The sequence below is a fragment of the Melanotaenia boesemani genome, chromosome 9 (genome assembly GCF_017639745.1).
Source record: "Melanotaenia boesemani isolate fMelBoe1 chromosome 9, fMelBoe1.pri, whole genome shotgun sequence".
NCBI lineage: Eukaryota > Metazoa > Chordata > Actinopteri > Atheriniformes > Melanotaeniidae > Melanotaenia > Melanotaenia boesemani.
Window position 1 is genome coordinate 27,999,478 of NC_055690.1, and position 144,179 is coordinate 28,143,656.

Here is a 144,179-nt window from a genome sequence, read left to right on the forward strand (position 1 = left end):
TGGACTTGGAAAAGGCATTCGACCGTGTCCCCTGGGGACTCCTGTGAGGGGTACTCCGGGAGTATGGAGTGCCGGACCGGCACGTCCCTGTACGACCAGTGTCAGAGCTTGGTCTGCATTACCGGCAGTAAATCAGAATCGTTACTTTTCAGTAGAATTTGTTTATTTATTTTGGTGTTCATTTTTTTTTTTTTTTTTTTTAGTTCTTATCTCTTTTATTATTATGCCTGTATATGTTTTTGTATAATTTTCCTTTTAAATTTTCTTATCCCAAAATGATCTATATCTGTATTTAATTTTCAGCTGATATTTTATTTATTTAATCAACTATGGACACCTTTTTTTAAAAAAAAAAAATTTGTGGTCATATTTACATCCGCATACATTTCTTTGTCTCCTATTTGTCTCATATTTCTGTATCCATTTCTGCCTCCTCGTCTATCCTTGAGTGCTTCTGCTATTTGTGTCCTTGGAAGGTAGATAAAAATTTTCAGCCAGTGAAGCCCTGCAGAAGTGGCTGACTTCAACAGGAGATTGAACAGGATATTTGGCATATCCCTCTCTTTGCCTAAAAACACACAGTCACGAGTGTTTTCTGTTGGGTATGCAGTGACTGATGTGAAGTTTCGGCCGCATACAATCACAGCTAACAAAGAAACTGACTGAAGGTTCAGGTAAAGTTGACTATGATGCTTGGATTGTTGAGATAAATGTTTGCTGAAGGTCACCACTAACCTTCAGAGAACCTCCCCTGAACTACCATTTTGCTTCTTTCTTTTTCCTCCACAGCCGCTGCTATTGGAGACAAGCATTATCAGGACCAATTAGAACACAGCAAGTTCAGAATTTCTCATATCCTATAAAAAGGTAAAAGTTCCAATAGAAATATGTTCAATCCAAGACCGTTAGGATCTGACGCAGTTCCATGTTTTGCTTTTATGTGGTGGAAACAGAAGTCGTCCTTCATTAACCCTGTAAGTCAGTTTTTTCTCCGTTGTTTGTCTCGCCTTCTCCTTCAGTAATTCTTGATCCAGTACTGCCTCTTGCCAAAAGTGGAATACGTTATTTTTTAAAAGTTCTGATTCATTTGAGAAGTGCATCTTTATTTCAAACTTGGTCTGGAAGAATGTTGTACCCCCCAACTGAACTGAGTCCCCAATCATACAGTCTAGCAGACTATCCTGGTGTGAATGCACCCTTAAGAGCATCTCTTATCACCTCTGGGGATTATTCTGGATTACAGTGGAATGACAACTTGTACCTCTGTTTTGGAAGATGCGAAGGCTAACTAACATTAGAACGAAAGACCGAAAGACCAACTGACTAATTCTCTACTCTTTACAAACTCCGGGGACAGATGAGCAGATACGTAAACATCTTCTACTAATTCATACTAAGCATGTTCCATGTTTCTTCCAAATAACTTATAATTTGTTGCAATATGCAAATCAAGTTAAATAGAAGGGGAATGTAGGGGTACTTAAATATGACTTTAAAAATAAAAATCAGCAACAAATGTTGATGACAAAAAAATGAATTGACAAAGAGCAAAGAAAGCCAGGTATAAAATATACCGAGGGACTAATGAGAAACGAGGAGCAGGTGTGGTAATCAGCAAATGAGAAATAGGTGTAACAGGTGAGCTGAAAACTAACACTGTAGATTACGCAAGGGGATAAATTACAAAAGGAAGTAAAGGCTAACTAGTAAACTAGAACAGTAATAATAAAAAAATATAAAAGAAAGACTTTCCCAAAAGAACAAAATCCAATAGACCATAACATCTAGAGATGAACATAGGATTTTCAGAGGACCCCGTACCTGTAAGAGTTCATTTCTAGTTTACACACTCATTGGTTTAAATAGAATTCTGACATTAACAAACACACACACACACACACACACACACACACACACACACACACACACACACACACACACACACACACACACACACACACACAAATGCCTCATATTTTGACTCATGCTTTTTTGCATACACAATTTCCATATAAACTTAAGTAGATTATTTTCATTTAACCTGAAAGTACACAGTGATAATTACTACTACAAAAATGCAGTACATTTAAAGTTTATTTAAGCTGTAAAATATGTCATACTATATGTAGACAAATCAATATTAATGAGAAAGCATTGCTGAATAATAAAAAAAAATCAATATTTGCTTGCAAAACCAGCCACATGTGAGCAAACACATCTGATGTGTTTTCTAAGACTTGAAAAAGCACAGTGAATTCCTTGTGATTAAAAAGTAAAGCATGGCGCCTAATCTGTAGATTAAAAAAGTTTGAAAGTGTGCACTAAGATGAAAATCCCCTGCTAATAGAGTTATTGCCAATAAAGAGCCCTGGTGCCCTGGTGCCCTGGTTCCTGGGGTGCATGGCTGGAGCATTGGTGTGGGTCCTGACCCACATTGGGTGGCCTTCCGTGGGAGCCTGGATCTCATGTTGAGGTGTTCCTGATAGAGACACCAAACCCCTAATTGCTCCTGATGGGTCATGGTTGAGCGCCTTGCATGGCAGCTTCTGCCATCAGTATGTGAATGTGTGTGTGAATGGGTAAATGTGACTTACATGTAAAGCACTTTGGGTGAAAGTGCTATATAAGTACAGACCGTTTACCATTTGTTTATCTTGCAGATGCCGTAGGTCAACTTATGTGTCGGTATGGGTTAAACAAGTCCAAGTTTACGTTCACGATGCACCTCACAAAGGAATCAGACCTTTTAAATAACGTATTCCACTACCCGCTAGTGGATCAAGAATTACTGAAGGAGAAAGAAAACCGACTAATCTGTTGGTTAATGTAGGATAACTTCTGCTTCCACCTCATATAAAACATGGAACTGCGTCAGATCCTAGTGGTCTTGGGTTAACCACACTTCTATTACAACTGTTACCTTTTTCCTTTTTCCTTCTGCCTCTAACTATGAGCCATAGCTCCTGGCCAGAGCCACCTATTGTCCCACAGGCGCATAAGTTTTGGTTGTGCTTACCCACATTGCCCCGCACTGACCCCACAAACCCCGTAGCTTTGTAGTTCGCTTCCTGTATTTGGTCCTGTTGATGCAGGCTGAGATCCACATTTGTAAGCTGACTGAGCCTGCTTCTTTGATCTGAATCTGAGTTTGTTTGTGCATTCATAATTCTACAAATGAAGCAGACTTTCTGACCAAACAGACTAGAATTTACTTCAAAAGGGCTTGTGTGAATGCACCCTTTACAGTAAAGAATAATGCTCAATCATCGTATCAAGTGTATCCTTAAATCCATAAATCCATAAAACAGAACAAATTTGTTTGGCACACGGTACCCAGACCACCATTCTGCTTGCTCAACAGGACAAGTTAAAAAAAATGTTGCAATGTAAAGTCATTGTAGAAGTGCTTTGTTCCTTCTTCCAGCCAAAATGGTAATTAAAACAACACACCACAGACAACTGTTGGAGTAAAGCCCTTACGTCATTAATATTTGTTACTATGGAGTCTGTGAAAGACTATTATTTTCCTAGCTTGGGTTTTAGCCATCGCTGCACACTATTTAAGTGAGAAGGGGGTGTACAGATAAGCCCTGTGTGCTGTTTTTCTTTGTAAGCATTATTAAAATTGGATTTGAGCCAAAGTTATTAATCTGACCTCTAACATCAGAACTATTATGTAGGTATGGAGAATGTACTGCTTCACCTTCACTACAGTGTCAACTAAAGGGGGCTGAGAGAAAAATAGACCAAATACGTGTCTTAGATCTTATGTTTAAAATACCTGAGCTGCTTGACCACAAATGATCAAGCAAAGTATATTATTCTACACTATATCATATGTATATATATATATATATATATATATATATATATATATATATATATATATATATATTGTGTTGTAGAGATGTGGAGTACAAATAAAATTTGTTTTCTCATAAACTTGTCTTCATGCAAAACTAAATAATTTTCTGTATTTTAACAAATAGTACACATTGTCAGGCCTAATCAATTGACTCACTTCAAGTTTTTTTCTCTTTAAGGAGATTGATCCACAATTATTTTCTATGAAAACTGGAGTTGCAGTAAGTTAGCTGTGAGTTCAGACTGACAGGCAAATTTTTACTTCGTGCAGGGTCACAAGTGAGCTAAATACAAGCTTTTCAGCTCTCTCTCTTTTACACGGACATCAATTTTCCAATTTTCCATCAATTTTCTTTTGTGCCAAAATGATACCCCCCCAATGGTCTGAAATGGACCGAAAAATATCTCTATATAACGTACATTAAGCATAGAGGGTCTTCCTGTATTATAGCTGTATTTTTAGCTATATTTCAGATTTTACAACGTTTTATTTGAGACTTCCTTCTTAAACATTAATAGTGTAAGTAAAAGTCTACTACTCTGAGCTAGACTACTACTTGATTTGAAAATGTTTTTCAATCATTGTTTGTCAAATCTTTGACAGCAGTTACAGCCATTGCGGCTGCTGGGACCTATGATGGTTGATTCCCTTTCTTCAAATTCATTTGGAGATTTTTTTTTAATCTGGGTGACTCAGATCAGGACTCATTACTAGTTTAAAATAGACTTTTCTCTCTTTTTTTTCTTCATGAATCCTCTGTCTATGGCTGCTTCTACTATCCATTCCATGCTTATTTTAAAGTATGACATACCAACTTCACACACAATCATAGGGTTAAGTGGGGCATGTGACTTATGCCCATCACATGTACCTTTTTGTAGTGAATCAACCACATTAGGTTCATAAAACCTGTATTAAAAAATTCAAATACCACTTAAAAACCATAACCAATTTATTAAGAACAATTACCTTTTTTCATTGCAACATCACTGAAGAATATTTTAAATCTAAAATCAATTATACCATTTAATAAACTGTTAATAAACTTTAGGGCTTGACCCCTGGGTAAGCAGGGGGTACAGGGTCATGAACATTTTTTGAACTACCTCAAAAGTGTACTTGAAGTCCTTTGAATATTTCAGATTTAAAGCACATGTAATGCAAACCTGTATCCAAACAGGTGTTTGATTTCTTTCATACAGACTTCCTGGGCTGCTCTGTGGTGTGGTGGTTAGTAGGGGTGAGTGATATTGCCAAAACATTGTATTAAAATATTTTTTCTAAAATTTCCCACTAACAATATTACAGACAATATTAATGCCTTTGGTCACATGATAAGTAACAACATTGGTAATATCCAGGCATACAGCAAAATAAAGCCTCTACAATGTTGTTCTAGTTTGGTTTTGCTCATGGTCCACACCACTTCTCAAGTCACTCATTTTCACCTTTCTCAAGCTCCTGGACCTATACCAGAGGCCTGGGAACTAGAGGGTCCTGCACAGTATTCCTATTCCTGCACACTTTTCCAATTGTGGTCTTCTGGACTGAGATGTCTGATGTTTCTGCAAGTATCTGTTGGAGCCACTTCTCCACTGTGGGGGACACTTTTCCAGTGCTTTGATGATTGCAGTTGCTAGTGTTGCTTTCACCTTCCAGGCTTTTACCAGCTCTTCCTTGAGCTGTTGGTATTTCTCCAGTTTCTAGTGCTCCTTTTTCCCCTGACATCACCATTATTTGGGATGGCTACATTGATAGTTTACCTTCAGTAACCTCTCCAGGCAGTATGCTGCCTCTCATCTGTTAATAGGTGAGAAAAGGCTCCTGTATCTACAAATTAAAAGTATTCTTCAGTAAGAAGAATTTACCCATCACCCATAAAAAAAGGTATATTTTGTTTGCTGCTTATCAGTGCCTCAGCATTCTCAACATTCGGATAAAAGAAAACATTAATCAAGATGATTGCACAAATCAAAAGCCACCCTTTGAGCAGATATCCTACCGACAGTTGATTGGCGTTTCAATCAGCTGCTCAAGATAGAAGACATCATGCTTACAGTGGCATACTTTGATATCTACGTAACATGAAAATAATCACAACTTGCAATTATACAGTAAAAGATAACAAGTAAATAAAAAAGACAAATTTGCCACTTAACACTTTACTCCTTTTTTTTTGTCCAATATCTTGCTTGTAAGGCATCTGAGTTAGTCATTTATTTTAATCATGCTTGCTTGCACTTTACAGACTTTAATAAATAAATGTGTCATTATCTAATCTTCATGATTTAGAGCTGAGTGACCTCTCTCCATGTTTAATCTGTGTAAATCTCAAAAGCATAACTGAAAGGCTCAAGCACTGCAGAGTGTACTCAACATAACTCCCTTTCCAAAGCAGTGAAGAGCGTAATTACATTATAGAGTGAAGGAAGACAAAAGTCATAGAGCATAGGGGGAAAGATACTGTTACAGATTGACACTCTATTCAGTGCTCTCTTTTCCTCTATTTGTCCCCGCAAGGAAAAAAAAAGAAAAGGTGTATAAGACATTTGAGAAGGATTAGTGAAGCTGGTGTCATTTCATTGCTCTTTAAACTGGCACTGGGGATAAAACTTATATGCTTGATTTTGATTTGGTAGCTGAGTGGAGGAGCTGCACTATCTGTCGCAGCACAAACTGATCACAGAGGAACCACTTTAATTACCTGGACTAAATGTTTGGTCTTAATGGAGAAAAGATTGAAAGATTGAGATGCAGAGAGAGAAAATAGAACTTTTTATGGATGTAAATAAGTCAGACTGAACACTGGATTATACAAATGGATAGATATGTACATGTATATAAAATTGAATAAAAGGTCCATATAATCACAGCCTTTGAATAATGCGGCGATGTCCTTTTTTATTTAATGTTTAGTTAATCAGTCATTTGAGAAATAACACCCACTGCAAGCTGTAAATGGATTCCAGGTCTCTAACTTGAGAAGTGCGATTTGACTGAGAAATATAAGGTCATATATTATCAATAAAAAATAAGACTGAGCACTGGGTTAGCTTAACCTGGACCAATAAGAGAGCTAGGCACGCTCAAGACAACAAAGCTGATGCCTCCAAAGCAGGGGTGTCCAGCTCCGGTCCTCAAGGGCCACAATCCTGCAGGTTTTTGATGTGTCTCTGCTCCAGAACCACCTGACTCAAATTGACGAGTCATTGTGAAAAACTTAATTGGCTGTTGGATCTATTTAATTTGAGTCAGGTGTGTTGAAGCAGGAAACATTAGAAAATCTGCAGGACAGGTGCCCTAGAGGACCGACTTTGGACACCCCTGCTCTAAAGCATGTATGCTGTGAAATCATAGTGTAGTCATCACTTCCTGTTTTAGGGCAGTCAAATAAGCAAACTTCAATTTATTACATTTTATGTATGCCTTGCATATGCAAATGCATCTTTTAATCTGAATAATGAATCTGCAACTGCAGCAACTTTTTGAGTTTCTCTTTTGTAGTACAATACCCACATAGTAGAAAAAACAAGGCACACTTCATCAATATTTCACGTCCTCTTGGGATATGTTGTTGTCTTGATTTAGAGGATTGCAAATGCGAATATGACTTCACACTATGTGGCTTGTGACAAGCTCATAAGCCTCTGCTGAAACTATGGGCTCATTAAAGGAGAAGATTATTTAATACAATCTGCTGCACACATGGAAACTGAAAATAGAATGAAGCTTCGCAAATGCAATTTTTGGCCGGCCACAAAATATGATGCACTTGCTTTAAATAAGCATCTTTTAAATCATGCCCCTTATTTCCATTAATAATCGATTATAACGTAGGAGCATGCTTAGAGCGTCTCTCGCTTTATAGTCCCCAGCATGTTTGTCCCCTGTGAGTACCGTTAAAAGGCAACTTTCAAGCTCATTGTGCACATTCTACTTAACCTTGGGAGCTGGTCCATAAAATTGTTTATGTGTGTGTATGTGTATGTGTGTGCACGACCTAGGAGATGTCAGAGATTTGTCTGCATCCATCCAAGGAGGAGAACATTATGCTTTGCCCTGTGGCTGCAACATCATTTAAGTTGTGTGACAGTCAGAAAGGAAAGACCCAGTCCTGATGATAACCCGAGGACATTGCTGTGTTAACAAATAACTTAAACCTTTTCATTAAGATTTGAACTTTCCAAGGCTGCTTGCCATAAATAGTTTCTAAGCATTTCACTACAAGGAAGAGCAAAGTTATTGTGCCACCATGTGGACAGTAATCTACACCACACTGAACAAAATATGACAAAAAGGAGAAACAGAAACAAGGTGGCTTTAAGAAAGGGTGATGTATGGGAGATGAGGTGTTCATACCGTATATTACCAAATAAACGCCCTTGGGCAAATAACCGCCCATGTCCTAATAGCCGCCCAGGGTCTGACCCCATTTTGTGAATTAACCGCCTCTTCCGAATAACCGCCTATGTCCAAATAGCCGCCGACCGGCTGTTATTTGGATAATTTAGATTAATATAATATTGATTTCATTAAGCCCAATTTATAAGCTACTAGGAAAAGCAAAGGTGCAGTAATTCTGGTAATTACGGAAACAGCACACACGCGGAGTCCAGAGACTCACTCACTCAACAACAACAAACCCAGAGGAAAAGTTTTAACATGGCAAGCAACAGCAGTGAGTTGAATGAACATGATACCGGTACGCCACAACTCATGGACGGGAATAATTTACGGGGGAAGAAGAACAGAAAGTTTGACGTAAAGTTCAAGCTAGCCGTTGTGAAGTATGCGGAGCAGAATTCTGGTTTGGCAGCGGCCAGGCAGTTTAACGTTGACCCAAAACGTGTACGAGAATGGAAGCAAAAAAAAGGAGAACTACTATCTCAGTCGGCAATCGATGGAAAACGGGCTCGCTTATCTGGTGGAGGTAGGAAGAAAGTGAGCGAGGAGCTTGATGCTAATTTGTGTCAGTGGATACATCATGTTCGTGGACAGAACCACCGCGTGTCCCGCAAAATGATCCGCATTAAGGCGAAGGAGATGTATGCTACCGTGAGTGACAAGAGAGACGACGGGGTGGTGTTTGGTGCAACGAGCGGCTGGCTTAATCGATTCCTGCGTCGGAACAACTTTTCCCTCAGGAGGAGAACAACTGTTGCACAGAAGGACGCTCCCGTCGAGAAGATTGTCAACTTCCTCGTTTTCTCTACTAAACAGATAGAGGCCAAGAAAATCCAGCCCAAGAATATTATCGCCATGGATGAAACAGCCGTCTGGTTTGACATGGTTGGTTCCAGTACGGTCAGTGAGAGGGGCGCCCGCTCCATTTGCCTCAAAACAACCGGCCACGAGAAGGCACGCGTCACGGTGGCTCTTGCAGCCAAAGCAGACGGGACAAAGCTAAAGCCTTACATTGTGTTTAAAGGTGCTGTCCGTGATGTAAAGGCTATGCAGAGCATCCCCGGTGTGATCATAGCTTCCTCCAAGAATGGCTGGTTTAATGACGACCTGACAAAGGATTGGCTCCAGAGGGCAGTGGGGAAATTCCACTTCGGACCGAGGCTACTAGCGTGGGACTCGTACCGATGCCATATCAGCGAGGCCACGAAGGCAGAGCTCAAAAGGGGCTACAACCTTACAATGGCTGTTATACCTGGAGGTTGCACAAAGTACCTGCAGGCCCCAGATGTTGTGTGGAATGGCCCTTTCAAAGCGCAGCTCCGTGACTACTATGATAACTGGATGGCTGGTGATAAAGACAAGACCTACACCAAGTCAGGGAACCTGAGAGCCCCTTCTCGCCGCCTCCTGGTCGACTGGGTCCTGGGAGCATGGGATGCACTGGATCGGGACACTCTGATCAACTCATTCAAGGTAGGCTGTGTGTGTGTGTGTGTGTGTGTGTGTGTGTGTGTGTGTGTGTGTGCGCGTGCGTGCGTGCGTGCGTGTCTGTGTGTTGCAAACAGTAGCTTAGCTGATTGTTGCTTTTTGGTATCCTCCAAGGTGTGTGGGCTGACGGTGGCAGCTGATGGGAGTGAGGACCAGCTCATTCACTGCCTCAAGGAGGGACAGCCATGTCAGGCAGGCAGAGAGATGCTGTTGAGGGCTAGACAGCAGGCTGCTGCTGTGGTTCAGGAAGAGGAGGAGAGTGATGAGGAACAGCAGTTCCTCAATGAACTTGTGATTGAAGAGGAGGATGATGATGATGATGAGGGGGGTGAGGGAGAGGAGGAAGAGGAAGAGGAGGAAGGGGAGGAGGCGAATGATGATGAGTGGGGTTGAGTTGCATTTGGGGTTGTGTTTGCTGCAGTATTATTGTTTTGATGGTTTTATAGAGTACTTGGTACCATAATTTTATTTTTAGCTGTATGCTGCTTTATTTAAAACTTGGAGTACTGTAGCCTTTATTTTATTTAAGTGCAAGTATTATTGTTCTGTTTTGATGGTGGGTTTTTACCTGAGTACTTGGTACCATAATTTTATTTGCTGCTTTATTTAAAAAGTGTATTTATTTTTAGTATTGCTATTCTATTTGACAATTGTTGCACTACTGCCATGTTGAGGCCTTGTTGATCTCCTGTCTTTTGATAGCCTACCTCATGTTGATTTCTTGTTTATTGATACAATATTGATATGTTTACAATAGCTTTTACATTTAATTTTTTTTGTACAAAAAATACTGGACAGTAACCATTGTAACCAAATAATGGCCTGGTGCAGGCTGGTACAAAAATAAATACCGGTAAGAGCCTTGTGCAAATAACCGCCTGCTTCTTTTAAACGCCCGGTCTCCAAATCGATTTTGTGAAATAAACGCCCGGGCTACTATTTGGTAATATACGGTATTTTATTGATTACATATTCGATCTAGAAAATAAACAGTCAATGAGTGCAGCATAATATGTCAGAGAAATACATATTGTAGCTCAGATTTAATGTATAATTTTTATTAATGCCGACAAAGCATCTTTGTTCTAACTTGTTAGGAATATCAACTATTGTTGGTGATTTTTAAAAAAAAATATAACTTCCAGATTATCTTCAACTAGTAGCAAAATAAGCCTGATAATACAGCATTTAACACAAAGAGAGGTCCCTAAAAAGAAGATGAATCTTGGCTGAGATTTTTCTGTATGAACGTCCTCCCTGTGCTTGAATCCCTCAGTCTAGTCATGCATGCTAGATTAATTGGAGATGATAATTGGATGCACAGTAGGTATGAGTGTCCATGGCTGACTTTATGTTTGCCTCACAACCAATGAAAGCTAGAAAGGCTCTGGCTCCCCATGACCCTGAAAAGGATAAAGCTGTAAAGAAAATGAAAGGATCAGTGATGGAGTTGCTACTCAATTACATCTCAAAGGGATATTAAACTTGTCATAGATATTAACGCATTACCAAATTAGATTCTACAGTACCTTTGAAATTGGCTGGCACTTTATTATCTTTTTAAAAATGTGTATGCAAATTACTGCGACTTAAAGAAAATGATTGGAGTAGAACTCAGGTGTACAAGTATCTTGCCAACAGTGCAGAATTGCATCTGTTCAGTATGCTCACTAATTAAACCCTGATCAGAGTTTTTATTGGTCTATAATGAGTCTAGCTCTTTATTCACTTGAAAGGAAATGACTTTTGAGGGCTTTACTGAGCCATGACCCTGGAGATTTTCCCTGTTTTATCTTTGGCCTGCACAGAATGGAGATAGGAACTTGGAGACTAAATCAATTTCACTGCATTTGTCTCATTAGCTGGGGCCCTTGGGTGAGCCACACTCCATGGTGATGCCCTTGGAGGAACAATGCCGTGTCATTTGCTGGAGGCAGGATGTGGCAGGCTGGAAATGTACGGTATTTACCTCAACATGGTGTTTCAAACTGTGCTTAGGTTGGTATGAAATTACAGCAATGGTGACAAAACCAAGTGGTGATGCAATATGAATCCCAACATCTAGCTAGTCTTTGTGCTGTTTAGTAATGCTGTTTGAAAGATGGGTGAAATATCTTTAAATCTTTTTTTTTATCAGTGGCATTTTTTTTGGGGATTTTTAAAACTAGAGATTCAAAACTTTGTTTTAACCAGGTCACCTGCAGGTCTTAGCATAATGATTGATTTCATTCAGCTCTGGTTTTTACATTCAAACTCTCAGGGGACGTTTGCGTTTTAGATCTGGCTGAGAATCTGCACTGCTCAGCTAAAAGTGTGTCAAGGAAAGCCAGTAGGTTCACACCGTTTCTGAATGCTTGGGCTTTCCTAAGAGACTTCTCTCTATCTCATTAATTTGTGAGGAATAGTGTTGCCATTTTTCAGGGGAAGTGACTGGTTAGTATATGGATGTTTTATAAGTAATAATCTATAATCTGAAAAGACATCCCACTCTGGAGCAGGTGATGTTCAACACAAATTAACCTCATTAATCTTCCATTTGTCTTTGTAATATCAGCCCCAGGGTCTCATTACTCATGGAAAAAACTGAGTCAGCCTTTGTATGCACACCTTAAAAACTGCCTTGAGAACTCCTAACAGTGTTATGGCATCCATGTAAGATTACTGAACTGCACTATATTGCATCAATATAGGTAATATGGATGTTTTAGATATGGAACAATTAGATTGGATTTCAATTCCAACTTTAGTAACTACGTAATTGTTGATTAATTAGTTAGTTGTTGATTATCACATGAATATTTTAATCAGCAGTTTATTTGCCTTTCCCTTTTCTTCATTATGTTGCTATTATGGTATATGTCTAATAATAGTTAATAAAGTTATTTATCTATTTCAAAAGCACCTGTTTTGTATTGAATGCTGATGTTTAATGAACATGTGGAGGCTACGGTGGCAGTTTATAATAAGGTCACAAGTCCTCTTCTTTCAGTCTCCTGTATTTAATGCAATGTTCTAAACCATATGAGGATGTTTATCCATATCCTAATCTAATAAAAAAGAAATGCTGAACTGGATTTTGCAAAGGGCCTTTCATTCCCTTGACCTTAGTCGTTTAATTCCTCTCTATGCCAAATTTTAATTTAACAAATTTAATTAGGTTCGGTATGTTTTCAGTTGTGATGCAGAGCAGTCATTACTATAGAGCTTCCGGGTAAAAAATTAATAGTGCTCTTCTGATTCCAGCAATATTTTTCCAATTCTTATTATTACATATGACTTGACATCATTGCTGGTGAACTTGTGTGTTGTGATCCAATAAACAGCTCAGTTTTCTAATCTCTTGGGCTGCAGTTTGTAAACAGGTCTGTCAGTTTGACAACAGCAGAATGCCATGAATTTTAGCAGGATTACAGCTTTTGTTGTTTGGATTATCTGAATCTAATTACCTTGCAGAGAAGCTTAGTAGAATCTTTGGCGTATTGGCCTGATTGCTTAGCTGCCACTGAATGCTGCAGAAACTGATAATTTATAAAGCAAAGCCAGCTTTTTATATTCTATCAGATACAAATGGAAAGAATAATTAAATTTTTTGTCTATTTTTTTCCCCTTTTTACATTTTACAAGATGATGCTGTTGGTGGAGTTAGGTTCATCACTTGGGGTTAAGTTTTCCTTTAAATCAATGTGCCCTAAAACACCTCCATGACAAGGCAGAATTTGAGGATTTTGGGGAAAGACTAGCTCCTCACCTTGACAGAGCTTGCTTCAGTTGTTAAAACGCCTCCTGGTGGCAGGGCCCTGGAGATTGATGGGATTCACCCCAAGAAGAGATTTTGGATGTTGTGTTTGCTGCCTTGGCTGACACCCTTCTTCAGTACTGCATATGTGGAGAATTCTAAACAAAACCTTGGCACAGTACTGCAACACATAAATAAATCAGTAAAATGGGACAAAATGTTTCTAACATGTTAGCTCTAATGTACTCACAGAGAAAAACAAACAATTAATGAAGAGAAATGCAAAGCTTCCACATATATTCGTTTAAGAATGCATTTCCAAAAGAAACTAAATGTTATCCCAAGTGTTCCTTTACTTCTCCTGTCAATAGTCACACATTTAATAACAAGCTGGCCAAAATATAGGAGTACAAAGGAGCTTTTCATAAACCCAGATCAAAAACCCACTATTTTGTGTCTTTGATCTTAGCTTTGTTTGGATTATCACAGGGAGCTGCTGCATAAGACTTTGTAGGGGCAAAGAAAAAGAGCAGTTCATGAAGCTTTACTTTACCTCATTTAACAGCCACAGCTTGGCCACAGCTTTGCCTGCATGAAACCTTATTTACACAGAGTATTCATTAAGAGGGTTGCAACAAAAAAGAAATATATATACATATCTGTATATGTTTTTGCAGCAAACCTTTGTTTCCTTCCAGATGCATGATTCTATGTGCACTGAAACAACCATTTTACTACTGAAAACTGTAAATATTCACTTCTTAACCAGGATAAATTATCAACATTCAATATAATATGACACCATGATGTCACTTATATTGTGATGCTTCACAGATTTTGCTGGATGCGACCTATACACCACCTCATCAACTTCATCATCTCAAGGCCAGCTCATAAAAACATATGCAGGTAGATGTACCCTGTACTTGTACCACAGTAGACAGAAGTTGCATTCAGGCAAACTTTGATAACATGACTCTTGTAAGTTGCACATTATTATGTGTTATATAAATTTCATCTTGTTGTTAGTGATAAGAAGCTAATGCTGGCAAGAGAAAAATATGATTCAGTGATGAATGTTAAAATTTCCAATCCTAGCAAACCAGTTTAGCCTTCTTCCATAGTAACATTTTTATCTTGTTATACCACCACTGAGACAGCTCAGCTAGAGGGGCTGGCACCACAATTATATAGACCTAAAATTATGGTTTCCTGAGACAGGCTTGGGCACCTGACAAGTGACAAGTGATCCCCATTCAGTGGAGCTCACATTGTCCTCCTTTTCATAATTTCACAGTTATTCATTGTCCTCCATTTTCCATCTTAAGCGAAGTTAATAAAATCATAGTTTGGAGCACAAATGGTGCTTTATAAATACTTTAAACCAGAAAACATAATACAGTCTAGCTACTATCTAACATTAGAAGACAGACGTTCTCATCCAAAAAATAACACATTAGTTTTCTTTCCATGTTAACATGGTTATGTTGTGATAAAAGCTGCATTCAAGTAGTACCTTAAGTCAGACATTACCCTGGTGAATTACAACTCAGAGTGAGAGTATGTCATAAGAATTTGGGCCTATTTCACATATTTGCTTCAACCCTGTCACTATGAAGAACAAAGTTTTCCTTCTGTTTTTTCTTCTTACCGCATAGACTCTCTTTAGATCATGCAGCATCATTAGACAGATGCCCTTAGTGCTCCAGCTCTCACTGAGCTGTGTAATTTGGCTCAGACACAACTGGCACACATCACTTCTACCAAGAGAAAGACAGATTTGCGACATTGGAGGTGCTGATTACTGTTCAGCAGAGGAAGACATGGATGCCTAATCACCGTACTGCTGTGGCAGACAACCACCAGGTTACATATTAGACAAAGACACAATTAGATCTTAGTTGTCCTGGGTGACAGCAACCTTAGCAACAGGGATGCTCAATGTTTCACAGCAATCTCTCATATCAAGTATCTTTGTGTTGTAATGTCTGGAAATATTCAACTTTAAATACAACGCAGGCTTTACAAAACTTCATGTTATCTGCACTTAAAATCTTTGTAATGATATAAGCCTCACTTCCTACAAGAAGAAAAAGTTGGTAAAAAAATAAATAAATAAAGGCAAAAACTATGAAGTCAAATTTCCTCAAATCTCATGGACAGTTGGTATATTTGCTAAATATATTTTTGTGCAAGTAAATGTCAATGTCAGTTTTATTTATATAGCACATTTAAAATGTTTTTTTTTCTCTGTACAATAACATCATTTAATATCTCTGGTTTTCAAAATGAATACAGTGGAGCCTTAATTTGCCCTGTGAAACTATTTTAGCTGGAAAGCTAAATCAATTTGACCTCCAACACTGATGGTGTCCATGCTGGAGGGAACAGACATAAATATCCCTCAACAGCTTGTCCTTGGCTTGCTCTGACAGTCTCAGCTGAGCGATAAGATGCCTGTAGACATGTTCTTCAGAACTCCTGTTTGCTCTGTTGATGCTGTTTGGGCATTAAGTGCTAAGTGTTCAATTTCTACCATAGGGTCTTGAAGAAGGACTGAGAAGCAAATAGAGGTGAAACTGCTTCCTGCTTCCGAGATCCCAAGATCCCCACTGGAGGAAAATATATCACTAACAATGTGTTATGAAAAACCTGTATTTTCAGTTAACAAGATTTTAATCAGCTTTTCTAAATGATGCACACACAAACCAAGACAATTTATGGTTAACAAGGTTTATATTATGTAATTAGCTGAACCATGTTTGAGGCCAAGTAAAACAGCAAGCCCAAAAAGTGTTGTAGTGTGTAAAAGTGTCAAACTACTTCTCATTTCTTTATACTTTACTTCCAAGAAGTCAGACTTTCCTCTAACTTTTTAAAGGGCCCATGCCATAGTGTTCAGTGTTTTTTAACTTATCTGCAGAGTTGAAACAATAAATTATCTCCTTGTACATCAACAAGTGTTTGCTGTTCTGTCATTAAAATGGCACAAATCTGAAACAATATGGTCACACGGAGTGAAAAAGCAGCTAAAGAGATTGATAGTAGTTTGTGTTAATATACAGACATGGACAAAATTGCTGGTACCCTTCGGTTAATGAAAGAAAAATTCACAATGGTCACAGAAATAACTTGAATCTAACAAAAGTAATAATAAATAAAAATTCTATGAAATTTAACCAATGAAAGTCAGACATTGCTTTTCACCCATGCTTCAACAGAATTATTTAAAAAAATAAATTCATGAAACAGGCCTGGACAAAAATGATGGTACCCCTAGAAAAGACTGAAAATAATGTGACCAAAGGGACATGTTAACTCAAGGTGTGTCCACTAATAAGCATCACAGGTGTGTACAATCTTGTAATCAGTTAGTGGGCCTATATAAGGGGCTACAGGTAGTCACTGTGCTGTTCCGTGACAGTGTGTGTATCACACTCAACATGGACCAGAGGAAGCAAAGGAAGGAGTTGTCTCTGGAGATTAGAAAGAAAATTATAGACAAGCATATTAAAGGTAAAGGCTATAAGACCATCTCCAAGCAGCTTCATGTTCCTGAGACTACAGTTGCACATATTATTCAGAAATTTAAGATCCATGGGACTGTAGCCAACCTCCCTGGACGTGGCCGCAGGAGGAAAATTGATGACAAATCAAAGAGATGGATAATAAGAATGGTAACAAAAGAGCCTTCAAGCTAAAGGAACATCAGTGTCAGATCGCAGCATCCGTCGTTGTTTGAGCCAAAGTGAACTTAATGGGAGACGACCAAGGAGGAACCATTGTTGAAAACAAATCATAAAAAAGCCAGATTGGAATTTGCCAAACTACATGTTGACAAGCCACAAAGGTTCTGGGAGAATGTCCTATGGACAGATGAGACAAAAATGGAACTTTTTGCCAAGGCACATCAGCTCTATGTTTACAGATGGAAAAATGAAACATATTAAGAAAAGAACACTTTCCCTACTGTGAAACATGGAGGAGGCTCTGTTATGTTCTGGGGCTGCTTTGCTGCATCTGGCACAGGGTGTCTTGAATCTGTGCCGGTACAATGAAATCTCAAGACTATCAAGGGATTCTAGAGAGAAATGTGCTGGCCAGTGTCAGAAAGCTTGGTCTCTGTTGCAGGTCATAGGTCTTGCAACAGGACAATGACCCAAAACACAGCTAAAACACCCAAGAATGGCTAAGAGGAAAACACTGGACTATCCTAAGGTGGTCTTCTTTAAGCTGTGACCTAAATCCTATTGAGCATCTTTGGAAGGAGCTGAAACATGCAGTTTGGAAAAGGCACCCTTCAAACCTGAGACAACTGGAGCAGTTTGCTTATGAGGAGTGGGCCAAAATACCTGCTGAGAGGTGCAGAAGTCTCATTGACAGTTACAGGAATCGTTTGATTGCAGTGATTGCCTCAAAAGGTTGTGCAACAAAATATTAAGTTAAAGGTACCATCATTTTTGTCCAGACCTGTTTCACGAGTTTATTTTTTTAAATAATTCTGTTAAAGCGTGGTTAAAAAGCAATGTCTGACTTTCATTGGTTAAATTTCATAGAATTTTTATTTATTATTGCTTTTGTCAGACCGAAGTTATTTTTGTGAACATTGTGGATTTTTCTTTCATTTATTAAAGGGTACCAACAATTTTATCCACATCTGTATTTGTTCATTTCCTGACCATTTTTTTTTGCTTCTACAACTGCTCAGATATATATTATTATTACTCACACCAACAGCCATACTTAGTATTTACTAAAATACATATTTTGTTTCCAAAGAAAAACCATTGGCAAATGAACATCAGGTAAAAAAGGGGAAAGGGTATGCAACATTACCTTTTAAAATCTTGAAAGTAGACTCAGTTGTTATTTCATCACACCTGCCGCATCTGCGCTTAGTGGGAGCTAACGGAAAAATATAGATTAAATAGAATTTTCTTTAAAATATGATCTGTAAAACCACTTAACATACATGCATGAATTATTTAACAGTTTCTTTTGGTCATGACAAAAGTATGTACGTATGTAGGGAGCACTGCATTAGTTTGGAAGAGCAGTTTATGTTCTTCACAAACTAGTGAACCTTCGCTGCTGTTCACTGTGGAGTCTTATTAAAAATCTGCAGCTGAGTGGTTCTGTAGAGTACAGCATTGTTATAGCCCACAACTCATTTTACTTGCTTGTTCCTATAACATATAATTTATTACTGAGTGCCTTCTTTTTCAATTAGTTGGACTAATAGCTTTCAGAGTTTATATTCTACATGAACAAACTGATATCCATGCTTCTTTCTTCATTTTTGAAGAAAAATCCCATAGCGTGTTAATTAAATAGAAATATGCCCTTTGAGTTATGCTGTCTTGGACATTTCTTAATATACAACACACCACAATTGTTGAGCTGAAGCAAAAGTTTTTCTCTTATGCAAAACCAGAGGTACATCCACCAGGGACAAGTACATTAATCAAGGTTGCTCTGTCAGTATTTTCAGTGATGTGCAATTAAAATGCAATTTAACGCCCACAAATGGATTATTTCTGTAGAATTCATCTACATGCCAAGACTGCTGAGTTTTTTTTTTCTTTTAAGGTACAATGTGAGTCACATAAAGTATGCTAATAATGCCTCTAACTGAATTTGTGGCAGCACTGTAATTAGTGTCTGTGAGTGAAATAAACTTTCGATATAGAGTACAGCGTAATTTTCATTTCCCGGTAATTATAAGTGGAAAGACTCCCAAAGCACTGCTGTAAATCCTATTGACTGACAATACTGAAGACCATTAATTGCACTGAGACGTTTTTACACCTGTATACTTTACATTTTAGTATATATTTATATTTTTTTTTAGATCTTTTGCTTCTATTAATCTTGTCATATGAACCAAAATCAAAAATACAGCATATTCAATAACATAAAGTGCTACACTGCAGGTTCAGTTCTATTAAAAATCAAACCCCACAATTCCACTTCTACTGTATTTCTATTTCTCAGATGTACGCCTGTGTTCCTTTTGGTACAAATACCAACTTCCACCAGAGGGAGCTTTAAGCAAAGCTACACAACACCAGTAACCACTGAGAAACAAAGCCACTCTGCTCTTTCATTGACATATGTTGGATAACTGAACATAGTTAGCTGCATTTACAGATAACTTATTATTTTAGGTTTATTTTTGTTAATGAGCAGAGTCAGAGAGCGGTGTATACATAATGTGTGTGTGTGTGTGTGTGTGTGTGTGTGTGTGTGTGTGTGAGAGAAAGAGAGATCAACTTGTCAAACAGAACATAAAAAGGAAGATATATCCCATTTCCACAGTAATTAAAGTGATTTTTTTCATAAAGGTTCAAAAACTGGGATGTCAACCTCCAGTTTGTCCTCAACACATGCCTTTTTAAAATGATATATGTATGAGACGTCTGATAACTAAACCCAATAGATGATGCATGTATAATATGTGATTAAGGATTTCACTCATCCCATTAAGATTTTATCAGCATCACAGATAAAAAGGGAGCTATCTCCAATCAACACCAGGGGGTGCAATTATTTAAGTGAATTCAATTATGAAGGCCTTGTATGGAAGTCTAGTTATTTACTTAGCAGATTGCAGAGGGAGACCAAAAGCAAAATATGAGTTGGTGTTAATTAGACTTCAAAGCCTGTTTGGAGACAAAAAGTTTTCTTATCTGCAGTAACATACTAAATCACTTTTCTGTTTGGACTAATTAGAGCTGAGTGTCTAAGTTAGTCTGTACTTGTGACACAAAAACATTATTTAGTTATTTTCATAACCACTGCTGTGCATCCCAGAATGTATCTACCAATCTATCAGTCTACCTAGATAGATACAAAGGTATTGTCATAGAGAGAAAAAAAAAAAAAAAAAAAAACATCCCGACATGCCAGAAATGTTTCATGGTAGAAAAGGATGAACACTTTGAATAACTTGATTTGCAGTTATTCTTTCCTGTAAGGGGGCGAGTAAAAGCAAACTATGACAGCTCTGTATTCCATCGCTCTTCCTTTTAATTACAATTTTTAACCATTTTAGAACTGCGGATAATAATTTTCTGGGAGAAATCTATGTCCATCCTTAACAAATAAACAATATCTGCTCAGCAGTCTGTGGTTTTTTTATTCCACTTTTTGTGATGAGCCAAACATTTCCAGTTAGTAGACAGATATCGACTGCTGTCAAGCACACACACTGTGCCTATAAATCCATGTTATGTGCAATTTTATCTATATCCAAAATTCCAGTATATTCCTCAGCATTAATAATATCTTTACAAATATTTTTCTTCCACATTGGTTACTGAAGCACACCAGTTGCACCATATACACTTGCTGTGCACCTTTCCTTGATAACACCCTGAATGATTTATCTCATCTATTGCATGTAGAACCAAACAAACATTCCTTCCCAGGTGCAGGTGTTTCTTTTTTGTGTAAAACAATTTCAAGTGAACTTTCTTGATGCAGTGTTAAACTGTATTGACTGAATATGGTTTTTTAAGGTACTCCTGAGACTATGTTACTATATTGATCATGGTGGCAAGTTTCTCTTACAAAGCCTGAGAGTTCGAAGGTAATACACTCCCACAGTTTTACTTTTTGGTTAGGAAACACTAAAATTTTCCCCGACTCCCTGAATCTTTTCACATTGTTATGCACTGCTGAAAGACCTAAAACTGCTGTGTTGTACTTAGAAATCTTTTCTTAATTGACCCAAAGAATAAGCCTTTGGTGGATGTTTCTTTTATACCCAATTGTAGCACCCTCACCTGTCACAAATCCATCTGTAGTATCACTGTTTATAGCAAATCTCATAAACTTTCCTGTCATCCTTTACCTCTTTTCAAACTGTTGTGAGTGTATTGCTGGCATTAAATTCAGTATTTTATTCTTAGTTGTGCAGTTAAGTTGCTGCAATTAATTTGGTCTGCATTTGTGTTTGTCAAGTAAAAGTTAACATAAATGAACAAATTTCACATTTAAGTCTGTCTGGCATTTTAATAGATTATTCAAACATTTATGAAAGTTGGATGTGTAAATGGAACACCAGAACAGTAAACATTTCTTTGTATGGTTTCCTATTGTCCCTTTACATTTAGATATCTCACATATTAAATGAAATGGCGCCACATTTTGTTATCATATTTTCATCTGTACAGCAATTGCATTCATCTAATTAATGCAGGTGGGATATAGTTTTTTTTAAATAACAGAAATGGACTTTTTGGATTGTCCAGTCTGTGACCAAAATGGCATCACTGTAGCATACCCATGTAGTCTGAGTGTGTGTGGGTATGGCAGTGAGATGGGTTTATGACAGTGTCATCACACATGGCTAATCATGTGGAACAATGGGAACGGAGGCACAGCACAGGGGGTGGAGAAATGTGAGCTGGCCTTGAAAATTTGATCCTGCTTAATATGGATGCTGTGTTTTGAAAAGATGTAAATTTAGCAGGCAGTCAGCAGCCAAGTCCTTACCGAACAGATGTCAGAGAACGCACGTTAATTGTATTATGCCTCTTGGCTTGATCATGAGCCTTTACTTGGAGTGGTATTCATACTTTTAGGACTTTATGTTACCTTTTGTGTTTGTCCTTGAAACAGAGAGATAAAGTCACCCTCTCTTTCCTTAACCAGAGGTGACAAAGATTCTCCATCTTGGCAATTCAATAGATTGTCAACACAAGAGGGATTTTTCAGAGGGAAGAGATGAATGTCAGTCAATAAGTGGCTGACAGGTCAATAGATATCCCTGACCTTATTGCCACAAGCTTCAGAATGACAGTGAGAGGCTTAGGAACTAGACGGACTGTTGAAAAGGAAGCTGAAAAATCAGCTCTCTGTCCTGTGCTTTATTTAGCTGATATGAAGCTTCGACTCTTGATAAGCTTACTCCCAACTGTGCAGAATGATTTTAATTATACACATATTATACTAATATGAACAACAGAAGTGTAAATATGTCTTAGCAATGTATTTACAGGTCTGACAACGTTGTTATAAGATACTGACCCATTCATTGTGGAGTAAGTTGTTCTCCAGCTGCAAAACTTCCTCTGCAAATTTTGTATGCTCAGATCTTCTCTAACTGAGCTGGTTGATGGCCTACATTCAATATAAAAAAAAGTATTACAAATCCCTGCTGGCTGTATTTCAAATCACAGGAAACAAGATGGGCATCTCAACTTAGTCTCACCAGAAAACCTGAAAACGTATATTTTTCTTTGTGTACAAACATAGTAATGACAGAGTCCACGGTGAGAAACTGTCATGAGCTGCTGATTTAGGACAGCATTTATGGACTCAAATTAAGAATTATAAATATTTTGAGCCTGTAAATCAGTGTTTACACATGATTCCAGAGTTGACCTAACATGATTAAGCCATGAGCCATTGGTATGAGCTAAAAATATGTACCCCCTTTAACTCCTGACCTTATTATACCCTATTAATTCAGATGTGAAACTAACACTTAAACTCACTAAGAAAAAGCTTATCAAAACAAATAAGAAATAAAGTTACTTTCATTGGATTGTATATGCAAATAATGTCAGATAATGATAATGTAATTCTATACAAAATTACTTGTTTTACAACCACAGGAGTTACCCTCTTTCTTTGTTGCTTTCTAAGAGCTGAAGCCATCATTGAATGTGTTTTTTAATTTTCTACCCATCCTTCAATGTCACTGATAAGAAACTGTAATCATAGAATGTGGTGCTACTTCTCAATCCACTTATGTTGGCTTGATGAGCTGAACTCTACAATGGTGTGTGTGTACATGAACAGTAATATTTAATTAGGATTTTGCACATATTATGTTCATATTCCTGTTACAGAGCGTAGTTTGAAGAATGATTTACACCAACTTTACATATCTCCCTGCACAAATATTAACCACATCTAAATTCATTGTAGGCTATTTGGATTTTATTCCCCAAAAGTGTGGCTTTTATTTTAGCATAAATGTGCCAATGTTGTCACATTTTGTGAGAGAAAAATGCCCACAATAAATGACTTTTAATAGCTTATAATAAGAGGAACTGGCAACTCTGGTGCCTGGGGAAACTTAGTAAGGCAACAGTGTGTGACTGAAAATGCTGTAAAAACTGGTATTATTGTAGTTAAGATATTCACATGTCTACATCATGTTAATAAAATTGGCATGCTTTACGTAACTTATTTTCATTATTGCTTTCTTAAACTATGAAATTATTCAGTTTACATGGTAGTGTATTAATCAGAGAAAAGTCTTAAGTTAATCACAATATTTCTGTATGACTTTGACTTGAGTGGCAGCATTAAGGAGTGAGAAAAATATTTACCAATGAACACTAAAACAAAGCGAGCAGAATCTAAATAAATGGCTCTAACATTTAAATACCACTTGACTCAGAATCTCAATTAAGATACCATGAGACAGATTAAGTTGTCATTGAATATTTTATTTGCAAATGAAAGAGTAATAACTCAGAGGTCGTAAAAATATACATTTTTTACTTGTGATATTTACATGGATTGTTTTCATAAAATGAACAAACCAAAAAAATCTCCATTGTTATATAAAATCAAAGAGAAGCTACATCAGAAAAAACAGATGAGAGTAAATAAAAAAAAACAAAAAGAAAAAAAAGGTGTCTTACAATTCCCTTTAGTAAAGCCGTGCTGAGCCTGTCTCCCATTGACACTGAAACAACTCAGTCAAGAGAAACAGCCAAACACACAGATTCTGCACAGGCCAACAATGAGCATAGCACAGAAAAAGTGCAAAGAACATGGATGAAAATTTGAAAACGACAAAATTTTTAAAAGAAGACAAAAATAAAGCTTCATAAAATTTTTGTGAGGATATATTTACAATTTTTGATTTTCCTTTTTTTTTAAGTTTTCATTTTTAGCCGATTACATTATGTTACATCAAAGCAAAGCATTCAAAGCGTTCATCTGATCAATCTTCTATGACATGCAAGTACCTTTGACCTCTTTCTTTATCTTCCCTAATTTCTTGAGGTTCATTTAAGCCCCATTCATTTCCCATCTTAAAGGTAATAGTACATCACATTCTCCTATACTGACAGACAAGGCCAAACCACAAATTGCCCTGCTTAACAGCTTTAATCAGAAATAAAACTGCCTAATAAAACATAAAACACAGCTACATGAGATTCATACTTCTATCTTGTAATGCAGGATAACCATTAATGATTTTACTGCACTGCTGAGTGTTGGTAACAAGACAATATATAGTGCTGATGGTTGCTATTTTAAAAGATGATATTGGATGTGCTGTTGACATTGACATGTGTAAAGACAATCCTCCATTCGCTGATCAGACAAAAATGCCTTAAAATTCATTTGTTAGAAAAAGAGAAACACAAGTTTGACGGGCCACAAAGTTGGATGCAATGCAAGGGCTCATAAACTGGGGATTCTACCACCTGAGACTTGCAGATGCTTGAAAGCAAATCAAAAAGCTTGGAGGAGTTTAACAGCTGGAAGACTTGCATCTCATCCTCCACCTGCACCGCTACTTTCATCAGCAGTAGGGAGGGGGTATTTCAATAGCAAGAGCCTAGAGCTATGGCTCAGTACCAATCCTGTTATACCTCTGCTGATTCCAAGTGCCACTCTCCCAGATTCCCATGAAAAAAGTCTTTCGGCACATGCTGTCCAGATTGTTAAGATGCATAGCAGTGTCTGTCTGTCTTGGTGCAAGTATACCTGCTTGCAGGTGTGTGTTTTCTGTTACAGTAGATGTCCTCAGGATGATGCAGCGAAGAATGTCCTTTTCTGTGCTGCATTTAGTATCCTGGATCCATTAGATGGTTAGTTGTAATACCAGACATTTGATCCATTAAATTGATTCTGAAGGACCAAAAATAACCAGAAATGCTATTTGGAGTATTTGTTTGTGCAAACGGTGTGAGGGTTTGTGAGGTTTGCGTGCATGTGCAACTGTGAGCGTACATAAAACACACACCTGTGTTCTTGTGTGCACCTGCACATGATTTGTACACCTGTTGATGTGCATGTATATACAACTCGAACCTGCTTGTATTAGGTGTTTGTATGTATGTGCATATCTGCCTTGAGATGCCATAAGTGCATTCTATGCTAAGAGATAGCAAGAGCGAAGGAGAGAGCATACAAGCAGCCTCCAGAGCTGATGATAGTTATGAATTATGGACGTTCTTTTGTCTCAAGACGCCACCCCCACAACCAAAAACATGTTGGCTGCCTGTACAGCCAAGTTCAATAGGCATATAAAACTCAGCGAGAACTAAAATAAACACCGCCAGTCTGCAGTCACATAATTTTAGATAGAGGTTGATTTACTTGACTGGATCCTTCGCAGTGAATGGCTAACATCAGAATGTGTGGGTGTGGCCCAAGGGCTTATACTGAATTTACATGCACACACCCACACATACACATTCACGCGCATTCACAAGCATGCATGCACGCAAGTACATACATACAAACACGCTCCCCCGTCACACACGCACACACACTCAACAGCCTCCGTGGTCAAATATGAACTGCTGTTTTCTAGTTCAATATAAAAGGCTTTTTTTTTCTAAATTTCCCTTACAGTTAAGTCACGTGTGAAATCCCATGTGTAAAATTAAACCACATGTGCTTTTTAGACATATGCTGCAGATTTACCCTGCAAAGGGGCCTTAATGGGAGGGCGATTCAGTTTAGCTCATGCTTTAAAAAACAAAAGTACTGAACAAACTGTCCTAATAATTTACCATACTTTAAAATAGCTGTAAAACCCCATTTGTAAAATTTGTCCTGAGAGTGAAGATTATTGGGTTTTACAATTAAAACACTACATTCTAAAATAAAGATGGTGACAAATTAAGAGAAAAACCAACAAGGTAAATATTTACCCATGCAGTGAACCCCTCCCCTCGATGTCTTAAAATTATTATTGTAGAAGAAACCACTCTGTTTCATTACAGAATAAAAATCCTCATTTACAGCAACTTTTTGTAGTTTTGGAGTGATGGTTCCCTCCAAGGTAGGAGTGGGAGAAGTTTTTATCCAGATAGTCATAGTGAACTAGTTAAAGAACCTGCATGGGTTAAAACTAAAATATGGGCTTATGCTTTTTTTTTTTCTTACAGTTTGGGACAAAATATTCTATTCTATTGCTCATGGTGAAAAAGTTATTTTTTTGGCTGTTTTGTTTTAAATGAAAGGTCATCAAGGGCTAGGTTCAGATTGTCCATAGCCCTTGCATTAGCTGAATTTTGGCCATGTCTGCTTCGAGGGGTGAGGGACACCTAAACAGGGTCCCTCTCAAACACTCAGCCTTTTCCTTTAATTTGTCACCTGTCAGTATCTTGACCATATACTGAAATTTTAAATTAGTGCTTGGCCTAATATATATATACTATAAGCCAAGCACTAATTTAAAATTTCAGTATATGGTCAAGTTTTTTTTTGTCATTATTCATTTATCATTTACAACAGATTATATTTTTTCATGTCTGGCATTCAGTTTCAGAAACACCAACCATGTATTATCACATGAAATTACTCATTCCAATAGATGCATACATTTTATGTGACTCTGAACAGTAGTTGTGATGACATCTGATATTTTTCTCTACACTTGTGAATACCTCGACATACTTTTTTTTCCCAGTAAATGTGATATATGAAAATACCAGATGACATCAGGGTAGAGATGGTTGTTGAAATATATATATATATATATATATATATATATATATATATATATATATATATATATATATATATTAAACAAACAAACAAAACACATGGTTTAAATTCACTGTGGTTTTTCCACTTGCCTTTTTCTGTAAGGGGAGAATATCCCCTCATATACCTTTAATTTGAAATGAAATGACATCATGTGCATATATCTATCTGTATGTACAATATAAAACAAGACTAATTACAGAATGTAAAGTACATTGTCCTGTGGCATGGGATTGCTTTCTTACCATTCACTCTGCTTGTTGCTTCCTAAGCTAAACCTGTTATTATCAGAGCAAGTTTGTGAAGTTGTACCTCTCAGTATTTCCTGATGTTGACCCTGAAAGCTGCATGTGGACAGAGACGTAACCACTGGTGTGCTGAAGATAAGGACAAAGAAAGAAACCATCAATGGGAAGAGGGCTTGAAAAGGCACACTAAATAGGCAACTTGCCCTTTTTTCAGCTACTTTCAATCAAACAGCACTGGGTCTGTCTGAGGATACGACAAAAAAAAGGTACTGGCTTGATAACACGGCTTGACCGTTAACCAAGCAAGTGGTTTTGCCAAGACAGCAATCAAACGCCACGTCTCTGTTATAGATGCAAGTAGGGTATTGACAATGATGGTATAAACTTCCTATATGACTGAATTCTCTAGAAACATACTCATTGTTTCTCTTATTCAGACATAGTACTGTAAAATTGAATGTCATGGTCAATTCTTTGTGCCTTAGCTTGATTTAGTACCTTAAAGGAGGCTGAAAATAACACCAAATCACACATTCATGGCAACAGATTTTGGCTTCAGTTCAGAAATGTAGCAGGTAAACAAAAGTGTTTAAAAAAACAACAATAATAACCCATCCTGGGGATTGGTGGCACTTCTTAATATAGATGATTGGACACATGGCTGTCTGTCACCCTTCACAACATGTTCAGGGAGAAGAGACACATGAAAACAGAGACAAAACAAAGGAAAGTCCAGCTGGTCTAATAGTTGCTTATCTCTATATTTAAAGTATCGCTATAGGCCTAATAAATACTAGTTATTATTCAGGGAGGATATTTGGTACCAGAAAAGGAGCTCCTTAAATGTAGACAGGATGTGGGAGGGAGGGTAAAAGCTCCATTAATTTGACTTCACTGTCAATACTACATCCTTGTACCTGAAGTTTCCCCTGCTGATTGGCAAAGCAGATGAGCTGCTTGTGAGGCTGCTGAGTCAGTCTCAGGACCGCTGTGGTTTCTCATGGGTGCTTTATGAGAGCACAAAGGACCAAGAGCACTGAGGCAGATGATGCACATGCTGTGAGCTGTGTCTGTCCACATGGATGGGCACAATCGCCTCAGCCCATGGGAGGCAAAGCGGTTTGTGGTTTCAGAGCAAGTGCTGGAAGCAGCCAGACGGAGGTGCAGAGCGACAAGAATCAGAGTCACCCCACATCCCTGTCCTCCAATTAAATAAAGAAAATCTCTAGCAGTCACACAGTCTTGCACTTACTTTGCGCTTGTATTCATCTTGTGCATCTGATGGTAAACAGGGGTATGACTCTATTTAGTTTAGATTTACTTTATTATCCAGCCATAACTGTTTTCATTTCCTCACTCCTCTCTAATGCCTGACTAACCATTTGATTTGATAAATAAATAAAGGCTCTACTATGGGGCATCTTCCACCTCAATGCACATGGTGCTTCTCTGTGCCTTCTAAACCCAAAAGAAGGAACTCAGAAAATAAGTTCTGCCCCTAGCTATAAGACACAAACAATGTTTCATCTCCGGTCTCTGCCTTTGCCTCCTTTGTTTTGTTGTTTTATGCAATTCAGTAGGGGGCAAGCATGTCATATTTTCCCTTAGTATGCATTCATTAAAAGTACTTTTGGACTTATAGTATTGATTCTTTTAATTACATCGTTTTAACTAGTTGCATTTCTTTGTTTATGGAAGAGTCTCAGTCTTTGGGAGCTGGGAGGATAAGGAAAGGGTGGGAGTCTCACATGGCTGCAGGAAGTGAATGACTTTCAGTTCTACACAGTCTGAAAGGCCTTGGTCTGGGCAGGGACCATGAGGGTCGGGGGTGTGGGCCCAGACATGTTCCTGGAGTTGTATTTGGGAGTGGCAGGGCGCTCGGGGGTCTTGGGGGGCACCACTGCAGTGTAGGCTGGAGGGGACTGCGGAAAGCCAGGAGGCTGTCCATTTTCCTTGAGAGCTGCTACGGCAGGTGGACGAGGGCGGTGACCACGCTGGGCGCTGTTGTGCACCATGGACTGGGTGGAGGAGGCGCCAGAGCGGGAGCTGCCAGAACGAGACGAGGACAGGGAGTTTGGCTTCACTAGCTTGGCCTTGGGAGCTTCAGCGTCTTCCCTGTGGTTGGAGACAGAGCAAATAAACATTGCAACCTTTATTTTCTATCAACTGCAATTCTTAAAATAGAGACGAGGATACCAACACACACTTAGAGGCATGCAAAATTAACTGCAAAACAACACGACAAAGTGCCGTTTCTCCGTACTATTCTAAGGCTTGAGACACAAGGGACTAGTATTAAGTTTGGGTCTCATGTAATTCATGAGATACCCCCCAGCTCCTGAGTTTTGTGAAACACATTTGCATGGAATAATGAAACCTGCTGAAATCACTAGTTCCCCAGACACAAATGTTGAAGGAAAAAGAACACAATGAAAACTTTCCTTTGAAATTGTACTTTTGCTTAGTTTTTTTTTTTTAACAAAAATTAAACTTTCTCAAAGAATAGAACCTGAACGACATAAGCATCTTACATGAGAAAGGTTGACCAAAGCTGTGATCATTTGCAACATTACTTACTTTCGTATTTTAGTTACACTGGATCTTTGGAGAAAATCTGAAATAGAAAAATCTCATGTGTACACTCCTGCTACATGGTATCCTCTCAGGCACACACGAGGAGCTTTCAAAAAAAGAGACATTTCTAAACAACAGTTGCTGAATTTCCGTCTACTGTAAACCCAAGAGGTCCAGTGGAGCACATTAGTGGGATGGCTCAGACTCCTAACATTGTATGAAAACACAAAACAATTCATCACATCTAGATTATTTACTTGAAGCTGTCCATCAACCATACTGCATTATTCATTGATATTGCAGTAAATATGCACCAACACTACTGCAGTCTGAGGAAAAAAAAAAAAAAAAAAAAGAATGAATAAAGATTTAGTAAAAAACCATATGAACAAATGCTGCTGCCTTCATGACAATCTTAGGAAGATTAGCCACACATTGAGTTTTTGTAGCATTTGTTTATCGTTCAGGTGAGGAGTAATCTAGCGGTTTATGCTTCATACCACCACGTACTGTATTTACCCCCAAGTATTGTTGTTGGCAGGACCCTTATAAAACACAGTAGCTACAGGTGGTAGAAAGGGTTTATACTTCAGCTGTGCAGGGACGGGTCTAGAAAAGTTTTTAAGGGGGGGGGGGGGGTCCACAAGCACTGGCCAGGAAAAGAGGAAATTAAACTGCTGTGTTTTTAACCAGATCATCAGCTTTATCAGTTTGTTCATCAATATCAGCTGTTTAACTTCATTTGTCAACATCTGCTTTTTTGATGACAGATATTACCATGTGATAATGTATAGACGGTTGGTGAGATGATCCTGCATGAATTCTGAATTAGGATCTAGAACATGATAGAGATGATTTAGAACAGCATATAGAAGTACATTACATGCAGCATTTATTGACCCTTGGACATCTGATGATGACCCAAAGGAAGGTCAGTTAACACTAAGTAATCGTATGCATTGGCTCATTCTGTTGATTAAATACAGTAGAAACGGGCAAATTCCATGAATGGAGATTAATCATGATTGATTAATTTGTAAGCTGTGAGTAATCTGATTAAAAAAATCGAATAATTTGACAGCCCTAATATATATATATATATATATATATATATATGTATATGTATATGTATATATACATATTAGCCACACATACACAAACAGAAAGGACAAGAGGTACACACCAAGTCAATTTAGACATAATGGGGTTGTCGTTATGTCATTTAGCATTTAGCTTAGCTGAAGTCTGCAACTGTTTCAGCTGAACCTATGATTTAGCCATAACACACAAAGGTTAACACACAAGTGACATCACGACTCAGGCTCAACCTGTCAAAGCAAGCTTGTGTTATGCAGAACTGCAGCAACACCCATGTAATCGCTGATGTAATAGTTTTGGTTGGGTGTGAATTTCTTCCTGTCTTTCTTTCTTTGTTTTTCCTCTCGTTAATAAAAACAGACAATTTCTGAGGTTTTAAACCTGGACCACAGTGTCAGTATCTATTTTGAGTCAAAGTGACTCAAGGGCACACAAACATTTGGAATATGTCCAACATTCAGCCGGAGCACCATAACTGGTAACAAAACCAAATCTGTAATGTAATTTCTCTGAGGCAATTTCCCACATTACTGTACAAATGTTTCTATTTGCCACTGACCGGCTCAGATTGTTTAGCACAAAAATTAACCAACTCACACGGCCAGCTTGCTGAGTGTGTTATCTCTGTCCAGAGCACCTGCAGGCTGACCTAATCACTGACATATTCTTCTCTGAATGCAAGTTTGTTTACATGTGTGGGGCATTGTGGGGTTTTCCAATTTGCATGATAAGAAGGAGCAGTAAGGTAAGCTGCATTCTTGTCTGTCTTCATGGCTGCTTTTTATTTATTCTTCCAGTTGATTTTGGGGGAAATTAAACATCATCTCCAGGATGAAAATTCTCATCTTCCTATAGCTGGGACTACTCTCATCCAAGGATATATGAACATTTTTTAAGAGTGGTATTGACTGGTTCCACTCTTTGCATGAAACGTTTGTCTTTCTCAGTCATCAGCTGAGCAGTAAACACAGCTAGCCCAGTTGCTTCTTTTGATGCATTATCTTTTACACAGTCCTGTTGTCTTTCTACGTCTCATCTTTTATTTAGCTTCTTGTTTGTGAATTCTGTTTACTAAATATTCCAGCAATCACACTAAAATGACCTTCTGCCATCCTCATAATGGGCTATTCCACTATTATAAATGCTGAATTTTCAAGAAAGACAGCAAAAGACTGCAAACAAGCTGCCATGCACAGACTGATACATATGATATGACTGAGCCAGTGATTTGACCAGCAGAATTGCTAGCCTCCAAGAAGATAATATCATCCGAAATAGTAAAATGGCCACGTTAGGTAGATGATTTGTGTTCCTTCCATCAAACAATAAACTAAGACAGTTAGTTATAATAATAAAAAAATGCAGGGTCATGTTTAAGTAATGTTATTAATATTATTCACAGCTATTTAAACAGTGATAAATTATTAGTTTTAACCGCTAAGGTTTCATAGCAATATTGGGTAGCCCCAGGCCATTACATTGTTAGAGGGGGTCCAAATATTTGCTAAGACTAATGGTCCTAATTACAGCAGATGAGCTGGCTCAAGCTGAGGCCTGTGGTCTCTTTGCTGAATTAGTCTTTCCCTCTTTTTGCCCAGTCTCCAGTCCCACAGAGTTCAGATTTTCTTTTTCTAAAAAGCCAACCTTGTAACCATGAGATACATCAATCACTTATATAATTATGAACTACTAAGCAACAACAAAAACGAAAGCAACAGAAAAAACACAACGAACAGGCACATGATACAAACATGAAACAAGAATCTGCATGTCACATTTAAAATAATGAAAAATAGTGAAAACAATTAGAGGAGAAAGATTCTGACTGAACCTGATTTCATTTGGAGTCTCCTCCTCCTCGTACTTCTTCTTCTCTTTCTTCCGGAAGACGAGCCAGATGATTAATATGACAATGAGGACACCGAGGGATATTCCCACAACTGCACCAGCTACCATTCCCACATCCCTCACATCTGAGGATTAGGAAGGAAGAAGTGATGAGAAATAAATTCACTTACTGTCTCGGGTGAAATTACGGTTTTTACACTTAAATTGATAAATTCCTATTTCTACATCTCCATTTACTAGAGAAACATTCCTGGCTTATTTTCGTGTTGCAGTATCTATATTCAATTCAACACCAGGGCCACACATGACACTGTCCTGGAACTCCTAGGAAATGCATTAGTGTGACATTGAGACATAGCGTTTGGACCAGGAGTGGTTACCAGCAGCCACCACTTTAAGTTTACTGCAGTCTAGTGTTGGAGCACTGGCTGGAAGATGAGGAGGGTGAAGTGTGGAAGATGGGGAGGCAGCTGCAGTTTGAAACAATAATCATCAATCAGTTTGGCCATTTGGTGTGAGGTGAATGCTGTCAGGTCAAGTCCCCCCTTTTCTCCCAAAACTCACGCTGCATTGTGACCTCAATGGTGCAGTTTTCCTCTCCCACGTCATTGCTCGCTGTGCACCTATAGACACCTGTGCTGTCCATGGTGAGATTCCTCAGCGTCACAATCTCTGGGTTTTTGAGATCTGATAAATAAAAACAAGTCAGTTTTTTTTAAAACAGTGTCTATCTGAGCCATGACATAAGAGACAACTAAGAAAAAAAAGTTGATTAGATAGAAAAAGGAGGAGACAGAGGGAAGAAACACGACAGAGAGGCAGAGACATTGATGGAGTGATTATTTCAGAGCAATGTCCATCACAGTGAGGAGGACTCGAGGAGAGTAGCAGTAACTTGTCTGACAGAGCGATGGAGCAGCACAGCCCCATGGGATATTTAGTCATCCCCACCACTGACAACCATGTGATATTACCTTTCAAAAGACCCATAAATAATGGTTGCTGACGCCGTGTGTTATCATCCAATGCAAACTAATTAGACTGAACAGGTGTTGTTTGGTGGATGCCATTAAATTGAAGATTTTTGTCTGGATGCGTGCCATCATGGATGCCAGTCGAATACTTAGACAGGGAGGATAGCACTCAGGGGTAGTTTCTGCCAGTTTAGAGAAAACACAATAGCAAGAACTGCTCTACCATTAGCTCTTCTGCTATAAACTGTCTCCGTTACTATTTATGCTTGGTTATGATCCAAGTGCATTGATAGAATCCACACAGTGTGAGTGAAGGATGCCTCAGGGCTACTGAAGAGCTTTTTTGTTTTTTTGCTATAGAATGTAGCTGCAAACACATTCCAAAGTGTTACGTTTAATTTCCTCCACTTCACACTCAGAAAATACTCATTGTCTCTACGTGCATACAGCTGCTATTCACATGAGTCAAGCTTACGTTTAAAATTCATTAGATTCCAGTGACAGCATTAATATTTTTGTTTGTAAAAATCCTCCTAACAGTGTCAAACTGGAAGCAGCATGACACATTTTGTAGTCTTAGGCTTATTGCTCGTATGTGGAGAGAATCGCAGCAGTCTTAACATATCTGAGGCGTGCAGAATCAGAGGATTAAATGTGAAAAACTGAGCCCATCTAAGTGCCCTTGAGCCAAGAGTTGTAAATTTTAATTACCCTTGTGAAGCAGCTCATGGATCAGCAGCAGGAGAATGTGGCTTGGCTTGGCAGATTTAGGTGCCAGTGTTGGAAAAAATGTATGAATGTAAGGATGGAAGAAGAAAAGATGGCATGCTCAGCAAGACCTTTCCTCAGACAAATGCAGCTGATAAAAATGAGAAAAATCCCTAACATAAAAATGAATCTTCATAGCATTTCTTTGCCGAAGGGGTTTTAGTGGTGAATCAGCATGTCAGTGACTTGACAATTATTTTTCGTACCTATCAGTGCCAGGTTTGGCAGCTTGCCCAGACTCTTGCCTTTGTCCAGCACTCGATCCCACTTGTAGCTAATGGGGTCTGAACCATCGCTGGATTTACAGCTCAGCTTGACATCACTGCCCTCCAGGAGTTTCCCATCCATCCAGCATCTCGGCTTGGAGGGCTTAACTGTGAGAACATGTATGAAACAGGTGAATCCAAATCTGTACTAAACAAGTAAATTCTTTGTTTTCATAATGAAACATATTTCTATAAATGAAAGAAAGTTGAGCATTAAAATCTGTACTTTTTGCTTTTGAGAATCCCATTATAATTATAGCAGAACAAAGCAAAAGAATAGATCCAGAAGATAGGGATACAGTACACTTATACTTGTATTTTAAATGTGTTAATCTGAATGTGAATGACTAATTGATTTAAGCAAAATTACAGTTTTATTTAAATATTTTGAATAAAGACTTGTCAACCAGCTTGCAAAAGCTTGGAGGAAGTCTTTTTTTTCTCTTATTTTAAATTATAGTTTTGAAACTCAAACAAAGAAATTCAGCCCTTAATATAGATTTTATTGTAAGGCTGGTGATTCCTATAAAGGAAGTATTTGAAATGTCAAACAGTTTTTGAATTATAGTTTGTCTCCTTAAATAATTATTTTACTGAAATCACAGTAATTTAGTAATAAAATAACAAATGTATCAGTCCAGTAAAGACAGAAATAACAGATAATGATAATATACATCTATCTATCCATCTATAGAAACCGCTGCTTTCCATGACAGTGGGATCAGTGTGTTGCCAGAGCAGCTATGAATGCTTGTTTGTCACATGTTCTCCACAGGTCAGAGGTTTTGGTCATATTTGCTCACAGCTTGAAGCACAGTACAGTATAGCTGGAGGTCTGTGCAGCTGCTCTGTGTAGATACTCACTGAGAGGCTCTGCTACACTATAAAAAGAAAATAGAACACAGTTTTCTTCCTTTCAAGTGACATATTTATAGATGAGTGGTGAACTAAATTTGCGTATCGGTTTTATATTTCTGATCCTGCTGTCATATTAGCAACGTTGGCTTTTCTGAGTTTGTTTTTGATTCTTGAGAGGACATATAGAAGCATTTTATGAGCATTGTGTATTCTGCTTATCCACTCTGTAAGAAAGGCCACACTGATGCTTTATCTATTCTTTTCTCTCATGTATGTCTGGACCAAAAAGGCCTGCTTGCAGCAAGAGCAGTAAAGATGCTTAACCTCAGTATAGCAAACTAACACTAATAATATAATTGCCTTTACACATAAATACACCTGAAGTCAGAAATCTGCATAAACAGACCCACACACAAAATAACAGTAGACATCCAAAGATGAAGGTGCAGGCTTACACATAATGTAACATCAACATCCACTGGCACCCACACGAATACATCCACTTCCCTTCGCCGTCTCATGCCAAGCCAGCTACCAGCTCAGCTGCCAAGCTATTATCTTCGCATGGGGACGGAGTGGAAAATGCAAATGCTCAAACGTTCGTCCCACTCTAATTCAAAAGTGTCAACGCAAAGCTGAAGGCAATTTGTAAAAACTGAGGCTCTAACTCACTGGAATGTCGTTATGGAAGTCAGAAGAGAGTGAGAGCAAGAAGATTAACAGACTGTTCCATTAGAAAACCAATAACTGCTGGTTGAACTAATCTCCCATGATGTTTTAATAAATCGCCCGCTTTCCTGACATTGAGAACAATCTTGCTTCTCCCGCTGGACTTTGTGTCTGGCTCTCATGGTTTTGCTGCTTCCCTTTCTCTGATTGTCCTTCAAAGTCATAAAGCTATTTTTGATATGCAGGCAGCGACACGCACTGTGTTAGAGCTGAGCCATTTATAGCCATCTGCTTTATTGAGCTAATGGAAAAAAAAAACAAAACAAACAACATAAAAATGAAACAGACTGGGATGAAATACACAATGACTTCACTTTGCCTTATGAGGGCAAAAAAAGAAGGCTGTTCTAAATTTAACTAATGCAAATTATATGTCTGAGCAGGTTATTTTCAGATAGATTGATTACAGTTGTCTTTTGTCCAATGTCATCTTCAAGCAGTTAAAATGATTACACAATAAAAATCAAACCAAAATAAAATCTCTGGTTGGAAGCATTGTATTAGGCTATAACTTGATATTTGTTCATTCCACTCAATTTTTACCTTCATCAATCAGTTCTGTGTCCCTTCAAACCTACTTGCATGTTTCTGGTCTCACCTCATCAACAAACCAATCCAAAGGAACCCAAACAGCATAAGCAAAATCAAATCACATCGTCTGAATCAAATTGAATCATTAGATCAGTCAGCATGACGGAGGAAATGTGCCAGGCTAATGATCTCGTGATTAGGTCTGCATGTGTATGTGTGAGACATTTTGTGTGCGTATGTGTGTTTTCCTTGTTCTAATGGGTTTCTTCATAACCTGATGGTAGGTGTCTAGATGCTGCATGCCCATGTACGCCTGTGTGTATGTGCGTATTAAATATGTGTTGGAAAATACTCACCCAGAACGATCAGGTTGACCTGGCTCCAGTGGTACTTTCCTCCAGTCTTAACTTTACAGTAGTACTCCCCAGAGTCGGTCAGCAGCAGGTCACTGATCAGTAGGGAGGCGTCACCCCCCAGGTACTCCCCAGCAAAGGACAGACGGCTGGCCTCGCTGCCCGTGGCCTCATTGGTGTACACCTGGCCGCCGAAGAAGGTAATAATCTACACAGGCAAAAGAAGATAATAAGAGATTAATTTGTGAAATTGATCTGTCTCATGTGTGCTCAAGTCCTGGATATCAAACTGTCATGTGAAATAATTTCCAATGCCTAATTCAAAGGTTATATCAAATCCCAGAATCCCACCTGTTTCTTAAAATGCCTGTTCCCTATGTTTAAAAAAAATTCTCAAATTCTTTCTTGGACTCTGTATTTACATTTACATTTTTCTTATTAATGCTACAAATTCCCCAAGTAAGAATTTCAATCACTTCACAGCAGGTGTGTTTAACTTAATTTCTGCCTTTCAACAGTATTTCCCTCGATATGTTTAATTGGTATACTGCCAATAACGTTTGAAATTACATAACTCTAATGATGCACGGCTGAGACATATCCACACCGGCTGCAAAGTAGAGAATCCCACGTCTCACAGTTGGAGTAACAATGCTAACAATTACTTTATAATCAACACTTGGGAATGAATATTCTACTAATGAATGTATTTGCTGGATGCCACTACCCAGTGTTCATTTAAGCCGATTATCTGTGACCACTGTCATCTCCTTATAGTCTTTGTACAAGCAGAGCTGTCAAACTGACCAACAAAAGAAAACCACTGTGGTGCTGATTAAAGATTAAGGCATCCACAGTGGAACTGATGTGATGTTAGCACAAAACAACAGGCCTCACTAAAACTTTACAAAAAGTATTTTCTTGCACTATATTTTCAGACAACATAACAGTTTACTTGGTCCATCTCTTTCCACACCACCCAGTCTCACAACAAACATGCATTAAACATGTTGCTCACATGTCTAAAACACAGTGGCAACACAAATAGTGAGAAAGCAATGTTCCTGTGCCTGTTTTTTTTTGAAGAGGGACCTTCAGGAGACATTATGCAAACCTATTTATCAACATATAAACTTAACCAGGGTATTTATTCATTTAAAATCTAAAACTAAAAATGGACTAGCTCTGATCAAAAGTTGATGATGAAAAGTTGATCAGATGGGACTGAGACTTGGTTCACTGGCAGCTCATGGTGTAACACTACTCTCAATAATGTTTTTCATCATGCTATAGTTATGCAAAATACTATGTATATGTATGTATGTATATACTGTTATGTACATTTGCATCTTGCATTCTGGTCCACACTCTTTACCAGTGAACCGTAGTGGGATTTATTAGTACTCATATCAATACTTGCATAGGCAAGTACTCAAATGTAAGTACTTGTACATGTACTCTGTTTGAAAAAATCCCTGATTGCAAAGTTTTTAAAGCCACATTACGTAACTTTCTGACCTTAACACTCTGTGTTCTAGGCTCGTTTAATGTTACAGTGACATCTGTTATGTGCAGTTTTGGAGCTGTCGTTGCGCAGCAGGATCCCAAGGCTGAGAAACCACACTATACAACTTTTACATCCAGAATGCTGCGTTATGTTGCAGCCAGGTTTCGCTTTATGCACCGCGTCACATACAGACGTCATGCTGCAGCTATTACACATTCTGGTGAGAAATTGTGTCTTACCTGAAAAGTACTGCATTTTATAAACTTACTTTTTATTATATACTTTATTTTGCTTTTCTTGTTTAAGGAGATTTTGCTCACTTTTCGCTTAAAACTTACATAACTCATTGCATCTCAAAGGCTTTATTTTAAATCATGCAGTCAATGAGACTTGTTTCCCAAATGCATTAGAGTAGTTTAGATTTTCTTTTGCAAACTTCAGAATTGAAGAAATGGAAAAGGCTTTCTTCTGATTAATCCTCCATGAAGGTCACATTTATGCAGGTACAGCTGCATCACCATTTAAGAGTTTGTCAAAATCTTCCTGAAGGTCATTTGTAGTCAAGGTTGGTTTTGATTAGCTTCTCTGGCAATTCTAAAATCAGTTCACAGCAACTTTTCTAAGTCTTGTTGACCCAGACTTGACCTCCATTTTTTTCTGTTAACTGTGATTTCACCTCAGTTTCACACCAAAAACACCTCATTTTCAGAGTGCTAGACGGCTGCTGCAGGAGTCTGTGGCTGCATTGTTGTGACGGTGTCAGAGGAGTCCAAAGTGTTTAGAAAGCTTTGAAATTTGCATCAACTGGCATTTATTAACAACACAGCCTGGCAAGCTAATTAAGAGCTGAGGGCCGAAGTCTCTAGAGGTTTAAAAACTTTAGCATGGAAGGCCAACTTTAGCATTTTCTTTTATTTACTTTTATTACTCTAATGTTGCATAGAATGAAGAAAATTTGAGTTTTTGTCTTTATGCATTTTGATGGTCAAATCCTCATCTGCTCCCTTACAGATTCAACAGAGACTTTGAGTGTTTACGGACATTAATTTGTACTGTAAGTGTAAAATATACAATCAGTAAATGCATTAAAAAGTGAGTAAAATCAGCAAAGAAATGATCAGACTGCCCTTTTGATTTACCAGTACAAGCCAATAATAATGAGACACAGTATGCACCTGATGACAACAAACGGAGACTGGATTTCTAAGTAAAAACAAAATTGCTTTAAATTCTGTTGCAGCTTTGTAACATCTGCAAGTCTTTAATTTTCGGCTTGTTTATGTTTTTGCTTAGTTTTGTGTTATCCTAGTACATCTGTGTCTCTCTCTTTCTCACTCGCTCCTTCCTTGTACACAAACACAAACAAACCCAGCTGTCACACTGGCCTATTACTCAGGGCAAGTGAGAGCCTGCAGATGGGGACTGCTAAATGCCGGTGCCACAGCACATCAGCACCTAAGAAACAAGGGCACCTGCTGGGATCACAGGTGATGGCCACTTGCATATACCCAGACCTTCACATACACAAAAACTAGCTTCTAAGTGAACACCATGAATGCGAACAGACCTACATAACTGTGCCAAAGCTACAGGCAGAAAGTGACATGGCCCTGGCAAGTAAACAGAGTAGGCATATTTTTAAAGTATCTGCCTACAGGCACAGTTCTGCTGCTTTTATGAACTCTGGACATTTATTACTCACTCAGTGTATATGGATGTCGACTACACCGCATGACTGTGTATTTATGCCTCCAGATATGTCTAGATGTATTCGGTACACACACTTATGCCCCTGATAGGGATTTACTGGAAGTGTCAATGAGAGCAACGAATTTCAGGAGAATTTAGCAAAATGACCAAAGGCTGCTGGCTGAATTTGCAATTAAAATATGGTGTTTGCATATTCAGTAAAAACTTTAAATAGTCCATGTAGACATTCAGACATTTATGTATGCATGAAAAAATAAAATAAATAAAGAATCAAAATTCTATGTTCCCACATCACATATTGATGTTTTGTTAATACACAAGAAGGATTGTTAAGGTTATTGGGAAGACTAAAGATTATAGTTGACACCATGAATACTGTAAACATATACTTTAGTTTATTTATTTTTTTGATGAGCCAGAGGGGCTATAAAATGTAAATGTCCATAACTAAACAGCCAAATGGCACAACTAGTAGGCTAGCCAAGGCTGGAGTCAATCTGCGTTTTGTTTGATGTGACCTCTCTTTGTATACAAGATAAGAGGGACTCTCAAAGCACACACACACACAACAAAAAACCCACCTTTGATACCAACAGATAGAACTACATTCAAAAGTCTATATAAATTACTAAGCAGTTGATACTCAGTGCACTGTATTTAATGCTCAAAGACAAACCATATGTGCATACCATCAGCGTATCAAGAGGAGAAAAAAGGTCAAACACAGGAAAACTAGCAATAAAAATGCGCAAATTTGCAAACAAAAAAGAAAAATTGTTAAAAAAAATATCAAATGATAGAATACCAAGAGGCTTTTTGAGGAAGTTGTCTCAACTGTAAGACTTTGGTTCTGATTGTTGGTGGGACTGGTTACACCTGCTGTCTGCACTATATTGTAACATGCTTTGCAACAATCAAATTGCACAAATCTGTGCTTTTAAACACACTGTGTTTACCCACTTATACATAACACTTGTGTAAAAGGCAAAACTATGTAAAAAAAAAAAAAAAAAAAAGAGTTTAATGTTTATGTTAATGGCTTAGTGGAAAATGGAAAATAAAGATGGAACAAAACTGTTATTTTTCTCCTCTCTTGATAAATTATCTTTAGCTCAGTGACTGACAATTATTCCTTTTGGCAATAAATGCCTATAAAATATGTTAAAAATTATGCCCTGGAAAGGTAGTAATTCTACAGAGAAACTCAGCAGCAAACAGAAAGCCCAACAAATGTAACACTGCTGCTTTTTTAATTTGTTACAAAAGCAGAACATCATCTTTAAGGATAGTAGAGCTAAGTCTCTATACAGCTAATACTCTGGTAACACAAAATACTTGAAAATATGTGTTTGAAGATCAGCACTTTAAAAACCAAGAGGGACTATATATTTTTTTTTAAATCTTGGGTAAATTGCAAATAAATTTAGGTAAAATTCATCTGCCCTTTGAAAGTCTGGTCCATACCCCCTCTGTGTCCTTAGCACATGTTGCCTGTACTCTGTCTTAAGGAGGCTAAATGTTGACAAGATCCTTGCTCTTTCCGAACATGGCCTTCCAGCAGAACTAAAGAATGATTTATTCATTCAGCTACAGGCAAAGTCTCTTTCCTAATCAAAATTTCAGATGTTTGATTTTAATTAATGGTGCCTTCAATGTTATCTTGCCTTTAAATATTCATTGCAATGTGGCAGCCCCCCTTGAAATCATTAAAGCAAAAGACACTTTTTCCCCTTTGTCCCTTTGTTTCAACTCCACTTTATACTAGTCTATCTTTTTTCACAGTTTTCCTCTTTTTTTCTGCCAGCGAACATAATGGTGCAAACAGAAAGGGGGAATTTACTGCTTTGCCACAGAAATGTGTGAGATTTTATCCACTGTAAAAATATTTATGTTTAGTTCAGGTAAAGAAGGGATTTAAAGTTAATAAAATTCCAAAATTAAAAGTTATGCCCCTCAAAGACTTTAAGGCCAGGTTTGAAGTTTGAAAATATGAGTTGGAGTATTATTTGGGCCTGACAGGTTTTCTTTCTTTAAAAAAAAACTATTTTATCTTCCCTATATTTACTTATAAATATTCAGCTATTCTTTTACGCAGCACTTAATGTTCAAATTTGCATATGTCTGAATTTAATACAAAAACAAAGATGCTGGTTTAGTCAACCTGAGTGAGCAAAATTCTGAAAGAAGAAAATGTTAACTAAACAAAGTTATGAAAGAATTTCTCAAGCTTCCTCATGTACTTTTGTGACCACTTAGCTCCAGATATAATAATGACTTCTGCTCACTTGCAATAAAATTGCTCACTAGTTATGAGTTAAAACATTCTTTTTATTTAGTATTTGGCTTTGATTGTTATGTGGCCACTACAACTATCACCAACATTATTGATATTATCTGGTATTTCTGTAGTATGTGCTATAGTATTCTTTACTATAGATTTTAATCAATATGACACCTTCATATATACACAAATACAGTAAAATCTAAACTTGTTTGCTGTTTGAAGTTTATTGCTAACAATTTGACAAGTCTTAAACTAACTATTGAACTGTTGGTGACTTATAAAAAAAACAAAGAATAGAAGGCATAATTATATAAAGTGCGTCCACCTGGGTGAGTTAGATGAGCATATTGGAAAATAATAAATAAATAAGAATCAGGTCAATGTGCATCTTATAACGGCTCTAGACACTGTGATCATGTATTTCAGCCATACTAAAACTGACATACTGCCCAGTGTTTTTCTGGTGGTTCCAGATGTAGCCACAGAGCACTGAACCTGATGCTACACTGCTTATGCTATGTTTTTATGTAAACACATGGTGTATTCTACTGAAGCAGCTGGGCCTCAGTAAACTATTTAGCAGTTAAATATGTAGCAAAGCTCTAGTCTTTTCTAAGACAGTTTTAATTAGAAATGCTGCTGTAATGTTGCCCCATCTGCTAGCTAACAGTAGCTTCTGTTAGCTATTTCTAGCAGTTACTGCCGTCCCAATAATAGTATAATAAGACTGGTTGTTCTAGTGTTTATACATTATGTGTTTTTAAAAAACAAAAAAGTAAAAGGGTCCAATGTAGCAAATATCAATGAACATAAAGAACATTCTGTTGCAGGATTGATCTTTTGTAAACGACACTGAAACCTGAAGTGTTACAGTCACTTGGCCATTGAGTTAATGTGCAGCTATTATAGTTCTTGCAGGAAATCAATCACCATGACCCAAAGAAAAGAAGGAAGGACACAAAGAAGAGAGCAAAAAAAGAAGGGTGGATAGAAAATACAACATTGATTTAAAACAGAAGTTCAAACTGTTATAAAGGTGAAAACAACAACAACAACAAAAATATTCAATTAATATGGTTGTCAAATATAAGCTCGTAGAAATAAACAATCTTACCACTTTCTGTTTGGAATTTGGTTTCTGCAGTAGCCACTCAATGTCAAGAGAGCTGGAAGGTGGGAACTGGTGGTGGCATGGTAAGGTGGCATTGTCCCCAACTACCTTCTTCATCTCCGTCTGGGCACCCACTGACAGCAGGCTGAGTAGAACTGAGGAAGAGAAGAGACAAGGAGATAAACAAACAGGTAGTGACAGGTTAGACAGGGGCACTAGCTCGACCTCAGCATGAGACAAGAGACAGACTCTGGGGAGAGGAAGCAAAACCACGTAGATAGAGGAAATTGCAACGGAAACCGCACCGAATGATATGCCCCAGAATCCCAATCTGACAGATGTCGAGACAATGAAGAGAAACAGAATGGGAATTCTGATTACTGGGAATAAAGTTTGTAATTGAAAGTACAAGCTGACCTTTTTGTTTACTCAATCTTATTAACAGCATCAGTTTTATTGGTTTTGAGTTCTGGTACACTCCCAACATGTGGCCACTTTCCCTTTAACAGTCATTTCAAGGTGGACACTGTTTTGGGATTTAACCACACATCTATCCACAGCTATTGCAGCTATTGCAAATGTTAGCATTCACACATACCAAAAACTCCCACAATCTCCCCAGTTAAAACTTTGTGTCGCAGTAAAATAATTAATTATAAGTGTGTGTACAAGCCAGGGGTGATTTTTGGGTGCTGACCATCCTGACAGGTCACATGTCTTAATGGGAGAGCAGCAAGGCTAATTTATTGGAGGATGCTGGACAGCCCCGTGGGCTTGAACGGAATTAGCCAAAGGCGTCACAAGGGTTTGCTGGAAGCTTGGATGGTGTATGTGTGTGTGTGTGAGACTGTTTGAGTCAAGAATGGGAAGTGCATTGATGAGATATTCGACTCTCTCCACCTGGCAGAAAGACAGTACAATGCTGCAGAGCTCTACTGAGCTTAAACACTCAAATGTGACATATATTTTTGGCTCAACAACATTTAACTTAAGTACTCGCCTTTAATTTAATTGCTGAATGAGCCCCTAGCTCAAGGGAACTGAGCGCTTAAAATAAAGGTTGCGCAGCTTGGCATATTCTCATTGGAACTGAAATGTGCAGGCTGTGTAAATATTGTTACTTCTTTTTATTAGCATGCTTCTTATCAGGTTCTCAGGAACTAAGTATGTCCTCCTGTTTGCAGTGGATAGATAAACATAATATGTGGGATACATATCCAAGCAAAAACCACGCAGACTGACAGGGCTAGTGCGTGATGGCGCCACTAAGCCTGGGGATACTGACTGACAGAATGCCTTTGTGTGCAGCAGACACAATCATATGCTGTCAAATGTTCCACAGGAGGGCAACACTCACTGGGCGCCTGTCCACTTGCTCACTGCTCCACCCTCAAAGGAGTTAACACCCTGCCCCACAAGTGATCTTCAGGCCAATAAAAGTGTAAGCGCTGCACTATAAAACCCATGACTCAGTGCTGATGCAGGACACAGAGGAAAAGACATAAAAAAACCCCCTTCCTACCAAAAGAGCTTCATCCATACATATGACTTCATCCAAATGGATTTCTTCAAGTTTTGTTTAAGTTCTGTCACTACTTTGAAAGTTGTCAGCTTTAAATCCAAGCTCCAGGCTACTCACTGTCAATCAAATTTAAAGTTTCCAGCTGGCACAAAAGTTGGACAGAGAAAGTGCTTTGCTGTTGGCTGAGTGCTTCTGTGTGTCCGTTTGGAAGCCTGAGCATGAATTGCTGAAGTCTTTCTGCTCCTCTTGCCCACCTGTTCCCACAAGTTCAAACCACTAGTCAGCAGAAAAAATAAGGGCCACTTCTTCTCACTGAGGAGCTCCTGCACCCTAAAGGTATTCCCGTTTATGACTTTTTAATGTGGCATTTGCAAGGTCATTCGTTTTGTGGGCTCCACGCTGATATAGGCTTGGATGTCAAGAAAGGGAGAGGGGACTTTGGTGTAAAAAGAATACTTTAGAGTGATGATACTGAGGCCATGTGTGCATGTACAGCTGGTTAAATTAAGGGTGTGAGTTAATGGTTGACGGTGGTTCAGGTCGGCTGGGAGACCTGCGCCCACTGTCTCCTTTCAGCTTTTTAGGCAGGGCTCTGTAATCAGTTCCTCCATGCTCATTAGCAGCCCATAGCCAAACCCACCACTGTAGCTGGTCTGATAAGAGCTCCCCTGCCTCCTTTCCCACCTCAATCTTAACTGCTCACTGCTTACACTGTAGACTCTGTATGGAATAGTTTACATGAAAAAAGGATAATGTCAGAGTGACCTAAGAAACAGGAAATTTTCACACAATCGACTTTTCTCTGACTTTTAAGTTGATGTGAGGCTTTGAGTGCTGCAAATTACATATATTTTCTCAGGAAAAAATTGATGCCCAAGATGTCGTCTCTGACAGCAAAAATAAATAAACAATAAAATAAAGCTTTTTTTTTTTTTTAGAACCAGACAGAGATTATAGTCAAATCAGAGGGGTGAGTTGCCTGGTATAAACTTACTGCTTCCACTTTTCTGCTTATAAAGGAGCTTTTGTGCCAGGGAATGAGTGACATAGTGCTCCCAAAATAAGCTTACTTTGATGCGAGTTTGAGCTCATATTTGGATTGGCCTCATTCACCGTGTGCACAGCTGGACCGATTGGACGGCATGACCCCATCATTTGTGTAAATATCAAATATGTGAAACAACAGAATTCATCTGGCAGCTTTGCACACACACACACACACACACACACACACACATGAATATTTTCCTCGGCTTTCGTGACCTTAGCTTTCAATCCACAGCAAGGTGACCTATAGACAATAAAAACTGAACCAAATTAGCATCAGCCTACATAACATTCCTGGTCACAGTTTTGTGTATGCACTCATGCGTCTTTATGAGATTCCACACAGACTTGAGAAAGGCCATCAAAATGAATTTTGCCATCTGAAGGGGAGATAAATGTGGAGAGTGCTTGTGATATGGCACTGGTGTCATATTCCATGCCACAACCTCCATCCTTCTTTCTCTTCTATTGTGTCATCTTTTCCCAGCTCCCCTTGGCTGAGCTTTATGCTTTGTGGCTAGTTTCAATCTTTTACCCACATAAAGAAGGGAAGAAGCGTATCACAATTACCAAAAGTGGGAACAAGAGTGTGTGAGGGAAAAAGATAGACACATTTGACAAAGAGAGAGAGAGAGAGAGAGAGAGAGAGAGAGAGAGAGAGAGAGAGAGAGAGAGAGAGAGAGAGAGAGCGAGAGAGAGAGAGAGAGTGGCTTGGGTGAAATATGGAGGAACCAATTTCTATGAAAAGGCCCTAGGGGGAGTTGTGCTCCAGTAAATCCGCCTTACAGAGCCCTGCAATCTCATTATAGTGTAGCCAGTGAGACGGACAGACAGACAAACAAGACAGGCCTGGATCTTTCGCACTGCCCCAAAGTCAAGCCCCATATCCCCTCAGTCAGCACATCAACCTGGCTGGGGCTTTTGCCATGTCCAAAGCTTATGACCTCTGGTACTCAAACACAGCAGATCAGAAAGGGACAGAAATAAAATGGGTTGAGGGAGGGGTGGAGGAATGGTGCATTGCCTTATTTTGAGCTCTTACAGCAGGCTAAGTCACCGGTGTGGAGGAAGGATTACACCATAACAAAGGTGGGTTTAGAGACAGGTTAACAAATGCACAAAAGAAAATAAGATTGGATGCAGCTATCTGACAGTTTCCTGATTGTGCATTCTTGCTGCCTTTTCTGCTCGGAATTCATATGAACGCTTCTACATTTTATGGGAACGGCTGCTGTGTATGATGTATGCTTTACATGAACACATGCTCTATCACAGAGACACATCCACTGCTGCCTGGCCACATAACAGCGACATAAGGATGTATCTGCTGACAGAACATCAGTGCTTATGTACACACTCCTAAGAAATAAAGCGGTTTGAGACAAACACAGTCAAGTCTCATTTGAGTGACACTTAGAGCCTCACTGAAACAAACAAAAAATCATTTCTGACCAATCTGTGACAAAACTGTTTATTTTCTGTTCATTACAGGCTTATTAAGGAATTGATTTTAATACAGAAGCAGGCCTGAGTATGATAGATGCAACCAGCAAAATTTCACATGGCAAATGCAAATGGCTCATCCATTCTTACTGCTGACACACAGTAGAGCTAGATTTTTTTTTATTTTATTTTAGCTGACTTGGGTACATGCTGAGAGGAGGAGGGCATGAGGCAATCGTGAAATAACTCACAGCTCAGCGTGTTGTGTTTTATCTAATTCATTGCATTCTTTTCAGACCAGTACCATCTATTTAATAGCACAATATATTTAAAATGTAAACGACTAATGTTAATCATGTTTAGGTATAAGTTACATCCTGTTTTTCCAAGGCTCAACGAACATTAAAAAACTCTAGATATGTTAAAAGATGAGCCAATATGAGTGTTCTGCAAAAGTTCTTCATTCACACAGCTAGTTACCTTAAGTGGCATGTCTTTAAAAGTTCCTAGTTATCATGACCCTTTAAAATGCATATGCATATGGCACACTATGCTAGTCTCCTTGTAAATTCAAGGTCCAACTCATGAACGTGTTGCTCCTGTGGAAATCAAAGGCACTGTTTTTTTCCTTTGACTTAAGGATTGTTCTTTGAAAGGATAAAATCCCATAATCCGCCTTGCCTCACACCCAGCAACCGACACTACTGTGTGCTGACATGAAGCTTTTGTCAGTAACATTTTAAAATGAGGTTCAAAGTTGTTAACAAGGAATGTGTAAGAAGGAATAAGAACACCCTGCTACTCCACATTAGCCTACAAGTATTCCCTAAAAAATATACTTTTTTCTTATTTTTGACAGTCAATGCTAATCATGTGCAAGTGTTAGTATATTGGGCTAACAGTATTATTATTTTCTCCCATCCTCCAAAACCATTGCTTGTCTCTTTCTTTTTTTTTTCTGCTTTCCTCCGACACAATCAACCTTTCAGGTTTGAAAAATAACCAAAAGTGGTACCCGCTGTATAAAAATCTGATTATTAGCTTCCATTCTTCTGAAGGATAGTAGCAAAAGTCAGTCCTTGAAAAATCTATATGTTTAGTTTTACAGTCATACCACATACTCTATAAATAACATATGAAATTCTGCTTTTAATAGTAAAACAATAGAGTTGTGTTCTTTGATTATGATCTAAGAAGCAGACTGTTTTCCTTTGTTGTGCTTTGTTCGTATTAGGGCTGCAACTAATGACTATTCTGATAGTCGATTAGTCGACTAATCGGATTTTATATCTCATAATTATTAAATGGCTCATATTTCACTTTCAGCTTTTAAATCTTGCATGAGGTTGTTATGTAAGTCTGATGTGCCTCCTCTTTAAATGTTCAAGCATTGCAGACGTACTTCCATGGTACGCAAGGTCCGCTTTACAAATCCCACATGTATTTAATTTATTTTGTAAGTTAAACGTGAAGTTATCCCAGACTTTTGGCGTCCTCTGCTGCCGTTTGGTTCCCTGGTCCACCGCCATATTTTTCCCCTGGCAGACTTTATTGCACATGTGCAACTCTCAGCAGAGATAAGAAATAAGACATGTCTCACTCTGTAGTTTTTTTTTCTTTGCGCATGTGCAACTCTCAGCAGAAATAGGCAAAAATTTGATGTCTCACCCTGTAGGATTTTTTTTAACAACAATAGTCGACGGTTAAATTTGTTGTCTATTTTTATTGTCAACTATAGTCGACAACGCTGACTGATCGTTGCAGCCCTAGTTTGTATTTCATGTTACAATTTTAAAATAGTACTATACTGTTTTTATTATATTTAGCACTTTGCACTGTTTTTGTATGAAACAGCTTCATAAATAAAATTTGATTTGATTTGATTACAAAATGTTTAAATAATTTGTATCGTCTTGCGGATAAGAGACAAATTGCATGTAAAGTGTCAATTTGAGGTGTATTACTTGGATGATGGCTTATTAGAAAGGAAGTATTCTCGCCTTAAACATGAAAATTTAATAAACTGAATAGTTTAGTTGCATTGCCTAAACTCAACTGAGAGGTCAAAAATGTGACATTGTATTCTGTTGACATACAGAACAACCACCAAAATGGCATCTACTAATTTGATGAAAAATGTATGCCCATCTCTGATAAAGGGTTTCTAAGAAATCAAGCTTGAGCAGTAACAACTGGGTTTGTGGAGAGAGAAAAAGGAGAGTCATTTTCACAATAATCCCAGGAACCTAGAGGGGTGAACAAATGGGAAAAGAGAAAGGGGACCAATGGGAAAAGAAAGAGGAGATGAAATACCACAGAGGTCTAAATAATGTAAGGCCCTGTGGTAAATGTTCACCTTGTGCTGCTCTTATTGCCTTCATTAGCATCCCTTTCATGCCCTTGTCAGTGCTGTCATGTTGAGTGATAGCAACAATATCCCACTGACATATCCCCAAAATAGATCCAAAATTAGTTTCGCAACAAGCGTTTTTAATTCCCCCAAAGTATTCTGCATTTTCCCTGTGCAAAATAAGAAAGCAGGGAGGAGATGGAAAAAAAACTAATTACCCTTTTCCCAAGGGACTGAGAGAGGCAGTGAAACCTGCTTACATGGCTACACGCATCTTATCAATGCTGCATCTGGTGGCATCACCCGCACTCATGGGTGTAGCCCTCCAGGTTGCTCTGGCTACTCAATAAATCTAGTTTTAGCCTGAAACTTTCCAAAGAACAGAAGCCTCCCATCAGGGATAACATTTTGGCTTTAAAGCTGAAGTCTCAAATGCAACATTTGCTCCATCCTCCATGGCTGGGACTGAATTTTTCCTCCCACGTACAGTTTTGAAATAGCATTTTCACAAATTTTCAGTCAGATGGAGAATATTTTATATTCAAAGTGGAAGAGAACCCCAAAACACTATACAATATCACAGACAGGCTTATAGTTAATTCTTTTCACCCTCGGGTGGTTCTTGTAAAAGTGAAAAATAAGCAAAACAGCATAGCTAACATATAACACATATAAGTGTGATGATTTTCCACAAACTTCAGTCTTCTGGACAAAGACAACATTAGCTGTCAATGGCTAAAACAGTTTTTTCTTTCTTTTAAAATAAAAACCAATTAATCATTTTGAAAGAATGATGCCCATTTAAAATTTTAATTACAGCAATGCATCTTACAGACACGCTGAAAAATCGCCTGAAGCTTGGGTGCTGTTAAACCATTTATAGAGTTAAGCTTCAAAAAACAACATTCAAGACATTTTTCCTCCCTTTAATGTGTTCAGAGTGAACATAGTCCAAATGTCAAATGGTCTGTTTTGCACCAGATAACACGCTTCAGTTAAATGGGGCTTGGACAGTGACCTCTCTATGCAACAACAGATCCTCCCAACATCTGGCAAAGCCTAAACAAGCCAGCGTGTGTGGATAGTCACTTTGTTCTGCATGAGCGTTGCTGTATATGAGAGCATTTAAAAGCAGGAAGCAAAGAAGAGAAGGAGTTAAAGTTTTGCAGAAACTTATCACCAAGGTGACTGAGGCTCTGTGTGTGTGTGTGTGTGTGTGTGTGTGTAAAGGGCGAATCTTCCCTGCAGCACATGCACACAGCTTTGAATAAACCTGCTGTGCCCCACTAGGAACGCACTTTAAAGGAGGACAGGGGAATTTGTCCTTTTTTTATTCTAAGACACGCTTTCACAAAAATGTGTTTCCCTGAGATGAAACACTTTGTTATTGTTGCCGCAATGGACTTTTTGCTGAAACTTATTTTGTGTCTAAAACTGAGGAGACAGCAAATGCTTAGTTTCAAAGTCAGCAAATTTGAGATATCAAAAGAAAACAACTCCAAATCCACTTCTGTAAATTTGTTTTGACAGAATTAGATTTGTTTCACGGACAAAACTTTCTTTCCATTTCTGCACATTTTCTATATTTCTCAGTATTTGACAAACTTTTGCCCCAAGGCTGAACCAATGCTTTGATCTAAGTGACATTAAATTACTTTTCTTTTTTTTCTTTTCTTTTTTTTTTGATGGGAGTGTTGGAATAAAAGTGAAAAGTATTCGTCACAGAGACTTCTGTGGACAACTCTGTGGAACGCCGTGCTCTGCTTGACCCTGCAAACCTGACAGATGGCCTAGTGAGAAACATAATGAACGGTATTCATTAAAATCAGCACAATTTTCCTGCTGCTGATCAACTTATAGCTTTCCATTTGGGCATTGGTACTGTATATTATACCATCTCAGCTCTGCTGGAGACTGGACAGATGGGCTAGCTTTGATATAAACAGTTATAAAGCCCACAGTGCACCTATAAACAACCTTTCCCTCCTACAGCTTTTCCGGGCACATCAGGTAACCGTGAGCACGCTTCTCAGTTCACAAAATGTTCCTCAATTTCCCCAGTTATTTATGTGGCCTAATCTCAATTTGTGGCTGGCAAGCATGTGAATGAACCCCTCTCACATTGTTGGAGTGGCTGGACATGGGCACTGACCTCAGCGAATCAATACTTAATAAGCTTTTGTGCTGCCAAGTCCATTTTGCTGCAATCTGCAATTTTTTATGTCCATTAGATTGAAAATAAAGCTGACTAGGTGTATGGCCACAGGAAGTGGAATGTATCGTAGTCATCGCAATGATGGATGCTTCACAGTACTGTTAAACTGATGAAAACTTCAAATACTATCTGCTTCATGCACTATAAAAGTACTACACCCTTGGCTTTTATTAAATGCCATTCAATGCCCCAGTGGTGTTTCAAAGAAGCATTTAACAACTTGTGGGAAGACAATGAAAGCCACAGCAGGCTATCCGGTTAAGTTTGCAGACACGTGACAAACAAGAGCAATGGGAAGAAAACAAGCCTAGAGCTAGAGCTATATTTGGAGCAGCATTAAAGTTTAGCTTCAGAGGCAATGAAAGATAGCTCCAGCCTGGACATGTAAGCATTTCATTTTGTGAGCTCATAGTCGGGAGTGTGTGGGGATTCTATACGCTTCCCTTACTCTTCTCCTCTGCTTTCTTGCCTCTCTGCACACACAGATTTACTTCCATTATTTAGGTCACTGCGATTATTTGTCACTGTCTAAAGTCCAAGTTCACCTGGGGTTCGACGGCAAAGCCTCTCGCAGCAAAGACGCTAATTTACTTCACTGGATCCAAGAAACAATAGCAACTGAATGGAGCAGAGCAGCTCCCATGTTGTACATATCACTGGCTAATTGAAAACAGACGGAACGCTAACTCCCTCTCTCCATCCGCCCAGCACTAGAAATCTACGTCACTGATATATTAGCTCTTCTGTCAGTCCTATGGTATGCATCTGACACATCCTCTTACTTGATTGGTTAAATGGAAAATAGCAAAGCAGGGAATGCCTCATACACAAATGACAGGATGATTTTGTTACAGCCTGTGATGCTGTGGCTGCTGCAAAGGACAAAGAGGTAACCTATCCATCCAAGCCCTTGACTAGGAAGGACACATTGATGGCTGCCATTTCCCCAGAGGTGAGCAGATGTCACGTCTGTTTTGGCAGCTGTACACTGAAAGGTGTCGACTGGTTGGGTAGCTGACAGAGCCAGAGTGGTGGCTGCATGATGGTCGAGGGGGTCAACAGACGATGCAAGACTTCCAGGAAAAAGGCCTCACTTAGGCTCATTTAGGAGAGGTAATGGACCAACCTACCATCTGTCCTTATGATTAGCTAAGCCCATTCATGCAGGACACAAACCTTCCAAGCCTGCGAAGGTCCATACTAAAACAATAATACTCTGTAGTTTCTTTCAAGTAATTCAAGTTTGAATAAGCCTCTGTCTGCATGTTGCAAGTTCCTAACAGTGATATGAACACACACACATACACATGCACTCATGCACACACTCACACACACAGACATACTCCTCCAAACAAATACGCCTGCCCTTTGAGCTGCTCAGCACCACTTCTTTCCACCCCTATGTCTCAAAAAGGAATGCCCACGCGGCCACATCCGAGGGTGGAGAGAAGATTGAAACCAGATGAATAGAGCTTGGGTACAGCATTCTCGCCAGGGCCATATTTCTCTCCCCAAAGCCTGATTAAAACGAGGTGTGTGCTAGCAGAGGCAAGGCAGCTTACTCTGACTGGAAGAAGGGTGTTTGCTTGCACTAAGGTTCCAGGCAAAAAGTAAACGAGGTGAAGGTCAAAAGCAAAGTGTCTGGAATAGGCTCATGCTATCCTAGTGAAGGTTTCCTTAGCAAAGTAAAGTCAGTTTTCCAAATTTTCAGTTAAGAAGAATCATTGTAATTCATCTGCCTTTAAACATTGAGGAATTGTGTTTTTTAAAGGGTGCAATGGCTGTTAAAGAGGATGCTTAAAGTAGGCCACTGGGGTGTGTTAACCGATGTGCCAAATGAAATGAGGGCAAACTGTAAGAATCGAGAACAAGAACTGTCAGCATTACACAGAAGTGATAAGAATAACAAGAAAGACACATTTTATTTAGGCTTACGTCATACCCAGATATCGATCCACGTTTAATTTGTGCAGGCACAATCATGTCTTTTTTTTATTTTACAAAATAGTGGAACTCATTTTGGTACAAAAACCCCCCAAAAAACCCATACAAACAAACAAACAAACAAAAAAAACAACAAAAAACCAAAAAAAAAAAAAAAAAAAAGACTGTAATGTTAACAAGTCATGTATTCTTCCAGGATATGACTGGATCTTTGAAGCATGATGATCCTCAGACATTACAGCCAGTGTTGAGGAATGTGGCAAACTTGGGACAAGAATTTATTTGGGCAGAAGGAAGAAAAGGAAAAACAGCTAAACGGGCCATGTTTTGGTCTCCCTGCCGTTACCAGTTAGCTTGAATGTGCCTTTACAGACACGAAGGTCATGCTATTGTATGAATGCATGTGTGTGTAGATTGAGAGAGAGAAAAAAAGTATCACTCTGCATTTTATCCAAGCAAACGTGTCAAGCAGGACAGCAACAAAATGTGACAAAGAGGATGTCTGGATACTGTAGGTGTCTGGCTGTTTTTGTGTGTGGAATTTAGCACGCGTGAGTGTGACTGACTGATTAGCGGCCTGTTTTCATCGACTGCCTGCAGTCGCCTCTCCAGAGATAGCCAGGCAGAGCAGGAGAATTTCGTACTATTTTCCAGTGCTGGCTGCTCTTTCTTCCCTTCCAGTGCAGCTGGTCGGCCACACTCATGACTTGATGCCAAACACACTCCCCTCTATCCCCTTGACATTTTAGCTATGTTACCACTGAGAGAGTTGTGGCTCGCCTGCCTGCCGCCTGCCTGTGCACACGAGTAAATAAAGCCTAGCTCATTTCATTTGGCCATAATGTTTAATCTACATTTGCTTGGTCAACGAGAGGTTAATATAATTACCTTGTGCTAAATAGCATGCCTGGGCATCCTTTGACAAGATGAAGGCTAGACACAAGTTAATTAAAAGAGCAATTAAAAGAAGACATCAAGTCCCACTAACAGTGGTAATATGTTAGCTCCCCTGACACCAATGCGGTGATGTTGTATAACACTATTCTACTGTAGTCTGTCATAGCTAGCAAGCCACTTTTCATCACTAACAAAGGAAACCAGTTATAGAGGAACACTGCAAGATCCCAACTTCAGATTAGCTTGTTTTGTGGTTAAACATGTGCTTTAAACTAACCTCTAGAAGTGATTGAGGTTCACTCACCATGAGTCCACTTATTAAAAACAAGCCTCACAACTACACACAAATGCACACACATGCACCTATTAAAAATGTTAATTAACTCCAACAGGTTGTTAAAAACCTGACATGCAATTAGTGTAGACCAGATTAGAGAAGGCTTAAATGGCTGCCATCAGCAAGGGTAACATTACAGCATTGCCCCATATTTCAGTCTACTTTAAATGATATAGACAAACAACATAACAAAAGATACACAATTGAGAATAAAGGAAAACAAACAGAAAGAAAGTTGGAGTCACAAAATAACAAAACAATATATTCTTATGAAAACATTTACATAATCTTTACTTTGCTAAGTCTGCATTCACATTACTGAGTTGAAGTGACTCATTTCTGATATTCTCATGTATTTGTGGACAGCAAAAATTTACAATGTGATTTATAATACTCAGATATATGCAGTATATAGCTTTGCAACATCAATGTTTACTCTTATATGCCTGCACTGAGTGTTGCTAGCAGTAGCCACTGATACAGCAAGAGCTAGCTTTAGCTTTAATTCACCTTGTCTTGTACTCTGGAGCTAAATGTCATTCATCAATTTATTTAGATAGCTTTCATTTTAAGATTATTTGAGAGTCTCAATTGATTTTCCAAAGAGACAAATATGTTTTTTTTTTTTTTTTTTTTTTTTTTATAATTTATCTATACTTTACCCACAACAAAATGCATATGGCAGACCATGATACAGGATTTACATCATACAGATTTGTGTCACCTGGAACTGTGTATTGTGTGCTTGCAAGATTTTTCCCTCCACGTCATCTCACTGAAGTCCATTAGGCATTTGTCAGCAGACAGAGAAGTGAGGGAGCCAGGAAAATAGCCTGCTAGCTGCCTGCCCTGTGGGTACTACAAGCGACTACAGCCTCCCTCCAGATGAATCATAAACAAGTCCCTTGGCCTCTGTGACTTAATCCCCTGTGACATCGCCACTGGGAGATGAAGAAAGCGGGAGTGGAGGGAAAGGAAAACATGCCCTGTGCTCAACTTTCAAGTGAATTAAACATTAGGATGAATGTGTATGAGGTGTATGTTAGGATATGTGATTGAGCTGGTGCAGTAATTTAAAAGATGATAGAATCTAGACGTTAAGATGGACACTTTGGGAATGGTTAGTGGGAGGAAAGGCAATAGATTTATTTATGCTTAGCTGACACTACATTTTTTTCTTAGGCTCCACCTTTTTTTTCCATGATTGCATTATGCAAATTCTTTTCCTACAATCCTTTCATTTAAATTTTCTCTGCTGTTTAAGGTTTGGTATTCTACAGAGTGTGGCGGCTAAAGTTCTAATCAACATCATGTTCCTTTTAGGCATGAGAAAGCAAACCCAGAGGGGAGCAATAAATGGATTTATTTTAGGAACCAGAATAAAAATTCTTAGTTAGGACCAGACATGCTAAGTGATTTGTCCCTTATGCATCAGCCCCTGGGCAGTATATTCTCCCTAATTAAAGAATTAAGGTGTTACAGGAAAACGTTTCAGGCTATATCAGAGTTTAGAACAGCCCAGCCGAAAGGTTGTATTTTTCTCTAAAAGTTTGGGATATGATTCTCACTTTGTCGGGACTCTGCTAGTTGTGCTGATGTAAGGAGCTTTTGTCTTGAGATTAATGAAAGACGCTTGGCTCTCTGGCATTTTGGATCCCACACAAAGGTTATAAACAGCCTCGGACCAGTGAAAGGTTTATGTGGTGCGCCCCTGTGAGCGTTCTCTTCACTCAGGGAGGCAATTCTTTCATCCTACACTTTCTCCTCCATTTTCACAGACACAACAAATAAATAAGAGAGTAAAGCTCAGCTGTATTTCAGCTCTAAAGCTACATTTGCCAGTGTCTCCATTGTGCTGACAAAGTACATGTCAGTGTGTAAAAATGTTAACATGTATTGTTCTTTTTTTAAGTGTGTCCAACATGCTGAAAACAAGCTGGTAAATATGCAGTTTGTCTGTCAGGAGAGGGCTGCACCAGCACCTGGATCTTGTATGGATACACTGGCAAAGCTATTATTATCTTGATTCAGACAGCCAGATGGAAATTACCGGCTACATCTGTCTGGTACACGTTAGCTGACTTATAAACATTTTGATTTATTCTTAAAACAGGGACATTTCTATTCCAGAAACTCAAAGCAACAGGTTTAAATTTCTGGTCAGGCTTAAAGTGTCCAGATGGTTACGGTCTTAAAAGCTTCAACACTTCTCCTTAACTATTGTGGTGGAACTGCACTTGTTAGAATTTCTCTCAGGGTGCAGCAGGTGTGGTTATCAAACTTTACCTGACAGTGTTCAAGATTAGCAAAAAAAAAAAAAACAAAAAACAAAACAAAACTTATGATAATTAAATGAAAAGAGCAAATCCCACTTGCTATCCTGGGAGTCTTTAAGGCAGAGTGATGAAAAATGACTAAGATGCATATTATTCCATGCTGTAGAGGAAATGTGTGACAGGTCATGCAGCATCTCTTCACTCATGCTTAGAGTTACACTGAACAGGCATCTAAAAAAATCCTAAACTCTTTGCAGCTGTTTTCACATGGGACACAGAATAGCCTGCAGTCTAAAAGAAGAGGTTATCACTACCAAAAACTCCACTGCCCCATCCCCAAAGCATCATCTATTTTTCTACTCTCTTATCTCTCAACCTTGCTGTACACCAGACCCCATAAAGAACACACACAAACAGTAATTGCTGTAAAAAGCACACTTTCTCTTCCTCCTACATGGTGTTTGCTCAACTGAGGATACATAATTCTGTGTGCCATGCATGGCTGGAGTAACGCCAGAACAATGACAATGTTCTCCCCTGAGTCCACAAGAAGAAACATTTCAGACATCTCAGGTTTTACGCCTATGTGCCACATGCTGGCACGTAGCATCCCTAACAAAACTCTGTCAGAAAAGGTAACAGGGTTCAAGATAGCTTGCACCAAGGCAACGATGCTGCCTTGTTAAAGGAAAGGCCATAAAATTACAATAATGGCTGATTTTAAAAGAGTGTCAAAGAAGAAAAAGAACAAAATCAGTAACGCTGACTTGAAGCTTTTAACCAGTTTCTTCTCAAAGATGCTTTAAAACGCATTTGATCTTGTACATAATGAGGAAATTTAATTAGCATCTTGACCCAATACATCTGTTTCAAAAGACAAGCTTTCAAAATCTGGGAGATTGATCTATATGATTGTATTATAATCTCAATATATATTGGAGAAACCCCTGAACTGCACTGGGTAATGGCTCAGAATTCAATTATCTTAAAGAAAGTAGGATTTTACTACTAAACTTGAGACAAAATGACTTGATAAAAATTGCTTCCTGCAGCGTAGATCCACTTACAGCAGACATGTATTTATTTATCCCAATGTAGCCAATCAGGGACATTTTATCTCCCCTATTTTTGCTGGATTAGGCACTAATCTGTTTGCTGAGGGGAAAAAGGCAGGAGAGGGAGTGAAAAAAGCTTTTCTCTATCATCTCCCCCGTATTAATGTTTCTATTAGTGGTGCCTCCCTATGATGCGATGTGACACTTGTGGCTCTGCATGAGAAGCCAGGCTGGGGGGATGGAATGCAGCTAGAGAAAAATTATGTTCCTGTGTGAAAGCACATATGCACATATGGTACAATCGGGGGGGGGGGGCACCTTTCTTTCCAAATGAATGTGTATGTGTGACGATGTGTACTAAGGCACATTTGAATGGGATCTGCTTGAGTGTTAATGCAGATGTTTATTCGGTTTGAGAGCAGTGCTGCATTGTGTGCTGATTAACTCTCAGTGTGCCCGATGGATGGGGAAGAGACTGCCCCTTAAAGGTTTTAATGAGCAGCAGAGCTTAGCCTGGGGTGAAGTGTTTAGGAGCAAACACACACTCTTTTTTTCTTTCTATATACTCTAAATAGAAAATGCATACTTAATTACCCACTTGAGTCACATACACACTACTTAATTCGTGCCTTTCTGGGTGTTCGTAAACATGCAAGTCCACGCACTTGAGTTGGAGAATAATACTGCCCATAGCAATGTGCAACTGACTCCATGTTTCAACCTTCAAGACCCTGTGTCCTCCCCTGTTACAGCCTTGCTCCTATATTCCTAACTAATGCAAGAAAGGAGGGGTGCACATAGCATCTATATGTGCCTGAAAATGAGACTATGACAGGAAAATGGGTGAGGTGGGAGGGGGACTCCCCTTTTTCTCAGCACATTCATTCAGAATAAGTAATGCCTTGTCGTTGCCACACTAAAAATGGGCAATTCACTTCATTCGTGCTCAGCTTCAAGCAACATAACCATGCACAGCTACTCATATGCATAAAGCATTAAACACATGCATCACAAATGCGTAATGTCTTCAGCAATAAAGGTGATTTGGATTCTGATCACGCCTGGAAAGAGGCCGTGTCCCTCCTCATCAATCCCCAGGCTACACTGTACTGTATGCGTAGGTCATCTTGACTGCTAAAAGCACTGAGAAAAACGTCTAATGACATTTGAACGGTGGCTCATAGAGTTCCCGCTGGCAATTTTCCCGCAAAGCACAACATTCTTTGCGAAAGAATCCAGTGGATTAAAGGAGAACAGTTTCCAGTTTTCTGACTGTTGCTGTAATGTCACTGGGTTTTAGCAGGAATTAGCTTTAATGTCAGTCTGTCTCACACACCGGAATGTCACTGGCTTTTAATTGGCCTGCTTGTAAACTGCAGTATTGCTTGTGTCTGCAAGCTATGGAAGGACATAAAGTTTCTGGGGTTCCATTGTGTTCTAACTAATTCCAGTTCTGGGAGTGAGCTATGGAACACAGTGCAGCAGACTCTGTGCCAAATAGTTAAAGTGTCTGAACATGCACCATTACAAATAGGACAATCCCTGTTGTTAATGACCTGCTCTACTGCTGCATTGTTTCATTACAACCTGGAATTCTCTGTGATGCAGTGTAAAAGAAAGTGCACAAGAGGGAGGTAAATCAGTGCCAAAAAATTACCAGTATCTCCACGCATTAAAGCATTCTACAAAGCCACTGCAGAGTTTTAGAATAGTTTCAAAACAGCCCAATAGCATTTAGCATGTAGCATAGTGCAGTTTAAATAATTAAAAATAAGACATATAATACTGCAAATTAAGCACTTGATTAGTCATGCAGCCAAATGAAGAAAAATAACAAATAAGAAATATCAGTAAGTTGAAGCAAATGCAGTACCCTGGTATTTAGCCTGGGTGTAAAATATCCAGAGGTCAGGGGTCAAACCAGTCACAGCTGCTCTAAAGTCCATAGCCGCTGGGCTCTGTGGACACATGGACACTAATCAGACACATTCACTCTATTGCAATCCCTCTTTAACACACACACACACACACACACACACACACACACACACACACACACACACACACACACACACACACACACACACACACACACACACACACACACATACACACACACACACAGCCATCAGTGACATTATAAGTATTTTTGTCACATAACAGCCTTGTTACCACACTATGGTTTAATAAAGATAAGTTAGCTTTAGCATGAGAGAGGACAAATTAACTACATGTGTTTTGGGGGAATTAATAATTTTTCTTCTACCAAACTAGCTCAATTCAAACAATGAGTTCTATATTAACTTCATTTATCAGTTCATGTGATTTAATTCATGTGATTGTGATTGAATTGTGCATTTTACTGTTTCTGCCATCTTGAAGGGGATTTGAATCTATGTGCACATGATGTGCAAAGTTCTGTTGATGAGAAGCAGCTAATGGTCCCTGTGGCTCAGGCACGCAGTCAAGTTTCCAAACCCTGTCAGTATCTCAGCAGTCTCCCTAAAGAAAATGCAGCTCCGATGTCAGTGGTTAGAGTTTTGAAATGCAATAGGAATCTGAGGAAAGAGCCTAATAGGAGCAAGTTGCGCAAATGTGACTAAAACTGTGGAAAGAAGGATAAGAAGAAAAAAAAAACAAGGGTTGTTTTTGAAAGCAAAAGCAGGGATGCATTCAGATCCGATGAATATGGCAGAAAGCTGGATAAACATGAACATGCTTGTGTCTGTTCTTTTGTTTCATATGTGTGTATTAGCATGTTTTACTCTTGTGTGTTTAAATACCCCAGCATGGGTTATTTCACCTTTTTTCTGTGTTTATACATGGCAGGAAGGTAAGTATGAGAAAAAACAAAAACTTACTATACCAAATTTAATGTGAAAATTTAAGCTTCATGCAAGTAAAACACATCCACACACTCACACATCAACAAATTTTAGGAAAAAAAAGAAAGCTGGTATTTGTGTCTGTTTCACAGACACACAAACACTCACTCTTTCTGGGTGACCCTTTATGCCTGTGACCAGCAGTGCAGACATTCCTCATTCTGGTGCTGTCTGAGCTTTGTTTGGATTAGCTGAGAGGGAGCAAAACCTTTTGGGTCCCTATGGCTGCACGGCACACGTCAGGCTGCTGCTGGGTTGCACTTACATACACACACACTGAAATACACCCACACATGCTGACATGACATGTACTCATGTCTGCACGCACTCACCCACACATATTGTCAAATCCCAAAAACTCATGAGCTGACAGCAGTGAGTACTTAAACTCACAGATATATACACCCACCCACCCAACCACCCACACACACACACACACACACACACTCATGCGCACACACGCACATTAAAACGCCACTGGCCAGTCATCTGGCCTTATACAGGCATGGTGGCGACCCATTGCCTTTCATGGGAGCTGGCTTCCTGACATCCCGTCTTCAGGCTCTTTGTTTTTGTTCTTTGCAGCCTGATTACAGCAGTTTGCAGCAGGAGGGGAGGGAGGATAGAAGAATGGTATAAAGGGAGAGATATTGAACTATGCAGCTAAATGCAGATAAACCCAAGTAAAGTGAAAATAAAAAGGAAAAAAAGAAGTCCAAGGAAAGGATTATGGCAGGAAGAGGCAGCAGAGACAGACCAGGAGGGATGAAAAAGAAAACTCTTAGCAGGAAACAGATGGGATAAAGTGTGCTTTCGCACTGTTGATGTTTTAGCCTTTTTGCAACAGCCTTTTCCTTTCACAATTTCTCTTTTCTAAGAATGCAAAACGCCTGAAAGACTTTCACAATATTGATACTGAGTAAATGGAGACAGACTGCAAATGTTTCAAGAGAAATTGATTGAAACAGTCCTGCCTTCATTATTTACATTCATCATACATAGATGTACAAATTAATAATGTTTAACATAAATTTATTTTTTGCTTCTAAAGGCAATTGGACAATGTAAAGGATGCTGTGATAATAAAACATCATTTTACACACGTCTGTTTGAGTTGTTTATACCAAATTTGCTGTAAGTAGTAGTGACAGAATGTGCTTACGTGAGGAAGGGAATTGCACTGATGAGCTCTAGCTCATCGAAATCTGAAGTAACATTTTAGGCTGATGGAGAATCAGTTCATCTCAAAGTTGATCAGATGTTGTTGGGGAAAGGAGAAGCATACAAAACATGGCACGGAAATTTTGTTGTCCGGACGTACCAATTTGACTTTGGATGGTTTAAATCATGCAATCATTACTATACTGAATATACATACAGTACATATATATATATATATATATATATATTTATATACACACTACCGTTCAGAAGTTTGGGGTCACTTCCCTATTGAATCCCATGGCAAAGTGACCCCAAACTTTTGAACGGTAGTGTATATATATATATAAATGTGGGAATGCTGCAGTAAAATAATTGCAATAACATGCTGAAGTTGCTGAAGAATAAGAAAAAAAAAAGAATAAACGCTATTATAACCATTATTATTGCAACCATTATTATTGCAACCATTTTAATTATCTTTTTCCTCTGTATACCTGCAGTGGTAGAATATATTTAGTGTCACTTTGTGTCATAAATGTGGTGGAAATAACCTTACCTATCAGGTATATGCAAGAGCGTAGGTTTGATTTTGACATTGCTAGGAGCATAAAAGTTATCCACAGAGGCCCCTTGAAGTGTTTTGTTGCACTTTGGAACCAGATTTTTGGCTTAGTGAATGTTATCACCACTAATTATGACAAAATGACAATTTCTTTGTGATTTAAACTTTTACACTGACTCACTCTAAAATAACTTCTGATGTCCACTTTTCTTTTCTTTGCTCCGGACGTTTTGGCTGAAGGCAAATCCATTAGCGATGGATTTGTGATGGAATATGGACAACTCAGGAGTTGTTGGATATTGGTAGGAACATGTCCCTACTGTCCCTACCCAATGTTACACCCATGGTTATATGTATATGATGCAAAAAGAGACTCTAGATTTGACCATTATTAATTCAAAATTTGATACTTTTACCATCAAGCATCACCTCTAAAATTTAATAAATACATGTATAATAGCTTATTTCAAAGTGAGGGCATAAAAGGGCTAAAAAGTAATCATTGGTTCAATATGAACATGAACATTTTGTGCTCTCACAAATAAAGAACATAATAGTGATGATCTGGCATCACATCAGTGTGTCGTGTGAGCATGGTCAGGAGTGGTAATTGGCTATGAACAGTTGAATAGGGTTCTGGGGAAAGTCCGAGAGCAAAGGATCTACTGCTAAGATTTTGCTGGCACGTATCACATGCTTCTGAGGCCTTGTAAAAACCATGCTTCACAGGGTGTGAGCTGTGATGGCATGCAAGGGACTGACAGCATGTTAGGCATGAGTGGACATAATGGTTTGGCTCATCTGTGCCTGGACTTGGCAACTAAATCCTCCTTACAAAGCAGTCACTTAAATTACTCGGCAGCAGATCTTATGTTTGCAGTACAATATCAAAATGATCCCTCATGGAAATGCTAGAATTAAATAATTGTTGCTTTTTTTTCTGATAAACAGTTCACTGATGTTGTCTGAGATTTTTTGGAAACTATGACAAGAGAAAGAGCAAGTGAAAAAGTAGAGTGAAGATCAGTATAAACTGGTAATGCTTTCATTTGCATGTCTGTTCGCAGCATCAATTTAAAAGAATTTCAGACACAATCATTTTAAGTCTGCTAACTTTGCACACAAATGAAAGATCTGGGAATTTCAGTTATTATTCTTATTAATGTAATTATGACACAGACACAAAACCACCTGCAAATGGCACCATAAGGTTTTCTCCTTACATGTAACTCTTTTAGCCTAATCACTTCATATCTGAGATACTCACTTAGAGAGCAGCATGCAGGAAATTCTAAAGATATCTTCCAAGAAAAGAAAAAAATAGATATTTATGAGTATTGGATTTCTGCCCTGTGTTATATTCATGTTATCTGAGTACCTGATTCCTGATGTACAGTATGTTTAGTCAGTCATCACATACATAAATAGGAAAGTAAGTCCCTCACTTCTTGTGTGCAGTAGACTGAACTTCTCTATGGTGCTTAGCGGACGGGTAAGACCAGCTTGGGGACATGAAATCACTCACTAATAACTGAGTAGAAAAATCTTGCAGCATTAAACCAAAGAGGGGTCATTAACTGCAAAGTGGCTAAAGAAGCACAGCTGAGAAAAGTAGTGTCAGACAAATCTTAAACTTTGTACAGGTTTAATTTATAATGCAAAATCAATCGCTTGTCATTAAGGGGATCCAATTTGTTGTACATGCCTGTCTGGATGCACTCATTTTGTCACTTATCGACATACAGTAAACTCTGCCATGTGGTGGTTGAGATACAGCTGGAGGTACCTTTTGATTTTTTTTCCATATGCTGCTTGCTAATGTAACTTGAGTAACAGTTTAATCCATTTTAAGAATTACTTGAAATGAGTTAAACTAAGGTAAGGGTATTTTGTGCAAAAAAAAAAAAAAAAAAATCTGTTCAGGAGTATAAAGAAATCTGAATGCTTTGAACAACAGGATCCAGGAGTGTAAGGCAGACAGCCAAAGAGTATGCAACAGCAGGACTTTAAAAGTTTTTAGAAAAGAATTCTAAATCTATCACCTTCTTTGCATGTGTGTGCACAAAATAGTAGCATGTATGAGAAGACAAGCTTTATTTGAGTCACTGAGATGGTTTAAATTATTCATTCAAATAAACACTTGAAAAAACACCACAGCTGGAACTTTGTCTTTCAACTTTTCTTATTGCCACCAGCTGCTGTTGGCTAAATGCAAGCATAATTTTCATCTCACTCCTTTGCCTTTGTGTTGCATACGCTGTATGGTGGCACATCGCTGTTGTTTCTCCAACAGGAGGTTCTGGTTGACTGAACAGGGAGACTTCAGTCTCCAGCATGACTCAAGGGAGTCATAACCAAGTCATTACAAATGAATGAGCTAGGCCGAAGCTACAGTACATATGCACAGCACGACAGGCACATTGTAATGAAAGCAACATTTACAAACTCTTTCCACCTACCAAGTCACAGGAAATCCAGTGTCCAGAATATTGATTTTATGTTAAAACTTAATGACGTGACTTACAGACACTGCAGGCACAGAAGGGTGGATGTTTATGGCCATTTTGTAAGTGACTCCTCCTTAGGTGTTCATAGGAGGAAAAATAAAGCAGGCAGAGTCCAACAAGCGTAAGCTAAAGTAATGCATATTTATGATGTACGACAGTCAGGCAAGCGGTTGTGAGATGACGTCCCATGGTGGTGATGACTCAGTGGATCGTGCCTCAAACTAACAGCCTTTTGGGGACAGGTTAACTGCTCTGAAGTCTGTGCAGGAGAGCAGGTTTTGTTCAGCACACTATTGTAGAGAAAATGTCTCAGTAAACATATGACCATTAAAAAAGTGGCCTCTCTATGCTGTGGGCCCTTTCTGTGTGCACTGGAGCTATAATACATTCTGGCCCCTGCTGGTCAAGCCCTCCAGGAAAATAATGCATGTTCCCATCAGTCATGCTACACTGCAGTGCACCACAACCCCCCTCTGCTTCCATGCACCCTCGACCCAATCCATCATTCTGGAGTACGGTGGACTGAAGGCATCGTCTGGGAACGCTCTCTAAAGGAATGGGGAGGACAGGTCAAAAAAGGGTGCAAAACAGAAAGACAAGAAGACAGAGGGGATGAAAAAGAGACAGGACTGTTTGCTTCTGAGGGTGTGGTGCATGGCAGACTGCAGGAGGCCACTCCCATGCTATTTCTCTCTGCTGCTGTGCAAAGCTGTATTTTGCAGCTTTCTGTAGATGGAGCTAAAGAAGACAGTTGTGTTTAATTTTCTTCATGCCTTTCATTGCTTTTGTCCCTCCTTGTCTCTGCTGCATGCTGTTTTCCTATAAGCTCAACTCTCCACTTCTTCTGACATCCCCCTTATTTTTTGTAGTAATGCATTCTTGCTTTTTGGTTTTTCCCTTTTCCGTGCTCCCTTTTCTCACACATTTTGCTCAGACTCCTTTCATCCCTCTTTACCTGCACCTCTCTGCTTTCTTAATAACACCATCGCCTTCTGTCTTTTTCTCTCTGTCACCTTTTTTATCTATCCTCTTTTCCCCTTGCTCCTCTCCACTGTCTCATTAGCTGACAGCTACAGAAGTACTCCTTGAAAAAGGGCCAGAGTACTGTGACCTTCGTTTCACGTTGGGGCCACTATCAGTGACAAGCCATCAGCTGCAATGTCTTCGTAGGTGCATGCTTGCAAGTGTGCATTAAACCATGGCAGACACACACACAGTGTTGCACTAAAACAGCACACAGACCATCATGAACACCTAGCCATGCACACGTTCACACAAACGCAGCACATTCTGGCATATCATGGTCTAAGTGTATGTCAGCAAGACTTCAACCTTCAACTAGCTATTCACCAAGGCTAAAGAGGTGACACATCCAGCTGAAGGAAATGACAGCCTGCTGCACCACCTTCTTTCTCATTCCCTCACATGATACATTGCAAATACAGAGGATGGGGGAGGTGATGGAGCCAGGAGCCTGCTGGGCCCAGAGTCCTTGAGAGGCATGCACACATAAACAGAACAAACTGCACACTCACAGGGGCCATGCTGTAAATAACACCCATCAGCCTGTGTTTTAATCAGCTTCAGGGACGCCTGGGTGCTCCCTGCGATGGTAACGGGCCATCCTTCAATGATGTGGCGGGCGATGGGTGGTATTGACCTGGAGGGTCAGCGATCAAGTCCCATGGTTGACCCCTTAGACATGATAGTGGTAAGCTAGCAAAATACTGCATCATTAACCCCGATGTAATACCCACAGGCTGGGAAGATGAACAACCTTGAAAGTAAACATGTTTGCCAGTTGAATGTGCAAGACGTACAACTGATTGTGCACTTTGAGACGGAAGAAACAATCAGCATGAAGGAACCTCAGCTGAGATGATTGCAAAAGTTTACCGGATGCTAATTTAGCAAGAAGCAGAAAAAAAGCTGCAGTCAAGACAGTGACTGCTTGTTGCCTTGATTAGGTACCCTCTTAACAATCAATCAAAATATGTGCCTTGTTTTTCGATAAGCTTATGTTGAGACAATCAACCAAATAAACTTCTGACTCAGGTAAACGTTGTTGGCTTCTTCTAGATAGAAAATAGATGCAATGGTTTTCTCTGTTACATTGCATAAATAAAGAAAACAGATTACATTTTGGGACATACTCCAATGAGCACCCTTGCCAAATCATTTTCAGGTTCACAAACATCTGGCACATTTAGTCAATTCCAGCCTGTCAGTAACTTAGAAACCACATTCCTCCCCATCTCTATCCTTTCATTTAATTCACTTAAGATACCTATATTTACCAAACTTATCTGTGGTTATTCACGGATCAGCATCTGTTTCTTCATTCCATGTTAACATGGAATGACGTCCTCAACTTTATACCTTACCTCAGTATGAAGGTGTTACTAATTAAATTAACTGCCTATGAAATCAAGACTTGTTTTATGGCTTAAATTGGCTGCTTAAACTTAACTTTAATAAACTGAGTTGGAGTTACAAATGATCCCAGTTGCTATTTTAATGTATAACTTAACAGCTAACCTTTGCTAACAGAATAAAGTGAAGCAAAAGGGAGTGATTAACACTTATGGTGAATAGCTCTGGGGAGAAAAAATAGAAACAAGAATAGGCTGATAGCTTGCCAGAGAATTTAGCTGCAATCATCAAGAGACTTTTATTTCCTCTTTGATTGTTAGCATCTTTAGTGTGATTAGCAAATTAGTGAGTTTGGAAATGTGGATTGGGGTCAGTTGCTTTCAGGGAAGTAAGGGGCATCTAGCAGTGCACATGAACTAAATTCAATCTGGAGGCACACCAGGGCTTCATGTGGCCTTTGCTTTACTTTATTCATTTTGAGACACATGAAGTAACACTTTTTTCAAAACTGTTTAACAGCAACTATTGCAATGTTTAACAGATTAAACACTTTTTCTACTGTAAAGATAAACAGTCAGACAAAGAGAGAAAACAAAGGAAGTGGTTAATAGTTCTGGTGCTCAGTTTCTCTTTCCAACAGCATCTTGGTGTTGGTGTGTTGGGTGTTATCCCCTCCTCCTCAGAGACAGACATAGCAACACAAACCACTCTATATCACACTGTGATTGTTTTAAATTGCTCTCTATGTTAGTCAAAACTGCATTTATAACACAAACTCACCTTGTAATAAATAATGCTTGAGGTTTGGGGTACTGTTTTTATTATCTGCTTGTATATTCTGCCAGTTTCCAAGACACCTTAGTGTTTTATAAGGTTTTGTAAACAGGAGCTTAAGTATTGTCTTGACTGCTAAAGATTGAGAAATCTACTCTCTAATCAAATCTACCAGATTTATGCATCTAGAGACAATTAATAAATCCTTTCTTCCACATTAACAAGTTTTAACCTGCACTCTCTTTTACCAGTATGATGGCACAAGAGGTACCAAGCTGCGTTTGAGAGTAATGGGGGAGGTGTCTCTCTTGCTCAAATGGATCATTGCGCTCCAGCTCCCAGGGTAAGGCAGGAGATAATTTGTACGGACAGGCAGTCTCAAAGTAGACAATGATTTAACAGGATAGCTACAGACCTGGACAGATGCACTTTAGCTTGTGTGATGGGAAAGAGTTAATAAAATCCATCATAACCTCACCTAAAGGAAACAGACTGGAAGGAACTTCTGTATCAGCTAATAGTGACCTTTTAAAACCCAAACCTAAAAATCATCACAAAGTAAAGTACCTGTGATCGATTGTAGGCAGTAGGATTTAAGGAATCACTTATTACCAAGAGAGGTCAGCCGTGCTGGTAAATATGCTAATTTATATGAACTCTAACAGTTCATAAGAAGTTGTTGGGTGACAGCATTTACCACTTTAAACCATAAACATCCTCTATGATGATTGTGCTGTACTATACTCTAGCTTAGAAATTACCACCAAGAGCTCCATCTGGCAGTTGCCATGTGAACTCGAGTGATAAGGCTCAACTCCCACACTGGCTACAACCAATGTTGCTTCATCATCAAAAACAGTCATCCAAAAAACACTAAAAGGGAAAAACAGGCTGAGATGAAGCAGCTTCTAGCATGTTTCTTTTTTACCCTCTAATGAAACGCTTGTGATGATTAATTAAAGTCTTGATCATAGTGGATGCAATCGTGGAATTAACTTTTTTAGAAAATATTTAGCTACTTGCCTCATTCCCGCTTTATACTCAGCTTCCTCCAAAACCAGAGGGGATAAAATATTTAAAATGGCACAATTTCTTCATCTGAGGATTGATTACTCTCTCTCCCTTCTTGTTCAGAGCTTAAGTCAGGCAAAGTTCAAAAAGTTTGTTTAGCAGACTTGCTTTGCCAAATGAAGCGGAGAAACCCTGGGTGGCAGGCTACAGTGGAATTGCTTTAACAAGTAAATGTGGGATACTTTAGAGCTAACTCCAGAGGCCAGCTACAGTACATTAACGAGCAGAAACTGTATTGCAAACACAAACATGGTCCTGCATATGAGCTGGAAAGCTACAGAGAAGATAAAAGCATATTTTACATGCACCCTTTGCAGCTTTCATGCAAAGCTTTCCCCACAAACAGTCCAAACAATTCACGCAGCCTACTGAATTATGCTCACACTAAAAAGCCAACTGAGTTTTCAATAAATGAGGACAATTGCTGTATGTAGTTTCTTTCCTTCTTTTCCAGTAAATTCAACTCATTAAAGGATGGTTCCCAAAAAACTTTTTACTCTTAAAACCTTTTGCAAACAGTAACTAAAAACTTATATATTGTCCATGGATTACACTGATCCTTGTCCATCACAGATGCATGCAGATGTTTAACACTTTAATCCAGTTAAAAGCCTCCAAACTAGATAAACAGCTCTTCTGAGGAGACCCTGGTTGGCTCCACTTCCTCTTCAAGAAAATCTGTTACCTCTGCATCTCATTACCTAAAACCCATCAAGTGTTTTTGGTTACGTAGCCATAAATTGTTAAGCGTAGGAGTGAGACATTCATGTGAGGGGATAAGGATGGTATGACTGAAATCTTTTAAGCAGGAAGTATGTGGGTGTTTCTGAGGAGAAGATTCAGATAAACCATTTGGTGCATTTTGACCAAAAAAAAAAAAAAAAAAAACTTAAATGCCCTAGGGCCTCTTTAAAGGAACTAAATGGTTATTTAATCTCTGGGTTTAATGCATTCTCACTGAGGTGTAAGATACCAGAAAGATCAGTGAAATCAAAATATGTTAATATGTGAACCAGTACAGAAGAGAAAAAAAAAAAAAAAAGGTTGCTGGAAATACTGGACTAGTCAGAAATGTTCAACAGTGCATGCCCCACCCCAAAGAATTAGGTAATCTCAAAAGTATTACCTTTCAACCAAAGGCTGCTTTTAGAGATTAAATAACCCCCCAAAACTTTGCTTCACCCCTATTTCTGGTGGTGGACAGGCTGAAGAAAGACCCTCCTTTTTGTTTCGAGTAAATAATTTCTTTCTGCAGTCGAAATGCAGCTATAGCCAACAAAAATACCAGGGTAATTCAAACTGCAGCCCACCAGTCACCAAATATAAAGGGTCTGTGTTTAAAATGCCTAATATGGTGTTTGTTCTGGCTGTGGAGGAATTTCATTCTGGTGAGGTTGCACCTTAATTTGCAAAGCAATGGGGATGAGAGACTAAAGGGCGAAGTAGAACCCACACACAAGCAGAGAGATGATTGCAAACTTGACATAATATCTGACAGAGGAGCTCCAGGTGTTTTTAATTGTGAATGAGGTCTGTTTATTATGGCTGATTTAGAGCTTCACAGTGCGATCTGCTCAAGACTCTTAGACATCTGCATTTTTTGCTTCAGCTTAATTTTTTTTTCTTTTAACTGATTGTCTGCTTATTATTCTGCCCCACATTCAGTCAGTCCTTTTGTACTGCCTTTGTTTTTCTGTCTTCTCCTTCATCTCCCACTCTGCCTTCTCATTGTCGATCTTTTTCATGCCGCTCCTGCTTTATGCCTGTGATACACACTGTGATAGAAATCTGCAACCCAGCTCAAGCACCCACCAGGTTTGTCAATTTCAAATAGCTCCAGTCCAATTTTAGTACTCTCCAGGTTTGATTCAGATATAAAGTTTTACAATACAATATTTAAATTACATAGCAGATTATTATCTGTCCACAATGTTGTTAAATTAATCACAGGGTTACATAAGAATTCCTCATGATTTAAATAAGTCTTTTTTGTATGTTTTTCTGCCAGTCTCCTTGTTCTGACTCTGATTTCTGGTCGAAATGTGAGCATCTGTTTTCTGGAATTTTGATATCAGCTGACAAATTTCTTTTTTGGGGTTACCAGCTACTTTCATTGAAAAATTGATACAACAGGTCCCTGTTTAAAATATGTGCGCTATCATATGATATTTTAATTGTGCAAAATTTCAACCTTAGGTTGAATCTGGGAATTCATAATCCAAAGTAGAGAAATTGCTTCCTGCAGTGGTTTTTATGCTATATGTAATGCAATACATGCTGTCCTGTAAATTGGCATTACAATTTCTGTGCAGTGGTAATTTTGTCCAAATAATGACAAAAAAAAAAAAAAAAAAAAAAAAAAACCCTGGGAAGAGCTAGTGTAGTTATTGGCTTATCTGACAGCTGTGGTGGACTGTAAAAAAAAAACAAAAACAAGAGCAAAAACAAATGATGCTTGACAACAAAGAGATTGTCTTTTTAAGTCTAACTAATGTAACACAGTGAACACAAGGAAACCTTATTCAGTTCAACAACTACAATGATGAACAGTACCCGTATTTTTAGTAGGAATGAAACTTATGATTAAATATGTAAAATCAACAGCTTTTGCAAATGTATACTGGTAGTTCTTTGCCTTCATCCGTTATTGGGAACCAGTGCAAAAGACCTTTCACACTTGCACTAGACAGTGGTAGAGAAAGTGGATGGACTGCCTGCCTGCCCAGGGTGTACCCTACCTCTTGGCTGATAACACCTGGGATAGGCTTCAGGGTCCCTACAACCCTACATTAGAATAAGTGGCTGTAGCCAATGGATAGATGGATGAATGTTCTGGAGACATGAGAATGTGAAAATGCAAACTTCCGCAGCATTTGCTCTGTACTTACCTCACCCCACCACCACCTTCAAAATTTTAGATATGGATACACTCATTCAGATATGGTATTGGCAGATACACAAAATTTGTCATTGAGGAGCTTGACTTAAGATAAGCTTTATTCATCCGCTAAAGTGGAAATTTCTTTGCCACTAAATATCTCATACGATCACAGCGAAGAAAACATTATAAAAACCTTAAATATGTAATAATACTAAAAACATGGTTAAAAAAAAGACAAAAATTACAGGTGTTCATTAAAAAATCTGACAGCTGCAGGAACAAAAGACCTTCTGAAAGCGTTCAGTAGAACACTGAGGCATGACAAGATGTTTACTAAAAGAGCTTTTTAAGACTATTAAAAACATGATGTAGAGGCGGGTTTTCAAGGAATAGAATTCTTTTTATAGAATTCTTCATTTTCTTTTTGCCAGAGTGAAGTCCAGAGAGTCAGGGCTGATGCCAATCACAGCCCCAGTTTTTTTAATCAACTTGTTAAGCTTGTTTTTGCCATCTACACAAATGCTGCTCCCCCAACACAACACAGCATAGAAAGTAACACTGGCTAAAATCCCTGATAAAACAATCCATGGCAATCCATATGATTCCTTTCCATTATACTAATGGAAAGGAATCACATGGATTACCACACCTTAGTGTTCGCTTCATGTCTTTTCTTGGTAGCGTACTAGTCCTCCTTGTATTTCACACTGAGATGATATCTCCATCAGATAATCTCTCAATGTGAATACAAAACAGCTGACTGGTAATGGGATGTTAACGTAACATTTTTGGGTTAGGGTTTTTGTTACATTACCAAAGTAACTGAGTCAATCATACCATCATTCTCTGATTTTCTGTCTTCTTTCATTGGATGGTGGGACATATTCAGTGATGGGGTATGACAAGATCACATCCCCAAATTTTGTGAAAGGAAACAACAGTAAATTTGTAAATTTCTTGCATACACTATGTCTTCATCCATGGTGACTGATTGCTATAAAAATTATGTAGGCAGCAATTGAAAATGCCTGAGGGCCAATTTGTATAAGAATGCGAACAAACATGCATCTATGTTCACATGTTTCCCTCAGGCAGAAGAGAATGATCTGATTGGACAAGGGGCAAAGCAAATGGTTACACTAATGTACTTAAAGGCACGCATGCTGATAAATTTTTGAAGAGTTTTGTAAATGCAAGTTTGCGTGATCTACGGATGAGCACATGCAGATACGACGCATCAGCGAAGATGTGCAGAGACACAGTCACAGTTTAAAATTCTCTCATGCACACACAGGTACAAACAAATATACACATATTTGCATGCTGACACAGGTATGCAATTCTATTACTGTATGCATCCAGTGAATTGAAATATACTTAGCTCAGGATTTATTTTAGGTTCAGCCTGATTTGCTGACTGTAAGGAATAAAAACAGCTTTGTACCTGAAACACACACACTTTCATTTACTTACACACACCTGTTTGTACTTGCACAAATCTCTATAGTGTAATATCTGTGGAGCATCTGTCTCTGCACGGTGCAGTAGTAAATAACCCGTTCCCTTAAAGGGAGGGACCTGCTAATGAAGTCAACTGTATGCCACTGCACTGCGTAACTCACTGAGACTCGCTGGCCGCAGCATGGACTCCTACTCACCAGGGCACCGTGCTTTGCTTTGCTACTGGCTTATACTGCAGTGTCATATTGATTCAAGAATAAGAGAGATTATGCTTGTCTTAACTCATGTGCTCTCCTCTCACTTTCACTCTAGCACAACATATGGTAGAGATAGCTTTGAATGCCGCCATTAGAAATCCACTGATAGAACTGGAAAGCAGAATGGGATGCAGATAATGTAGACAGATAATAGAAGCCTCTCCAGTGTATGGGGCCCTCCTCCTTAATGCGTGCCACACTATCATCTTGATGTCTTTGTGCCTGAACATTGTTCCCTAGTTTGGAAAATGAGGTAAATCGGATTCAGAAAACAAGTGGATTAACTTAATCACCCCTCGGCTTTGACAATGACCTTCGCTTCTGAGGCATAATAAGGATTAGTTAGGAGTGGAAGGACATATGCCATGCAGAAGAAAAAGATTATAGCTCTCCCATGACAGAATGATTGAAATGTGCTATTCCTTCATGGTGAGAGGCTGTGATAAGAGACCACGGAGAAATACATCACAACGCTGGGATGTGCATTTCATGAGGAAACATCGAGTGATATTTTGTAACCCTACACAGGAAATATGTGTTCAGGGAATCTTTCTCAGACAGAAATTTGCCTTTATTGTATAGAAATGCACATAAACACACTGAAGCAGGAAGAGAAAGGCTTACATTTACATTACAGTTATTGATTTCAGCCCAGCTAGCATATATCCTCTACAATTCCTGACATTATTGTAAGGGAAATGGCATAATATTTCTTACAGACCATGCCACACTATTGATCCGTGTACAGGAAGGAAGTTATTCTCAGTACTGCATGAAAGACAATACAGGAATGTCACTAAGCAGCAGCTCAGAAGGACATTACAGTCAACAAGGTCATGCAAATTAATAGCAGCTGTTGATCTTCGGTTTGACTTAGTAGAAAGGTGAGGTCAGGTGAGAATGTCAAGTTACCGAGCACAATGCTGGAATGAAACAGAATGATTCAGATCTGAAGTGACAGAACAGGATGATCAAGCATTCATGTGGCCCAGCGTTTCCTACCCGGATGGTTGCAATTAATAAAACCAAGCCTTCTTAAAACAGAGAGACAGCTTTAGAGCAAAGACAAGGAGAATAAAATATGCTCATATGGGTTTAGTGAAGGACGTTGCTGTTTACTGTTGTTGTTGGGATCAGGATTTGTTCTATTGTTGCTATTGTCAGATGGTGGGGTTATCCATGAAAGGAGGCTTATTGAGTAAAAGCTGTGTTTGAGTGTTTGTGTGGATGTCTACCAATGTATCAGTAGATCTGTGCACATTGCCAGAGTGACTGTTGTTTTCTGTGTGTGCATGTGGGTGTGTGTGCGGTGGCAGGATGAAGGAGGATGGTGGCAGAGCAAAAGTACATGTTTTTTTTCTTTTCAACCTCCTATTCTATCTTTCCCTACCTGCCTCTGTTCTTCCCCTTTATGCCTATGGAACGTCTTTTATTAATATCCAAGTAAAAATATTTCTTTAATCCCACTGTGCCTGTTTCCTTCCTCACATCCCCTTCTTCAACAGCATAGTGTTATTTTTGAAGTTATAACATTAAAATTTGTTGAATCCAGTTATGTAATAGAAGCAAATAGATTATATCTGTATGCATGTTACAGGCAACATTTCCCTTGTGTACCTATGAAAGTGAATCATACGTTCCTAAAACTGACTTCAGAAGTTGAAGGATGACCACTCCCTTTTGTTGCTGTACAGATCTGGATTATTAGATCTAAATATCAGGGTTTTCTTTAGTAGGTAAAGCCAATTGGTATAATAATGGAATAATCTGAAGCTCTGTAGGCTAAAAACAGGAATGAATGCTTCCTTTTTATAGCAGTTCATAAATTATGACATTTAAAATTAAACCAATAAGGGGCTAAATGCATATAGGCTGAATAGTTTTCGAGGTTGTTGGGTAGATCTGTTTCACTGTATAATCTGCAAAATGCTGAATAATTTCCTCTGAAGGGGTAGAAGTTACAAGTTGAAAGTTAGGGCCTGCAGCACAGACAGAATCACCAGTGTTGTGCAGCTGTGTTAAGACCATATGTGCTTCGATTTGAAGTGGAGTTTTTGATGACAAGTATTTTTTATTACCTAGACAATTTACATTTCTCCATGATTTTGCTTACCACCCAACTTTTATAATGTAAACAATTGCCTTGTTGTAACCCAGGCTTAATGAGGAAAAAGTAATCCAAAACATAGTTTAATATTACAAAGAAGGATGATAACAGTGTTAGCTATAATGTCTGTAAAATGATTATTACCAGTAAAGTTGGAAACCCAAGCAACATGCTTAAACATCTTACAACGCAACATGGAATTAAACTTTTACAATGGTATTTGACACTACATACATGCAGCGTGAATGTTACTGCTGTTGCACATGTGCAACCGGGAGAAAATATCCTTCATGTACTTTTTTCCTCAAAGAAACCAAAGTTAAGAATCAAAAGGGGAATCAAATAAAATCACATCAAATTGCAGAATTGAAAATGACGTCAATGTAAAAAATCTTATCAATTTCCATCCCGACAACCAATGTTTCTTACTTCCTTTCTTTCTTTTTCTTTTTATAAAACACCATTGCTGCTTAAAAGTGTTCCAACAATAAGTGGTCATGGCCTCCTCTAAGCAGTGCTTAACATTGAAAAAAATAAAAATAAAAAGGCTTTAAGAAACCAGCGTTTTCAGGTAGCTGTTTTGTTGGAGGTCAAAAGATTGGTTTACCGTGGAAACTTAAAAAGGGATTTGCTTGATGGTTTAAAGGCTGATGAAAAGTCCCAGTTAAGACCTTCAGGAAGGCTTTGCATTGTCAGGCGTAGTGGTAAAGCATTACCAGCACAAATATAACCTTCATGGAATGATCATTTAAAAAATCATCTTTCCTCACCATGCAATTAAAAGTGAAGTTTTAAAATGAACATATGTGCATGATGCATTTGAAAAATGAGTCTTGTGGAGTTACGAACTTAAATTAAAGATTTTTGGCCATGGAAATCAAACATATATATGGAGAGCAAATGTGCATAATTTCACAAGAAGAAAAACTCATATTGTTAGGAACTGTAGGGAGGATTTATGTTTTAAGTTTGTGTTGCAGGCAATGTCAAAAGGACCATTTTTACTGGTGGAGAGAAATATGGAAGATTTACTTTTAACAAATTCTGGAGGCAAACACTGCACTGCCTGTAAAAAGCAAAGCTGCAGGATATTTATGCATCAGCATATGCCAGTGTGTAATAGTCACATTTCAGGATGTTCAATGTCAAGAATGGAAAAATAATTTAACTTGTCATATTTTGTTATATTTTTTGGGGGCATGATACAAACAGAAAATTTGTAATTTTTCAAAACAAATATGTAAAATGTCTTTCTTGTATAACTTTGTAATATTAATTAGTTGGAAAAATCCATACAGTGTTTTTCACAGTGTGTTGCATGTCTCAAAATATCAGCATCTGATAGTATGAAGCCAAACAAGTTAGAACCCCACTTGAGGAATTCGTAGCCTGAGCACAAAGAAAAGCCTGTTGATAACTTTAGAAATAAACTACTTACCTTTCATATATAGCAGAGTTGTTTAACTAAAGCAGCATCCAGCTCATCGAAAACACAACTCACCTAATCAAGATTAGGTTTATTGATTCCTGGTTTAAAAATGCCTCACACTATAGCAGAAGAACTAAGGATTCCTTCTGCCACTAACATGGTTTTAACTATAGCTAATGACATAGCAGCCAATAAACACAAGAATATTTCATGGCACATTTCTGCATACGTTTCTTTGTAAGTAGCGAGGTGCATGTGATAGTGGGATTGGGGGGGAGCTGACATTACTGCTGTCGTTAAAAAGGGGGGTCTGCAGATAAAGTTTGGGAACCACTGAACTAGAAAAACTGGTGAAACTGACAAACATATTGAAAGACCTTGAGCTCAGCACAAAACCTGTTATATTTGCAGAACAAGTGTTAATAATTATTGACCCTCCAGGGTACCCAAACTTTGACATTTTTGCTCTTTCTTCTCTATTTTTTAGAATACTAGAATATGGAAAAAAAAAGTTATCAAGCTTATAATGTTCAAGAAATGCATCAGACATAACTGTGTTCTTCTGGAAACTGGGCCATCTTTTCCTCACTGAACAATTCCACTGATTAAAATCCAAACTAGGGTGCCCAGACTTTTGCAGGCCACTAAATGCATGCCCCACCTACTCTGTCTGACTCCAGATGAGAGCAAAAGTGGCCATGCATGTTGCATAAAGCTTGCTGCAGCAATAAACTTGCTTTTGAAATGAGAACTTCTCCCTACACAGTTGCCTCTCTAAATATCCTGCTCTTTTTTTTTTCCTTCAGTCTCTCATCTCTTGCTAGCAACGCACCTCCTTGGCCAGGACACCTATCACTCTCAGCAGACGGACAGCTTGTCTTATTGAGTGTTTTTGTGCTTGAGGAAACCTGTGAAGAGAGGTGGGAGACACATGCACACCGCAGCAGTGGCCTGGCAGTGGCATTGTCTCTTCAGAGGCAAGCGTAAACAGATTGATTGGGCTGGTATTCTGCAGTTGCTCATGCTGACTCACCCTTTACATTACCAGCTAGGAAGGAACACAGGCTAGGGAGACGGTGGGGTGCTCATAAAGTGGCCTCATCTTTCCCCTTCTTGCCCCCATTTCCTTTCCCTTCACTCTGCCCAAGGTTATTTATCAAAGGGGAGGGTAGTGGTGGGTGGGAGGCATGTCAGAAAAATTGAAAACCCACCTGAAGGTGCTTTATGAAACAGCTGTGGACGAATGATGGCCCTTCACTGAAACAGTTGCTGTGATTATTATTCTTTCCCCATGGATTTCATGTGTGAACCTGACAGCAAGTAAAATCTAAGACTTTTAGAGGGATTGTTACTGCACCATCTAAGCTGGCTGGCGGGCTGGTTAAAGGAGGAGGGAGGGTGGCAGTGCATGTGCAGCAGCAATGCTGGAGGTGGATGCACCATTTTTCTATTCCAAAATGGGCCCAATGTCACCGTGACAGACCAGCACTCCTCTGAGGGCATCGTGAGCCAGGGGGGAAAATGATGGATGAGTCGCCAAGCAGCCTCTCCTGCTTCATCACTGCGTACATGCACACAGATGCAACACGCAAACACAAACAGGCAGAAAAATAAGGAGACGTGGTATACTCACAAGATGACAGTGCATACCCTGCAATATGTTCACATACTCGCATCTGACGCACATGTAGTGTATGCTTTTATGTGCACACACCTGCACAAATAGACAAACAACTAATAGGCCCACACAGACCATCTGGAGATATACACACACACTCGCACAAACACATGCTTTGAGTGATTTATTTGTGTCCACATGAGTTATAATTAATCACCGGGATATAAACACTCCAGATGCAGATATTTACAGGAGTTATCAGTAACACAAACACATGCAGACTCACACCTAGTGCACACAGCACTGGCTTCATTATGACTGCAGCCCAGGCTAATGCCACAGGATCAATGACAGATCCTCACTCTACCTCTCTTTTCTCCCCTCCCCTCATGTCGCTCACCCAACAGCAGCAGTGTGCTGCCATGCAGAGCATCCCGCAGTATTTACTCTACCTATGATCAAGAAGAAGCCAACAATATGGCCCTTGAGTCAACCCATTGCTAAAACCTCACACAAACACATCCCTCCACCCACCCCTTTCCACAGATTCCACCACCCATAACCAGCCCACCATTCACAGCAACCCCAGATATGAAGGGTTAGGAGGATTACATTTGAAAGCAATTACTCAAAGTGCTGATTACCTGCAGAAAATTATAACCACTGATGCTGCTTGAATAGTTAATTTATGTCACCCTCATATAAGAGTATTTAATTAAATAGGGTTCATTTCTAGCTTTGATTCCGCAATACATGAAGAAATTCCACAATTTAGATGTCACAGCTGGGACATGCAAACTGAGCAATGCAATAACTCTGGAGCGTTGTAAGCATCAGGGATCTCATTACTGCATATTTACAGTAACTGCAACAGATTACAGATGTCATTTTTTTGGAATCAGATTACTTTAATTCCATTACATCTAATCAAATAGTCTTCTTCGGCCCTGCTGAGCTCACAGAAAGCAGCATCGCTGACTGTCCTCGTGCAGATGCGGGCCTACGCGGGCAGTGAAGGAGAAATATGGCCAGCCTCTGGTGAGCAAGGCTCGTATAGCTGAGTGCCCATCCATCACGGCCCTGCGGCGGAAAGCTATACAGGCGCAGTCTGCACAAACCCCCACCCCTGGTCACATAAGAGGGAGTGGGGTAGGGGCAGAGAAGAAACAGGACAGTAAGAGAAAGGGCTCATAAACATATTCCCTTAGGATGAGAAAGGGTGCCATGCAGAATCCTCCGACAAAAGGTTTGTAAAAAAAACATTCCAGGTTTTAGATTGATGGACTAAGCTTCTGTGCTCGTAGTGTTTTTCCTGCAGTCCAGTACACAGAGGTGTACGGCTATGATTACTTGTAGTCAAGCCGGGGCTGGGAGTGGATAGCGGCTACAGTTTGATATTAGGATTAATGACCATGCTGGTCAGTCGAGTGAAACACCATTCATACCTCTATTGTGTGTCAATGCCATGCGGGCAAACAGTGGCGATGCAGAGAACAACTCTCCACTCAAATTTAATAAAATACACTTTGACAGAAATGATAAATAAACAAAAAGTAGGATTATTTGAACCCAACTACAGGTGATGTGAAACTAAAATCAAAACATAAAATAATGAGGGCTTTCAAAACTTATATTATGCTGGCCATGTTAATGCATTCAGATGATTTTATGTGCAAGATACATCAAAATGTCCACCCGCTGGACCAGGAAGGTTAAACACAAAATTATGGACTATTTATGCAGAGAAATGAACTGGTGAGAATGAAGCAAATGCCAGAGTGGGCGATGCTCTAACTAGGTCGTAAGCAGAGATCTGAGCAGTTCAGTGCAGTAAAGTTCACTACAAATCAAAAATAAGCTGATGCAGCTGTTTTATGATTTACACCAAAGACCCTGAGGAGCACAGTTAACACTTGTCAATAAAAAGGTCTCCCAGTCTACCCCAGAAGAGCTTCCCAACGACTAGGAACAGTGCTATTGAAAAATTGTACCCATGTCTATTTATCTTTACAAAAGGGCTGTTAGATAAAGGGGCCTGTTGGTAAATACAGAAAGCCAAATAAGAGTTATATCATTTGCCTTGATCTTGTGGGACAGTTAAATCAAAATTTGGTGGACATCTGAATTCTCCGAATTCTAAACCAAACAAGAAGTGTATTGCAATGCAATGCACTGCTGCTTCGTATGAGCTGGCTACTAGATGACCCTAAAAGCTATGTCCCAAATAAATGTGAGGGAAAGGATTAAGTATGAGTGAGAAGAGAGAAAGCTAAATATGCAGCAATGATGGCGAATGTGTCATCCAATATAATGTGCAGAAAAGGCATCTAACATGTCATGTTCAATGTCAGTAATTTTTGCCAGCAGCAAACACATGCAGTCAGTTGCCAGTGCAGATCGCTGCTAACTGTGCAGTTTATCTGGCGCCCTTGCCACTATGCATCTTTAGTGTCCTGTAACTGAAAACCGTCACCTCTGTCAAACTTAAGTCCTGCTGCCTTAGAAGCATCCATGTCTCACACCAAGAATGAATAATCACCCTGTATTGATCTGGTCACATGGCAAAGGCAAAGGTGTTGAAGTGGACAATGAAACCTGTGCAAGAAGGCTGAAATATGATGCTAAAAGGGGTTCTAGCGCTTCTTTTTCTTTGCTATTTCTCACTGTAAAACTACATGCACAGAATGTCTCTGTGTTAAGCCGACTTAAGCAAGGCTACATAAGTTCCTCTGAATCTTATCTGATAAGTTGTGGCAGCCACATACTGTAGTGGAGGCTTCAGAAGACAAGCATTGATTTCAAACAAATCTGCCTAGACATCTCCTGTTTCTGGTTCGGTACACCTTTCCACAGCTAATGAGCAGCCATCTTTATTCCCTACTGAGTAAGATGTTTTATTTAATGTCTGGTGTCAGGAATCACCAGTGATTCAATGCCAGAGAGGAGAAATACAAGGGAATAAAAAAAAGAGTATGATGGTTAAGCCTGAGCTTTGAGACAGACAGCTACGTACCATAATCCCCTCTGAGCAGCCTTAAGCCTTTGGTTATCACTCGTTAGAATTGTGCATCCCTTAAACACATTAACTTAGACCCTAATGCTGGCCCTTTTTGTATGTCACAGCAGTAGCCCATAGTAGACGGTTGCTAAGCTAAGAAGGAGGAAACATGCTAATTGCTGGCACGCTAATTTAAATAGGTAACAGTGGTGTTTCTTTTGAATGCATCAGCACATTTTACAGGCAGCAGCATTAACCTTGAAAGCTCTTGAGGCAGTTGCGATTCCAAACTATCCCTCGTACATGTGTCAGAGAAGAAACATGGTGATTAAATCAGGTATGTGTGCACACAGCCACCCAATTAAATATACATCGGCATGGCTTTATGTGCTTTGTCTTTCATTCTCTTAAACATGCCCATGGATTGGTCTCCTGGTTATTAGTAACAGAGAGGTCAGAACCTTGTTTATCTAACTGGTCTTGTTCTGGTCTTGTATAGTAGGATCAGGCTGCACTGTCTCTCCACTGTTTTCTACAGTAAACCTCCAGTGTGTTCACCACACCTTACACTGGCAATCAGTCTGTCAAGCAGCAAGAGCTCTTTTAGCTGCATGCATGAATAACTCATAACCTAAAGAAACAAGGTTACTCAAGTCAGCAGGACACACAGAGGCTCAGAGATGAAACAGGTATAATGTGTTGGAAATACAGAAATATAATATTGGTCTTTGCTTCATGTAAGCAATGCTAACATTTTTTTAGTCTACTGTGACACATTGACAAAGGAATATCAAGCAGCATATTTTAAACTGGGTTGTGTGTTGCAGTGTCTCATAAAAATATAACCCATTACTTAATTGCTAAAGCTTAATACGCAGTTCGTCTCCACCAAAATAATGAATTCTGGCCATGGTTTCAAAACAGCTCATGAGCAGAGCGCAAACATCATTTTATGCTAGTGTTTTTCTTTCATTTCCATTTGCTGCGATTCAGTGCACTTGGATAAACATGGCCTGATGCGGCCTGTGATCTCCAGCTGTGCCACGGGGTCACTCTGATGAGGGAAAGCCACGACGACTGGGCGACCACTACGACAATGGAAGGCTTGTTATGTATTCTGACTGCAGCACAGCTAAGATGCTTGGTGTTTGCTGAGACAGCAGATGACTTGCCTTGCTCTCTCGGCCCCTCGCTCAACCAAGGCAGTATAGACTTAATTGCCTCATTAGCAAAAGGGCCAACGAGGAGCCAGCCACTTCCACATTGTTCAATGTCAAGAGTGCAGCTGAGAGGAAAGGTTAATAGAGTAAACAGCGTTTCCATCTTCTAAATGTAAAAATGTTTATTTTCTACTATGATGGGTCAGTGGCCAAAAGCTTCTTTTCCCTACAAATGGGCAAACTTATTCATTTAGTCTTATCTGCCCATTTCATATTCTAACCACCATTATTCCTAATTTCAGAGAATAACATAGCCTGCAGCTGCCGTGTTGAAACTCCAAAGCTTCCTTTTTTTTTCTTTTCTCTTCTTTTTTTCTTTTATTATTTTAAGCTTGGACTGGTCTAGAAAGCAGAACCATCATGCCAACTTTAATTATTTTAAGAGCTTGAATTTGCAAACTCAGCTATTTTCTCCTCTGTAGCTTCTTTGGATCCCAGACAGCAAATCAAGCCAAGTGCTAACACTCTTTATTTCCCTGTTAAAGAAAAACATTTGAAATAAAAAATAAAAAAAATAAAAAAATCATGTCTGCTGCTAAAAGAAATTTTGAGTGTGTGTGTGAAGCTGCATGGTTAATAATTTTGAGACTTTAAACGACAGAGTTTTGACTTGAAACTGCACTGCTTTGGATGTACCCAAATACGTCATTATCCTCATCCAGAGACCAGAGTAAGACAGAACATGACAGTTTGGACAACAGTGCCACACCATGACAGGCATCTTGAATGTTGTCCTAAGCCTCTGTCTGTTTCTTGACAAGAGATGTGATGCTCTGTAAAGTTGGGTCTGACACACTGCATGACGGGCCAGGCTAAACAGGCTCAGGATGAGTCAAACAAATGGCAAAAACGTTGTGTTATCTTTGCTGACTGAGCTATGTTTTATTATTGTTGAAGAATTATTGGCCTAACCTTTGAAATATTCTACTACTATAGAATAATTCTGTAACAGCACCACATACCAAAAGCTGTGCCAAACAAAGACATGCCCCATTTCTTATTTTTCATCTGTAAAAGTCTAGATCTCACTTCTTGGTCATATAACTAATTTAAAAATCTGCAAAGACAATACAGAGCCTTGTAAGATATAGATCTAGATTTCATGCTGTAGAAATTCCAGGCTGTGAATTCTATCTATCCTTTTTGCAGGGCAGTTTTTGACAGAGGGCACAATAAAAAATGTACAGCCACACATCTGCATGGGCAATACAGCGTAAAGGCTCCATTTCATCAACAAGTCAAGTCTAACGAGTCGGAAAAAAAAGGTGGTGGAGCCATCTGTTCTGAACCACTTTGCTTGGAAAGGGGAAACGAAGTGGGAGGACAAGAGGGGAAAAAAAGCTTTCTCAGCACTGACACTGTACTGTGCACCAACCACAGCCTGAGTGCGGGAATACGTTACCTTATCTCCAGTGGAAACTTCAAACTTCCAACCTTCCAGACCTAATAAAAAGCCCTGCGCAGTACTGAAAGGAGGGCTGTAGTGCAAACCAGTGACAGTGCATTCTTAAATTGTGGACAACTAAGCAATTTATTTATTTATTTATTTAGCTTACAATGTTTTTTTTTTTTCCCCCTTTTTTGCTGCATAACAAAAGACCAAATGTTAAGCATTGTGGTTGGATAATTAAATCATCCATTACACAACATCCACTGCAGGAGGACAGGGTTAGCAGCCTTAATCTGGACCCAGATTATTGCATTTTACAGTTTCATCTGAAGGCCAGTTACACAAGGTAAGTTCTGATGACAAACAATATTTGTCCCTAAAAAGAATTATTCGGCCAAACTGTGCATCTTGCAAAACTTTAAAGGTTATCTCTAGAGGTTTGTTACAGTCCATAAACAGATTAAGCTCTTTATTTAAACTCGCTGCATAAACAACTTTGCACTTTTCCAACTAATTTAAAACTCTCTTTAGATCTAAACTAGACAGATGGTAAAGTCCTGATTTGCATTAGGAGTGGAAAGAGAACCTCCAGATGGAGCTCAGGTCTTCAGGTAACCACTCTGTCAGCCAACACTGTAATCAATGGCAACCGAATTCCCTCTCTGCCAAACACCATCCATTTTGAGGTCTTTTCTGGCTGCTCTGTGTCAACCAAACACAGTTGAAGATGAATGTCTAAAGGGCAGAGAGGCCTCTGCTGATTAAAGCCGCAAACGCTTTAGGGAAGACTGGTGAGCAAAGGAGGAAATGGAGTGAGACAGTGGAGCGCAAGGGTTCAAAACACCTAATGGAGTGTCCTACTTGCAGAGCTAATAGGCTGCTTCAAATTGAAAGGAACAGCAGGCGTCTAAATAGAGCGACGTGGAACATTTCCTCCTGTTCATTCAGTCAACTCCCAATTTGAAATACATAAGAGGAAGGGAAATAAAAGTTTACCTGCCGTGCCATTGTTTGTTGCACTGCAAGTCATTTTCATTCATCTACAGTCAATTCTCAAGACTGAATGACAGGGCTGGAATAGTCAATCTTTTGTGCGATAGGTGCCACGGTGGAAAAAAATGAGAATTCTTTCTGTTTTCATGATGACTCTTTGCTTTTTGCAGATTTATGAGAATACTCCCCACGGCCACAGTCCAGCTGTGAGCTATATTCTCTTGCTGATTCTCATCTCAGAGGCAGGATACAGTTTCAATATCCAAGCTGAAACCTGGAGACAATAAATCAATAGTCACAGTGTGAGATGAGGCGTCACACAGGTTGGAGTTTGACAGGTGCACCCCATGACCAATTAAAGTGCTAAACAACTGCTAAGAAATGATCAATAATTTGCAGACAATTTGCATGATTTGACATTTCCTGGAAAATGATTTGTCCAGTAATAAAATCATTCTGTCCATTCCTGATTAAATCCTCTGAGTAAATAGGTAAAATGAAATTGGCTAAATCAGTCTTGGCCCACTTTGGTCAAGCTACAAGGCTTCCAGGTGATGCTGGGAGGCTTGACCTTGACCTTAGCACAACGAATGTCCCCCCCTGTGCAGCTAATGAGTTATAAATGCTTAATCAATAAGTGTCGTTTTACCTACTTTAAGTCATTGATGTAGGAACCTGCAACTTAATAGGGTTTTAGCATTTTTTAGCCGTTTGTTTTCCTGCACAGTTGGATCGCAAAGCTGCAGAGAAAACAGCAGATATCCCTGGTTTCACAGACAGAAAACATAGATGAAAAACATGTTCTGCTTAGAGAAGACAAGTGTGTCGGCTCTATTCTGCACTGCCAGTTTCTACTAAGGCAGAGAGCACCTGAAAGCACCACAGCAGGACTTGGGGTCAGAGATGATAGCCTCTCAGCCCCACCCCTGATAAACAAATATTTTTAAATGGTACTTTTGCAAGATGTATGAATTTTGATCACTTTTGCACTCACTGCTGAATCCTATTTCAAGTAATGCCAATATCTGTAAAGATTTAATAAGATGGATCTTAAACGAGGAATGGGATCAATACTATACTATTCCTTACTCCGCCACACTGACAGCATCAGCATTTATCTCAGTTTTACTCACTCTGTGATCTGCTGATTACATAAAACAATCAGAGATGTCAATTAAAGCACAGTACTAATGCTCACAAGCAGCAAATCACTTCACATTTTCTTAGAAAAGAAAAGGCTGTAATGATGTTTGCTTCATTGGCTATCCCATTTACTTACAACTGGGAAAAAAAATGTAATCCCTCCCAAATGCCTTTGGCTGAATCATAACAGAACTGTAGAGAGCTACAGTTTCAGTATTCCCAAAGTTTCAGTGTCACAAGCTACATTATTGCTTTCAAAACAACTTCAGGAATATAGTGTATGGACATTTCTATTTGTCATGAAATGGTTAATTCAGTTAATATGTTTAGAAAGTGTACTTTTAATTTATCATGTTGCTGTTGAACATGAACAGTCCACAGGCTGAGTCAGTATTAACAAGTATTGACAAGTTTTTCAGACGTGTAATTACTGTAATTTTCCTATGCACAGAAAGCTCTGATGGACCAACACACCACTCCATTTGTGCAATAAATAGCAATAAAATGAAGACAAAAATCACAGGGAGATGTCACTGTTGTTATTATAAACCTAAACAGTTTTGGTGCCTTACACTAATCAAAGAGGGACTGAAAGTAAGAAATAAACTGAAGTGGCAGGTAATTTATGTCAAGTCTGGTTGGAAACCCAGCAACTTGCAACTTCTACATGTAAATCTTACTAAAATGCTTCGATAAGTACCTTGTGTTCTTGTCAATGACAAAGTATCAATGATGGGTGAGTTGGGAAAGAGAACACTGTGTTCTTCCCAACTTAAATCACTTGGAGTTTTGTTCAGAAAAAAATTATCTGCCAGTTAATCTGCAGAAAATGTCTGCAGCTTGTATTGTCTGCTAATACTGGTGTACAGTAAAGCATACAAGTTCTGGAGAAATATCATGCGCATGTGGCTCCAGTTAATGTGAATGTGAGCCTCCCTACAACATCTGTCAAAGATTAGCAGTAAAGTGAAATAGGCAGTTCCTGTTCATACATTCCAAAATAATCTGGCAGTAATTTTCTTCGGGAGGGAGGGAAGGACGTGAAGGGAGGGGGTGGCTCTACAGGTCAGAAACATTACACAAACCCAACTGTGTCAAACCATGTGTCTGAAGTTTTACAAGATGCATATGACAAAAGGCCTATACAGAGAAACATCTGGATAGCTTGGAAATTATGGGTGTGGCAGAAACCCAACAGTAGGAAAGCTAAAGAAACTGTCAAGAGAAATATTCCAGAAACAGACCCTGCATTCAGTCGAGACTGTGTTAATCCCACATGTACAACCTTTATTTTTTACCACAGACGAAAATACAACCTATCTGATTCGTCTGCTACTAGGAAGAGCTTTTACAGTACAAGGGTACACTTTCACCTACAAACATTCCCATTCAGAGCATGGCATTCAGCTCGCTGCGACAGAATAGAAAGACCTTCTGACTAAAAGCACCATAATCAATGAAACATGAAGAATCCCTCAGGTACAAAAAGAGGATGTCTTGTTATTCAGGGAAGCATGCTGTCATTCAAACTGCCATATACATCAGGGGGAAAGTGCTTGGGAGGCAAATCAGTGTTTGTTAATGATATGGGTCATTTGTCTTAAGGACGACTGGACCTCTGTGCTCATCTGTAGGCCTCCTCTGTCACCCTCAGTGGAGGTTTTGTATTCCACAGTGCTCTGCCCTTGCTGAACCATTTGGATTGGACACCTTTTCCTTAAGTAATACAATCTTCTCTCCATGGAAATCTGTTTACACTTTGTACTGCATGTGAACTGAATGACATTGCAGGTGTAGGAAAGTCATCCAGCTATGTGGAGGAATTCATCGTTCTGCTTTTTTTTTAAAAAAACTGTAAAATAAATGTTAATACAATATATAGAGGGTTACGCTTACTGGATTTACATGATTTGATGCTCTACATGATCTGTTTTGAGACCATAATGTAATGACTGCATCATATTTATTAACTAAACTAAATTATTGTTTGCAGATGAGATTAAATGAATCTTAAACCTTCATGCTTTTGCAATGTGATGTGAAGGTTAACTCACTTCTTAAAGCTCCACATCTAACTGACAAAATGCCTCAAATGTCACACAAAATCCCACAAAGCAGAGATGCCATATTCCTCACATACTCTCCAAAGTTAAATATTCTTAAAGATGAGCATATACATAAGGGATGACAAAGGATCGCGCCAAAGAATAACAATGTAAGTCACAATAAGATCAAGAACATGCCTGAATGTATGGTAACTAGATGTCAAATAATGAAATGTCTCTGTGTTGGAACGTCAGAAGTCTTTGGCTGGCTGTGTGTGGGAGTGTGATTCAGGCACAAGCACATCAAGATGTCACTTCATAACCTCTGGCTCAGGAGGCTCCTGTCATCTTCACATTTCAGAGATCCTCTGCCTGCCCCAGCAGACATGCTAAATATAGAATGGGGACAGAATTTCTGTTTGGAGCCATTGCTCTCTTTATCTACATCTAACACTAGCATGTGTCGCAGCCACGGCCATCTTCTCACTGTTATACACATGTGAATGCTTTTGCATGCAGACATACACACACATACATCAGTACTAATACTAAGAACCCTTTTCACTGCCATTATCACTCACACACAAGCTGAGGTTTGCAGAGGTTTGGACCACTTATAAAAAGCTGTTCATACTTTGCAATTACATTTCTGTCAAGTAACTCACACTGTATCATCACGTCATGGACATTCTTTTTCAGAATCTCTCACTCAGAATTATTTAATCCTGGCGCAGGGACAAGCACAAAGCAATCAATCACTGCTTTCCTTTACCTAACTCTCCAAATGCACCATTCTGTGGGAGAGTTACTTTATTTGACCTTGTTCTGTTTCTTACTTCGTCTGGGCCGAGATACCAAAGGGAGTCACAGAACTCTCTGTGGCAATTAATTGTGCTACTTATCTGTAATGTGAACGGTGGACATTACATCTCCAGCATTATTAATTTAGGGATGTCTCAGGACTTGCAAGGCCATTGCCAAATAAAAAGAAAATGAGCCACTGTTAATGACTATTGATCTTTTATATGATAGCCACTTCTTTTTACTTTGGTCTCAATGCTGATGCTGAATTAACACGGGTGTAACTTTGGGAAAGCATCATACTTTATTGAAGAGCAGAAAAGAAAAAGATGCACATGTCTACCTGGTCAGTGTGGTGGGGGAGACCATCACACAATACATCTGGACATCATCATTTACATAGCCAACCATGCTGGATTAAGGACAATATTATAATTTTCAGCTAAATAAATTGTATTATATCCAATTATAACTATGACAGGGAGGGGAAAAAAATGCCTCACCATGGCAACAGCAAGTCTTAATACTCTAGGCACAGGCATGTGGTTATTTAAAGAAAACGTACTGCTATTATTAGAAATGAATGCATTTCTGTTGTATAATTTATATGTTGAATGCAGAAAATTGCCTTGAAAGAACAGGATCTTATCAGCATTATTATCAACAGAGGGGTTCTGCTAATCTTCACATTTAGATTTAAGTACATCATTATTTATGACAAAAGTGATAAAGACCTAAAATAAAACATGTCCAATGATGTAATGTCTTCTGCAGAGCTCTGTTAAACTGAGGAAAGGTGACTATCATGTCATACATAGACTATTGTAGACTTTCCCTTGTTGGGTCAGCATTTATGCATGCTGTGCATCCTTCAGTTTTCTTACTCAGGGTTGAGGGGGATACAAATCTTGCCCTGAATGCATCTAGTTCTCCACACACACAATCGCACACGCACACACACTTCACCACAATTAGTAACTGAATAATTGTAGCTGAAGATAAACTTTAGGCATTTAGGCTTCAGCAAAAGCCACATCAAGCATGAGCAAACAACATTTTATGTATAACAAATTTGAAGAAAAATTAAAGTCAAATGCTCAAATCCTTTGATTTCTCTCCACACTGCAATACCATTAAACAGCAAGGACCACGTAGACTACACAATACTTTTGGAAACAATCCAGAGCACAAAAGCTGCAGGTTCTCCTCTGTACATTATCCTCACTCTCAACTCCAAACACAAGACACAAAGCTCCAAACTTTTTAGATATCGGTGACCGTTATTCAAAGGCTGCTACACCCGGATGAGGAAAATCTGAGTATTTTTCTCAGTTTCACTGTGGGTGTTAAGTCAGCAGTGCGAAGTATTGTAAAAAGCCAGTGACTGGAAGTCATTGTACACTGTTTCACAATCCAACAGTAACTTCCTGTCCCTGAAAGCTGAAAGTTCCTGCTATAGCAAGGAATACAAGATGTTTATTTAAGATATATGTTTTTAAAAAACGCAGTTCAATTAATTACCATAGGAAACAAAAGTTTTTAATTAACATTTTTTAAAGATCTATTCAAAACAAGATATTCATTCTCAAGATGTGCAGGAAAACTGGTCCAAAAAGTAAGAAACAGCATATTTTCTCTAGACGAGGACTTGACACATTTTGAGCTGTTTACATTAGTTTAAAATTGAGAAAGATAGAAAGAAAGAAAGAAAGAAAGGCATGCCTGCCTCCGAAGAACATATCAATACAAGCACATGCATAACGGATTCAAAGGGAGGGGTCAGGTGAACTTTTATCTTTTTTAATTAGTTTAATTTTAAGAACCTCCCCAAGAAACGCAGCCAGGGTACCAAATTAACATTGACCACCGCATGTTTTTTTTTATATATATTTTATGAAAGCGTAAATCTAACTATCAGCTTCTTTATATAGTCTCTTCGCATTACAGCGTACCAGAGGTTCCTACAAAAGAAAAAATATGAATACATTCTGACATCATTCTGAACCGACGCAGTCTTTTTTTTTTTTTTTTTTTTTTACAGGACGTGTTAAACAAAGGTATAATGTTTTAATTTAATTTTTTTCGTGTCTTTTTAAATATAATGGATTTAAAGTCGCACATGATCAGTGACAAATGTCAGAAGAAGACACCCAATCCTTTAGGAATTTGACTGTTTTTGACTGTTTACCTCTCCAAGAAACAGAAAATGACTTACCCAGAAACAAAGAGCGAAATATTGCAGACATCACGGCTGGAAATCCCATATGCAACGGAGCTGGAAACAATGCGCTCAGACTGCCTTCAGATTCATTCGGCTGACCTAAGCGCAAGCACGACGAAGCGGTAACATCAGAGAAATTAAGAACGAAATCACAGACAAATAAATCTTCATGGAGCGCGTGAGTCCAAGGACATCATATGGTGCACACGCCCGTTGCATCTAAGCCTCCCATGAGAAAGAAGAAGAAGAAGAACCGTGGCTCCTTCTCTTCATTGTCATTTTCATCGCAGGCTATTTGGCGTCAAATCAAAGTTCCGTGGCTGTCTCGCTCTGGTGTGGGACGCGTTGTCTCAGGGTCCCCTCTTTCTCCTCCTCGGTAGTCACTCCTCATCTCTTCCTCCGCTGCACAAAATACCGAAGAGAAGGAGGAGGAGGAGGAGGAGGGCGAATAGGTGGATGAGGAGGGGATGCTGAAGGATGGAGACCTCTAGAGTCTTAAATTCTTTTGCGCACCCCGAGTTGTGTTGCACACACGAGAGATCTGATTTCTCTGATAGGGATATTTTTATATATGGCCTTAAAATGAAAATGTATTAAACATTTGTTAATGTTATACTAAGCTATAATGATTTTGATAACTTATTTCCAGCACTTTCTGGCTGTGGATGCATCATACTCTGATTTGTAGCCTATTTATCTGACATGGAAACAATTTGATCACATGTTAATAAAACATGATACCATCTCCAAATTTAGTAAGTAACATTGTTTTTATAACTCAAGTGCAAACGAAATACACACTGGTTGTTTTTTGTGTCTTATAGGTTCGTAAGGAAAGGGAAAAAATATTTAAGTGGTTGACACTTTCAGGATGCAGATTGTGAGAGACAAGTGAATGCTGCCAAACTGATCCCTGCATAACCTTTATAATAAAAATGAGGTTTATCCAGTCTTTTTGCTTGTCTTTTTCTTGAGCCACAATCAACAGAATTAAGAATGGAAACTACTAAATTTAATTAAAAAAAATAGTAATAATGTTTGATCCACTTGAATTTATGTTTTTCACACATTGTGATTGAAAGACCTCCAAAGCTGCACACTTGAAAAAGATACATTTGTTTTATAATGAAGCGCAAGCCTACTAGCTTGGTCTCAGAGAACATAATATTATCGCTATGCACTTTAAGATTTTTGCACATCGTTTTGCACTATGGACTAACATGTGAAATGGTTAAGACTGGGGTAAAAGTTCAGGCAATTGGTATCACTGTGGTGTGGAATGATGGGCAAATAGTGGAAAAAATAAAAAAATAAAAAAAATAAAAAATAAACTGAGCATAACCTAACCAGGCATGTTAATTATGCTGTTTACCTGGCTGGGTATCAGGGCCACTCACAAAACAGTAATGACATGAAAAATATGAAAATATTTTTCAAATTGTACTTAAGAGTCAAAATCTCTTAATTCCACAACAAAAATGACAAACTACAACCTCTAAGTTGCAAATTTAACTGAAAGTACAAAATCATCTATATACTGATAAGTAATAACAAGGCCTCACAATGTTCATAGTGACTGAAGGGCTGCTGCACCAAGCGAGCCCTATGAGAACCACCAACTCTTTGATAACCAGTCACCTCAACTGCAGCTGCCATGGTGCTTATTGGGTTAACATAAAGTTATCTTATCGTCATGGAGGCAAAACAGCATGAATAAGCACATGGAAAGCTTAAAATGTGTAAACTTGACATGAAAAACATGCTTTAAAGTACTGTGCCATGATTGATGAACATGATACAGATACAGCTAACACCGTTAGCCAAAAGTCCAAAGAATTACTATCTGTGTTTTCATGCATATTGGAGAAAAAAAAAAAAAAAAACAAGAAAAGAAGGTGGTTTCCATGTAAAAAACCTAGTAGATTAAATACTCTGGCTGTTCTATAAACTGCTATGAAACAAGGTGTAGAACAGTTCAAGCTGGGAGTAAACATTGTAACCTGATGTGCAAGAAATGTTTGAAAGTAGCACAACTTCTATAACTGTGCTACATGCTTGTGAAAAAGAGTTATGTTAACACTCCTTGCTGTGGAGGAAAGAGTCCCTCACCTAAATATGTAGAAGTAGAAGACCCACAAAAATGTGCATCTGAGGGCAGTGAGGGTGTGATGACAGAGGAGCCATGCTTGTTTCATGTATTCCTGTGAGAGCACCCTGTAGGGTGGTTTAATGAGTAAAACAACACAATGTATTTTAATTTGCAACGTAAAAAAAGGATGTGAGCTGCATTGTAATGTCAATCCAGTCATTGTTTCCTCTTGACATTTCTAGAAACCACAGACAGACAGCAAATACTTATCATCCTAAAATGCATACTTATTAACTGTCACTGTCACTAAACTTTAGTTAGAGACACCCAAAACTTAGATTCTTTTCCCCCCTCCCTTTCATTTAACTAAATATTTGATCACATTCAGGTTCCAAAATAATTTGAGGTTGGAAAAGTTTAGGGTTTTACATACAAAACAATCTTTCCAAACCCTGTTCCTAGCAAAGCATCCAATATAACCAGGTGGAAGTGAAAACTGAGTTCTTCTGGCTGAAAAATGTTGGGATAAAACATACTTGTGGTGTTTAGCGCGATAAAATGGCCATAAATCTGGGAACTGGGGTGACAAGGCAAGAAATGTGTCCACTGTCCTTTGTTTCCTCTTGTTTTCTGTCACTGTACTACACTGATAGGAGTATTTTGTTGGTAAAATTGAAACAAAATAAGGAAATTAGAAAATGCAGGGAGTATTAAAAAGTATTATAGATGAATCAACATTTGCCAGGTGTATTTTTCAGTAATATGTTTTTTAGGCTGAAGTAACTTTACAAGAAATACAGTATGTTTTAAATTCAAAACATTATGTATTTTCTGAGCAATCCATATTTTTCCAGCTATAATGATTCATGGTTGTGATCAAAGGCACTTTAAACATCTGTTAAGAACCAGAAGCCACATTTGTATTCGCTTACAGTTTGTCAAATTTACCTACCAGCCTTTCAATCTTTGCATTATTCTATCAATCTCTCCAAAACTGCCACGCCATATTTATTCCTTCGGTGGCTTTGGGTGAGACATTTTACAAGAGCGGAATGGTCTAAGTTAGGTAAACAAACAGGAAAAGGAGGAGTATGGCTGGTTGCTGATAGCTGACACTGGGACAAATAAATTCTCCCCTCTTCTGTGTCTCAGCAATCAACAGAAATAACAAAAGGATTTTCACTCGCCTGTGGCCTCTCTGCTCATTCTCTCTCCGTTTCCCCCTCAAGTGGCCTGCTCTTCAGCACAAGTCTTCCTCTTTTCCTTTCCATTCCAATAACTATATAGCTTGAAACGATGTCTCACATGTGCATGCAGACATGCAAACACACACTCTCTTCTTTCCCTGTTTTTCAACAAGAAGTGGGCAAAACAAATAAACAACTCAGTAATTCTACATGTTTCAAGGGGCAGGTGACACACGGTAAGATGATGTCTTCAGTTCCGTGTGGCTGTGCAGTTTGTTTAGAGGTATGCGTTAATCTTTTATCTTTGCTCGCCCCGTCTTTCTTTTTATTTTCAGTGGAAAGTTAAAGGTCTCAGTCTCATTGCAGCTCATCTCCACAGAGGTCAGTGTTTCCATAAATGAGCTGCAGCACTGTGCAGTGGAGTACAAAAACAAAAATCCACTCAAAACTACTGCAATGTCAGCTGTGACACTGTTCTGGATGGCTGGGTTTAGAAGGCATCTTTGTAAAACGTCCGAAAATGCACATGATTGCTGACAAATAATATATAAACATTCAACTTATCTCCTCAAGCAACGAAAAATCTGCAGTCAGGGTGAAGAATTCAGTTGTATAATATATTGTACAGCAATGAGGTTATTGTGATTGCTCTACTAAAAGATGGCTTTACTTATGTAGAAGCGGATGACAAGACTACAAGAGGTATGAAGGCAGATTCATTGATGATAGCAGTCATTGTGCATTGAGTTACTTGTCGTGTGCATAGTGTGGATAGTGCCATGCAAGGCAACCTGCCTACATTTGGTGGCTTGGCCTTGGTGCATGATATAGCATCCCAATGCAGATGGCATCGCAGATGGTTGATATTTATACCACAGGGCCTTGAAAAGTCACTAGTGTGGAAACAGCTCTTTCTCCCTGGTTAGTTTTACATCACTGGGAGCAGAGCAAATCTCCACCAACTCATTCTTCATTGCACTGCAAACCAATGACTAGTTGCAAAATTCATTCATAAGACAAACAGAAAAAAATGATATTGTTCAAGAATATATACTCGGCTGTGTGGGCTGCTCCTTTGAGACATGATGATGGTGATGATGTGTTGGAGCTCTTCTTTCTCTTTTGTGCATGAAAATGTAATCCTCCTAAGTGCAGGGTGCATGATTTTTTAAAAAGCTTCCAGACTCAACATGTCTTGCATTTTAGCTGGCAGCCCTCTTATGTACTTTTGGTGGATTTGCAATATAAATTGAAGCAACAGGATGCATCTTGGACTTCGTGGCAGAGACGGACCACTTTATCCGACAGAACAACTGTAACTCCTACATCATGACATCACTGGGAGGTGTTAGTGTTTTGTTGATGCATGCACGACACCCTGCACGCTAGCGTGCTGCGTTGTCTCAACCTCAGGGACTAAAAAAAAGTGGGTAGTTAAAAGGATTCTTGAGTAACAATGTGGATGAGGAGAGGAAAATGGCTTTTGTTTAGACCTCTCTAATTTTAGCAACCAATGTGATGCTGTGCCATTAGTGCTTCACGGCTCACGGATCTTTTATAATTTAATGAGGGAAATGACGGCCCCACTGAGATTTATGATCAAAATCTCAAGACAGCAGTGGCCACTCAGCTTATTGATTCCAGTTGGATGTTTGTAGATGGGTCAGTAAAGCTCTCTCCCAACTCTGCTCTCCAAATCTACCACAGGAATACATTGTCAGCTTCTCCTTTAGCCAATAAAATTAATGTACTCTCTGTCGGTTATTTTAGTCTCTTTATAAAGACAAAATATTTCTTGGTGTCCAGACAGCAGAGATGAATTAAATTCATACCAGTCATCTCTGCAGACACAACTTTTGTTTGTTCTTACTTTTCTTTGTTCAGGACATATTTGGGCTGCAGTCTGGGGAAGCAGGTGCTTGAAACAAGCAGATGACAGCAAAGAAGTGTGACAACAACAGCAATATGGCAACTATGTCCTTTCCATCTTCTGAGTGTATTGCTGCTACACACAGGATCAGCATTATGGAGGCTTTTACACAGAACCAAAGTGCTGCTCTCCTGCAAGGTTGTGGATCAGTTTATTTCTTCTCTAGAATAATAATGGATTAGATTTATATAGCGCTTTTTAAGGCACTCAAGGTGCTTTACATTGTATCCATTATTCATTCACTCATTAATGCTTGGTGATGGTAAGCTACATGTGTAGCCACAGCTGCCCTGAGGCAAACTGATGAAAACATGGAAGACAATCCGTGTCAACAGCCTCTCTGATCACCATCGAACATTCATACATGTCGACACTGGAGGCAAGGAGGGTGAAGTGTCTTGCCCAAAGACACAACAACAGATTGACTTGGGGGAGTGGGAATTGAACCACCAACTATCCAGGCATGAAAGTATTAGTAGACAAGAATGTAACTTGAGCTTAAAGAAAAAAAAATTGAACCAGGCTTTGTTTTTCTGATTTGCTGTCTTTAACTTTCTCCAAGGAAGCATGAAAACCACTGATGTGACGTTCATGAACGAATTGATTCTTTTGAACGACTCTTTTAAATGAACGATGGGAACCGAGTCACAGCTATGAGCCATTCATTTGTGAGGCATTCTTTTATATACAAATTTTCCACACTGCCCTCATCACATTTGTGACATCATAGAAGTCTGATGTCCAACATGCTCCATTCATGTGAAGCATCTATGGGCAGAGAGTATTGTTCGGGAACAAATACTGTGAGTTCGATCCAAAACATTTACTAGAATTTGCACTGACTGCTTAGGTTTATCCTTTTTTTTAATCTGTATTTTCCCTATAATTTTTTTAATCATGTATAGTAGATTTTATATAGGTACATATTTGATTATTTGTCATTCTTATACATTGTGAAATTTTGTAAGATATTGTAAGAACGAGCCAGTCTTTTTAATGCTTCTTTGAAAGGAACGGCTCCTCAAGATCCAGCTCCATTCAAAGAGACATAAATCCCATCTCTAAAAACCACTGCTGCCCTGTAAATTGCATCTGTTGTCTGCTGGCTCCTGATGGTGTGGTGGAGGCATCTTTCGGCTGTTCTTGAAGCTCTCCACGAATTGCTGTTGTCCCTTCTTCCGGGTGGCTGCAAAGAGATCAGCTAGCTTAGCAGCTTCCACAGTGGGGCTGTGTTCTCGGATCCAAACCTGAAGCTCGGGTAACAGCATTCAAATATTGTTCCAAAATAATGATTTCACTTATATCTTGGATGGTTTTACCTTTTGGCTGGATCCACTTCCCATAAAGTTCTTTTAGTCTGACATGCAATTCTTGTTGACTTCCAGGGATGTGAATCTTTGGCTGTAGGTCTCAGGGTTAACACTATATTTGGAGAGAATGGCGATTTAAACTTTGTCATAGTCTAAGGATTTATCAGTGCCCATATATACATATGCATTCCTAGCTTTACCAGTTAGCAAGGGTCATAAATGAAAAAACCAATCTGACTTCTGATAATGCTATACTCTTGCCATACGTACAAATGTCATCATTCTTAGTTAATTTTTTATCCTGGGTTCTAAATGTGGACGAGGCTGAAATGGAGGTGGAATCAATGGACTGGGATCAGCTGTAGTTAGCTTTATCAGACGCTAGTGGATCAGAGCTAGCACTTGAGGGTCTGATGATGATGTTCAGGCATGTACCTCTGACTGTAAAAGTTTTAACTGGTGCTGAAGAGCTTTGAAACATTAACTAACCCTGTTTTACATCCCTAGCATCTTGTTGCCCCATACACACATGCAGCATAGCCACTAGATCGGACATAGTTGACTCCTTCTCCTCTTCTTCAGTGCTTTCAACCATACCAGAGGTTCCAATTTCTTCTCATCATCACCGTTTTGTTCAGCAGGTCCTTTTTTCCTTTCACAGTTACCACCATGATGCACTTTTTTCTTCTTGTCCAAGGTGGGGAAAAAAGAACTTTCAGAAGAATAAAATAAAGAAAAATTATGTGTCCAATACTGGGTGATTCCACTACTGCCACCATTTGTAGTATGGCAGCATGCAGTAAGGCAGCAGGACACAGGAGGTTTGTTTAAAACTGGATCTTTTCATTTACCCCAAAAACTGAAACTCTTACAGAATCAAAAGTTCAGTTAAACAAACTGATAATAAAGGCCAACTAAATATAACTAGACTCCAAATCAGAACTAAAGAGAACTTAAGCAAGCAAGCAAATGAATGAATGAATGAATGAATGAATGGATAAATGAATGACGACCTCTTGAATGATCAAACAGGGGGACTTAAAAAACAGTTTAGCAAAACTAAGAGTAAGCATGAAAGGGGAAATAAAATGGCTACTGCATTTTGAACCTACCAAAACTTGAAAATGAATCCCCCAATACCCCTATTACATTACAGCATGTGATAAAGTTCATTGACGCTGGCAGCAGCTTATCATACTCCTCAGCCCTTGGCAACGCCTTTGCTGCACCAGGAAGGTGAGACAACCCAGGTAACTTAAAGAAAACACAAAAATATTAATACAAACATAATGTCACCTTACAGTGCCAAGGTGTATGCAGCATTTTAAGATGGGAAATTAAAGTGATTGAGTAAAGAAATAATGTGAAATGGTATGTATAGTGTTTAGACTTATGGCTGCAACAAAAATTAAAGTAGAAATATACCGGTGGTGAGATGTGGATATAACCATGTATGGCTGACCATCAACCACAGATAGAAAGGAGAATACTAAATTGATAATGAGACATTTTTTTAGTGGTTCTAGCTAATACAAACATATAAACAAAACGACATGGACAATTGAAAGTCTTTGAAAGGTTTTTTTTAGGAATCACAAATAGCATGGCTCACAACAAACAAAAAAATTTTTATTCAGTGCTGAAACAACAGGTCCTGTGTTATATTTCTACTGACAAGGAATGAATCACTTGCATATTTGTTCAGTAACACAACAGTATCATCATTAAAATAAAGAAAATACACCAATGTTAAATAGTACTAATGTCAAACCTGGTTATTAGCTGTCATGAAGTCAGCAGCGGCCACAGTGGCCTGGGCTGTAAAACTGGTTTTATTATAGTTTTTCACAGTAACAAACTTGATACTGATCCATTGAATGACACACCACAAATGCATGGTATCGGTGGCTACGTAAAAGAAATAGATGGCAATGCACTTAAATTAAAACTCATTGAATTCATTGTTCTGCTGCTCATATAATCACATTATTAATTAGTGCCACTCTTCACTTCGCTTGTGAGCTTATCACAGTTTGAACATTTATTTCTAGTGTGTTTTTCTTTTTTCAAACATGTTTCAAAGAAACATTACGTAACTTTCCCTCCCTTAAAACTTTGCTTCTCGGACTCGTTTGAATGCACAGTGACATTTATTTGGTGCATTTCTAGACCTGTCACTGCCCAACAGCGTCTCGAGGCTGAGAAACCACACTATACAACTCTTTCTTCCAGGATGCTGCATGAAGTTTCAGCTAAGGTTTGCTTTACACACTGTGTCAAACGCTAGCAAGAGGAAATAAAGACCACGGCTGATTCAGCAAAGAAACGGAAGAAGACACCTGAAGAAGAGAGAATAAGAAAGAGAGAAAGGTACAGCCCTGTAGATAAGCCAAGAATCAAGATAAGATTGTCTTTTACTGGCTGGAGTGAGCTCAGAGTTTAGGTAAAATGCAAGATGGATTCCAAATTAACCATTGATAGGGGGCTCATTACTGAGAAAATCTGCAAAATTCTGTAATGCATCTTTAACAAAGCCTGCTGAAACCTTAACTGTAGATGTAAACAATAAGGGTACACCCCCAACATGATGTAAGCTGCAAATTCTGTATAATTATATTGCAGCGCTGCCACATGTGGAATCAGTGCAAAATCGTCTTAAATACAATGCGATATGTTTGGAAACGGTCATTTTAATAAATAAATCAAGAAACACACAATGCTGAAAAATTATTACTATTCTATTAATTTAAGAAACATCAGGAATCTTATGTAAAATAAAAGTAAATATGACCTGAATGGACTAGTTTTAGAGGTCCACTTAGTATTTCATCTGTTTTGAAGGGAGCCGAACCTCTCTTAGTTCCATGGGTGTTTCCATGGTGTAGACACATAACTTTAAAATAGGTGCCTCCATGTTGATTTCATCCCTCTACGAAATATGTTACACGCCTTAAACATCATGACTTTCATGTGAACAGGGAGGGTTAATAGTGCTGTTAGACCAACAGCCACTTCATCTTCTGTTTTAAATAGCATCATTTTGCACATGCTTAGTTTCTATTGACATTTTAATGAAAATCAATATCTGCTAACTTTGTCATTACCAAAGACAAGCCATACACAGAGATAAAAAAGAAGCAGCTAATTCCCACTTTAGACCACTTCTCGTCATCTGCTGCTCCACATTACTCACCTCCTTATACTGTAAAACCCAGTGAGTTCAAAAGTGGATGTTCTGCCTCAATTTATTCATGAGCCTTTTATAGAGAACATGAGACACAGAAGGATGGAGTTTAAAAACATGTTATCGTGCTCTAATTAAAGGCAAAGCAGACAACTGAATACCATTAAGGACACCAGAGTAACTTCACATCTGTAACTCTGCAGTGAAAATGTAAATAAATAAACTGAAAGGGGGAGGACTGCATGAAATAGTGGATGAATGAATTTATCAAGCGCAACAAGAGCAAAAATGACTGATTAACCCAAACACACATGATGGCGTGATTTGGAGGTAAAAGATAAGACTGATGGTTGTTTATTTCATGACTCTGACTTTGGGAAAGGTGGGAAAATGTTGCTTTACTCTGTCCAGAATAAACAGATCAATCATGTTTGAAAATTATTTCCACAACGTTGCATCCTGCATTAGAATTTGTCTCCTTCAACGCTGACATTTTTCACACCAGCAGATACAGGAAAATGCTGCATTCTGCTTTTCCCCCAGGAAAAGAAAAATCAAACCCATGATCAGATAAGAGTGTGTGAGATATTTCATGACAGTAGAGCACCTTAATCAGTTACATGAAGCCCATGTGGGGATAAAATGTAGAATATTTATCAGCTGTGCTGACAAATACAAACAACTTTATCAAAAAAGCAGCAAAGCTAATTTCAGGTATTATTACCACTAGTAGCCACTGCTATGACAAAAATACAGCTAGAGCACAAAATATATATTTTGTTTCTGACTTTACTTCTTGAAATCACTGATGTAATAACTCTAAAACTCTCAAAACAGCTAAATGACCCATGTAAAATAAAGAAAATGTCTTTTAACTCATTTAAAGGGCAATGAGGAGCCTTTTCCAGAAGCTTAAGTTACCCCTTTCAACTAAGCTAATTAGCTGATTAGGAGTAGAAAGATTTAAATTGAATGCCTTCTTTGTCATTGATCGTATTGCCTCCTCAGGTTTATTGACACAGAATATAGAGCTCAAAAGCCCATTTTCCTTTAGCAAATAAACAAGGCTTGATTGAGGCATAAGCGGGTGGGAACAGGGGAAACAGGTGAGAAGGTTTGTTTGATTTGCCTGATTTAGAAATTCTTCTTTCCCTTGTCCAATTTCAGCCAAACCTATAAATACTGCAACCATTCCTTGATGAAATGGTCTTCTCCCTGGTCACTGGGAAGTGAGTAATGTGAGCCATATGGAGGTGAAGCGCCAGCGTAAATCAGCAGATGCTTTGCATCATGCTGTATGTCAGGGGCTGGTGTTGCTGGGGGGATCCATCTTCAGCATGTCTCTATTCATCACTTGAGGAATTGACCAAGCTGTTGATAAACACTATCAGAGCAACAACACAGGGAACATTTATGAATCACCTTCAGTCTTACATAATGTATCCATACTACTGTGGAACCAATTAATTAAGTGACACCATCTAAATGAAAGCTGCATTCTACAGAAGCTGAAACATAGTTTTACACAAAAAGAACATCACTGCAACTTTTTCTGTCTGTAAAGGAGAGCCTGGCCTTTCTATCTTTCTATCTTTCTATCTTTCTATCTATCTATCTATCTATCTATCTATCTATAAATAATTGTGTAATTGGTTCCTGTAATCACTGGGATTATCAAGTTTACACATCTTTTCACTTAATTTTCAATTCACTTTTTTTTAACCAAAGATGATGTTATGTTATGAATGCATAAAGCTAAAACTATTTGAGTTTAATATCGAGTAGTACTATGGTCTTGCATGAGTTTTACACAGTCTGATTACAAATGGAGCACTACAGCTACTGATTGACATAGAGCAATATCCCAAGATCTGTAGTATTGTTGATCTGTTTCGTTTGATTGGTGCAATGACAGTGGTCAGTTATCAGAGAGTGACTGACCCACTGTGGAATTTCAATGTGGCAACGTACAACTAAGCATTTCAGCTTACAGATTACTCACTTGTTCAGTTTGAAGATAGGGGAGCTGTAGCTCTAAAGCAACTCTTAGTAACAAGCAGAGCTGAACAAAACAAACTGTGTCATGGTTCTTTTTTTTTAACTGTACATAGAAAATAATGTAGGATTATGCTGTGCGTGCTCTGGGCTCTGATAACACCAGAACTGGAAAAGAAGAAGAAAACATAAGTCTCTTGAGGAACAATAAAGAATGGGACACAGACTAAACCAAGCTCAGAGCTGAGGACTATCCTGAAGCTAAGGCAGTTTTCCAGAGCAGGTATTGGCCAAGGCATGACTGATGCAGTCACCAGTGAAGCAAGATTATTTCTTTGACAAGAAGTACTAAGAAAGAAAGACCTGAAATGAAAAGATCAGCACAAAGCAATGATAGGGTATCATTGACCGCTCTGGATATGTTTGCTGTATTGTTTATTTAGCATTCAGAGTATGAAGCTGCTGATCACGGTGAGAACATTTTATGGCCAACTGCAGGGAAGGATTTACACACAGATCAATCAGTTGATCAATCCATTCATTGCCTGTACAAACTGGTGTTTGGTTCCTCACGGTTTCTTGACTTCAGCTCTCACAGCAGGCAAACAAGAAACTGTAGAATTACCCTTCAGCACTCATCGGTACATATAAAATCTGTTGAATGTTACAAAAGTATGATCACAAAACATCTAAAACCTCAATAAAAAAAACCGTTTAACAATAAACTTCTTTCAGTTTCTCATTTTCAGGATAATGTCTTTAGTTTGTTTGTTGGAGCAATTAATTAACTGGTTCCAAAACTAGTTGCAGCTATTAATTCATCTTAATAAACCAATACATACAAATATAAAAGATAGAAATAACTCTTTCTTCACTCTGATGAAAGCACAGTTCAGGAGCTCCAAAAGACCATTCTATTTCCAGGACAGCCATTTGGGGTAGATCAAATAACTTCAGTTTAATCCCCTCAAGGTACTTTCCGATGTCCATCTTAATCCTTTGCCTTCTCCCTCACTGACAAGTTTATTCATAGTCTTCCTAATTTGGTCTGATGGCTACTCCCCATGTGCACACCTAGTCACAGCTTGGATAGGACAAGTCATGATGAGAGTAGTTGGATATAAGCCTAACATTAGCCGGAGAAAGGAGGAAGGAGTAACTACTTGTCTGCTGCGAAGGTTTGCTTGCATATGAGGGGGGAAGTTCAGTGTTGCATGTGTGGTTTCCAATAACACAGGTAATGAATATGATAATGGAGGTTTGGCTGGCCTCATAAGTCAGTCATATTTGAATCAGGTAAAGTAGCAGGTGCAATGGAAACTATCACACTAGAGTAGATGGAAATGCTCTTGAGACCTGTACACAAGAAACACAATCAACCAGCACTGAGTCCAGGGATCCTCTGGGAGGCCTTGCAGCTGCTACTAAATTGAGACTGTTTCAGCTTCTTGGAACAAAATATTCTGATAATGTGCTTTTCCCATCTATTCTAATACACACCAGTATGGGCCTATAATACATAATAATAATATAATCAGCAAGGTATAGCGGGCGTCTTGCAGCCTGAGGGTTGCCGGTTCGATCCTCGGCCACGTTGACTTCATGTCGAAGTGTCCTTGAGCCAGACACCGAATCCTTAATTGCTCGTGATGGGTCGTGGTTGAGCGCCTTGCATGGCAGCATCTGCCATCAGTGCGTGAATGTGTGTGTGAATGGGTGAATGTGATGTATGATGTAAAGCGCTTTGGGTATCATTCCTGGTACAGTAAAACGATTTATAAATATGGACCATTTACCATTTACAGCGTATTTGCAAATGTATCAAATTAACTAAATAAGTAAGCGAGTAGGGATTAAAAAAAAAAAACTGGAATAAATATAAAAAATACATGGTACAAAATGCAAAGATAGCTAATTTTGTTTGGCATCAACAAGCCTTTGTCAAAACTCATGCTTGACTTCCAATTTGTAAAAGTTAAATGAGATTTGTTTGGTTAATTCAGTTGGTGTTGTGACTACGTCATTTATCCAGTCACTTGGATGAGGGGCATATCTTCTTACACACGTCCAAAATAAGTAGAAAAGCCACTGTCCATGTTGGGTAAAGTTCCCGTTTATTTTCAGTGATCTCTGATGAAACCTTTCTTTTTAGCTTAGCTTTTAACTAAATTTTATTTGATCTTAATTTATTTCATATAATTTTAGTTTATGTTGTCTTATTGTATTATTTTTTTATTACTTTTTTACCACATTATTTTAGGAAGTCCTTTATGAGAATTAATGAATACATTTATTTATTTAACTCCAGTGTTTTCCTCAATGGGGATCCTTTGCACCGGAAGCTTTGCCTGCTTGCACTGGGGGTTGTTGCCATAGTGATCCCCCTTGACTGGGTGGCTGGGGGTTCTGCACTGCAGCCCTAAAGCTGTGGTGTAGACTCTGGTCTGCCCTTGTCCAGGTGGTGGCGGTGGCGGGTGTCTGTGGCCATATGGCTGTTTTTTTTCTAGAATGGGGGGGTTAAGTGTGCATGTGTGTGGGTGTCTGTGTGACTGCATGTAAGAGAGAAAACAATTGAATGTGTTTTTTTTTTAATTGCCATGCTATTTGATGTGTGATGTGTGAAGTTTTATTTTATTTTAATGTGCATAAATAGTTTTTTTTTTTTTTTTTTTTAGCATGTACAGCACTTTATGTTGCCTTTGTTAGGAAAAGTGCTTTATAAATAAAATTGATTTGATTTGATTTGACTAGTTCACAAAACCTACTGAATTGAGTTCGACCAAAACATTTTAAAATTGACCAACTACAATAATTAGATTAAATGGCAGTAAATTAGTTGAATAATAATCATTTAATTGTTTGACCTAAGTACTCGAAGTTCAAATAACAGAACTCATTCTTTTATTCTCTGTACTGCTTAGTCCCGTGAGGGTTACAGGGAAGTTGGAGCCTATCGGTACACCCCGGATAGGTCACCAGTCCATCTCAGGGCCATGACAGATCTGATCCTAAAATAAAGCCAGTTCATCATGTAGAAATCCTTTCAATAATTATTTTATGGTCCTTTTAAGACTTTTTTTGTGTGTGTATGTGTCAAATTACACATCCTTTCTATTCTGATCACAATATTTTCCCGGTAAAGATTTTTTTTCTGCGATCATGTGGTTAGCTGCAAACTTCAGGGCCTCCTTTCTTTAACAGCGTCTCTCAATCTCCAGCAAAACAGAGCTAAATTGGTATTTAAGTAGCTGGCAGTTTATAGCAGAACTGCATCTTGGTGTTTAATTTTTTGTTTCTGACCAAACTGAGACAGACAGAAAGTTAAATAACTGAAGAGGGGAATAAGATGGAGTAAATGTCAGACTTGCCGGAAATGGAAACATCAACTCATCTGGACTTATGTGACCCAGACCAAATCATCCATCTTTTTCTTTTGTTTTTTCTGTTTTGTTTTCATTATTCCAACAAAATGTATATATGTGAAAATAAGACGCAACAAAACAAAACAGGCTGTTTTCTTTTTCTTTTCCGTATTTCTGGTTCCTGGTTGGAAGCACTGCAATCTAAAGACAAAAAAAAAAAAAAAAAAAAAGAAGTGTGTCAGATGCATAAAATTGCACTTCGGTGCAAAACAGCTTAGCAGAGATATGATGATATCTTGCATCAGCCCTTGAGATTGGAGGTTTTTTTGTGCTTGAAACTGCTGTTTACTTACTAGTGAAATACAGCTTGTGACACATTCTCACACATAATGAGCTTGGACACTGAACTGGGGTTTTATAAGAAACAAATTACAACCTAGCATGCAGCTGTCACTTTGCTTTAGTCAGGATGGCCACCCACTAAATATCACCTAGCTCATTACTGTACTCTATTTCGCGTCATGGCTGCTGAACACATCAAAAAAAAAAAAAAAAAAATCTACTTTTCATGTATTTCTAACTGAGAAAAAAAGAGATATCCTGGTTTTTATTCAGCCTCCATTTCAAGATGTTTGTATTCTGATCCATGTGTTGTGTAAGGCTTGTATGCTGTTAGCTTACATGGTCGTTAGCACCAGAAGTGTCAAGCCTCATGCTACTATCTTTATATGAAATTGTGGAAGTCAGATTTACTGAATGTATTCTCGCAAGATAAGGTTAAACTAGATATTTTTTGTACACAACAATCCCTGTGGGGATAGTTGCCATTTATGCATGACTGAACCGGTCTGCACCATGCAGGGTCAGCTGTTACACTGTAGGTAGATAACAGGGCTGTGTTTAATGCTTATAAAACAAATGTTCATTGAATAAGCTAAAGAAGGAGCTTGACTTAATGCAAAATGCTTCCCAGGTCTGCTTCAGTGGGTATGTTCACTTACACCTCAAGCTTCTTTGATTGCTCTCCAACACTGTGAGCACTGGCACTGCAAGCACAAGTCATGGACTCACAGACTCACATAACACTGAATGATTTGTGGCCCCACAAAATGAATGCACTGGGTTGATGCCAGCTGTGCCACCCCTATGTCTTCTGATTCTGTCAGTACCTTTCTCATTTTCCATCTACAGTCTTTCATAACCTTCATTCTCCTTTTCTGCTCTGCCTCTGTGGGTGAGTACATTCACTGCTGCTTTAAAAGCCAGTATTTTTTTCACATTTAAAGGTATACTGTCTTTCACTTATAAGGATTTTTGTATCTGTACATGAGAAGAATTAATAATAACTGAGACAGAATGTGGAAGAAATGTGTGACACAAAGCATTTATTTTTGTGGTAATTTTATATAAATCTAAACACTCGCTCTACACTCCCTTCAGTTGATATGAAGTTATGTTACATCAAGCTTGGATTTAACCTAACATGGTACTGTGCCTTAAGGTCAAACATCTTCATGTTAGTCTTGTCTGTCCACAGGACTTTGTTTCAGAAGTCTTGTTGTTAGTTCTTTTAAGAGAGGAGATGGTATCTTGGTATCCTTATCACACAAATCAGACTTGTTTAGTCTCTTTTGAATTGTATCAAAAACTTAAACTTTTAACATGCTAATTGAAGCCTGAAGTCTGAGTTGTATCTATTGGGATTTTTGCAGTTACTGTCAGCATCACATGGTCTGATCTTGGGGTAAACCTTTTGGGAAGTCCAATTCTAAGAATATTGACAACTGAACTTTTCAAATTGGGAATAATGTTTCTCACAGTAGAATGATGTTTGGGAATGGCCTTGAGCCTTTTCATGATTGCTTCTTTAGATTACTGCTGATGTCTTTCCTCCTTGGCATCAAGGACCGCTCCAAACAGGCAAACATAAAGGAGCTTGTATACAACACCTGACTGCTACCTATCCTCTTAATTGTGATGAATTTTCTTTAATAAATTTGTAGAAGTAAGTACATTTAATTATTCCACACACTACTTCTGCATTTTTACTTCATCTCATCTTGTTTATCTGAGGTTGTGTTGATCTAATTATAAAGCCTGATGAGGACGAGATGATTTACTCTATGTGCTGATATTTAAAACTTTACAAATGAAGGAGGATTTTTGATTGTAAATGCATTTTGGGCTACTTTATGTGACTGTCGCTAAAATGAGGCACAAGTTACAGCTTGTTTTAAGTTGATGTAGCTTCCATAATGAGGCAAATTATATATGTGTGGCTGTGCATGATGCCCAGGCTGTGGTTAAAATGGAACAAGAAAATTATATGCCCTGCACCAGTTGCAATCTCTGCATATAATAATCCTGACAGCACTGGTAACTTCGCCATTAAATTTGGTGATGGAATGACCTCTGCAACACCATGGAAAACAGAAAAAAATAAGTACCATATGGCCTCTGTAATTATACCTGTCACATTCAGCACTAAAAATAACTCTCGGGCTACAGAACAGTTAAATCGTGTTTTTTCACTGATGAAAGAACAGAGTGCTTCTCCCTTGGTCTACAAAGACAGCTCGCAAATTTGATATTTTTAGATGACGATATAATCACAGAGTCATAACACTCTCGTGTCTTTGTCTCTTTTCAAAAAGTGCTCCAGAAACAACATGATCAAGGCAGCTGAGAGATTATTATCTCTGATGGTGTTTAAAATGGCTGATAAAGCTGCTCTCTCAACATCCGAGGCAACCAGCTGAAGGACATGAATGGGAAGAGTTTTATTTATTTATTTATTTTATAATCTCAAGCGGCTTGTTTCTTTACTTTTGGCAGGATGGAAAGGCACATGTAGCGCTCAAAAGGGAAAAAAAGCCAAAATTTAGGGGTTTTTTAGTTTTAGAGGAGAGAGGAGGAAATGATAGTCAAGCAAAATAGAGAAGACAAATGTTTGAGAGTAGAGTGAGAGAGCACATATGTGAGAGGAGAGCTGCTTCTATGGCTGCTCGCAGCTTGTGGTGCTTGCAGAATGGAAGAGGAGGAGCTCTCCTGCCTGCATTAGCACTGCAATGTCAGTGAGAACTAATGTGTATCAATGACTGTAGAAATGGATTTTTGCATAGCTCTGGTAAGAATCTATTTAAACACCCATCTCAGCGCTTGTTTAATTTGTTACAGACTGAGTCAAATTAAAAGATAAGTTGTCTAAAAATAGCCCCTGTTCAGTGCTATGATACCCTCAGTGTGGTCAACTTGTGCATCTATTGTCATGTGAGGTGGAGAAGTGTGAAACCCTGTGATTTATCAGCACACTGCTTGTGAAAGTGGGAAGAACATGGAGGTGAAAAAAGGGTCAGTGCATGGATGCCAAGCAAACACATGGAAGGATTTGCAGTGATGCAAAAGAGCATGCATTATACTCAGATATATATTAATATAAAAAAGGAAGAGGCAGAGAAAGAAGGATCAAGGCCAGCTGTTAAAAATAGCTGCCCTCCCTGACATTTTTCTATACCTTGCAGCAATTCTCCTCCTAATAATATCGAATATACACACATACAGTGGCTCAGGGCCACTGCAAACAGAGTGGGGAGGGGCTGCACAGCATGCCCAGAGGATAGATGCACTAGGTTACGGTAATGCTTTTGGAAGACGAGCTTCCTCCTTAGGACATACTGCTCACTTATAGTCCCCCAGCCCTGTTTAATGAGCTCAAACAGACAGAAATGAAGTACACGGACATGAATCTGAAGGCAAAGACGTCAAGGTGATATATGGCTTGCTTGTCCACAACAAACAAGAACCATTTTCAGCTGTGCAATAAAACACGTTTGGTGAGAACTCACCTTCAGCCTTCGTAAATATCAAGGCCTGAGCCAATGTTGGAAAACACTTAGCTAAAACCTTTTAAAGAGAAGCATAGCGTCTTCGGGTCATTTAGTTGTGTTAACGTCCAACACAATGACTATGATTACATTCTTTTCAATGTCATGGTCAAGTAGATAAGATGTTAAGGGAAGAATCTAACAAATGCCTGATTCTCCCCACCAAGCTGGCATAATATAGTACTAAATAGGTTTTCAAAATTCACTTATTACATCCCTTATTTGGATAAACCCATGCAGGCCAGAACCAGTTTACTTGCAGATAGCTCTGGCACTAAGCAGGCTAAATCTCATTCCTACAGACTGTTATTTACATATTTGGCCACTGTGGTGGGAATTCCTTTGTTACTTGCTGTTTTTGATCCTTGAATACACAATATATGTGCTCCCCAACTGGGATACTGTCAGAACAGTGACATGAGGCTTGTGTTTAAAGGAGTATACTCTTTTTTTAAAAAATATATTTTACTGGTCAAACCTGCAGGATGCTTGCTGAAATTGGAGAGACTGTTGTGTGATTCAACAAACAAATCACTCAGAAAGTGACAGAAAAAAAGGGAAGGAAACTTCCGTTGCACATAAATTGTATAAGTTCCTTCACTTAACAAGTGGCCTCATTTAACAACAGCAGATGAATTTCAGAAGGCAATCAAAAAAAAAAAAAAAAAAAGCTGCCAATCTAATTTGCTATTTGCCTAGGTAGTGTAAATGCAATACCATCTCCAGATGAAAGATCTGAGAGTGTAAATTAGATGCAGTGTGACAGGAATGCAGATGTTAACAACACATAGGTCACAGTTTTCCCTACCAGCTCTTTACTGAATATATCTCAAGGCATTTGTAGCAAGATGGCACATTTACATAACAGAATGATATTAACATGTCATTGTGAACCTGTGTGAACCAAAGTGTGCAGTTAAGAGTGCTCCATGACGAATTTTCTCGTTGTGTAAGAAAAAAATCACTCCGAGGGTATGTTATTATAACAGAGATGTAATAAGGGAGAGTCTGCTGAGACAATCCTGAGCAGAAACCAACAAGTCATCCAATCAAAATGACCACATAGGTTGTTTATTCATACCCTTAGAGTAAATATGACCCAGAACACAGTCCTGTAAAGTGCTGCCCTAAGTGGTGGGAGGCAAATATGACTCATATGAGTATTTCTTCACCAGAGCAGATGTCATTTTCAAGTGTTTCCTTTAAGAAGCCAAATAAAAAAAACTTCTTAAAAAGGCAGGAAGTAGGGGTTGGATGACGTGGTTGCTGAAGTGAATAACGTCCTTTAGATGTTTAACGTGTGTACTGCATGAATTTTATTTTCTTTTACTTCAAGAATCTTTTACTTAACACCAAGACAACATTTTACCTGAACAATTTAGCCACTTTTTGTTTGGTTTTAGACATCAACATTGTTTTGATAAACTCATATATAACAAAATAAATTTTTAACTGTTCTACTGTGATTTTCACACAATTGCACTTATAACCACTAGAGGTCCCATCACAGGAACACATGACCCATGAGGCGAGACACTTGTGTCACATTGAGACAATGTTCACATTAAACATCAAGCAAAGTTCTTGCTATATGAAGATATTCACACACCAAATTTTGATACTGCCATGCCAACGTACAGTTTAAATTACATTACAGTCATTAAGTTAACGTTTTTATCCAAAGTAGCTTACAATGGTTAGGCAGTAGCATTAAGGGTCTTGCCTAAGGATCCAACTGGAAGATGTTAATATTTGTCCCCTGGGGGATTCAAACTCTGGTCTCCCCCACAGGAGACAGATGCTCTGCCAACTGAGCTAACCAGTGTCCAGTAATATCGATGGTGTGGATGTTTAAGAAAAGTCATCTTCAGTAGATGATGGAAAATTCAGCTTCAGTATTATTCTGGCATTGATGCACAATTTGTGGAAACAGTTTTGTGCCAGTTGTCCAAACCTGATCTGTCTTTACATATGAGAGACTCTTCCTCTCTACAGTGGTCTTTGTATTCTCAGTATAGGTGCTGAATTGTTGCCTAGTTGCAAAATGCTTCTTCAGCTGTTTCTTTTAGTACCACTTACTCTTCTAGCCTTTTGTTGCCCCTGTCGCAACATTTTTTGAGTCTTGCTGTCGCCATCAAATTCAACCTGAGCTGGTAATATTTTACAAAATGGTAAAATGTTTTCTTTTCAAGATTAGGTAGTTTTCTATGTTGTGCTGTTAATAAAAAAAATAATTTAACTGATAAATTTTTTTATTTACATTTTACACAACATGCCAACTTTTTGGAATTAGGGCTGTCCATAGTATGTTTGGGGTTAGAAAAAAAACATCTTACTTGGGTACTGCCATATACTCACACACACACATACACACATATACACACAAAACAGCTGATACGTATGCCGTCATCTCACAATCTCTTGTAGACACTGATGCCGTTTTCTTATGAAATCTTCTCTGCAATATGTGTTCTGTGTATGCCACTGATATTAATGCTATGTTTTTTTTCTTGCATAATGAAAAATACCTGTATAAATTTCCAAGACAACTGCAGAGTGGTGAGTCTTTCCCACAAGGACTTTGGTAATGTTAATATAAATATAAAAGGATGCAGTTGGGTGTAATTTATTGGCTTTAAGAATTACAAAGCACATTTTTATCTCAGATTTTAGCTTATATAATTCAAACAGTATAAGCATCATCAGATATGGCACCACAGCACCAAACTATACCTTGTTTTCTATGAACTGTTACTAATTATAACTGCTCACAGATCCTTCTTATTAAATGTAAAAGTTGTTTCAAAAACATGTCTACATGACTTGTGATCTCAATGGAGGGCAAATTGGCTGGCTTTTTAGTAATTGTTAATTTCCACATGCAAATAAAGCAGCAATTAAAATTTTCTCCGTCTTAAATATCTATGATAAATCCTCAGCAGTCTGAACAGAGGCTTCTGAAACCCCAAATGGTTATGTCATAATCCAGCAAACTCAGGAGCCTAATTGGATTTTTGAAAGGCCCAGAATAGTAGCAGAATATTAAATACTAGCTCTCTCAAATTCTATAATGGAAAAGGGGTCAAGTGGAAAAGCCATCAACGACACCCATACTACTGTGGCCTCTTAGTAATTTAGCCCCATACCAAAATGTGGTCAGTCATCATAGCCAAGTAATGGTGAGGTTCAACTGCGGAACAAATATAAGAAGTGAGCCTTTCAAAGTCCAAATATAGACACTGATGTTTGTAACACAAAACGTAGAAACTAATTAAAGCCAATCTGTGTGAAAGTCAGTGTGTCATTTTAAACATTGATACTGTAGATGCACTGCATCTTCAAACACTGTCTGATTCAATATTACAATAGATGCCACCAAAGCCAGACAAAGCATCTTTTTCTGTCTATGTTAGTGAAAAACCATAATTTGTAAGCAAACTAAAGAGGAAAGAAAGGAAAAATGCCACAAAAAGTACAGCAGTTCTAAAGCTGCACTTTAAAAAATGCAAATCAAGCCTGGTTGAATTTATTGTGGCTCAGACACTGGCTAAAGGGGCTGATGCTTAAAAATAACACCTTGTGAGTCGTGACCCACATTTGCCTCAGAAATAACTCCCTGGAAGACCAGAAACCGACGGTGGGACATGAGAGCCAGAAACCAAATCTCATTTGCATTTCAATCACACTCTAGGAAGTCGCCGCCATTATTTATTGATAAAATTTTGAAGCAAGAAAAATACACAAGCTGGGAAGAAATGGGGAAGATCGGATGCTTGTTAATTAGTTTTTTGTGCACAGTGATTCAAAAGGCTATTATTAAAGCAATTTCAGTCAGCAATGAAAAGCTTTCTTATATTTCTAAAGTACACTCAAAGAGTCTTCTCAGGGGACTTTTGCAATACATGCAAGTAAAAACACTTGCTAGGTTTCTAGCTTGACCTTTTCTCTTTGTAGGGTTCATCATCAAGCTGTTTCCATGACATCTGAGATACGAGGTGCATTTTTACTTAATTTGAGCTTAAAACTGGGACAGAGACATTCTATGCTTGTGGTACATTTTTGACACACTGAGCAATTATTCTGGACCACCTCCCCTTTTGTTTCTTAAAATTGCATTAAATGCTATTTAACTGCAAGAAATAATAATTTGTCCTGAGATATATACGTTCCTGTGAGAAAGTCCTGACAGGTGAGGATATGGGAGCCTATAATCATGCCTCTGTATGCTCTACTGAATGCACAGTCTGATCCATTTCCCAGTATGCCCCTCTGTAATGAAAAGAAGGAAAGGCCTTTCCCTGCTGCACTTCTTTGTGAGGCAAGTTTTACACATGTGTTTCACTCCTGTGACTTACAAAGTAGATTTGCCATTAAATAATTTCTAATCTCAAAACATGTTCCCCAAGCAGGTTATGGTATACTTCATTCTGATATGTTATTTGCATTTAAAGAGCTGGGAGACAGGAGACAAGTGGGTGGAGGTGAGTCTCTGAGGTTTATGCAGCACACAGGTGGTTCATAGACAGCACTGCAAGCTAAAATGTGGGCTTAGATTTTGCTTGTCTTCTGTGATCGTTTAGTATTGAAAGCACGCACACTGTGCTGTCTTAAATGGCTCACTGTGGAGTAAAGAGTTTGACACTGAAAATTTTCCATTCCAGCTTTGAAAAAACCCTCAAAGAGCTCAAAACCAGGGTGCATTTCATCCCCTCTGTTAGAAGCGCAATGTTATGATATCTTGGTTGACAAATGAAAGCTGTTTCCTAAGAGTACATACTGTATTTTCCATTGAGCTGAATACTAACAAAGTGGCTGGCTGTTTAAATCTTTTCACGCACTAAAGCAGCAATTCTCAAAACAACAAAACAAAGCTACAAAATCCTTCGTCGCCAGACCCTGCAGGCACTGTATCTGCAATCCACTGGGTTCTGGCACCTGAACGAATTGCTGAAAAGCAGCAGTCACTGAAATGAGCAGTATCTCCAGTGTGCAGTACCACCAATCACGTACCGAGCCAAGTTTGGGATTTTAGTTTCCAGGTCATGTGTCTTTTCTGAGAGCTGACAACACAGTATACCTGAGTGTGTACAAAAGCTATATGAGATAAATGGATCAAAGGTAAATACAAATCGTTTTTTTTTTTTTTACAATATCAAAGATAGCATACTTCAATTAATTATTCCATGTGCATGCCTACAGGACGGATTCTTTTCCACCCAAGAATTCCAAGTCAAGGATCAGCTTTTTTTCAGTGTGGAAAATACTGGATCAATAAACAACAGTTCAGTTCAGTCATCCTCAAGTTTTTTTTTCCTGCAATTCTATTTACCACCATTTTACCCAAGTGGAAACAGGATGCTGATTTCTGAAACTTTGTTCCCGTTTCCTTGTTTTACATTAGCATGAAAATCTGCATGTTTCTTAACCAGTGAAGTTCTCAGTCTGTTCTTCAAGAGCTTAAATGTTTTGAAACTGGTGCGTTAAGTTTGATGAGCTTACCATTGTCTTGAAGATGTTAAACAGAGGATGTCCTTAAATTTCCTAAAATTAAATGAAAACAAAACTCTCCGGGTATTGACAATGCTCTGCACCCTTTATTTTCTTACTGTAAGGCAAATGTAAAATACCTCAATGTGTACCTTGATGGTTCCTTTAAACTGTGAAAGCAGGTGAGTGCAGTATTCCAGTAAGGCTTTTTCCATCTAAGACAGCTAGCTAAGGTAAAGCCAAACCTTCCAGCTAATGTCTTTGAAAACGTAATCCATCTGTTTATCACTTGCAGATTAGGTTAACACCAGCTTTGGCATCTCTACATTGGCTTCCTGTTTCTTACAGGATCCAATTCAAAATCATTCTTTTGTTTTTAAAGCGCTAAATGGCCGAGCTCATTTTAACCTGTCTGAGCTCCTATCAATCCATATTCCAGCAAGATCCATGAGATCCAGCTCCCAGCTGATTCCATTCCAGGGACCAAATTTAAGTCCAGAGGTGATAGAGTCTTTTCTGTGGCAGGTGTTTGTTAGAGCTGCACAATCACTGGAACATTTTAAATCCTTCTTGAAGATGCATTTTTATCAACTGGCTTTAATCACAAGTTAATCAAAAAAATTTTTCTTTATTTTATTGCTGTATTTTTCTTCACTTTATTTTATTTCAGAAATGTTGTAGGCTGTAAAGTGCTTTGGGCAGCATGACCAGTTGAAAATGTGCTATATAAATAAACCTGACCTGACCTGAGCTTTTATTAAAAAAAGAAATGCAACAGAATGAATACACAGTAGGTAAAATGTACAAATATAACTAATTGGTCTGAACAGGCATTTTTTGATTAACTGGACACATTAAATCTACAATATTTATATCAGAGACTTCTTAACATGCTTCTGTGTTTTTCTGAACTTTAATAATAGCTTCACATATTTTGAAAAATATTCACATGTTTTGTTAAATCCTTTAATGTTAAGTTCTACTATTTGGTAAATCACATTTTTCAACCAGAACATACTGTATCATGAGTGGAAGTGAATGGGAACGACAGCAACTCATCCATGAAGTGATAGGCCTCATAAAATAACTGGGAGGGGTCGGCGGATGCATAGTACGCAAGGTCGGCAACTTCCTGCAGTCTTTTGCTACAGACCTCCAAACTTCTTGTGGCCTTCAGATCAGCTCAAGGAACAGTGCGAAGAGAGCTTCATGGACTGGGTTTCCATGCATCCAGTCCATACATCACCAAAAGCAAAGCAAAGTCTCAGATGCAGTGGTGAAGAGAACACTGCCACTGGACCCTGAGAATGGCCCTTTAAATTTCCAACATGACTGTGCACCAGTGCACAAAGCAAGGTCCATAAAGACATGGATGAGCAAGTTTGGTGTGGATAAACTTGATTGGCCTGCACAGTGTCCTGACCTCAACCTGATAGAACACTTTTGGGATGAATTAGAGTGGAGGCTGAGAGCCACACCTTCTTGTCCAATATCAGTGTCTGACCTCACAAATGTGCTTCTGCAGGAATAGTCAAATATTCCTATAAACACACCAGAAGAGATGAAGCTGCTATAGCTGCAAAGGGTGGGCCAATGTCAAATTGAACTAATTTGATTAAGAATGGGCTGTCTATTAAGTTCATACGAGGGTTAAGCTAGGTGAGCCATTACCTTTGACAATAGAATGTATACATGCACTGTTGAGTCAAACTTCAATTGGAGTTAGACATGGACTCTGAGTTGGACAACTGTCCTTGTCCCAGTACACAAGCTCAGGGGTAATTGAGTTTATGACCGAAGTAACTCTGACACTGTGACACTGTGGATGATGGAAGACATTAAAAACCACATTCAAGATATTTTTCCTCTTCTAGCTTTCTCTCTCTGAGACCATGATACATTTCTGACATATTTAGGTGTCTGACAAAAGAACAAATAAAATTTATAGAGAACAGCTGTAATGGTATATTACTGATATATTCTTAAGCTTCAATCATTTCACAAAAAGACTGAGATTTAGAGCATTTATGGAGTGCCATAGACTCACTGGATTGTCCGGGTATACACAGATGGAGTAATTCCCAATAGCAAAGTGTGTTAATCTGGTGTAAAGAGCTTTGATTTTATACAATTTCATATTGACTAAAGTGTTTAAAAATCTAATTTTGGTAATTTGTGAATTATGTAAATAATCAGGTAAAGTGTAATGTAAAGTGTAATGTATCTCATTTTTCTTTACCAAGCTATGAGCAAATTGGTTTACTGTAACAAAACCATCCAGACACTTTGGGTCACCCACACATTAAGCATGTGATGACATATGCGCATGCACGCACATACACTGCTGATTGATCTCAGTTGGAACTACAGCTTCTCGTGTAGGTTTAACATCACCTTTCCATGACCCAAACACAACCTCCAGAAATAAAAGTTTAAACATTTGCAGACACAACCATAAAGGTATTGTTTAGTAAGACTTCTCAATATGCTCAGCAAGCAGCAGAATATGAAATATTTTACAAGACATGGGTGGTCTGTGATACACAGTAGAATGATATGTGAAAGCCAGAAAGCAGAGAAACATCTAAAACCTGTAGGACAGTGGGACTCAAGGACCAGGACTGGTGATCCATGGGCTACACAAGTAGTATGTCTAGATGAAAAATATTGTTTTTTTACCTTTACTTTCGTTTAAAAATAATAATTACAATAATAAGTATACTTCAGTAAAGAAAACTTATGTGACAGTTGTGTTAAAAAAAAAAAAAAAAAAAAAAAAATCAAGTGGTGTCCAATGAAGGAATACAGTCTTTCTGCTCTGTATAAAGGGACAACTCTGATTTTCAAACATTCCAGGTGAATGATAAGTTAATTCTTCATGCAAAATAGTTTTAGCATTTACAATATTTTAGATTTGTATTGAGGTCAGGTCATTTTTGACAGGAGAGTTACTACTTTGAATATACCAAACCATTTTTTTTTTTTTAACATATAAAGATCAACATGTATCACAAAAATGTGACTTTCCTCCTGTAAAGAATGTGTACGCATAACAGCAGTTACTGAACATTCCCTCTTTCAGTGCTGGACGATTTTTAGAAATCCTTAAAATCAATTTAGTTGTTATTTATCACAGGAGTTTTCTGACCTGAACTCTGTGCTCCACTGTCTATTTTCTCTCCTTGCTTTACTTTTCAACCCCTCCCCCCACCCAGTAGTGTTCAACCTATCAAACTGCACCAACCTCTCTATGCTCGGTTTACACTCCGCTGAGCCGATGTCATCATTCCTACATATCTTGCCAGGTAGAATTGGCCTCCTTTTCTACTTCCTGTTGTTCACCTGCTAAAAATAAAGCTCCCTTTAGCTGAGCTGCCACGATGCTCTGGTCTGCTCCTCCACGGGGCTTAAAACTTCACTTCCTGATTAACAGACTCCACTTTCAAAAGTCACAAGGAACCTGGGAAGCCTGTGAGATATCATTCAACTATTAAAAAAGTTTGATTCCAGACGAACAACATCTAAAACTGGAGCATAATAAAATGTTATTGATCCTATTAGGATGCTTTTTGTTTGTTTGTCTGTTGACTTTTGTCTTATCCCTTCCTTTATCCTTTTTACTCTTTCTTTTCCTCACTTCCGCTGATGCCCTTTTGGATTTGTTTTACTGAATCAGCCGTGGTAGGAGTCCGTGTGTGATGCAGTGACATTAAACAAGCGCAGCTGTTATTTTGTGTTCAGTGTGGTTTCTAAACCCCGACCATACTGCAGGACAATGACAGTCCCAGAAATGTGTATAATGGATGTAAGTGTGCTTATGTAATCTTGCTTTAACATCCACAGAACACATGTAAGGATTTAGAAGGAGCAGCCAGTCGCATGGACGGTCTGACTTTCATTCAAATCTGTTGTTTTAAAATTCTTTTACTTTTCTGTTTTTATGTTTTTTAGGTTTAGAAATGAAAAATAAAAGGCTCACCTTAAATACAAAACAACAAGAAAAAGCAAAACAAAAAGTTACTTAATCTTACAATTTTTGGTTTTTATTATTACACAACTTTTTTTATGCACTGTGAACAAATCTAAATATATTACTGTGATTACACTGTTTACTTTAAAAAATGTCCAGATTTTCTCCTGTGCCTTACTCCCTGCACAGCTCAACGTGTCTTCTGTCAGAAATAGACCAGGCATGTATTTTTAGCCATGGTCAGTTGGATCCTGGTGCTTATTCAGCATATCATCAAAAAGCAAAGTGAAAATACTGATTCACTGAAGACAAAAGAACAAATACAAACAAAGTAGAACAAAACAAAACATTGCAATGCCAACAATAACTGTCATGTCCTGCCTTCTTATGTTGAAAAAAATCCAGTAAGCAGGATTAATCATTCTAAATATACCATTAGCAGAAGAAATATCCAAAAAACACTGATGCATTTTGAAGATAATTTTGTCATTATGCAATTTCCTCCACTTCTGTCTTACAGATACTAGCCATTAGAAATTTTCATGTGATGTCCAAAGGTAATAATAGATTATGCCTTGAAATAAGGTTTGTTTTTCTATGGTGACTTTGCATAACAACCAATTAGACTCAGCAAACGATAAAAGATATGCTGCATGTTTGTGGGTCCTTAAATCTGTTGTAAAATTCTTGTGTAAAGCAAAATTGTTGTTGCAAGTTCTTTGTGTCACTTAAATATTCTTTTTGTTAAGAGTTGCCAAGAGTTTATGGGGCATAATATATGACAAATATATATTAAAAAAATAACATTGGAATAGATGCAGTGTCACCTATCATTTTTAGACAGCAGGGTCTTTTACAATGGAAGCAGTGTCTTCTCTCCTTTCTGTCCAGATTACAAGGACAGTCATAGTTGACAAAACTCCATTTGCAAACGTAAATACTTCAACCACCTGAGGGGAACTTTCTGTGATGTAATGGGGATCAGTCCAGACAATTCAGGTGTACAGTGATTAGTCTAAGACGTGAAAGCAGCATCAAAACCCACCATTACAAAGAAAACAGTTCTTAATCTGAGCCTTTAAAGAAATAGAACAAAACACAGAGGAATGCGCGTACCGGGAATCAGAACCGCACCCTGGGTTCTTGCCTACGGAGATTTTTCTGAAACAGGAGAACAAATGTTAAAACATTCCCAGAAATATAGCTAAGACTGTAGAAGTCAAACTCTTTGATCCAGAGATGAATTAAAGCAGGCTTTAACTACATTCTCTAACTTCTGCAAGTCTAAACAAAAATTCAATACAATGTTGGATGAAATCTTTCAAGTCATTCTCCCCTGTGGCCCGATTAACTCTTTTAGAAAGAACTTCACAGAAAATACAAAATTACTGCTATGAGCCAAAAACTCTCCAAGCCATATTTTACTCACCTATTGAATCCACAGTACATGCTCTTTAAATGAAGTTACTTGTTTTTATACGATGACGACTTTGTTCAACATCTTTCACTAAAAGGCACAAAAAGGATGCTGAGTCGAACAAAAATGGCAACAAAAAATGGAAGTTAAACAAAACTAAATAGAGAACTAAAAGGGATTTTTTTTTCTTTCTCTCTTGCTCGAGTTTTTCAAGTAATTCAAATAAAAATAAATGTATCATCAGTTTTGATCTTGAAATCAAAAGCATTTTTGTTAATAAAAACACTTAAACTGACAAAGATGCCTCGACAAATTCAACCGAAACAGTTTCACAGTCCAAATTTTTTTTCTGTTCATGATCGATTATCAAGAGCAGAGCAAATTGGTCTGGTTGTTCATTATTTAGTGGGAAAGAAGGAATCCTAAGGGGAGGTGAATCTGTGTTTTCTGGTATGTATTGATGCACTGAGTTGAAGGTCAGGTAGTTTCTTCCTCCACAGCCTTGTCTTCTTTCAGCTGTGTCTGCTAAATGGAAAAGAAAAATGCTGAAAGATACAGCAGCAAGGCGGGATTAGTCAGATAATTTAAAAATAAAAAAAGGTCATTCTGCTTAGTCAGTGAAACTATGACTTTAGGTAGAATATTTGATGAACTGCCCCAAACGATGGCATGCTGCTGATATTGGAGGAAGAGTAAAAAACGCCTGATAGCACTTTGTCTATCCAGCAAATTTCTGTTACACTACAGTAACGACACACATGTATTCTGCCCCATTATAAGATACAGCACAGATACAATTTCACTTATTTCCTTCATTTATTTTGAAGCTGCATTGCATTATTATTTCACTTGTTGAACTTTGTTTGAAAACCCTTGTTTCAAAACCTGTAATATCAATCTCAAATGGAGTAAATGTCAGACTGTATGTGCAGATGGTTGCTAACCTTGATCACTGGACAAATTCACCTGTGAGCCAGCACAGAGCAAATCTTTCAACACAGATGGGACTGAACAGATGGAGGTTTTAACAGGGTAGCTGATGCCCTTGAGCATTGGTGAATTTGAGTCTTGTGGAAGAAAATTTGGTAGCTGCCCAACATTAGGTGAGCGACCAGTCCTACATTTCTGAGCACTGGTTTCAACCCACAAGTAGGACAGTGTAACACAGCGTCTGACTGATTTAAAGTTGCAATTTTTCTTGCACTCTGTGTAAAATATGTGCCAAAAATATGATAAAATAAATATGTCAGCCAAGACTAGACTTTGATTTGAATCATGGCTAAAAATTATGATTCTAAATGAATTGTTTCTCTTCTGGTTTTAACCTGTAATTTGTTTTGTTTCTCAAAGCTTGTAGCCTCGGATTTTAGGTAAAAAATTAATGCATCAGATGAGGCAGCCATCATATATGCAGAGCTGATAATGAGCTCAATCTTAAAAAAAAAAAAAAAGCCATGAGGTCAAGTGTGCTACACCATAAGAGTAGACTTCCTCGGTTCTCTACTTATCTTCCCTCACTCAAGAGGTGATAACTTTCATTATTTTCATTTTCTACAGAAAGAACTTTTCCTCTGCACCTCTTAGCGAGAGGAAATTTTTTCACTTCTGGCTTTGTAGATAAAATTAGGACCTCTGACTTACCATATGAAAGCCAAATCAAATTACCTTTACTATTGCTGCAGCAGTAAAATGCAAAAGGATTGAAAAAAAAAACAAAAAACTGTCTTGCTTTGTCTATATAGCCCAATATATAGCTGATATGAGTAAAGATGTGTATTTATTTTTGTAAACCAATTAGCTGAAAGGGTATACTTTCAAAAAGAGATTCTGCTACAAGTATACATATTTTAAATGTAGCTACATTGTTATTATGACTGAAAATTTATTGATTTCTTCCAGTATCACCTTCTGTTGCAATACCACACAAAAGCCACTACAAAGGATTGATTTTACTTTTTCCTTTTCTTTTTAACCTCTTTGACTTTTAAAGGACAAAGGAGGGGGAGTCCATTGCCCTGAAGAATTGTGTTAAACGGAAATATGGAGAGATTTCTTTTCTGCTGAAAGGTGTCACTCACAGGGACTTCTTGTGCCAATGTTTGCAGGGAAACACTGCAACTGTTTTGTGGAAAAGTCAAACTTTGTTATAATTAGTTTGCGATAGGAGGTGGGCTAACAAGCTCTGGGACACATTTTTTGTTTATGTGCTCCTCTGGCTAATTTCTCAGCTGGAGTATTGTTTACTTAGTGCGTACAATTACTGAACACATTACTGTGCCCATTGGCCAGCGTCATTAGGGATGCACATTACATAACATTCAAGGTTTTTAACTGCTTGTGTGTTGATGATAACGATTCATTAGAAATGTCATCTTGCATTTAAATGTTCAATTCATTGTGCTCATTAAGGATTTCTGGTGACAACTGGCAAAGACAAGATAAAGAAATTAGTTGTGGTGCGTTAATAATGTCAACAATTTAAAAGCAAAAGAAATGATTGTGTATTAACCCGCTGGCAGTGGAAGAAAACATCCCATCATGTCCCATGACCGCAGTGAAGTGAACAATGAATCATGGCGGTTAATCGCTGCTCTATTACCCAATGTGTCAAACCAAAAAAAAATGGTTCCCACAGGTGTAGTTATTGTAATTAGATTGCTCAAAGCAATTGGAGGGCAAAGCAGCACTCATGCCAGTGGTGGTGGAGTGGGTTTAAGAGTGAGAGGAGAAAAAAGCAGTCGTGGATAAGCAGAGAAGACAAAGAAAAAGTGCCATCGTTTATGGAAGTCCTTCCTCAACAACAAGCCAAGGACCACCACATCAGTGAAACTTACCCAGAGGTGTTAGGCTTCATTGAATTTACACTCATCCATCTGTCAGCATGGTACCACCTGTACCTGAAGGATGATTCTTGGATGGTGAGGATTGCCTACCGGTCTGCATATCAAAGGGAGCAGACTTGTCTTACAGTCCCACCGGATGAGCACTTTAATTACATCTAAGGAGAGTAAATATTTGTCTTTATGACTGTGTTAAGAAGCGAACTTGGCTGGAAACCCCCAGCTGCACATTAACATGACCTATTTTAATCCCAGCATTCATTTACAACAATTGGCATACAGCTGAATATTCTTTCTTTCTTTCTTTCTTTCTTTCTTTCTTTCTTTCTTTCTTTCTTTCTTTCTTTCTTTCTTTCTTTCTTTCTTTCTTTCTTTCTTTCTTTCTTTCTTTCTTTCTTTCTTACAAAATGACATTTCCTTCATTTAGTATTGAATGTTACAGATGTATGGTATGTGCACATGTAAATCAGTACACAGACCCCGCCAGAATAAATAAAACATAAACAATCCAAGGGTTACTCAAGTTTTTGTGGCAGCAATCACAAAATAATGAAAATATGCTTTCCAGATTTCCAAAGCAGCATATATGCCCATCATTACATGCTTTTGCAAACAAAACTATTTCTGTGATTTGTTTACTACACATTTACTACAGCTTTATTGGTGGATCAGGTATACAACTTAACATTTTCTGCACAGTGCAATGCAGAAGCACTTGCAGAGAGCCAGCATGTCTCAGCTAACTGTGCTCATTAGAAAATCAGCTCATCAGCCCCTCTTTAAGTCAATCAGCATATCATCATTGATTAAATCTGGAAAACAAAGTGGAAACAACCCATTGCAATTTTAGACTGTGGCTGTGAGCTACACTATTTTCTAGTCAAGAACAGCAACACTGCAGGCTGTCGCTTTATCTTTACTGTACAGGCATGATAACAGTATTAGTCCCCTATTCTAACTTGCATATAAATAACACATAAGTAACACATTTTTCAAAATGGCAGTTTAGCAAGAAACACAAGTAATGACTCAATCATTTCCTGTTCTTCCAATGTTTCACAGAGAAAACAGAAATATCCTCTGTTTTGTTTATCCCCAGTTTAGGAACATTGCAACATAACGAACAACAGCAGCTTGAGTTTTGAAGCACAGAAACATAAACAAAAAGCAGAAAGTTTTAACCATCTGGGTGCTGAGTTGGGCGGGCATGTCTTCATACCAGGATAAAGCCACATTTACTGCCTCTACACAGACATGCACACGCTTTCAAGCAGCTGATAGATTGCAGAAGGTCACCTTGGCTTGGATGCTGTCACCTTTGCGCCGGCCTGCTTGTCTGTCCTTCTATGGAGGCAGCAGTTCTTAGACAATGAGTGTGTGTGTGTGAGAAGAATGTGTGTAGCGTCTATATCACACACGTTCACACAATGTTTGTCAAAGCCTCATTTGAAATTCTCTCATGTCCATCGATACGTAATTACCTCAGTCCAGTGGAGAATTTATCTGTGGGCTTGCTTTTAGAAAACTATTTACAAATTCATTTGAATGAAACAAGTCTAATAGATGTGTGGGAGGCAGGAAACTTAAAGTGAATAGTTTGTTAAGGAACATGATGAAAATGGATTTTCTTGCAAGACAAGGTTAACTAAAGTTCTTGTTACAACTTTATGAGTGGCTTTCCGGCACTAATTTATTTCAATATGTTAGATGCCAGATAGTGAGGAGGCATTAAGGGAAAGGGACAACTCTTAAGTCTCTTAAGTTAGAGAAAGGTAGGGTCAGGAAACAAAGACAAAACACAATGAAATTCTACTACATTAATAATTAAAGACACTATGACCTACACACACACACCCACACAAAAGAACAGGCTCTAAGCCAGTGGATGGCAGCAGGGCAGAAAATAATGCAGATAGAGGTCTAGAGCCTCAGTTAAATTCAAGAATGGAAAAAACAGGAGTGTTTCTTCTGTGTTTTATTAGTACAGAATCTCTCAATAGCAAATGACATAATGAAATGAATGCCTTTTTAAAGTGATATATTTCATCAGGATGTCTGGTTTGTGTCTCCACATCTGGTGTGTTTAGTGCTGGGAGGAGACTTAGGAGTCAGTAACCAAGGAAAACAATATTTCAATGCAGTGTTTGCAATGTCTGTTTTTAACCAAGCCACAATGTTTTTTTCTAACCTCAGCCCATTAGTTTATAGCATCTGATTTACAAACTCAAATAGTTTGTTTTTAAAAGCCTATGTCAATATTTTTATTCTGTTTGTAATGGTTTTTATGATTCATCGAGGGACTTGCATTCCCAGTAATGGTGAGCTGTTTCTACAACAGTGTTTAATGAGCGTTTATGACACCTTATAAATAAAATTTGCTCTATACCATGTGAGTTCTGAAGGTGCCCTTTGAAAGTTGGTACCACATTTTTAGCCACAGGTCCTTTAAAGTCCTTTAAGTTGTGAATTGGATCTATCCTGGATCAGACTAAACATCTCTTAGCCTGTATTACCAGTTTATGCTTTGGACCAGTTTGGATCAGCACTCTATTATTGACTCAGACCTTTCTGTGTCAGAGATTCCAACCCACTTTTCTTGGTTCATAGTGTATATTTCCATTTTAATCTTTCAGGTCTTCACACCTGCCCATTTCTCATCCTTCTATCTTTTTGTCTTTGACTAGTTAAACAAATATGATGCAATCTTTGAAAAAAAAGTGTCACATTTGTTTTCACTGACTGGTATGGAACAATTAGACTAGGCTGCATAGTGTCACCAATTCAACTACAAGCAACAAAATGTCAAGCCTTCAGGAAAACAACAAACAAAGAAGGAATACTGTAGAAATCAACAGAGGGAAAATGGAGCATCTCTTCAGAAATTACTAGAATCTCTGGGACTATCTGGCATTTCAAATCTGAGAGGATGTCAGTCAGTCATGAGGTTGCTCGCCACCTCAGACTGAAAAAAGCTGGTGAGTCATGTTATTTCCATGTTTTGAAGGTCAAATGTGCTTTGAGAAGTTATTTTCATTCACAATAATGTTTCAAGTCTTCTTTGAAACAGGCTGTTACCTCCTTGTATGAATGTATGAAACTGTTTTTGTACATAAATGGGAATAATATTTACATATTTACATCCTGTATAATCATTACCATTAACCCTTTGTCAGTGAATCCAAAATTAATAAAAAATACAAATGAAGTGACATGCCAAGGTTATGGATACTAATGGTTTTTAATTTGTACTTTAAATCAATGTTAAAATGGTTTTAACTGGCTCAGCAATGACATGTCCACATCGGTGAGGTGCGGTGAGGTGCTGATTCCCTTGGAGTCAGATGTACAATTTCAAGAACTCAAAATCGATTTAACTGGCAGCATATTGACCACTGTTAATGTTTCATATCTCATCATCATTCCTCTCTCTCACTCACACACACACCAAAACAAACACACACAAAAGAATATTTGGCCCAGAAAGAATGTTTTTTTTCTTTTATAGCAGCAAGAGACAATAAATAGAGCAAATTTCCTCTGAAGGCTTCATGTGCTCTTAACAATTCATACTCATGTTAAACAAATAAAAGTCTAGAGGTGGGTACAACACAAATTCACTTTTGACCCTCAGTTAAATTCTTAGTTGCTTTTAAAACTTCAAATTCTGGTGATTTAATCAATTTTATTACAGGTTTCTCATCAAGAGGAAAACAAAAAAAAAAGGAGAAGAATTTACTTAAGGTTAAACTTTTTCTTTTCAAATACTTGATTTTTTGTTTCAACTGACATCCATTTGTTCTCTTACCTTTATTTGTATATTAAGTATATGCAACTATCCTTCTCCATGAAAAGATCTGTTACTTAGTTGTAAAAGCCCTCCTTATTTTCTTGTAGTGTTAAAAGTCTCTCAGCCTCAAGAGATAATAGCTAAAGAAGTAAGTCTTTCTTGATCTGTTTTATTCCACGTATATATATTTTCAGTCTTTTTATTTGGGTTTAGATATATAATCCTGTCTAGGGAGTCAGAAGAAGAAGAGCATAAAATAAGAAAATCGCTGTAGCGCACATAAACTGCAGACTTTAGCTAGCACATCTGGCACAGAGTGTCTGTAGAAGCACGGTGGCAACAAGCACCCGTCAGCTCATGCACACCCCCTCAAGCAGTTTAGTGTGTGATCAGCAAGAATAATTATTTCATGCACATTAAAGACAACACCGTGACTATAGAAAGTCATGGTGTATAATAAATCTTTTTGTAAATTTTACACTGGCAACATGCTGAGAAACACAATTGGGTAAGCACCACTCAACTCAGTTGTTAAGGGATGGCGCATTTAGCGATGAGGTAAGACACCTTGGGTTTCTGCCTTGTATTTGATCAGGAAATGTGCAAAATCATCAAAGTCATACAGAAAATACATGCATAATACTGATCAGTGGACTAATATTAATATTACTTTATGTGGTCATCATTTTTTTCTTTTACATGACAAGTAAAGCCTGGTACACACATAACGATATTTGGACTGTCTTTGTCCCAATTTTGCCTCATCCCGACCTCGGACGGCAAACGCTTGATCATCGTGAGATTTCACTGTCCAATTATCATTTGGTCTGTGGTGTGTTATGAGACGATTTGTCCTGATAATCCGCTCTGAAACGAGTCATAGCTGACAATTGGGAACATTGAACATGTTTAATATTTCAGTGCTGATTTCTGAGGAACGCCGACGACTCGTGCATTGTGACTGCGTGGATAGTGACGTCACACAGAATGTAGCCAATTAGAGAGCGAGCTGGCTGGGGAACAAGGAAGTAAATAAAGTCCTTGTTCACGTCGTCTCCAGTCTGTTGTTTTTTTTTTCAGTTCTGGCTTTTTCTGTTAACAATAGTACAAAGACCACCATCATTCCCTGGTCCTATATATCCTCTTCAATGCTGTGTGTTGTGTTTTCCGATTGTTACTATGATTCGTCTTCTTCGTTTTTTGTCGGTTGTTGCTATGGTTCTTCTTCTACATTTCGACCTTTGTTCAGCTCGGAGGACTAGACTGTAGATGAGTTGCTGGACAGCATCGTTATGTGCGTGTTGTTCTGTGATTAATTTTCAGAGCACACCGCACACAGTACGATCAAAACAGATTTTTTTTATCTTCACGTGTGAGGTCTCGACCAGATAAAAAATCTCATAAGATTAAACAAATTGTGTGTGTATCAGGCTTTAGGCTCAGCAAAATACAATATGTCACACTGCAACAATTTTTGCATTAGTTTGTAATGTTTGAAGGAAGAAAGTCTGACCTCCAGTATGAGACAGTGAAATTCCTTTTGTTGATTATATTGTGAAAGAAAAATAAAAAATCAAAGAAATGAAGCAGTGCCATATTGAAGCCTTGTGGTGGTGAAGCATCCCCTGCTGTCAGTATGGAAGATCTCCAGTGAATTGATGTATATTCTGCACAGCCCACTCATTCAGCATTTCAGTGTAGTCCTGTCTAAAAATACTTGACATTTGCAAGTGAGTAGAGCAAACTCACAAACAAAAACAAAGCTTGTATCTCTCCAGTGGGATGGGGTAATCCCTGGACATCTGTTGGTGGAGCATCCTGAGAGATGGGCCTGTGGAGAAGAAAATCTCTGTTTACTTTGGTCATTGCTTTGCTTGTGATGATGATCGGCCATGTCCCGGACAGAACAAGAGAAGCAAGTTTGGCCAGTAGCAGTGAAAGCAGCTGGAAAAAATAGATATATGTAGACCCTGTGGGCATGGACAATGTCACATCAGTACTTTATAAAACATGTCTTCTGTTTCTTTAATTCCATATATTAAAGTGAATGTTTTCACAAGCAACCATGTGGGATTTTGTCCTTGTTTTTTTTTTTAAATTTCACCTTCACACACATGCAAGTACACATAAGATAAACACAGACGCAGAGCAATATGGTGAGAAAAGGCAGAGAAGGAAGACACGGTGGTGTTTTTTTACACATCAGAACATTGGACTTTGTTTACATGTCACATATCGTGACAGAAACCAAATTTTAAAATATATACCTGGAGGGAAGGAAACCCTCTGTTACATTTCACCTTGTGTTCCAGTTCATATAAATGTTTAGCTCTCACTCTGCTGTTTGTTCCATTGCATCATAAATGGTTTAGTCTGGATAGTCTTCAGCAAAGGGGTCTGTAATGTGTTCATTTAAATTACATAAACAAAAAGATAACAGGATGAAATGCATTTTTTAAACATGGTCAGAATGCAGCTGAATGATAATGAAGTGAGATACCTTTTTTTTTTTAAGCAGTGATGATACTGCATTATAAACATCCTGTGTTATAGAAACACATTTTTTGTCTGCTCTCTTCTAGTTTATAAAGTCCAGCATGAACCCTTTTCCTTCATACGACATCAATGTTTTCACTCTCTACAGGAGTGCTCACAGAGCACATGCTCCACCTGATATGCTACAGGTTCCAATATTATAAACTAAAGCTTTTTGGGTGAGAGTTGAATTGTGTTTGAGAAGCAAGAGCCTTTATTCAAGCTCAGAGGATTACAGCCATGAGCTGTGGCTACCGACCAAAAGATTGAGACTGAGAATACAAACAACCAATAAGCTTTTTGCAAAGGTCACCTGTAGGGATAGAGTGAGCTCAAAGAGTAGCCACTCCACCCTGCAAGGAGATAGCAGTGTTGGTTTGGGCATCTCGCTAGGATTCACCCTAGACATCTCATGGGGAGGTGTTTCTGACATGTCACACTGGGAGCAGGCCTTAGGGCAGGCTCAGGACTTGCCAGAGAGATTACATCTCTTGGCTGGCTGGGGAACACCCCAGTTTATGCTTTCATGAACAAAAGAGCTGGAGGACATGGCTGGGGGAGAGGGATGTCTAGGGATATCTGCTTTAGAGTTGCCCCTGCAACTCTGAACAAGGTATGGATCAGAAAATGATTGATTTGCAGTCAACTTAAGCAGGGTCATTGGCTAAAGTACTAGTATACAAAAAAGGAAACTAAATAATCCCCTAGAATATTAATGACTCAGACTGACTAGGGGCAGTAATGAGAAGCAGAAGTAAGAATAATAATAATAATAAAAAAAAATTACTGCGTTTTATTTAAAAGGTTTTAAAAGTCAGTAAAATATGATGGATTAAAACAACAAGTCCAATAAAAGTTTAAGGGATGGTTGAAGACTGACGATAAAATTTCGAGGGTAGAATACTCATCTCACTCATCCAATGCCCCACATGCAAACCAAAAAGAAGAGAAAAGTGTACAATTTGTGCCACAAGAAAACATACTACACTAACAGCAAATGATGAGCAAAAAAGGGAAGAACAACTGCAGTGAGCAATTCCATTATTTTTGAGTGGTGAGCAATTCTAGGTCCACAACACAGTTAAACAGTCTTACAATTCTCACAGTACAACAATAAAAACAACCACTTAGAGAAAACTGGGAGAACTCAGCAAAATCAAAAAAATGATTACTAACAAACAACATTGTGACAAAACTGTGGGGGCTGAGGTACAGTGGGGATCCAAAGTTTGGGCATCCCTGGTTAAAATTCATTGTAATGTGCTAATAGAAGAAGCCAAGGAAAGATGGAAAAATCTCCAAAAGGCATCAAATGACAGATTAGACATTCTTATAATATGCAAAAAAAAAAAAAAAAAAAAAAAAAAAAAGATTTTATTTCCATCATTTACACTTTCAAAATAATAGAAAACACAAAAAAATGGCATCTGCAAAAGTTTGGGCACCCTGCAGAGTTAATACCTTGTACTGCCTCCTTTGGACAGCTGAGACCTGACAGTGTCATGGATTGCTCTCAATCTTTGTCTGGAAAGACCAGGTGATGTCAATCTCAAAGGTTTTAAATGCCCAGACTCATCTGACCTTGCCCCAACAATCAGCACCATGGGTTCCTCTAAGCAGTTGTCTAGAACACACTGAAACTGAGAATAGTTGATGCTCACAAAGCAGGAGAAGGCTAAAAGAAGATAGCAAAGCATTTTCAGATGCCTATATCCTCTGTTTGGAATATAATTAAGAAATGGCAGTCATCAGGAACAGTGGAAGTTAAAGCAAGATCTGGAAGACCAAGAAAAATACCAGACAGAACAGCTCCAGGGATTGTGAGACAAGCAAGTCAAAACCCATGTTTGACTGCACGATCCCTCCAGGAAGATCTGGCAGACATTGGAGTTGTGGTACACTATTCTACTATAAAGAGATACTAGTACAAATATGATCTTTATGGAAGAGTCATCAGAAGAAAACCTCTTCTACGTCCTCACCACAAAAATCAGCATTTGAAGTTTGCAAATGAACATTGCCTGATGCATTTTGGAAACAAGTTCTGTGGACTGATGAGGTTTACATAGAACTTTTTGGCCGGAATGAGCGTTTGGAGAAGAAAGGGCACAGAATTTAATGAAAAGAACCTCTGTCCAACTGTTAAGCATGGGGGTGGATCAATCATGCTTTGGGGTTGTATTGCAGTCAGTGGCACAGGGAACTGGATTTCACGAGTAGAAGGAAGAATGGATTCAATTCAATTGGAAGCTAACTTGATGCCATCTGTGAAAAAGCTGAAGTTAAAGAGAGGCTTCTACAAATGGATAATGATCCTAAACACACCTCAAAATCCAAACAACAAGAATTGAAAGACTCTTGGCTGTCAAAGCGTTTACAAGCTGGGATACTTGCCAAAGGGGGCAGTACAAGGTATTAACTCTGCAGGGTTAATACCTTGCAGATGTTAACGTTAATAACTTTTGCAGATGTCATTTTTTTGTTTTCTGTTATTTTGAAAGTGTAAATGATGGAAATAAAATCTAACTTTTTTTTTTACATATTATAAGAATGTCTAATCTGTCATTTGATGCCTTTTGGAGATTTTTTCATCTTTCTTTGGCTTCTTTTTGCACATTACAATGAATTTTAACCAGGGGTACCCAAACTTTGGATCCCCACTGTATGTGGCTCCCATATTCACCAATGAATGTTGATATGGGAGCCACAGGTAAAAGATGGAAGCCTGGTCTCCTACGCAGCTTACAATGATGGCAAGAGCTGTTGAGACCTAAAAACCACAGTAAAACAATTTGGAAACAGGAAACATAACCAGAACTTGAAGAAGACTAGCACCAAGGAAACAACCAGTAACAAATGTTCCAATAGCTGCCACACAACACCAAAATTACAGGTTATATTACTTGTTGGTGAAGGATTGGAACTAGTCCCTCCTGGGAATGAATACTGATCTAATTTAATTTCATGTATATGATGTAATTTATAATGATAATAATATAGTCATGATATACGCACTATATATATACAATGGGGGAAATAAGTATTGGACACGTCAACTTTTTTCTCATTATATTTATTTCCAAAGATGCCATTCATGTGACATTTCTTCCAGACACTGGTATTAACTCAAATAATCCACGCATGAAAAGAAATCACAAGATTCAAATCCATAAATAGTGATTATGTGGAATTAAGTGCAATAACACAGGAAAAAAGTATTGAACACACCATGGGAAAGCTGTATAGTTTGGCAAGGAAAGGCACCATACCATCTCAAACCTGAAAGTAATTAGTCTTTGTACTTCCTATAAGTGCAAACCAACATCAGCTGGGTTAGTGCTAATTGATGGCCCTATAAACAGGTTGTTTTTTTTACTAAGTAGTCAAACAAGACACATCTCATGATGGGTAAAAGCAAGGAGCTCTCTCAAGACCTTCGCAGCCTGATTGTTGCTCAGCATCAGAATGGAACTGGTTATAGACTTATCTCAAAGAATCTGAGTATTCCAGTAAGCACCGTTGGGGCCATTATCCGCAAGTGGAAGAAGCATCACCTTATCATCAACAGGCTGCGCACAGGAGCTCCTCGCAAGATTTCTGACCAGGGAGTCAGAAAGATGGTCAGAAGAGTTCTCAAAGAGCCAAGGACCACCCGGAAAGCGCTCCAGAAAGACATGGAGGCAGCAGGTACAAGTGTTACAGAGAAAACGATAGGCAATGCACTCCACCGCCATGGCCTCTATGGACGTTCAGCCCGCAAGACTCCGTTCCTCAAAAAAAGGCATGTTGAAGCTCGTTTACAGTTTGCTAAACAGCATCTGGATAAGCCTGTGGAATACTGGGAGAATGTTGTCTGGTCAGATGAGACCAAAATTGAACTTTTTGGCTGTCATACTACACACCATGTTTGGAGGAGAAATGGCACTGCACATCACCCAAATAACACTATACCAACAGTGAAGTTTGGTGGTGGAAACATCATGGCGTGGGGTTGTTTCTCATCTCGGGGTACTGGCAGACTTCATATAATTGAAGGAGCAATGAATGGAAACATCTATCGGCACATTCTTGAGATGAATCTGCTGCCATCCACCAGGATGATGAAGATGAGACGTGGCTGGACCTTTCAACAGGACAATGATCCGAAGCACACGGCAAAGTTGACTCTCGAATGGTTTAAAAAAAAGAAAATCAATGTGTTAGAATGGCCCAGTCAATCACCTGACCTAAATCCGATTGAACATTTGTGGAAAGAACTAAAGATAGGGGTTCACCAGAGGGCACCAAAGAATATTCAAGATTTGAAGACAATCTGTGCGGAGGAATGGGCAAAAATCACACCTGAGCAGTGTGGGCGATTAGTTCATACATACAAGAAGCGTCTGGAAGCAGTCATTGCAAACAAAGGCTTCTCCACAAAGTATTAAACGAGTCTCAGATAGTGTGTTCAATACTTTTTTCCTGTGTTATTGCACTTAATTCCACATAATCACTATTTATGGATTTGAATCTTGTGATTTCTTTTCATGCGTGGATTATTTGAGTTAATACCAGTGTCTGGAAGAAATGTCACATGAATGGCATCTTTGGAAATAAATATAATGAGAAAAAAGTTGACGTGTCCAATACTTATTTCCCCCATTGTATATTACATATGTGTGTGTGTGTGTGTAACAGATTACATCAATGCTTCATGTGCACATAAAGCCACAAGAAATAAACTATTTTCCAAACCAATTTGCTGGACAGCTTCAGTACTCCATAAGGCTTCATCTGGCCATCTCTTGGCACAGGCATCTTAGCCTGTATATACACACCTTGTCAAGTGCATAAGGAGATAAGACCTACCTACCTATACAGAAGCTCAGGAGGGACATTTTATTATTGGGTACACATTGATAGATAGTATGACGTAAATTTGTACAGTTGGAATGATCTCATATTAAAGCAGTAAGCATTAGTACTTTTCTGAGATGCAATTTTCTTTCTCCTTTTTTTCCTTCTTTGATTGTTTGAGGCAATACATTTTCAGTGGTAGCTCTTACATGAGCCAGTTACCTCATGGCATAATACATGCAAAAACCCTGGTAGGACAGCACTGTGAGTAGCAAGTCATAATTACAGTGGAAGATCATAAGCTGTTTGGCACACAAATTTTTGTGCTTCACTCCCCTCTGACAGGATTTCTGCCCTTTTACATTAACTGAGAGGCATGAGTGTGGTTTACCCCTACAGTCTCAATTTAGCTCAGGGAAGAGCTCTTCCAATAAAAAAAAATCCAACAACTATGTTTCCCATTTACACCACTCGCTCAGGGAAAAAGCAGACTGCTACCTTTTAGCACCCATAAAAGTAAGGACATGAGAACTTTGCTCAAAGGTTGTACAGCCTTGATTTCAAATTGTCATGTAAAACTCTTTCATCCCAATGATCAGCATGTATTTTTTATTGTTCAGGTAATAGGGAACCAAAAGTATTTTGGGACTAGCATGTTTCTTACAACACTGACCCTCAGCTGAAGACCTGACAGGAGCCAAATAAAACTTTACCTTTTTTTTTATTATTGTGACCTCCCTGATATTTTCTGTCTGATTACATCCCACAACACAACCTGTTATTTGCTTTCTGCTGGTCTCAAGTGGATCAAAATGCACCGTCAGGAAGCTGCTAAGAGCCCTTTGCAGGCAAACACTTCTTTTATTGGATCTCCACCTCTCTATATCTATGCCACAGCCATCCTTTGAGGGATGACTGAGGACACAGTGTCTTCAAAATCTTGTCAGGACTGGGCTTGGGAGACATAGAATCTACACTTGTCAACAGAGGTGCCAGCCATCATCCGATTGCTGGAAATACAATATGATAGGCACATGGTCTCATAATGGGTGGTTCTCCCAGAGTGGGAGCCATTTGGGGAAACGCTTATGACCTGCATCTTCCATTACTTCTGCTGATTGTAACTGAAAGTTTAGAGAATATGAAAAAAAGAACTAAATAAAATAATGCACAGAAAAACATGAGATCAGTTACTCAGACATAATTTATCTTTTTTCTGATTATCTGACCATTAATATTTGATGAGCATACCTGTTCTCTTAGTGGAAAATTTAAAATTCAATGATTTCAAAGGTCCAACATTTACTGTACAGTACACTTCAATTTGCAGTCTAGTTGTTGGTGGTTCAAGCTTATAGAATTTCAAAGCATGAAATATGCAAGTGCATCACATGTGTGTGGAAATTTGTGTGTACGCCCCAATGGAGGGGCACTTACAAGACCAATGGTTTCCATTAGGCCTGCAGATCAGCTCTATGCTCTCATTGTTGGTTTGCTGGGTTTCACTAGCATGCACTCGTCATTCATCATCAGAGTTCGTCCACTAAAGTGGTGGCTCCAGAACACTGGCTTGCCATTTCTCTCCAACTACAGTATACAGAGAAAACACAGGGGAAAAGAGAGAGGAGTGGAGGAAAACAAAAATACAATGTTCTATTATGAACTGGGCTGCAGATGTGCACAAATCCCTCCAAACACAATGACTAATGTGCCTGATGTTTAGCTGTAGCTGTAAGAACAAACGCAGGATACTACAGAGAGCTCTGTGGAGAGCTAAATGTCAACGATGAGTAGATGTGACAGACCTATGATAAAAGAGATAGAGCAACACACAGCATCAGGCAGATATCTGATTTAATCAGGAGTGATATGGAAGAAATCCCTTTCTTAGGTCACAGAAACAGAAATGCAGATGGCAAGAACGCCAAAGCTAAGTCATTTGTCTTGGTCATCGTCCCTAGACCCTGTCCTAAGGTGCGAGCTTAGGTCATGACAAAGTAGAATAATGCTCTGATGCAACATTCAGAGATTCAGGCCTCATGTAAAAGGACAAATGCCACATTACAAAAGTAAATTACATCTTAGTCAGTTGATAACGCTGCAAAATAATGACATTTCAAGGGGTTTATTGTGAGATGTATTAGTTTTATAGTGCAATGCCATCCTTAGGCACCATTGGCTAAGGATAAACACTGTCATCTTTGATTTCCAGGCTGCATTGCTGCTCTAATGAAAATCATTTTAATTTTACCTCAAGAGCTTCCAAATAACCCAAAATAACTATTCTTATCACTCACGCTCATTTGTATCACAAATTAGGTCACTAAGTAAGTCCAATGAGCATGTTCATGCATCCATATGCAATGAAATATAAGATACAACACAACTAATGATCACGCACAAAATACATACATATCTCTCTTCAGATGTTGTTTTTGATTGTTAAACAAATAAGCAGCATCTTGGTTTTTTCGTGTATGTACTAGGCCAGGAACATGCCAGTACTGACTGAAATGTTAGTTAAAATGATCATTTTATAGAACTTTCATGATCTAAATACAAATATCTAAAACAAATGTTAACATCCCGGCCTGTATATACTCACAGTAAGAGCTTAATGTAAGTAAGATTTTACCCTTATTGCAAGTTTGTAATTTATTTGACCTAATATCAGATTGTGATAAAACTAATAGTACACCTTCAAATATGGGGGCTGGTTTTCTTTTATAAACAGCTTGTTTATAAAATATATATATTATATATGTTATATATTTATATATATATATCTATATATATAGTGTTTTTAATCATGTAAAGCACTTTGTGTTGCCTGTGGCATGAAAAGTGCTTTAGAAGTAAAGTTTAATTTGATGATTTGATTGGATTCGTAATTCAGAAGCCATTATTCTTTAAATGACAGCAACCCATCCTGTCCCAGATATAGCAAAGCAGGCCCAAACCATGACCCTGCCCAACACCACGTTTGGCTATAATTTTACTATCTATAATTATAGATAGTCAATAAGTGCATAATTAAAGGCAGCTATAAATTATCACAATTGGTCTTCGATTAAAAATGTTATTTTTTTTTGTTGTTGTTTTTTTTTTTTTCTGTAGTAGAAAGGGCTAAATTGAAACTAACAGTTTCATGAATAGGCTAAAAATCAACTGCCATTTCTTTTGCATTCATGCAATGATCAAAATTATCAGCCTGAAAAGGGATTGATTTAACTGTGAAAGTGCACTATCCTCCCTCTGCAGCATCACCATTTTCTCTGTTTGCATCAATCATGCTTATGTCGCATAATGCAATCAAAGGCCTAATGGCAAACACAGCCCAGTGGCACAATGCTGATGCAGGACATTTTTCTTGCTGGCATAAGTGGACACGTAAATAAGTGAGTTAGGGTAATCAGAGAGTAGAGCTCCATGTGGCTCGGTGAGTGTGTGTACGCATCTGTCTACAAAGTCAGCCTAATATTGATCACATTCACAGTTGCAAGACTATGTTGGGCAACCTGCTTGCTAGTTTGACAGGTGTCCTTGGTGGCCTAATTTCTCTTGCCCCTCTTTGTTTCTCCTCCATCCCTTTCCATCAGTGAGATGCAGTACCTGGGAGGGCTGTTCCTTTGGCAGGTGCCCCTGTGGATATGGAAAGCACAAAAAACAAAGGTGAAATAAATGACACCTACTTCTGTGGCTCCCTATGTAATATATCGCTGGCGAGCTGTAAGCCAAATAACATTCACACTTTTATAAGAAATGCATTGACACATAAACACACACATTGGCAAACAAACATCACAGTGTCCTCATGTGGCTGAACTGGGGTCAGGTGTGAATCCTTGGAACAGTGAGACAAGCAGCTGTGTGACACACTGAAGGAGGAGAGGTAATCACTATTCTGAACGCAAAAGCTCTTTATTATAGGGATACACTGCAATGATGCAAGGCAGCCTTGCGTGAAATTGAAGAACTGACATACTGTGTTGTCATCTCCTTTTTTTATTTGTCAGCTTTGCACAGTTCAATAACAAGTTGAGGCCGTCGCTCACTAAAGTTGAATGGCAACGTGTTATTGTATTCCTATTCTTTTCTTCTTCTTCTTCTTTTCTTTCCCCCAACCTAACATTTCTTTCCTTATGGTCCATTCTTTTGAAGTGCCTGAAAACGTCTGTCTGCATGTGGAAGTTCGAATCCTGTGATTGAGGGAGGGAGACCTTGCTTTGACATGCTACGAAAATATGTCCAAGAGAATGGGTGATAAAGGGGTTTTGGGAAAGGGCTGTCAACAAAAATGAATTTCAGCACGAGAGGACACAACACTGGCAACGCTCCAGTGGTTCACCACTTCCTGGCAGTTATTCACAATGACAATTTTTCGAGGACTACTTTGTGTGACTGTTTCCCCTAAAATGCTGCATTAATTTTCAGCAACACAATCTACCTGCATTGTGATCAATGTAGTTCTGGATTAAAATATGGTAGGTGGGAAGTTAATCCAGCAGACTTCCATCATGCTGAATATCTGAATTTAAACAAGTAGAGAAAAAGAATATTTTGGGTCTGACCTATAAACCTCAATAAGCACACTCCCCACATTCTTTAATTTTTCAGGATTTTCTTTTATTCTTAAGATTCTGTGTGGAAATGTGCTCTTTTTTTCCTCTAGTATGCTCATTTTAAACCCAGAAGGCTGTTATAGCCACTGAAAAACACTTAAATTATCCATCCTGTTAGACACTATAGAAACAGGATGGCTCTTAGTGCTTCATCTTGGGTCTGATGTTCAGTCATGTTATTCTATATGTTACATTTTAATAGCCAACTGCTGTGCACCACTATTTGAAGTGCTTGTCAAGTTTAGTGACTTGATATATAAGGGTCAACTACTTTATTCCCAGAACTTGAAGCAAAGTTTCCTTTGCAGTCTGCTGCAAGCCTTTCATGCTGTTATTGGAGCAGTTTTGGCAGTGATGCACATGGAGGTGTTATTGATTTGACAGACTCCAGCCTGGAGCATGTGCTTGAAGTCTTTACATCCTACTGAGTGCAGTGTTGGCTTCCTGGTACTGTTACTGACAAAATGTATTCTTTATTTGCCACAAAGGAAAACCTGTCTTTAAGACAGTTTGGAGCTCTGTATTAACTTTTAACATAAATGAGAAGGATCCTTTGGCTGCCAACCATTCATCAGATATATCTGTGTTGTTCAATACTGTTAGTTGCATGTTTGATGAAATTTGCTTGTCCTATTTGAGCCTTTTCCAACCCTATCTCACAGTGCTAGTTTGCCTGGACACTTACGTTTTTTCTTTTTTTCTTGTTGCAGCTTTCTTAAATTTGCAGGGTTAGTGTCATGAAAGGCTGTATTATAGGTGAAACATTAATGTTTTTGTTACCCCAACCAAACAGATCTTGTGCCAAACCTGACAATAAACACTACATTGTCTGTTGGTACTTTATATTGATACAAGACGATATACGATCAGCTCATTAACCTAACCTTAACCTTCATAGCTTAATACCCAATCCTAAATTTTACCCTAAACCAGGAGCACCCAAAGGATAGGAAAGTCTGAACCCTGGCCTCCAGTACAAAACTAAGAAAGAAAAAAATAAAATTAAGATTGAAACTTTCCTGCAATAGGAACTTATTCCACTGCCACCCCTCCTGTCTCCTATGACTGAGTTTTCCACTTGATCATAAAGAAGTTTTTGTGATCAGGGTCAAATATTATAATTGCAAGTGTGTCACAACACTGAAGCACAAAGACATTGTGTATGTATTTCAGAAATGTTATCAGCTGTGGAAAAGGAAATAAACAAATAATAATAATAAAAAAAGGGGGGGAAATAGAAAAAAACTACAGAGCACAGACATCTGCAAAGCCATTGTAATTTTTTTTTTTTTTTGCCAAAGATTGTGGGATTTTTTTTTTTTTTTTTTTTTTTTGGTATGTTACTAACAGACAAACAGACAAACCAATGCCACCCAAGACATGTCCTCTGCATTAGCGGAGGTAATAACAAAACTGCATTATTGGTGAAGGAGAAGGAGTTTTTCCATAGATTTTGGGCACATTGTTGCACATTTTCTGTCAATTGCAAACTGTAGAGTCACAGTTACAGGAAATGTCCACAGTCTGCAGCAAATGGGCCCGTTTCACCTATACTGAACATATAAAAAAACTGTGTAAAATTGTTGGCCAAACTGCCAGCAATACATCATTTCTTCTGCCAGTATGCAGAGATTAGGCAACAGATAGCATCTCTTTCTCCATTCCTCTTTTTGTTTGGGAGTTAGGGCAAAGCAGTTAAATGTAGAGCTACAATTATAAAAGTTAGGCCACATGTTAAAAAAAGAAAAAAAAAAAACATTGAGGGTAACAATGTACATTCCCTGTCTTGTCAATGAGCTGTACACCTAAATCATATGCTTCTTCTTTTTAAATTTTTTATTCAAATTCCTTTCTTTTGTTCTGTTTTCTGTCGAGCTCACATCTCTCTTTTTTTGCTTTAGCAGGTCCCCCCAGACATCTTGTCCCTGCACTGCACTCACAACAATGCATTTTACCAGCTTTCAAAAAACACTTTCTTTCTACCGGCTAAGCCCATTCTTTTGTTTCATGCCCTACTTCCATTAAAACACAGTTCCCTAAGGTTTATGATTAGATGTTTTAGATGTTCTCTTGCTCTTTCTAATCATATATATATACATATATATGAGACAAAGTAGATTTTGTTCTCAAACAAGGTACTTATTGGCCTTTACAGCAGAGGAGAGCCATACACTTTCTCTTAGCATCTTGGCTTTTTATAGCTAATTATTGAGTTTTATATATGCCTTTTAGAATTTATTAACCTGTGTTTTTAGTGTTTTAAGAATCAATCAATCAATCTATCAATCAATCAATCAATCTATCTATCTATCTATCTATCTATCTATCTATCTATCTATCTATCTATCTATCTATCTATCTATCTATCTATCTATCTATCTATCTATCTATCTATTTTTTTCAAGAACACCCATTTCCACTTACAGTTCTACATTTTAAACTGAGTTAAAGTCTAAATTAATCTCAGAATGACTCTCATTACTTTGATTTTATATTCTTGTGGGTGCACAGCTGATCACTCTCACCAAGACAATCACAATGAGTTAGGCGATGTAAAATCTTTACTGTGGTGGGTAATGATGGGCACAGTCTGGATCATAATTTCTCTCTGCAGGACGGTGATGACTGTGGTCTCATTGCAGTGGTCCCTC

General features: G+C 38.5%; 1 protein-coding gene across 1 annotated transcript; it reads right to left on the bottom strand.

Moving 5' to 3' along the window:
* Positions 1 to 23,938: 23,938 nt before the first annotated feature.
* clmpb (CXADR like membrane protein b) lies at positions 23,939 to 93,579 on the bottom strand. The gene is made up of 7 exons (XM_041995248.1): positions 93,088 to 93,579; positions 44,111 to 44,262; positions 37,499 to 37,703; positions 34,965 to 35,132; positions 33,581 to 33,703; positions 33,000 to 33,141; positions 23,939 to 29,611 (listed from the first exon to the last, which is right to left on the bottom strand). The coding sequence occupies exons 1-7, from the start codon at positions 93,134 to 93,136 to the stop codon at positions 29,275 to 29,277; spliced, it is 1,176 nt and encodes a 391-aa protein (XP_041851182.1). The 5' UTR covers positions 93,137 to 93,579; the 3' UTR covers positions 23,939 to 29,274.
* Positions 93,580 to 144,179: the final 50,600 nt, after the last annotated feature.

Bases quoted from the DNA above. Each gene is read 5' to 3' on its own strand.
- clmpb (XM_041995248.1), bottom strand. From the start codon at position 93,136: ATGGGATTTCCAGCCGTGATGTCTGCAATATTTCGCTCTTTGTTTCTG. The intron at 33,704-34,964 runs GTACGAAAAATA...TTTATTTATCAG, and splicing joins GCCAAACCTGGCACTGATAG to ATCTCAAAAACCCAGAGATT. The intron at 33,142-33,580 runs GTGAGTTTTGGG...CCTAATCCTCAG, and splicing joins CATTGAGGTCACAATGCAGC to ATGTGAGGGATGTGGGAATG.